The sequence below is a fragment of the Ixodes scapularis genome, unplaced genomic scaffold (assembly GCF_016920785.2).
Source record: "Ixodes scapularis isolate PalLabHiFi unplaced genomic scaffold, ASM1692078v2 PGA_scaffold4__175_contigs__length_147842914, whole genome shotgun sequence".
NCBI lineage: Eukaryota > Metazoa > Arthropoda > Arachnida > Ixodida > Ixodidae > Ixodes > Ixodes scapularis.
Genome location: NW_024609879.1, coordinates 17,601,718 through 17,745,896, shown reverse-complemented (window position 1 = coordinate 17,745,896; position 144,179 = coordinate 17,601,718). Strand labels below are relative to the sequence as shown.

Genomic DNA, 144,179 nt, shown 5'->3' with positions numbered 1-144,179 from the left:
ATGCAGTAGCCGAATAACAGCTCAGAGGAGTGCTCCATACCTTTTCTGAGGTTCTGCAGCAGTGGAACTATAACAGTAGTGGGGAAGTTCTTACAAGCCTGGTTTTAAGGCTGCGATGGCTGAACCTCTTGAATGTCCCCCTTGACTCTACATATATTGCATGCTCGGCTAACCCGTTGAGCTGCGGGTGACACAAAGTGGTGGTGGAGTGCCGTACATGACCGCTGTAAAAACTGTTTGAAAACAGTACTATTAAACCAGGGTCCGTCGTCAAACACCGGTTTACTTGGCTGTCCAAATCGACTGAAGATGTTGCACTGGGCTTCCACTGGGCCTCTGCCGATGCCTTTATCTGTTTTGTGTCCGAGTGGACCACGATCAGTATTACGTAATTCTCTAGCGGAACGGCATAATATAAGCCATGCTCAGTGTTGCTTGGTATCCAACCTGCTGACCCGAACCTGCACCAAAGGCATTTAACAGAACTGGGCACATGTCTTGCACTTTCTCACATGGTCTTTACAGTCTTGGTCAACACCGGGGAACCAAACAATGCTGTTTACCAAGCTTTTCATGACTGACATGCCTGAATAAGTTTCATGGAGCCTCCTGTATACTGAAAATGCCCGCTCAGTTGCCGGTTGCCACCCATCACCATAAGGGTGCGCCGCTTCCTCATACCAGAGAGCAAATGTGGACGACGTGAAGCAGCCTCGTGCGTTCTTGTATTATTGGTGCTGTTTTTGGCATTTGTCGTGGTACCGGTGGGCAAGAACGTGCCGGGCCGGCTGTCATTTCGCGAGACCCCAAACACCTGGGACCATGCAAAGTGACCGAAGCTCATTTCCAAGAAAGACTGCGGCCCCAATTGTACCTCCTACTACTCAGTAGTATGTGGTAGGCACCTTTTGGTGATGAACATTAAGGAAGGCCAGCTCATCACAATGTTACATTGCGACGTGCCATGTTACAGTGTCATAGGACGCCAGCTATGATTGATGTGGGAACTATCGTACAATGCCTCTCTTTATCGGGCATGTGTTTCCCGTTTACGTTGGCAACTGATGCAATCAAAAAAGCGAATTTTGGTGGAGGCTATCAAGTTGGCAGGTTACGACCGCCTGCGCATTCAGCTAGTTGGTGATTTCACTTGGCTGCTCGTTTCAGTGGAATGTCTAATTTTGATTCTGTTTGTCCATAATCTAATCATTGACTGGTTGGTTACAAAGTAACTCAGTGGGTCTCTTTAAGGAAGCCCCAAGAAAATGCTTTGCTAAGGCTGCACTAGCCTTGAAAAGGTGTCGTCAGTGTCCCCACATCTTATTCGCCACCATGAACAGAAGTCACCAATTACTAAAATAAAAGGAAGATGACGAATAAGGTTTCTTCCTTTTATACATGTAAAAGTTTATAAATTATGATAAATAAAAAACACTGCTATCCTCCCGGCGCTAAAAAAAAAATATTTCCTAGATGTAGAATTCCTACTGCTCAAGTAGGCAGCGTTCGATGAAACGGCTTCGATGAAACGGCATTCGATGAAATGTCCGGACCCACAATTGTACGAAAAAACTTCTGGTATAAAATATTTACATTTTTTTTTTTAGCTTTGTTTGGACACTGGAATGTGTGAGAATCAAAGCGAAAGCCATACGTCGGGTTAGAGCCTAGGGGAAGTTTCAGCCCTGCGTCACCGAATAACCATAACAACTTTTAGCGTGGAAGCTCCTGCGATTTTTAACTTGTTGTGCTAATCTACGATTCCACATTGGACCGCAATAATTTTTTTGGCGTGAAAAGCTGGCGTTTGCTTAATTGGCGTGCACGCGAACTCACTACTTGTGTGGATAAATCATTTTTGTTGTCCCCTTGGAACTCGGAACACAGCAAGGGCCCTAAACTCGTGAAACACAAAGTTCGGGCCGAAAGCTCGCGGACCGCGCCGATTGGATGTTGTTGACAGAGGCGCTTAGTCATCGTCGTGATTGTCCCAATCTGTGCGCTCCCTCAACTTCGGCCCCAGCTTAGTGTTTCACGAGTTTATGGCCCCAAGTCTTCAGATCCTTGATTGATCAGTGCACAAAACATCCGATGTCTCTTAGAAATTATTATTAGTAGACTCTTTACATTGCCGAGCGGTATCAATAGTCCACAGTAAACTTCATGTGTATAATCATACTCCTCTCACAAGGTGAAACAAGGAGACGCCAGGCTCTTTAACTCGACTGGAAAATTCGGATTCTTAACCTATCGCGCTACGACTTTGTGCAGTGTTGCCCACAGATGGTGCATTTTTTTTTTGTAAAATTTGCAAAGAGCGAACTTACCTGAGAAAAAAGTAAAGAAAGAAAAAGGCTTAGCTTTTATGGAAACACAGCGACGCCACCGGTCTTCAAAGAGCACGGCGCCGTTTCGCACGGGAGACAAGAGATGGCGGAACAAAAGCCGCCAACGAACGAGCATACGGCGCCGAGAGCAGGCCTTTTTAGCAGACGATCTTTTCGACTCAAAAGCGGTGCGCGTTCCGCACGCCGCCACAGTCGCAGAAACAAAAAGGACAGGCGCGGTAACAGCAAGGAACTGCAGTTCCTTGTCTGCTGAAGGGCCGGCTCTCGACGTCGTCTGCTCGTACGTTGGCGGCAGTTGGCGTCGCGACCGCTTGCGCCATCTCTTATGTCCCGTGCGAAACGGCGCCTAGTTGTTTGCAGACCGGTGGCGTCGCTGAGTTTCCATAGGAGCTAAGCCTTTTTCTTTCTTTACTTTTTCCTCAGGTAAGTTCGCTCTTTGCTAATTTTACAAAAAATGCACCATCTGTGGGCAACGCTGCACAAAGTCGTAGCGCGATAGGTTAAGAAACCGAATTTTACGGTCGATTTAAAGAGCCTGCCTTCTCCTTGTTTCACCCTGTAGATTGTTGTCTGATCCATCACACTAATATTGTCACGGGTGGTGAGTCGTGACCAATAAACAAGAAATAAACAGAAATAAATAAACGTTTAATGTGGCGAACTTGTGCCAAAAATAAAGAAGGAAACAGAAGAAAGCAGAGCGTCGCGGGCGTCGAAGTCGGCGTGTCAGCAGAATCGAGCACTAGGGCGAGACTGACTCGACAAGGTCGCGGGCGGCCTCTTATCTAGAGTGCGCCACTATCTCGAAGATTCCGCGAAAGCGGTTCGAGCGTCGCGTGATCGGGGCGAGCATGAACACGCACTTTCTAGAAAACAAAAGCAGGGATAAATGATAGAAGTTACGTGCGGTACATGAATAAACAGGAACTTTCTGGAGGACCGTGACCGAGCGTTGATTTCTCAGCCTTGCGCGCGGCATTACTCCCCCCTTTAAAAGTGCATCACCCCGATGCAGTGTAAAACAAATCAAAATAAAAAAGAACGATAAACTAAAGAGTCTTTTGGAGCACAAAAGGTCCACAGTCCTATCGAGCGTAGTACGGCTTCAGGCGCACGACGTGGACGACCTCAGGTCGTGGTGGGCGGCGTGACGATGTTCGTGTTCCGTCGGGCATCACCTCGTAGTTCAGCTCGCCGAGGCGACGAAGTACCTTGTATGGTCCAAAGTACCGTTTCAGCAGTTTCTCACTGAGGCCGCGGCGATGGATGGGCGTCCATACCCACACCCTATCTCCGGGCTGGAAGTGGACGTCCCTGCGACGAAGGTTGTAGCGGCCGGCGTCGACGCGTTGCTGGTCTTGAATCAGGAGTCGGGCGAGCTGGCGAACTTCTTCGGCGCGTTGAGCAACCGCCGATGACAACGGGAGCGCCGTCGTCGCTCCCGTTGTCAGATGGCTCATGGGGCAGCATGGCGTCCAGCATGGTCGTTACCTTCCGACCATGTACCAGCTGGAAAGGGGTGAATCCAGTGGTCTCTTGAACCGCCGTATTGTAGGCGAACGTGACGTAGGGCAGCACCTCGTCCCACGTCTTGTGCTCTACGTCGACGTACATAAAGATCATATCGGCGATCGTCTTGTTGAGTCGCTCCGTCAGCCCGTTGGTCTGCGGGTGGTACGCAGTTGTACGACGATGGCTGGTGTGACTGAGTCGGAAGATTTCTTGGGTCAGTTGTGCCATGAACGATGATCCGCGATCTGTAATCAGAACTTCTGGAGCGCCGTGCCGGAGGACGATGGACTCAATGAAAAACTTGGCAACTTCCACAGCAGTCCCCGAAGGAAGAGCTTTCGTTTCGGCGTACTGCGTGAGATAATCTGTGGCGACGATGATCCAGCGGTTCCCCGACGTCGAAGGCGGAAAAGGACCAAGTAGATCCATTTTGATTTGCTGGAAGGGTGCAGTTGGAGGAGAAATAGGCTGCAGGAGTCCGGCTGGCCTCGTCGGAGGTTTCTTGCGTCGCTGGCACTCGTGGCATGATCGTGTGTACAGGTGGACGGTCTTGGGGAGCTTGGGCCAGTAATACTTTTCACGAATACGGGCCAGTGTCTGGCTGTATCCAAGGTGTCCGGACGTCGGGTCGTCGTGACATGCTTGAAAGATCTCCCCTCGAAGGTCGGTCGGTATTACCAGCAGCCACGGCGAGTTGTTGTCCCAAAGTTCTCTTTGTAGAGTACACCATGTCGAATGGTGAAGGTCGGCACGGCTCGTGAGAAAACACGGGGTACGGTACCGCCGCGCCCTTCCTGGTGCTCGATTAAGGCTCGCAGCTCCGGATCGTCTCGTTGACGTCGTGCCATGTCATCGGTGTTCACTGCCCCTAGAAAGCACTCGTCATCATCGTCGTCGCTGCTGCCGGAAGGTGTTTCGACAGGGGCCCTGGACAGGCAGTCAGCGTCGCTGTGCTTGTGTCCTGACTTGTAAACCACAGTCATGTTGAACTCTTGTAGCCGGAGGCTCCACCGAGCGAGGCGTCCTGACGGGTCCTTGAGGTTCGCAAGCCAGCAGAGCGAGTGGTGGTCCGTGACTACGCGGAACGGGCTTCCGTACAAGTACGGACGAAACTTCGTGATTGCCCAGACGACCGCAAGGCATTCTTTCTCAGTCGTGGAGTAATTTCTCTCTGCCTTGGACAGTGTACGACTTGCGTAGGCGATGACTCGTTCGGTGCCTTCTTGTACTTGAACTAGTACCGCGCCAAGTCCTGCGTTACTTGCGTCAGTGTGAATCTCGGTGTCCGCATCCTGATCGAAATGTCCAAGAACCGGAGGCGTCTGGAGTCGTCGCTTCAGCTCGTCGAATGCCCGCTGTTGTTCCTCGGTCCATTCGAACCTCTCGGCGTCCTTCGTGAGGTTTGTGAGCGGTGCGGAAATCCGTGCGAAATCCCGACCGAAGCGACGATAGTAGGCGCAAAGTCCAAGGAATCTTCGCACGGCCTTTTTGTCTGTCGGCACTGGAAATGACGCAACGGCGCGAGTCTTCTCAGGGTCTGGGCGCACGCCTTCGTTGCTAACCACGTGACCTAGAAACTTCAGTTCGTCATAGGCGAACCGACACTTTGACGGCTTGAGGGTGAGTCCAGCGGTCCGTATGGCATAAAGAACAGCTCGGAGTCGTCGCAAGTGCTCGTCGAAGTCGCTGGAAAACACCACGACGTCATCGAGGTAGACCAGACAGCTCTGCCACTTCAGTCCTGCCAGTACGGTGTCCATAACACGCTGGAAAGTTGCTGGCGCCGTACATAGTCCGAAGGGCATTACCTTGAACTCGTACAGCCCTTCCGGCGTGACGAAAGCTGTCTTCTCTCGGTCCCGTTCGTCGACTTCGATCTGCCAGTAGCCGCTCTTCAGGTCCATCGATGAGAAGTATCGAGAGTGGCGCAGCCGGTCTAACGTGTCGTCGATTCGGGGGAGTGGGTAGACGTCTTTGTTCGTCACCGCGTTCAGCTGCCGGTAGTCCACGCAGAACCGAAGCGTTCCGTCCTTCTTCTTAACCAGTACGACTGGAGAGGCCCACGGACTGCTTGATGGTTGGATTATTTCGTCGTTCAGCATCTCTTGAACTTGCTCCTGGATCACCTCCCTTTCTTTAACGGAAACTCTGTACGGTGATCGATGCACAGGGCGCGCTTCGTCCTCGGTAATGATGCGGTGCTTCGCAACGGCTGTTTGGCGTACCTTCGACGACGTCGCAAAGCAGTCACGGTATTCGGCGAGGAGGTTAATCAGCCGCCGTCGTTTCGGGTCCGGAAGCTTAGGGTCGATGTCGAGTTGCGCTGGCGACGTACCGTCTTGCCGAGGTGGGGAGGATTCATCAGTAATGGCGGCGATTTCGGCGGAGTTTCGGAGATCCTCGACGTGGCCAACGGCTGCACCTTTTGTGAGGTGTTGCGTTTCATTCCGGAAGTTCGTCACGAGGACCACAGTGCGGCCATCCTGAAGTTCAGCTACTCCTCGTGCGACGCCTATTCCTCTTCCCAGGAGCAACTGGAGGTTACCTTCCAGAAGAACTTCGCAACGGGTAGCTGCATCGGTCACGACAGGTACGACAACACTTGATCGCGGCGGCAGATTCACGTGGTCGGCAGCGACTCGGACGGCGGCTGACGCAGTTTGGAGTTTCTCTGAAGGCGGAACAGGTGTCCGCAGCGTCAATCTGTTTTCTCCAAGGTCGATGACGGCGCCGTATTCACACAAAAAGTCCATGCCGAGAATGACGTCTCTGGAACAGTCTTGTAGAATGACGAATTTCACAGGACACATCTCGTCGTGAATTTCGACGCGAACTGACCTTCCGACAGGCGTGATGAGGTGTCCTCCGGCGGTTCGTATCTGCGGTCCATCCCACGGCGTCGTGACTTTTCGAAGGTGGCGAGAGAGCCTCCCACTCAATACTGAGTAGTCTGCCCCGGTGTCAACGAGTGCCGATGCGTTTTGGCCATCGATAACAACGTTTAGGTTGTTGGACACCGTTGCAGGCGCGTCGGTGCAATGCGGGGCGTCGAGAAAGTGGGAGCGCTCCGGCGTTCTTGGAGGCTGTTTGCTTCCGTCGTTTTCGGCAACGTCACCTCCAGGCGTTGCCGCAGTCAGTTTTCCCGACGACGCAGGGGAGACAGGCTCTCTCGGCGGGATCGTGGCGCTGGGGAGGCTGAACGTCGTGGCGATGGGGAGCGGGCTTCACGGCGGAGAGACGACACTGGGGAGGGCGAACGTCGGAGGTACTCCTCGATGTCGTGAGGGCGTTCGCCGTACCTCGGGCGTGGGTCGTTCGGGTGGAACCCACGCAGGCCCATTTGCCGGTAGGGACAACGACGGTAGATATGGTCGGCCTCCCCGCAGTGGTAGCACAACGGGCGTCGATCGGCCGTCCTCCACACGTCGGTCTTTCGTGGAGCAGCTTGTTCTGGGCGGACGTACGCCCGATCTTCATGGCGTCGTGAATACTGCGGCGCTAGAGGTTCACGTCGAGGTGGCGCCGTATACGGGTGAGCAGGAGCGGTGGTCGTCGGGTAGCTGCGGCGTAGCTCAGCTTCGGTGGTTCAGAAGCGGCGCTGGCGAGAACTTCTGGCTGCAGCGCCTGCTGAAGTTCTTCCCGGACAATCTCGGCGACTGAGGGCGTAGCCAGGCTTGTGGCAGCAGGTAGCAACTTCTTCAACTCCTCCTGGACGGCTTCACGGATAAGGTCACGGATGCCGGGGAGGGTGGTGCCCAGGTCGGATCCAGATGTCGCTAGAGTAGTTACGCCAGGGTGTCGTTGGTAGTGTCTGGCGCGGGCTAGCAGGGCCCGTTCCATATTTGTCGCCTCCGTGATGAACTCGTCGACTGTTGTTGGGGGATTCCGGATGAGACCGCCGAAAATCTCGCTTTTCACACCCCTCATCAGGTGGTGCAGCTTCTTCTCCTCGGTAGCCTGAGGATCGGCGCGGGCGCTTAGGCGGAGAACATCCTGCACAAAGCCGGTAATGCTCTCGTTGGGGCCTTGAGTCCTGGTACGAAGTAAGTCTTCGGCTCTCTCTCGGCGGTGCTGGTTGACAAATGTCGCCTTCAGCTGGCTCTTGAAAATGTCCCAGGATGTCAATGAAGACTCGTGATTTTCGTACCAGCCTCTGGCAGTCCCCTCGAGCGAGAAATACACGTTTTGCAGCCGTTGCTCGTTGGTCCAGCTATTGTGGCGGGCGACGCGTTCGAATTGGTCGATCCAATCTTCAACGTCTTCGTGGAGTTCGCCGTGGAACGGAGCCGGTGTCCGAGGAGCGACGGGTAGGTAGACGACGGCAGGAGCGGCGGGGGTCTGCGACTGGTTGGCCATCGTCGGCTGCCTGGTCCTGGGTGGTAGAAGTCCGTATTCCGGGTTTAGCCCTTGGGTGCGGCGACTTGATCGAGTCTCGATCTGGTCTTCGTTGGGTCCTCGGGAGCTTGGATTCGGACTTGTACTGCGGGAACTCGGAGGGCTGCGCTGCACGAACATGCGGTACCCAGCACCTCCACCAGAATGTCACGGGTGGTGAGTCGTGACCAATAAACAAGAAATAAACAGAAATAAATAAACGTTTAATGTGGCGAACTTGTGCTAAAAATAAAGAAGGAAACAGAAGAAAGCAGAGCGTCGCGGGCGTCGAAGTCGGCGTGTCAGCAGAATCGAGCGCTAGGGCGAGACTGACTCGACAAGGTCGCGGGCGGCCTCTTATCTAGAGTGCGCCGCTATCTCGAAGATTCGGCGAAAGCGGTTCGAGCGTCGCGTGATCGGGGCGAGAATGAACACGCACTTTCTAGAAAACAAAAGCAGGGATAAATGATAGAAGTTACGTGCGGTACATGAATAAACGGGAACTTTCTGGAGGACCGTGACCGAGCGTTGCTTTCTCAGCCTTGCGCGCGGCAATATTTAGAATCATTAAAAAAAATGCAGCCCCAATCTCTACAGGTCCAGAGATAGAACGACACATATCAGCAATTCGTTAAATGTAATGCAATTCGGAAATAAAAGATTAACTGCACATTTCTCTCTTTCATGGAATTTATTGCAGCAATACCATTTTTCATCAATATGCATTGTGTTAGTCGGTCAATTCTTTACTTGTTCTCATTACCTGGACAAGATGATTCATATTTGTGTTCGTCCCTTGCCCGAAGAGCAGTCTTGTTGAAAAATGTTGAGTACTATTCCTTTCAGTCTTTATGATAGACTTTTTTTCAAAAGTGAGCGCTGCCTATACTTCGTTTCACCGTAACTTGGAAAAGGGCAACCGCCACAGCCCCCTCCAGCCAATCAGACAAACGGACTGAAGGTGTGTGACAAATCTGTGCAGACGAGCACTCTGATGATATATTGTCATCTGCCTGTCTCCATCGTGCATATTGACTCACCGATACTGTAGCCTTCACCATTTGCCAAATTGTGATGAAACAAATTGCAGTAGCTACTACTCTAATTACTCAAGGCCTTCATACTTTGGGCATTGTCAGCCATGTCAGCCATTACCGTTATATCAGCCATCACCGTTAACTCGGCTCAGCGCCTGTTGGACTTGAATGCTGCATTAGCGTTTGACGTGAACTGAAACCCATTCGTGTGTTTTACGCCGAAAAAAAAAAATGGTGACAGTTGTGTTCCTTGATCGGGTTTTGCAAAGGGTCTGTGGTGTCATACGCCTAGGAAGTGGCTTGCTTTATTTCAATGCATCAACAGATACTATTAAACAAGGTTCTCAGAGGCGTGACTAGCTGTTTTTGCAATTAACAAGTTATAGCAATTATTATTTCTTACGAGTGCAGTACTTACTTTTGGCAGCTGGGCCCGTTTTGTACTCGTTAATGTCGGTGTGCTTTGATGTTATTATCACGTGTTTAGTTTTAAGTGTTCTCTCTGCAATGCCTACAAAGGCCCCTGGATCGAATAAATTAATAAATAACATTTTCACTTCACTGGAGTGGGTTTTCAGATGCACCACAAGTTCAGGAGAGGTGGAGCGAGTGCAGGCCCATGCAGCAAGTCTGCCAGTCTGGTATGTTCCATTAATTAATACTGAAGGGTCAGAGATGCGAGGGTCTTCAAAAGGTCCAGCGCATACAGTGAACACAATTCTCGGTGTAGAGACTCTAAAGGCGTAAAGGTATGTGGAAATATGTTTATTTGGTTAGTGTATCAAATATGTTTATTTCCACTTTATTACATAATTATTGATTCTTAGTAAATGGTTCCATAATGAGTTCTTTCTGCGCCAGTCTCGTGTCAGGCGTTAGTTGTAGTACCTGTGCTCCTTGTTGTAAGATGACGCTCCTGGCACGTCGGTGTTCAGTTTGGTTGAGTGGCAACTTGACTGACTGATGCCGTCTTGTAATCATACTTCATGTGCCGCCACTGGCAGCTGATGCACTGAAGCTGCAGGGCTGGCTTCGGATCCGCACATTTTCCTGGTAGTTTCCTGCGTCAATGCAGCAAGCTCGGGAATGTATTGCTTACCTGACTGTGCCTTTTGCTGGACCGTTGACTTGATGGCTGGCAACAATGTGTGCTTTCTATCCAAGCCATTTTACTTCCGTTCCGTAATGGCGATTTCTTCTGCATTCCACGACCACTGCAACTTGTGCAAGTCCAATGTGGCAAAGTGAAGTCGGGTGATGCTTGGTGTCCACTTTTGAGAACAACCAACCATTCCATTTCTTTAAGCCATTCAGCGGCATTCTCCCTCAAAGTTGGAAACTGTGTGCTTCGTGGAGTGGACACAGATAATTGGTGTCAGCAAATTATTACGTATTGTCCTTGGACTACATCTTACACCAAATCAACTGTCATTGCATTGCCACTCACCTGCTTTGTCGTGCTTATCTCCCATTGAGGCGATGAGGATCAGAAGTCTCGGGGTAATGTCGGCATCGGGGACAAAGGCCGCCGAAGATAATCCTCAATGTCCCGCGGTCGCTCATTGAGACGTGGTCCAGGGTCGTTCGGCACGAACCCTCGCAGGCCAATTTATTGGCACGGGCAGCTCCGGTAGACATGGTCTACCGGAGCTACTGAATAAGTGAATCTAACGCACGTATTTTACCAAACGACGGTCGCGCGCCTTCAATACCCTTTCCAATTGTCATTGCGCACCTTGGACGCACTTTGGGGAGCAACATATATTTACATCGCCGCCCGAGGTCTTTATTGAACGTGTAATGCTGACAAAAATAAAATGCTAACCTGACTCTCAATCGCTCACTGCAAAGTACGATTTCGAAAAGGCGGTACTGTACGTAACTTGAGATAAACACCCAAGCTATAGAAACGGGCATCGTAAAAAAGGGACCGACATTTTTATTCTTACCTAAGAGCAGAAACGAGAGCCACCCACTGCATCACACAGCGCAGAGGCCAGACTCGGCCACCTTGCGTATTATCACTGACGTCTGATGCAATGCACACTGAGCTGACTGACCACAGACATACCAAGCACGCGCGAGGGAGGGAGAAACTTCCTCCACCGGGGGAACATGGCACATTTCGGAGATCTATTTCACGCAGCGGATAACGCGGGCCTTTTCACGCTTCGATACTGGCGCCATCTAGAAGTCGCGCGTTCAATCACTTCACGAGCCGCGCGCCATCTGGTGTCTGAAAGGGTCGAAAAACTAGAGGTACCGCCCCAACCATAATACCGGTGGCAGCTGAGCTAACGCTCCTGTTTGCGGTGCAAATGTCACGTCTGTGTGCGTGCTACGTATTTCGTTCTTTTTGCAAATAAATTCCAAATTCATCATTACTCTTTTAGTGCAAAAAATAATAAGCATGTTTTAAAACTTAACGCACAATAAGAAAACAAAAAATGCAAGTTTTGATATCTTCAAAGACATACTTCTATGCATTCCAAGCTTCTAGACTTGTAATGCATTTAAGACGCGTTCTTATTTTTTATTGAATAGATTAAGAACTCGTCTAGTTTTGTGTATACGTGTTTTTCTTAATTAGCACTCTCACATTTTTTAGTAATTATTCAAGAAGAACCTTTTTTTATGCAATTTTGAAGTCGTAACTCAGTTTCATATCATAAGGCAGCAACGACCTTTAAGGCCATGATTTTGTTAAATACAGGCACTTATCATACCAAATATTAGAAGTGCAACGCCACCCGTTTTCATGTAAACACAACTTGTTTGTGATAAAATTTCAAAGAATTCTCTTAACGCGTTCTTAGACAGCGTTCTGGCATCTATTAGAAGTGCAACGCCACCCGTTTTCATGTAAACACAACTTGTTTGTGATAAAATTTCAAAGAATTCTCTTGACGCGTTCTTAGACAGTGAACCAACTAAGAAAGAACTTAGTTGGTTCACTGTAAGTGTGATTTTTTTTGTATTCATATTCAGATTTCTTTAGAATAATTTTAAATCATGGGACTATTTTGAAGCCCAACCCTGTAAGCAAGAAACCGGTTTCAAAGAAGAGGACAACTATTTAAACAACGATTCTTTAATTAGAGCTTTCATCGTTCTAATTAAAATCACTTTCTATTATTCCATTTTTAAAGCATACTAATTGTCCTAAATAATAAAAAGAACCGATGTTGTAGCACAGTGGTTCTCAACCATCGATGTTTCGCGGACCCCTTGTGGATCGGCGGAGGTGATGGAGGACCCCGTTCGTGGTAAGGGGAAAGGAATGTATAGCTTAAATATAATAATTATTTAATAAATGAATAAAACTAAGGGCTAGTGTGAAGTAGACCTTTGGTATTGACATACACACGACGCCCAAAAACGAAAATATTTCTTCTGGACCTGAAAAAAGAACTTTTATTGCCGGGCTTGACTGATGAGGCAGGGCTTCGCGGACCCCTAGAATGCCTTCGCAGACCCCAAAGGGTCCGCGGACGCCCATTTGAGAACCACTGTTGTAGCAGACGAAGCGCACTTGCGCCTTCTTTTGAAAGGTGGCTGAAATTCGAGGTTGAGAAGTTCAGGCAAAGTGGCGCTGATTCTGTCCTTGACTCAGAGGTACAGTGGCAGAGGATTCTTTTCTCAAATATTTCCTCGTTCTTGCAGTAAGTCAGTTAATCTCGCAAAAAAAAAAAAAAAAGAAAGAACGCGAGAAGCGCGTCAGAAGGGTCACAAGGAAGTTCTCGAAAACATCTAGTGCCTATAAATAAGCTATTCATTGCTGCCCGCCATGTTCCGGCACCACGAAAGGTGCAAATATTGAACTCCAAACGATGGTGACGACGAAAAGGAATTTCTTTGTCTTCACTCCAAGATTTTTAACAGACATCTTTTTAAGGTTCCAGCTTTCCAACCGCGCTGGTTCTGTTTTAATAATAAATAAAATATACACCAACCAAATCCTCGTATAAAGGCAAAACCCTACGTTTCGAGACCAGCTCGGTCTCTTCTTCAGGGGTTGACTGCGGCTATGTCCGTTGAGGAGCAGTAATCTGTTTTCTTCTTCTACGGCAGTGTCTATCGTTTTGCCTCGGTTAAGGTGGCGAAGTCCGTTCACGTAGCCGCTCGGCAGAGTGCCGAGGGATCTATTTATGTTTTCTGGCGTTGTTTGTATGTGCCAAGATTCAATAAAAAGTCTATGTCTGGGATTGGTCTCAACAGCCAGGATGCTGGTGTTGGCAAAGTCAATTTTGTGGTCCCTGACGTCGCAGTGCTCAGCTACGGCGCTTCGTTCATGGTTGAACTTTCGAACATCGTTCATATGCTGGCGGATTCTCTCCCGAAAGTTCTTCGTTTCCCCGATGTATGTGACCGGGTAGTCCGCGCATGGAATTTTATAAAAAACGCCTTGTGCTTTTTGCTTAGGCGGGCGATCCTTTCGACGTGGCATGAGTCTTCCAAGCGTAGACATCGGCTTGTGGGCCACCTGGTTCCCTTCTTTGGCCAGTACACGTTCCAGCGCCTCGCTTGTACCTTTTATGTAAGGAACGCTGATGCGTGAGGTACGACGGGTCTGTGTACTTGCTGGGAGTTGCAGGTGTCGGCGATCTCGGGCTTGATCACGCGCAATGCGGCGGATGAAGCTGCTTGTATAACCGCTATGCTTTAGGTAGGCGAAGATGGTGTTCATCTTTTTTTACGGTCAGCTTCGGATGAGCAGATATTTTTTGACCTAGATAAGAGTGTTCTGACCACTGATGCCTTGTGACAGGCTGGGTGATTGGAATGGACGTTCAGCGCTCAAGGCGTGCTCCCGCTGACACAAATGTCAGCCAACGTGCCAGTGGTGCTAGCAGCGCCCAGTTCGCACAGAAGCGGAGCCCAGCTAGCTCATCGACCCGATCGAAAGTGGCTAGCTGAACAAAATTTGTTTTTTGATCCTGGCTTTGTTCCGCGCTGCAGGGTTGTAAATCGATTTTGTTAGAGGCTCACAAACCAGTAGCTATCGTTTTAACTAATAAAGCATTAAACAAATAGTCAATCAATCAATGAAGAATGTTATCTAACGATAAAGAACATATATAAGACATGCCTTGTCAGCATTTCGTGAATGAAAGAGGTTTTGCACGACATAAAACGTTTAAATTCGTTTTCGCTGTAAGTCGGAACGCAGCCGACATAACAGATCAATGAAGCCAGTCAAGCAGAGTCAAAAAACGCCATGTCACGGAGCTTAACGTCCTATAGTGCGTTTGCTGTCACCGGTCGAAGCAGTCAAGCGCAAACCATGCGCCATAGCCTTGCGCTTTTATTATGCGAGTTTGCGCTTGTGTACCTCGCGTACAAGCTGGACGCAACAGCCAGGTTCCTTGCCGCCGCCGTCGTCACCCTCAACCTGACCCACTTCGAAGGATAGCCTTTGACTGCAATTTGATCTAGGATGAAACAAGCAATAGCAGACTTTTTCAAGACGGATGTTCAGAGGGACGCTCTATATAACTCCTCATTTTGATGATAGTTTGGTTTAAATTGATTATCAGTTATCTGACCTTATAAATAACCACCCCAAATATTGTTGAAATAGTACGCCCAGGGCGAAAAATCGGCATGTTCAAGAAAAGAGTAAAACTGTATTTTTTAGTCCCAGTGACCTAAACTTAAAAATTGTTAGTCGAGTGGGTAGCAGATTTCAAAGTGTGTTTTATAGAGCTTTTGATCATTTTTTTTCATTAATAACTAAATTAGTTGATAATTTGATCTTGAAAAATATACCAACGGCTTATATACATATATATATATGTATATATATATATATATATATATATAAAACTGAGAGTTAATTTTTTGCGGGCTCCAATTTTCGCGAACGAGGCCAAAGCTGAAAATTTGAAATTATTCGCGGGACGTATTTTTCGCGAATCGTAGGCGATTCGCGAAATTCGCGAAAATTATGTCCTCGTGAAAATTTAGTCGTTTACAATATATATATAATATATTTTCTCATATATTCTGTTTGAATTCAACAGAAATTGAGAATTTTACAGTAAAGCTGACATTTTATGTTAATGAATGTGATCTGAATAATGTTGATATGAATGATTTCTATCATTGTTGATATGAAATTTATTAAAATATTATTATTATATTAAATTAATATTAAATATTAAATTAATATTAAAATATTAATTATTATTAAAATATGATTTCTATCATTGTTGGTATGAAAGGAAGGGAGGTAGCATGTGTCATTGGTTCAGTTTGAGATGTCGTTGATGGAGTGGAGAGGAGGTGTGTCGACCTTTGGAGAGGAGGGTTGTTGTGTATATATAAGAGCGGAGGTGTTCAAATAAACTAGAAGCTGTGTTTGAGACTTGTTGTTGTTTTGTCCGTTTTTTTTATTTTTCCGTGTCTCCGGTTTACGATGGAAGTTCTTCACCAGCTCGCCTGTGCTTTTACCCTTTCTTCGATGATTTCTATCTCAAACTTTTGATGACGTTGATAATTATTTTTTGACTACGACGCTTAGCTAATGTCAATTTGATTATTTTATGTATAATTGCTTTTTATGCTGACACTGGTCCTGTACACCGTTGAACGCTGTAAAAAGGAGCTGATGGCCTGGTCAGAAGACTTTTTAAGGCGAAAAGATGATTTGCCTCATAACGCGAAATTCCGGCGGCGGCGGCGGCGGCTGGACCGAGCGATGGTACCAAAAATTGCCGACGGCGCAAAGAGTAATAACACGTAAGAAATGCTCGGATTGACGTCACAATTTTCACAAAGGTTCCTATAAACAAAGTAAATGAATAGCTTTCGAAAGAAACTTTAGTATATTTCTGTCTGGATTGGAGTCGAACCCGGGCCTCCGGGGTGCGAGACGGGCACGCTTCCCCAACGTCAGGGTGGCATGTTTTTTTGTTTTTTTTTTTATTAATGTATACGTCACGACGGCTCCACGGTCTTGGCTGACTAAGGTGTGCCTAGTGCGTGCGTCATTGTAAAAGCGCCGTCACAACCATCTGCCTGACTGAAGGTGTGGCCAAGTGATGCGTCACTGGGCACGTGACGGCGCAGCCAATGGGGAGAAGGTGCGTGTCACGCACCGAATCAGCAAAAATAACTTTAACGCATGTCAAAAAATAATTCTCAAACATTTCACCAAAGGGACTACAATGCTTTCCCATTCCCACACGTAAGCAGTATTAAGTGTGTGTGCCGACTTTTGCCACAGTCCCTCAGACACTTGTATGTCTGGAAATAAGGATTATTATTTTTATTATTAACTCACGCACACTTGTTGTCGTAATATTTTTTTCTTTTTCTTTTTACTTTTACAACATGTACACGGGAGAACCGCCAAGCGGCCCGGATCATCCAATGTTCAGCGTGTCTTCACGTTCCTATGGCCGTCTGCACGTTCACCTTCAAACGGCAAAACACCGTAGACCGTCTTCTCTCTTCAAATGACAATGAAGCGTAGACCACATGAAAGTATAATTTATTTCATTTCATTTATAATGTCTCTCAGGGCCCGAAGGCATTACAAGCTGTCTTCACGCTGTCTTCACGATAATTGACAAATTTGAAAGGTAGAAACACCTAATCAACCGACCTTTACGGCTTCTAACGGCTCTCGCATTAGCGGGTCGCCACTCTGCGCCAACCACAGACTCGGTAGTGAATGCCGAGGTGGCCAGAGACATAAGGCCGCGTCATGAAAACTTCGAGTCTCCGGAGATATTTTTTTTTTCTTTTAATAAACATATGCACCACCACTAGCTCCGATGCGTTGGCGTTTGTCTGCAAGTATCGTCAAATGCGCTAGTGCATGAGACCTGTGTCTCGAGCGGCCCTTGGAAGCAAATGGCGGCGCAGAACTGAAATGAGCGGCACTTGGAAGTGAATGACGGCGGATCAGCACCCTGTCGTGACGCGTGTCTTGCGCGCTTCCACTACAATAGTTGGCTGTACTTGTAAGCGTGAATTTTATCGAGGGACTTTACAACGACAGTTTGTCTCTCGCCATCTGCGCACGTTTCCACTGTTCACAAACAGCACAGTCTACGCATGCTAAATCACAGTGCAACCAGCGCTCGATCGCAGTTGCAGCTAGCCTGAAAGTGAGCGTGCATAACACACAAACACAGCAATGAACGCGCCCTCGTACGCTTTTATGGAAAGTTGTATACTCCGTTACTGGTGCGGGCGCGTGGCTTCATTTACAGTTTCGTTTGCGCGAAAACACGTGCAAACGATCTGCGAGCAGCTTTGTCAGCGTTTTACACGTCAAAGTCCACGGGGCATTCGTGGTTCGAATGAGGCATGGGACCCAATTCAAAGAGTAGATTTGTAGGCGACGTATGAAGCTTAGATATCCCGCGGACTAAGTTATAGCTAGGACTGGGCGTCAATGTTTATCGAATAATTAACCAATAGACCTATTGCTTTGTTACCCAAGCATCAAGGAAACTGCAGGGGTTGGTGTTCCACGGGCCACATGCGCACGCCTTCCCCGTATAAATGATACGGAGTGAATAACCAAAATAAAGCGTTGACGAACGCGCGTGCAAGGTGCCATTTGTTTTTCGTATTTGCTTTCTGAAAAGTTACTACGGCTGACGTCAGCACGTGCCGCGGGTGGAACACCAATCCCTGCATTTTCATTGATGCTTCGGTAATATAGCAATAAGTATATTAATAGGTTTCGTACATTCAGAGGCATAATAGCTCTAAAAAGGTCAAAATGAAATTTTTTTTTGCCTTTGTTAAATTTGTGATGAACGGCAAAATGTACAATTTCAGATTTTAAATCAACTTTGATGTGTACTTGAGAACAGTCGAAAGGCTAGCCACACTCACAAAATTATTATTTCAGTCACAGAAGGAAACAGGTTCATTAAAGGGGCCATGAAACGAATTTTGGGCTGGGATAAATGATTTTAAATTGGGACATTACTAATCGCATATCGTTTAGTTGGCCAAACGAAAGAGGGGAGAAAGTCAAAAGCCAGCTTATCGGTATGAACATTTGAAAATATAGCGGACTATTTTGTACCTTCTTGCCTTCGAAAGCTTTCCGCCTTTTCACTATGATACATCCGCGGTTCCCAAAGCGCGTCAGCGGTGCCAGCCTGACGTCAGCTGAGCCCTGCTCACCCATTGGACACGAGAACTGCGTCATTCGGACGTATGCGCTCGTCGACAATCAATCATTCGACGGATATTCGAATTCGCGTTCGTGGCTAATGAGAGCCCTGACGGAACTTATCGTCACTGGCGAATGACAAGTTCTATGTAGGGTGCCTTCATGTGCGCTTTGCTTAGGGTGGAGACATCTGGCCATTTTGTTCCCACTTTTACATTTATTTTTTGTTCAGCAGCGCGTGAAAGAGCCTGTCTGTGGCGCTGACTGTGCTATGGCGACATTTTGTTTTTGTCGATTTCTTTGTATTTTCCCCGTGAGCGCGTGCTGTCGGCATCGGGTACTACAAAGGGTGGCATCACTCTAAACAGAAGGTCATTGAGGCACCCTAGTTCTATGGTGTGCATAAAAAGCACGGTGGAAGCTAGGAGTGATCGCACCGCTGCCCAAGAATGTCACGACGACATGATTTCCCAATTCGCATTTGAGTTGAGGATTAAAGCTAAGGAGGAAGAAGTAGGAAATTCGTTTCATGACCCCTTTAATATTTTCCAACAATAGGGAACTCCTTTGATTGTTCACAATAGACCTATTGCTAAATTAGCCAAACATCAAGAAGAATGCAGGGATTGGTGTTCCACGCGCTGCACGCGCACGCCTTCCCCGTATAAAAGATTCAAATTAAATAACCAAAATAAAGCGCTAATGAACGCGCGAGCGAAATGCCATTTGTTTTAGGCTTTTTTTTAGGACACTTACTGCTGCAGATGCCAGCACGCGCGGCGCGTGGAACATCATTCCCTGCATTCTCCTTGATGGTTGGGTAATTTAGTAATAGGTCTATAGGCTCAGCTGTCTGCGCTAAACAGACGATCGCATGGCGTGGAAATGGCTGCGGCACATTTAACCTTCTCCACTTCTTTCGAGTCAAACATCTCGCCCCTACAGTTTACTTTAGCTCAAATTTTCACCTAAAGTTTGCCTTGAAACAGGTGTACTAGCTCGTACACGTCTGCGTGGTGAATGCGTTAAATTTTCACTTTTCTTTTGTCAAAATTTAACGGATTAACTTGTTAAAAATTTAATCGCGCTTAAATCATTAATTTATTCATCGGTAGGTTACTAGATCAACTGCCCAGACCTAGTTATAACGCAACGCGGAAAGACATAAACAAACGACCCTGTGTGAGTGGACATTGCGTCGTTCAGCAGTTTGCAGAGCAGTGGCCGGGCTAGAGTGAACAGGCGCGATCTCTTACGGCCTTTGCACCGGGAGTAGTTGCTCCCTGCGGCGGCAGCTTGGAGGGGTCGCTGTAACCCTATTGCTTCTACAGTGTTTTAATACCCTCTAAGAAGTTCGTCCTCCTCACCGCGTTGTCCTCTTTGCTCCGGGGTTGAGTTGGACAAGCTTCTAGAGTAATTAGACCTACGTGTCGTGAGGCCGGCTGCCTTCAAAGACTTATGCGGAGCACGTCTTTCTCTTCGTCTCCTTAAAGACAAGTTTGTATAGACAAGCATTTAATTATTGTAAGCCGAAACTTTTTTCAGTCGGCTCACTACAGTTATTTCAAGCAAGTATAATTTCACACATTTTCTATCACAGTGGTCGGGGAACAGTTGTTTAGGATGGCTCAGGCGGCGTTCGGCATGGTTGCGTGGTCGCACCCCTACGCGGCTAAAAAAGTCCCATTGCTCCTCGGCGAGAGTGAAGGCCACAAGGAAGCCGCTCTCTAGCCCGTTTATGGAATAACATCTCAGGGCAGCACTGAGCATCTCGCGTGATTTTATTTCGCAACACTCAAGGGGTCTCCACACGAAGGAGAACTCCGCGGACGGATGTCGTGACGTCAACAACCCGGGAAACTCCGTCCCCGGCTACGCCGCGTGCACCTGCGGAGCTTTCGTGCTGACAGCACGAAGCCTCCGCGCCTCCGCCACGGAGGAGAACGGCGCCGCGAGGCGTCAAAAAGGGATGACATATCTCGCACGTGATGCGCGCTCCGCGGAGGAAAGGGGCGGATTTCTCCTTCGTGTGTATACCCCATTAAAGGGGTATTCACACGAAGGAGAAATCCGCTTCTTTCCTCCGCGGATCGCACATCACGTGAGACATGCGTCATTCCTTTTTGACGCCTCGCGGTGCCGTTCTCCCGTTCTCCTCCGTGGCGGAGGCGCGGAGGCTTCGTGCTGTCAGCTTGAAAGCTCCGCAGCTGCACGCGGCGGAGGCGGGGACGGAGTTTCCCGGGTTGTTGACGTCACGACATCCGTCCGCGGAATTCTCCTTCGTGTGGATACCCCGGGTATCCACACGTGCGCACGCAAAGAATAGCGTCGTCGCCACTGCGCATGCTCCGAACGCAAACCAGGTTTTGCGCTTTGCGTGCGCAATTTTAGCGCGCGCTATTTCTCGGAAATAGCGCGCAAAGCTATTTCCGAGAAACGCAAAGATTCCTTGCTATTTCCTTGGAGTACGCAAAGATTCTTTGCGCTTCTCCAAGGAGGATTCGTGATGAGAAGTTGGCTAAAGCCAAGACGAGCACAGTTAAAAAAAATGGCGGCTTCCAGGATTATGTCGGCGGCTGTTTTGGCGGCGTCGTGAGTTCGACGTCGGCGGCATCCTCGCGACTGCAATTTTCAATACGGGACGACATTGTAATCGGTTTGGGAGCGATCACCGGCAACTTGATGCTTGCGACGCGCGAACATTTCACGGCGAACGAACGATGTGCGAAGGTCAGTACACGAGACCTCTCTTGCCGAGGCGACGCAAGCGGACACGACCGGTCAACCGCTCGCGTCGCGTTCTCATGTTTAAACAAATTAAAATGATACTCTGGACCAAAAAACTCGTTTTTTTTCTAAAGTTACACCATTTCGTGTGTGAAATAAAAAATTTTACTGTATCTAGGTGGCGTCGCAAGCGCGAGATGCTTGGGCTTTTGCGTCGCGGCGGAGAAACGCTATTCTAAAACTCTCCTGCGTCGCGTGCGCTAATACAAGCGCTAAATTTAGCGCTAGCGTGCGCTAAAATTGCGTACGTTATTCTAAAACTCCCTAATGCCTAAGCTTGGGAAGCGCCTAGCGAAGGGCGTATACACATCGGAGTGGGCCACACACCCTCGCCCCTAGGCTCACTTCCAGGCGGCGCAACCTGTACCGCGAGCCACGCGTTTTTCTGTTCGTATTTTATTTTTCCCCAATAGTACATGCTAAATTTTTTCTCAAAAACACGGAATCACTTTTCGGACTGAAGTTTTTATGTGTGCTACCATGGAGCAGAAGGAAAAGCTGAAATCATTTGTTCGTCGAAGTTTGTTTACGTGCCAAACTTCTGTGTGTTCGAGGGGAACACATCAAAGCGAAACATTAGCAATACTTAAAATCGACCCAATGCAGAGGGGGTCAGCAGCTTGCAACTTGCTGCAAGCTCTCTGGTAATATCTGCAATAATAACTTACATTTAAACGTAAGGATCTAAGAACTGCAAGGTTATGTCATGTAAAGGGTATTGCTCCAGAACAATTGCTTGCAATGCGATGGAAAAATTCAGACGGGTACTTTGAGACACGTTTAATCCAAGTGTGCAGCGATTGCAGACAAGACCGATATCTGACATCTAGCCCTCGCTGCCAGAGACATCGACCGTAAATATTCGGCCACCACCATACCAAACGCAGCACTGTCATCTGGTGCTGGTGGTGGTGCTTCCATGCACTCTGTTAGCCTTGTAAGGGCTGCCGTCCTTTGTTCCATGAGGGACAGTTCTGCCCCGTGCACCCTCCTTTTTTTGGGAGGTGCAGACGCCGATTCTTTTTCTGTCAAGGAGGGGCCTGCCCCAGAGGCTGAGCACATCTTCCGGGCTCCTCTCGTCAGAATCCTGCAGCCGCATGCCAACACAGTTCCTAGAAACCCGCACATTATTGTGTCATAAATACAGCGGTGTCTTTAACAATGGCCGCGGGGGGACTGTGAAGCCTGTCATAAAAAATATATTTTGATAAAGGTGCAAATTTCCAACTGTTTTGTCACCTCCTCCATGGTTTTCTTCTTTCTGGTACCCGCCTGTACAGTAAGGCGTACAGGTATAATAACAAAAGTACAAGGCAGCAAATAAAAAGCTTTTCTTCCCGCTTGAGGACATTGTAATAAGGCTAGAAGCTGGTTACTCATTGACTCACCAAACTATAGAGAGAGGTAAAAAAAAACATCTAAAAATAACTACTTGACTGTAATCATGGGGTTGAGATGTTTCGTGTTTGTCCATTTGAGCATTCATATCTGGTGTTAGTATGTAAAATGTTCCTTGCTCTTATTTACGTGCCACCGCAGTCAAGCATGATTGGAAAATATCGGATGCACAAACACATATAGCACACTTACCCTGCCCAGAGGAACTCCTGCAAAGTCGAAGCTGGACATCCCCATCCCTGCTCGAGTTGTCGCTCCATCCAGGAAGCGCATGGCCGAAAAGAACTTCCATTTTCCGCTGTAGGCTTCGTCAGCTGCCTGGCCACTTTTTGTTTTCAAAATCTTCTTTCTTTCGTCTCGGTACGTTCTTCTTTTATTTTTAAGAAATCCTTTTAAAAAATCTGTTCACAATAAAAAAAAAAAAAAAAAAACCTCAGAGCTGGGCAAGCACAAGCCACACTATTTCTGTGAAAGCTGTGACACTTGCAATTTGATTAAATGTATAACCTTATAAGTAATACGTAATTTTAGCGAAATATGCCTGCTCGGGCTCGTTCGCTACCGGTGAGAGCACTTGGATTGAAAACTCGCGCTGCAGAACCGCAGGCATACCTAGAGTCTCCTGCGCACAGTTGCGTTTGACTGCGTTGCGGCTGCGAGAAACCAGGACATCCATGCTTCTTAAAGCTATCCCTTGAACAGAACGATCTCACCAGCCAGTTTGACAGCGCCTTCACTGTCGCAATGCATCGAGGGAACTTTAGTCTTTCTGCATGAGCGACAAGCTCCCTGGTGCTCTGCTCGTGTAGAGCACGAGACGGCACGAACCGCCTCGTGCACTGGAGCCTGCCTCCTGTGAACTAAAGTTATGGCGGTGTCACGCACGCGCTGACCACTTGGTGAGATCGGTATTCCACGCCTCATACGAAGCACAGATGTGCCGGTTACTCGCTTTCGTGTCTGGACGCAACGCAGTCAAACGCAAATGAGTGTAGGGGCCTTTATCCGCACGCTCTCGTGATGTGATTTGACTACATTCAAGCGTCCTGTGAGATTGTGATAGTGTTTGAATCGTCAGCAGCCACAGAGCGCATTTATGCACTGAACAAAGACGTCACTCACCCACTGTGTATGGTGCAAATTGCGGGAACCGTGCGAACATCTCTTCGGCAATTTTCTCCCATATTGACGCCTTGAGGTTGGTTTTTGAATACATTTCGCTGCTCATGTCCCATAGTGCAGGGAACTCCTCAACGAGAGAAATTTAAAAAAAACGAGGCGTCGTCATTCAACTTTGCCGTTCTACCACCCACTGATCTCTATGACAATTGCTGGATCGCGCTTCCCCGCTTGTTCGCTGCAGCGCAAGTGAAGCCACCGGGCTTCACTCGCTTGGGATACGATTTGCCGTTTTTGCTAGCCTTTGCTGCGGTTTTCCAGCGTGCTGACGACACGTTTTCTACTCGTTCGTCGTCATTCGCCGAAGAAGTTTTTTGAAGACTCTGTGTATTGTTGAGACTTGCCGTTGTGAACACGTGGAAAATTTTACGAAAGTGCAGTGTCGCAGGAAAAAGGCACAACGCGTCGAAAGGAAGGGCTGGCGGCGTGTTCAAAGCTTTCTTGGCACGCCGAAGTGCCGTGTCTCTGTGCCTTCGCACGCTTGGATACCGACCAAGAACCGACGCCGTGTGTATGTGTTCAGCGAGTGCAATGTGCGTGAAGCTGTTCGTGCCTCTGGATCAGCGTCTTTTCCCCTCGCGGTTTAGGAACGAGCTTAATCCAGCGTCCACTAGCGACGGAAGATGGGGAGAAGGTACGTCTCTTTTTCGTCCTTAGACGATTTACACAATACCGTGCACAACAGCTCCTCATCACTGATCAGTGCTGGCTTATTATCAACCTACTTAATTGCACTTGACGTTTGAGCGCGGCTCGCCTAATTGTAATTGGTCAACAGATTGCACACGACCATAGCGGCCGCGCTTCAAAGATTTTCATTCTCGCCGTCTTGTACTTTTGCTTTCGAAAACCCCCCTGGCTCCACAACGTTGCCCTATTCGTGCTCCCACGGAATCTATTAGAGTAGATTTGGGACATAGCCATGGTTAATATAGTACATAATTCGTCAATTCTTGACCGGTATCCAAGCGTGCGAAGGCACAAAGATGCATCACTCGGCGTGCCAAGGAAGCTTTGATCACGCCGCGACACCGGCGACACGTTTTCGACGAGTTGTACCTTTTGATACGGCTTCACGCACATTGCACTCGCTAAACACATTCACACGGCGTCGGTTCTTGGTCGGTATCCAAGCGCGCGAAGGCACAGAGACACGGCACTTCGGCGTGCCAAGAAAGCTTTGAACACGCCGCCAGCCCTTCCTTTCGACGCGTTGTGCCTTTTTCCTGCGACACTGCACTTTCGTAAAATTTTCCACGTGTTCACAACGGCAAGTCTCAACAATACACAGAGTCTTCAAAAAACTTCTTCGGCGAATGACGACGAACGAGTAGCGAACGTGTCGTCAGCACGCTGGAAAACCGCAGCAAAGGCTAGCAAAAACGGCAAATCGTATCCCAAGCGAGTGAAGCCCGGTGGCTTCACTTGCGGGAGCGGCAAGCGCGATCCAGCAATTGTCATTGAGATCAGTGCTACCACCGCACTGCAACAACAATAATGGAGGAGGCGATTTCGAAAAGCGCGTGAAGAACACTGTGGCCCTCGTGGCCAGACGAAGCAAAAGATTATCGCTAAAAGCATCTAAATGCAAACTACTCCGCGGCCGACCTGCGGAGCTCTCGTGCTAACAGAACAAACCCTCCGTGCCTCCGCCACGGAGGAGGACGGCGCCGCGAGGCATCAAAAAAGGATGAGGTATATGTCACGTGATGCGCGATCCGTGGAGGAAAGTGGCGGATTTCTCCTTCGTGTGGATACCCCACCTCCGCTGTGGAGAAGGACGGCGCCGCGGGGAGTCAAAAAGGAATGACGTATATGTCACGTGATGCGCGATCCGCGGAGGAAAGAGGCGGATTTCTTCTTCGTGTGGATACCCCTTTAAGGGGTATCCACACGAAGGAGAACTCCGCGGACGGATGTCGTGACGTCAACAACCCGGGAAACTCCGTCCCCGGCTCCGCCGCGTACACCTGCGGAGCTTTCGTCCTGACAGCACGAAGCCTCCGCGCCTCCACCACGGAGGAGAACGGCGCCTCGAGGCGTCAAAAAGGAATGACGTATGTCTCACGTGATGCGCGCTCCGCGGAGGAAAGGGGCGAATTTCTCCTTCGTGTGGATACCCTGGCTGATTTCTCCTTCGTGTGGATACCCCATGAATAGGGCATCCACACTAAGGAGAAATCCGCTCCTTTCCTCCGCGGAGCGCGCATCACGTGAGACATACGTCATCCCTTTTTGACGCCTCGCGGCGCCGTTCTCCCGTTCTCCTCCGTGGCGGAGGCGCGGAGGCTTCGTGCTGTCAGCACGAAAGTTCTGCAGGCGCACGCGGCAGAGCCGGGGACGGAGTTTCCCGGGTTATTGACGTCACGACATCCATCCGCGGAGTTCCCCTTCGTGTGAGGACTCCGAAGAACTAAAGAGAAGCGCGAGGAAACTTCACGAGTTGTGATTCTGGACCGACTTGCTAAAACAGCGTCTCAGCTGAGACTGAGTGAAAGAAAGCACTGGTTGGGCGAGCGACTGTCTTGAGACGCGGCTTGAGTGCCACTCAGCTCGAGCGCTGGCTTTTGCGTTGCTTTCTTTCCCACAGTCTCCGCTGAGTCGCTGTTTCTAGCAAGTCGGACCTGGCTGCGTGTCATTAATTGCGAAGGACAAGAGTCATGGTTGAAGTGAAGCGCAAAGTGGAAGCCTGGAGTCGTTGCATTATTAAACCAACACCATGAAAGTGGATCGTATGCTATTGTTCCGATTTGAATATATGAAATAAAAATTAATAAAAAGATAGACGACCTAGTGAGGGCGAGGGTTTCGCACATGTGCAACGCTTTTGATAGAGCAACTCATGGAAAGGGGGTTTATTAGACCGTTTTCCTGAGCCTCAGATTTGAGCCACGATGACTGGCTGTTTGTTGCGTTAATATGAGGACCAGTCACTGCGGTTTGCACATAAAACTCTCCGTAAGTTGTCTACGAGTAGAGTAACGTTAAAACTCAAAAATCTAAAATTCCTGCACGATGGCGAACAAAACAGTACAAGCGCGGTTGGAAAGCTGGAACATTAAAAAAAAAAGTATGTTAAAAGTCTTGGAGTGGAGGAAAATAATTATTTTTCGTCGTCACCATAATATGGAGTTCAATATTTGCACCTTTCGTGGTGTCGGAACATGGCGGGCAGCAATGAATAGCTTATTTATAGGCACTAGATGTTTTCAAGAACTTCCTCGTTACCCTTGTAACTCGCTTCTCGTTTTTTTTTTTTTTTTTTCGTGCAAGATGAACTGACTCACAGCAAGAACGAGGAAGTAGCGCGAGGAAATATTTGAGAAAAGAATCCTCTGCAGTGTCAGGGCAGAGCCGTTTATACTGAGAGAGTTTGGCCTTCTTAAGGAGATTTTGACAGTCTGACAACCACAGCAGCGTAGTCTGACAACCGGGGGATGACTACTTCCGTCCGCCATATTGTGGATCTGACCCATAGGAACTCTACGCGATTTCACAGGAATGAACAAGACAAAGAAGTAACGCCATATTGTGTTATCGCGAAATCCGCTTGTTCTAGCGGCCAACAAGCTCCGCCCATCGGCCAAACTCTCTCAGTATAAACGGCTCTGTGTCAGGGACAGAATCAGCGCCACTTTCCCTTAACTTCTCAACCTCGAATACCAGCCGCCTTTCAAGAGATGGCATAAGTGCGCGTCGTCTGCTACAACATATGCTCCTTTTTTTATTTAGGAAAATTAGTATGCTTTAAAAAAATTACAATCATAGAAAGTGATTTTTTTTTTTCGACCGATAAAAGCTCTAGTTAAAGAATCCTTGTTTAAATAGCTGTCCTCTTTTCTGAAACCGGTTTCTTGCGTACAGAGTCGAGCTTCAAAATAGTCCCGTGATTTAAACATATTTTAAGGAAATCTCCATAAAAATACGAAAAAATCACGCTTACAGTGAACCAGCTCAGTTTTTCTAGCATACAAATAAAAAAAAAAATAGGTCAGATACCAGAACGCTGTCTGATAAAACCAAGAACGCGTTAAGAGAATTCTTTGAAATTTTATCACAATCAAGTTGTGTTTACAAGAAAACGGCTGGCAAAACATGTAATATTGTCACGGGTGGTGACCAAAAGAAAACAGGAAATAAACAAGAAGAAATAAACGTTTAATGTGGCGAACTTGTGCCAAAAATAAAAGAGTACAAAAGATAATAATAGAGCGTCGCGGGCGTCGAAGTCGGCGTGGCAGCAGAGTCGAACGCTGGGGCGAGACTGACTCGACAAGGTCGCGGGCGGCCTCTTATCTAGAGTGCGCCGCTATCTCGAAGATTCGGCGAAAGCGGTTCGAGCGTCGCGTGATCGGGGCGAGAATGAACACGCACTTTCTAGAAAACAAAAGCAGGGATAAATGATAGAAGTTACGTGCGGTACATGAATAAACGGGAACTTTCTGGAGGACCGTGACCGAGCGTTGCTTTCTCAGCCTTGCGCGCGGCAATATTTAGTATGCTAAGTTCCTATATTTAACAAAATCATGGCCTTAAATTTGGTTGCTGCATTATAATGTGAAACTGACTTAGAGATTTCAAAATCGCATAAAAAAGGCTCTTTGTGAATAAATATTAAAAAAAATGTAAGCGTGCTAATTAAGAAAAACATGTATCCACGGAACTAGACGAGTCCTTTGTCTTTTCAATAAAAAAAGAACGCGTCTTGGATGCCTTACAAGTCTAGAAACTTGAAATGCATGGAGGTATGTGTTTGAAAATATCAAAACTTGCTCTTTTTGCTTTCTTATTGCGCGTTAAGTTTTGAAACATGCGTATCATATTTTGCACTAAAAACGTAATTATGAATTGCAATTTATTTTCCAAAAGAACGAAATACGGAACACGCGTAACGACGCGACATTTGCACAGCAAACAGGAGGGTTACCAGAGCTGCCACCGGTATTATGGTTGGGGCCGCGCGACCGCCGCCTTAAACGATGCGTCTAAGGTCCGCCGCAGGACCTGGTATTGAGCGATGCCACTACTCATAACTTGCAGCGATGGTGAAACCGCGTGTGAGGATCGCACTTCCTAGCTCCTGGATGATCGACTTCACATGAAAGGTGCTTGTCTACACCTTCCTGGCGGGAAAAAATGAAGTCAGGCTCTCATACTACTCGTATAAAGCAAAACTATAATTAATTATGCGTCGTCGCAGAGCCAGTCTCTTACCGCTGTTCTACAACGATCCTCCAGATGACAGCTAATTTGTTAGGCACCAGCGCGTCGTGAAAGTTGCAAATAGCTAAAGCGACCTCTTTCTTTTTTTCCCCAGACATGTTTTCTAACATGTATCAGTGATGTTTTGCTCTCTAAGGTTGGAATGCGTAAAATAGCCCTATGATTTTTTTTTATTATTTCCGTGTCGTGTTGTTGCGTGCTAATATTACATTCTCTAAAACCAGAATTGTCCAACCGTAAAATTGTGTTTGTCACTGACGTCGATGCAAATTACGCAATGCGGAAGTATCTTCAAAAGTAATTTAATTACATTTCTAAGTATTCGTACTCGATCTGCTCAAGATATTTTACAGCGAAAGTAACTTGACTAATATTTTAAGTGCTTTATGAAGCAGGTATTTAGTAACTTAAATACTTTTATCGAGTATTTCGTCCAACACTATTGCAGAGCGGCCGGCCGCTCCAGCTCCGGGTGTATCTCGAAACAGCCCATTCTGATTTAAACCTTGTGGGGACCCTCTCCCTGGCTCCTCCGCGCTCCGTGACCTTGCCGGTCCCGGCCGCCGTACAGTGGGGCGCTCCTTCGTTCCCCGTGACCTTCCCGTTTCCTGTCGCCGTCCTGTCGCGGAACGTCCGAGCTCTCCGGGAGGAACGGGGCAAGCGCCCCCTCACCCAGCGCTGACGTCGGAGGATCGGCTCGCAGCAAGGTTCCCGATTGGACGGTCGGCGGGACAAGGACTTGGGAAGGTCTTAAGAGGGGAACGGAGACAAAGGAAGAAGGCTTGGGCTGCCGACTTCACAAGGGACCGGTCACGGAGGCGAGCTCGGACGGCGCTGGACGCTGGCGCAGGGAGTGCGGGCACTACGTCGAGTGGCGGACTCGACAAACGGACCGGACAGCGACCCTGGACGACGATGTCCCCATGACGCGGTGTGGACGACCACCGCTGGGACTCGGAGAAGCTGCTGTGGCAGCGGGCTCTCCCCCGGCCTCGCTGATGACCGTCCCTCGATCCCGAAACCCCCCAAGGCAATGAGTGAGTGAATAAACCCTTTTGCCGAGAGCGAAGTATTGCAGTGTCATATTCATCCGGGAACAGGGTCTGTGGGAATCGAAATGCCTGCCTGATCGAAAATCAGGCCCTACGTTGCGGCGCCAGTTTATGCGGGCATCTTCTAGCTCCGATTCCCACAGACCCTGTTCCCGGATGAATATGACACTGCAATACTTCGCTCTCGGCAAAAGGGTTTATTCACTCACTCATTGCCTTGGGGGGTTTCGGGATCGGGGGACGGTCATCAGCGAGGCCGGGGGAGAGCCCGCTGCCACAGCAGCTTCTCCGAGTCCCAGCGGTGGTCGTCCGCACCGCGTCATGGGGACATCGTCGTCCAGGGTCGCTGTCCGGTCCGTTTGTCGAGTCCGCCACTCGACGTAGTGCCCGCACTCCCTGCGCCAGCGTCCAGCGCCGTCCGAGCTCGCCTCCGTGACCGGTCCCTTGTGAAGTCGGCAGCCCAAGCCTTCTTCCTTTGTCTCCGTTCCCCTCTTAAGACCTTCCCAAGTCCTTGTCCCGCCGACCGTCCAATCGGGAACCTTGCTGCGAGCCGATCCTCCGACGTCAGCGCTGGGTGAGGGGGCGCTTGCCCCGTTCCTCCCGGAGAGCTCGGACGTTCCGCGACAGGACGGCGACAGGAAACGGGAAGGTCACGGGGAACGAAGGAGCGCCCCACAGTACGGCGGCCGGGACCGGCAAGGTCACGGAGCGCGGAGGAGCCAGGGAGAGGGTCCCCACAACCTTTAGGGGCTTTAGGGTGAAGGGGGGATCGGTGGCCGAGTGGGCTAAAGTGCACACCCAGCTCGACGCGCATGGAGCGAAAGCTCGCGCTGCAGAACCCAGGGATCCTGGGCTCGAGCCCCACCCCTGCTTAGACCTCACCCCTGCCCGTTTCTATCTGGATGAGCACCGTGGTGGCGTGCGGTCGTGTATGACTACTGCGTGGTGCACGTTAAAGACCCCAGGCTAGCGGTTGTACTGCACTGGTCAAATAGCTCATGTACAGCGAGTGACTCGACGCAACATTAAATTTCAGACCAACTACACGCTGTATAAATATCCCCACAACCCAATTTTCTCAGGGTGAAGACATCGATTGTTGCCTTGAATGTGCCAGCGCGTGACGCTCTCGCGCACTCGGTGCGTGACTTGGGCGGTAAAATGGCGTCTATGCACTAGCCAAAGCTACGGGCACGAGCTGAGTGACACCGGATTACGCGAACTTCAAAATGCATAAAAAAACGATTGGGCGGACAAACGGCTGAGATGTCACCACTTCACGTCGTCTACGGTTCGTTGTCATTTTAAAAGAGAAGACGGTCTACGGTGTTTTGCCGTTTGAACGGGAACGTGAAAACGGCCATAGGAACGTGAAGAGACGCTGAACTTTGGGTGGTCCTGACCGCTTGGCGGTTCTCCTGTGTACATACATGTTGTAAAAATAAAAATAAATATTTCGACAACAAGTGAGCGTGAGTTAATAATAATAATAATAATAATAATAATAATTCTTATTTCCAGACATACATGTGTCTGAGGGGCAGTGGCAAAAGAATACAAATGGCAGTTCCGCATAGACACTTATGATTGCTTATTTATGGGAATGTGAGAGCATTGCAGTCACTTTGGTGAAAAGTTTTCGATTTATTTTTTCGACATGGCGTCATTTTTGCTGATTCGGTGCGTGACGCGCGGGAGACTGTGCGCTCATGTTATACACTCATGACGTGGCGCCACCTTCTCCTCATTCGCTGCACCGTCACGTGCCCAATGGCGCACGCACTTGGCCACACCTTTAATCAGCCAGATGGTTGCGACGTGACGTGCCCAATGACGCACGCACTTGGCCACACCTTTAGTCAGCCAGTTGGTTGCGACGTGACGTGTGCAATGACGCACGCACTGGGCACACCTTAGTCAGCCAGGACCGTGGAGCCGCCGTGGAGTCGGGGATGCGTGTCCGTCTCACACCCCGGAGGCCCGGTTTGGATTCCCATCCAGACCGAAATATACCAAAGTTTCTTTCGAAAGCTATTCATTTACTTTGTTTATAGGAACCTTTGTGAAAATTGTGACGTCAATCCGAGCATTTCTTACGTGTTTTTACTCTATGCGTCGTCGGCCATTTTTAGTACCATCGCTTGGTCATGCCGCCGATGACGTCGCCGGATTTTCCCGTAGTGGGGCAAATGATCTTTTCGCTTTAAAAAGTCTTCTGACCAGGCCATCAGCCCCGTTTTACAGAATTCAATGGTGCACAGGACCAGTGTCTGCATAAAAAGCAATTTCGCATAAAGTAATCAAATTGACATTAGCTAAACAATAACTAACATCAACGTCATCAAAAGTTTCAAATAGAAATCATTTACGTCGGCGTCATTGAGATTACATTCATTAACATACAATGGCAGCGTTACTGTAAAATTCTCCATTTCTGTTGTAGTCAAAGTCAAACAAACAAATATATATATATATATATATATATATATATATATATATATTTGTTTTACAATATTACTGCGGCTGCACTTGTCAATCTTCACTCATTCCCATTATATATATATATATATATATATATATATATATATATATATATATATATATATATATATATTCGAAAGGCTCGGCTGGGTCAGGGAATGGCATACACACACATATATATATATATATATATATATATATATATATATATATATTACATTTATTAACATACAATGTCAGCGTTACTGTAAAATTCTCCTATAAAGATATATGTAAGCCGTTGGTATATTTGTTTGAACATCAGATTATAAATAGACCTAATTAACAATGCAAGAAATATCAAAAGCACCATAAAGTGCACTTTGAAATCTTCTACCCACTCGCCTCACAAATGTTAAGCCACTGGGGCTATAAAATACACTTTCACTCTTTTCTTGAACATGCAGAATCTTCGACCTCGGCATACTATTTCAACACTTTTAGAGTGGTTATTTATAAGGTCAGATAATTGGTAATCAAGTTTAATTAAGCTACCATCAAAATGATGAGTTATAGAGCGCCTTTCTGAACACCCGTCTTGAAAAAAGTGTCTGCTATTGCATGTTTTATTGTAAATCAAAATGCAGTCAAAGAGTATAAGATACACAAGCACAAACACGCATACTGAAAGCGCAAAGCCATGGTTCATGGTTTGCACTCGATTGCTTTTATCGGGAACAAAACACGTTGAGCTCCGTGGCATATTGTTTTCTGGCTCTGCTTGATTGGCCTCATTGACCTGTTATGCCGGCTGCGCTTTGACTTAGCGAAAATGATTTTAAACGTTTATGTTGTGGAAAAGCTCTTTCATTCACGAAATGCTGACAAGGCATTTCTTATGTATGTTTTCTTAACGTTTGATAGCATTATTCACTGATTTATTGACTATGTTTTTAATTCTTAAATTGTTAAAACGATAGCTACTGGCTTGCGAGCCTCTAATGAAATCGCTTTGCCAACCCTGCACTTCGGAACAAAGCCAGTATCAAAGAACAAATTTTGCCCAACTAGGCACCCTCGATCGGGTCGATGAGCTAGCTGGGCTCCACCTCTGTGCGAACTGGGCACTGCTAGCACCACTGGCACGTTTGCTGGCATTTGTGTCAGCGGGAGCACGCGCTGAGCGCTGAACGTGCATGGGCGAGCGGCAGAAAGGAGGAAATTAAGAGCAGAGGAGGAACATCACTGCCACGAGCCTGCTTTCTGGCCATCGAGGGGCTTTAGGCAACACCACCTTGACAGAAGGCCTCCGCATGGTTTCCTCTTCCTCTATGAAACGTCATCACAGTCGGATCGCGCTCGGTCGGCTATTGGACCCGAGTCCGACCTTCGACGCGCTGATTGGCCACGAGCCGCAGCCGAACACTGACGCAGAACTCGTGCCCAATCTCTCGCCTCGATCGATCTGACTATGATGACGCGTGTGGAGGCCTTCTGTCAAGGTGGTGTTGCTTTAAGCCGCACTAAAGCCCCTCGATGTGTTTGTGCTTTAGGCCACACGAATGAGTGCCGCCATCTATACACGTTTGCAAGTCCGGCTTCAGGGCGCTGCCATCTTGTTTGGCTGGGGTGCGCTTGGTCGAGCCATAACCCGATTACGAAGCCTTGCTAAGGCGTCGTAATCGGATTATGGCCGCGCCCAAGAGCGCACCCCACTGAGGAAGATGGCGGCGCCCTGAGACCGGACTTGCAAACGTGTATAGTCGGTTACAAGTCAAGAAGGTAGGAGAAGCTCCACCCACAAGCGTGATGCGCCCGTTTCAAATCTCTCCGCAGTCGAAAGAAGAGTTCACTGGAAACGCTCCTTGTTCCGCTTCAATGGATTCCAACTTGTCTCCGATCCCACTTCTTAAGAAAGCGACCTTTGTATTTATCAGAGAGGGAACCGAGCCCCTGAAAACAGCCTTTGTATCCATCGGGGGGGAAGCTAATCCCCGAAAGTCGTATTTGTTTCCGTCGGTGGGGGAGAACTCTAATCTCCCTCTCGTGCCTTCCACAATGCTAAGTAAAAGTCGAAAGATAAAGCAAATATGTACAGAAAGGCAAGACCCTCCTCGCGCGTTGGCCGCGACGTCACGGAAACGGTGGGACGCTATTGGATGCGGGGGCGGCGGAGGGATATCTGATTCCCTTTGAGGGGCATATGCCGCTACCTTCTTAACCTGTAACTGACTATAGTGGTTGAACTAATGGCTTGTTCAAGATGGCCGCCGTGAGACCGCCGGGACGCCTTTTTTGGAGTTCAATACGGGGCAGAGCAAGAAGGCAGACTAGTAGTTTGACGTCCGTGACGTCACGTCCGGTTTTCGTGACATCTTCACCCCCTTGCCCTAGTGCCACTAAATAAGCTACGCTTCAGAGTAACGACACTTGGCCATATTGTGTCGTAAAATCATGGTTGCCAGTTATCTGAAGCTTTATCTGAAATCAGAGGAAACGCCTTTCCGCCCTCCACAAATGTTTAAATAGTTGGTGACAGAGCAAAGCAATATTGCGTGACCTTTCCAAAACCGAATCTAATGCTGAAGAAGTCGCACTTTTGAATCATGACGATCGGCAGTTGCGTCTGCTCTGCATACGAGCCAAAATGGCGGCGCCCACAACAATGCCGGGGAACGGAGTGCCTATACTCTAAGCGCAGCTCATTTAGTGGCTCTACCTTACCCTTTACTTCGCGCAATCCTCCGGAGTATGCTCCCAGCTCGTTCCTCCGAAGTCAACCCAACTGCCATAGTATGAAAAGACGGCCCGTGCCAGTCGTTTGCAAAACCAGCAAAGCGACGTACATGGAAACAAATCACCGCGGCGTTTTTCGCGGCCTCGGAGATGCAGGAGCAAGCCGATGTTAAAAAATTGCGTTTCAACTTTGAGTGCCACCAGGATCCACGTAAATACCTGTGCACGCTCGGAGCGGACGCGCGCGTTTGATCAGAGTGCTTCGGGACCGATCTTTTACAATTACCACTCATACTGACGTGACACTCGGCAAAGAAAGGTGGGACCGGCATTGCGTAGCTCCCACGAACTGTTATAGCTCGAAAGTGACGTACCGTCGTGTCAGAATAAAAATGGCATACTAATAACAAAGTGTACATACCGTGTTGCGCAGGTAATCCATACGACGTTTATTTGAGCTCCATATCACACAAAACAAGGAGACAGAATCGATGAGAGTCTCGTTTCAACGACAGCGTTCGTCACCGCTGCCTCGGAAAACAAGGAGATGACGAGGAGAAGAGATTGAGGTCAGCGATAAAACTATAATACGGGAAGGGTCCACAAGGGTCGTGTGGGCGGGTATTCCATCCAGCAAGCCAGCCGGTCGTGGGCACATGGTCTTGGGCAAGGACCATCGGAGCAACGCTGCGCCGAGTCGGCGTGCCTGCTAGGCCAAAATTCTGCCGAGCTCGCTCGGTCGGTGCCATGGTTGCCGTTGTCGCTTTTCGCGGGAGTTTGTGGATCCAGCGGTCATGTTCGTCGTGGCAGGTTTCGAGTACTTCCTTTTTTTTCTTGCTGCTTAAAATCGGGACCCGCCAGAAGAGCACGTAGAAAACTAAATGTCCGTTGGTCGTCGCGATCAAGTAATTGAGCGACGTTGTCGGTCACGTTGATTTGATCGTAGAAAGACTGCTCCGGAGCTGTTGTCATAGGTACATTTTTGGCGTAAGATCGCTTCGTTAATATGGCCTCGGTTCTTCAGCGCATGGCACTGCAACAATAACACGCCGCAACCGCCGCCTCACCCCGCCCCAACACTAGACACAAAAACAACCCGCAACAAGCTCTCCGGAAAAAGTAAAAATAAAAAATAAATTTAAAAAAATTTATATATATCGCTTGTTTTTACGTTTCCGGCAGTGACGTCTCGGACGTCGCTGCCCCGTATCGACCTCCGAAAAAGGCGTCCCGGGAAAGCCGTAGCGAGCTTCATCGGAGCGCGCGCGAGCAACACCCTGGGGCCAGCCGATTGAACGGCTTCACTGATGACGTCGGGCCCGCGTGTCCGTACATCCCTTCGCCGTGTTAGAGTCAAGGCTGCCTAGATTGTCGCTAGGCGGGCTTTGAATACTCTGGACTTTCTCGTCGCGAGATTGTCGTTTGTGGAAGTTATTGGTGACGACAAAATGACGTTTCGTAACTTTGGGAAGGAGTTATCTGAAGCCAAAATCTCCACCTCGAAATCGAGGCGAAGATTGAACTCTGTGATATTTCGGGGCCATGCACGGTTAGCATGACTTTAGAGCTCGTCTTTCGCCACTGTCAGCAAAGCTACCGGGGTCAACCAGATACGGTTTATGTAGGTACGGGAGTAGTTTGTGAGAGATGAGGAGACGACAGGGGATGGCGTGGAAAAACCGAGGGACGGGAAATAAAAAGGGGTACGACCAACTAACACACACGCACACACATAGGTGTCTAGAAGTGAGGTAGAAAATGTTCGGGTGAAAGGGGAGGGGGTTGCTAGCCCACCTTTCTGAAATGTATGAGCACTATATAGGAAGCTATGGTCTAGGGCTGGTGCAATTGCCTCCCTCTCTTTCACCCTTATGCCCCTTGCCTCCTCCTTGGATGCCACGGGGGGGGGGGGGAGAGACTCACCCCCCCCCCCCCCCTTCCCATCCCCCCGTTTCAACGCCCCTGCTAATGGGGTATCCACACGAAGGAGAAATCCGCCACCTTCCTCCGCGGAGCGCACATCACGTGAGAAATACGTCATTCCTTTTTGTCACCTCGCGGCGCCGTTCTCTTCTGTGGCGGAGACGCGGAGGCTTCGTACTGTCAGAACGAAAGCTCCGCAGGTGGGCGGCGGAACCGGGGACGGAGTTTTCCGGGTTGTTGACGTCACGACATCCGTCCGCGGAGTTCTCCTTCGTGTGGATAGCCCTTATGGTGTATTCGCACGACGGAGTTTCTTCCCGAGGAGAAGAATAAACGTCATCGAGTTTTGAGGCCACGTGCTCCGCGTCAGAGAAGTTCGCCGATCCCCCGAGCTCGCGGCATGCTCGCTGGGACCCGAGGAGAATCTGACAGGTGTACAGAATATCCGCCGTTCCGTCGGTATCCGTCGGAACGACCAGGCCCCTTCGTTTGTCCCCCTGGTTTTGGGGAGAGATAATGATCAATAGCTTTGAAGTGTGGGGTGTCTTTTCTTTATTATTTTTTCCTGCCTGTTCTTCAATGAGCCCGTAAAAGTCCCCAACAGGTTTGCGAAAAGAAAGACAGCGGCGACTCAACTACACGCGACTGCGTCGTGCGAATGCTCGCTTGGATTTTCTGCACTGCCTCCTCCTTCTCGCGCCGTTTCCTTCTCTCAGCTCTATGACGTACTCGTCTTTCTCCGGGGATAAAGATCTCTCGTGCGAATACACCATTAAAGGGCTATCCACACAAAGGAGAACTCTGCGGACTGATGTCATGACGTCAACAACCCGGGAAACTCCGTCCCCGGCTCCGCCGCGTGCACCTGCGGAGCTTTCGTGCTAACGGTACGAAGCCTCCGCACCTCCGCCACGGAGGAGAACGGCGCCGCGAGGCGTCAAAAAGGGACGGCGTATGCAGACTTGTACGCAATCCGTTACAAGTAACGAAATTACTTGTAATCCCTTACATTTATCAGTAATTTAGTAACGGATTAATTACATATTTTCTAGAGTAATTTTAAAGTAATTCCGTTACATTTTTTACGTAACGGATTCCTTGTAATCCGTTACATTCTTTTTTTTTGTCAGAACCAACCCCCCCCCCCAATTCTAAATAAAGATTTTTTTTTTTTTTCATTTTTGTAAAGTCGAGCGCAGTGACACTGTCACGCGAATCGGCCAGCGCAAAGGGAGGCTTGGCACTCTTCAGTTCCGCAAACCCTTTTTTTTGCAACACCAAGCCCAGCAATCTAGCTTTTTTTTAGACCCTAACATCAATGTCAAAAAACCCAAATAAACAATTCTACAAAAAAAAAAAAAAGGGGGGGGCCGGGGGGGGGGGGGGGCTAGTCATTTTCGCTTTTTTTTTTAGTTCCTTTGTTTTTTCTTTGCGATCGAAGACGGGGAGAGGAGGACACCACGTGATTGTGCGCCTCTTCGAGAAGCTCGAGGCGGTAAGTGCACTGAAAAGAATTAACAATGTCCTTGGACCATTTTCATAATGTCACAACACGAGACAACGCTCCGTCTACCCTACCTTTTTTGTGAGTCAGCTTTTTGCGAGCACTTATAAAATGGTAATAGTCTTCCTTTCTACTTCTTTCTATTTTGCCAGGACGCATCTTATCTCAAGCAGATATTTTTACAAATAAAACATAATAGTGGCTGACGTAGACTTGATATTCTGGGCTTGAGGAGAGAGTCAAATTCGTGAGTGGGGCCATAGCGCGGCTTACTTAGTACTCTGCCCTTCGCTGCCCGTGGCATCAGCGGACGTCTATCTGGAGAACACCGGAGTAAACTGCAGTCCGTCCGTGCTCCGTGCGTTTTTGAACGGCACCAAGAAAAATACACACGGCAAACGTGCGTTTACATTTCCTTGTTTTAACCGACGCTAAATAATTGTTGTTATGAGTGTCCTTCTTTTTCTTTTATTACTTATATTTATATACTGGAAACTTTTTTTTATTCACCAACGTCTCAAGTGAGGCTCGAACTGTTCAGAACCAATGGAAGAAGAATATCGAGCCAAACCTTATTTATTATTTATTTATCCCCTTACTGTTACAACTATGTTTTGCTGTTGATGACTTCTACAGCTTCGCGATTTAGACAATGGAGAATTTGAGTAGATCGGTCCGATGACTCCGATAATGATATCCGATACTTCGCCGCCGTCTTTGCGTATGCATCATATCGTTATCGGGTACCGTTATCGTGGGTATTTAAGGTTTCGGAAGGATCTACTAAATCTCTCCAATAGCATGGTAACGGCTGCAACGACGAAGCTTTGCTCTACATTCGAGGTAAATAGTACTTCCCTTGCTTCGCTGAAAAAGCTCAATGCATTGCATGAAGCATTCGGTAGGAACAATATGGTTCTCTTCCTGTGCCTCAGCTCAAATGGTGTTCAGCGTAGCAGTCGACATATTGAGTAAAAAATAACGCAAAATGTCTGACGAGACTTTCGAGAGCCAGCTGTTGCTTAAAATACTCAAGGTCATTACATGGAACAGGCGGCAACAATAAGAACTTGAATAACCCTCTTCCCTTTGTTTCTTACTTGAGGACAATAATGTTAAAAGTAACGCACGAAAGTAACGGATTACTTTTTGGGGTAACGGTCAGTTACTTTCATGGGAGGGTAATTGTAATTGTAATATATTACAATTTAGCCTCGAGTAATTGTAAATGTAATTCCTTACTATTTTTCAGTAACGTGTACAAGTCTGGGCGTATGTCTCACGTGATGCGCGCTCCGCGGAGGAAAGGGGCGGATTTCTTTTTCGTGTGGATACCCCACAAGATGCGTTCCAACTGAGCGCCAACGAGAAACAACACAGCGTTCCATTTTTTTTTTTAAATAAAAGTTTAAATGATAGTTTTAGAGGTTCTGGAATTGAAATGGTTCGCGTTCCATGAATTCACGAGCGGCCATGACAGACTTTCAAGAGAGAAGCTCGTGCTAGGGCTCGTATATATATATATAAAAAAAGACTGTCTCACATGGACCAATTGCGAAGGCTGAGCAAACGCGAGCGGCTAACCTTGACTGCCTTGACTAGAGCACGCGCTGCAAGAGTGCTCGTGCAGGCGCCGAGGCTTTATCTAAAGCAACTAGCTCGCGCTTTTAGCATGCGCGGCTAACAATAGTACATGTTAAGGTGAGACAAAGCGTAGTGTGCAGGCGCGTTCGGTGGCGCCCTTTTAGAGTTTTTACACCCTTGACGTCAGGGTCAGGATTATCAGTTGTGAACGACACATTCAATGCTGCGTGTTTGAAACGACGGTGGCAAGTTTGATTGTATATGATGAAAGCTTGAAGGTCATCGCGTTCTTAATACACTGCCAATATATAGCGACAACCTGAAATTACTCTTATTTCTGTTTATTAAAGCAGAATTATTTCCAGTCTGGCTAATCTTGGAAAGCCAACCACACCGACGTTTTTGCTAGCGAACGCGGCCAATAGTCTTTAATTAAAAAAAAAAAAAAAAAGTAAAATGATTTTATCCCGCTGAAGGGGAGAATCGCCCGGAGGTGAAATCCGCCCGATATCGGACAACGCAGCTCGGCGGGTTCTGATCACGGTGTAAGATACACTCTTTAGGTGAGGACAAGGCGGGGCTGAATGCGCGGCGCGAGGAATCAGATAGCGTTCGTTCGACGGGCATCCGAATGGCTGCGTCATTCCGCGGCCAAACGGCGAAACTCTGTGAGAGGGAAAAAAATTATCTCGTTGCCATGACACCCCGGTACACCGTGGTCCTTCTGCACGTGCGACAACCTCGCTGGAGCTCTGCGCGTGTGGAGCGTGAGGCAGCACGAGCCGTCTTGTGCACTGCCGCCTGCCTCCTGCGTCTTACACCGTGCCCACGAGTCGACGAGTCATCTGCCGACGCCGCTTGAAACCATAGTGTGAGACGGAAAGAGAGAGAGCAAAAAGCGAACTTTATCTGCACGACGCGGGAAGCGCGCTGTCCTCACCTGAAGAGTATTATCTTACGCCGGGTTTCTGACCTATCGGGCTACTTTTTGATCATTTTCAACTGAAATTGACCGATCTCACCAGCCAGTTTGACTACGCCACCGCTGCCGCAATGCATCGAGGGAACTTTAGTCTTTCTGCGCGTGCGACAACCTCGCTAGAGCTCTGCGCGTGCAGGGCACGGACAGTCTAGTGCGCTGCCGATTGCTTCATGTGAACTAAAGCTATGGCTGCCTCGCGCATGCGTCGAACGCTTGTTCTGTGCAAATGTGGTCTGTGCAAATGTGCACAGAACAAGTTCCGGCGAAGAAAGGCCTATCGCTTTTGCATCCAGGCGTCTATCCGCAGCTGAAAAAAACTACAGCCAACTAGATAAAGAGGCCCTGGCCGTAATATACGGAGTGACTAAATTCAACCAATTCCTGTGGGGTCGACAATTCGACATTTGCACAGACCACAAGCCATTGCTGGGTCTTCTAGGACATGATCGGGGAATCCCACAACAGTGCTCTCCTCGAGTGCTTCGATGGGCGTTAACGTTGAGCGCTTATTGCTATCGACTGGTATATCGACCAGGGGTCAATCTAGGAAATGCGGATGGGCTGAGTCGGCTGCCACTGCCTGGATCCTCGTTCAAGGACCACGCGGCTGGGGAAGTGTTCATGCTGGAAAAGGCGTTTCCGTCGTTGTTGTCGGCAGCAGCGGTAGCACAGGCTACAAATAAGGATCCCATAGTGTCGACAGTACGAGAGGCTTTGTGGTCTGGGAAGCGTCTGCCGGAATCTGCTGATTGGAGGACGTTCTCATGTCGACTAGAGGAATTTTCAGTGCAGGACGGCTGTGTATTGTGGGGTTGCCGAATAGTAGTTCCAACATCACTAAGGCCAGCGGTGTTGAGCGTGCTACACGAGACACATCCGGGTATTGAGAAAATGAAAATGGTCGCTCGGAGCCATGTCTGGTGGCCAGGCATAGACGAGGCTATTGAAAACAAAGTAAATGGTTGTACCATATGCCAAGTTCACCGGCGGGCACCGAGGTCGGTACAACAAACACCATGGCCATTCCCGGAAAATGCATGGTCACGTCTACATGTTGACTTTGGAGGGCCGTTTCAGGGCATCTATTTCTTGGTGCTAGTTGATGCGTTCTCCAAGTGGGTGGAAGTGCACCGGGTGCCCTCACCATCGGCTAAAGCCACAGTGGAGTGCTTGAGATCAATCTTTGCCACACATGGCCTACCTGATGTGGTCGTTAGTGACAACGGCCCGGCGTTCGTCAGTGCGGAATTCAAAGAATTCCTGGCAAGAAATGGAGTTCGTGCTATCACTATTCCACCGTATCACCCTGCCTCAAACGGCGCTGCAGAGAGGGTGGTACAAACGATAAAAGAAAAGCTAAAGAAAGCTAAACCAGGGTGTTTCGAAGTCAAGATTCCCAGAATTCTTTTTAATTACAGAACGACGCCGCATCACCTGACTGGACGAACACCAGCAGAGTTGTTGATGGGGCGGCGCCTAAAGACTCCCCTGGACCTGCTGCACCCAGATCTCCGAGTCAGAGTAGGGTTCAAGCAGCTACAGCAGAAGGAGCGAGCGGAAAAATCTGCAAGAAGAGACGGATTACCACAGCCTGGTGATCGTGTCTGGGCTCGAAATTTCAGACCAGGAGATCGTTGGGTCCCTGCAATAGCTGAGCATCCCACCAGTGCATCGTCGGCACGAGTGATGCTGGAAGAGGGCGGCACCTGGAATCGCCACGGGGATCACCTGAGGCAACGAGCACCAGTCCCACCACAAGACACCTTGGATGTGCAGCAGCCATTGGAGAGTGCACAAGACAACATGGATGTGCAGCCACCATTGGAGAGTGTAGTTAACATGCCTCTTGGACAACAAACTTTCATGCGGCCCGAAGACAGCGTAGCTAGGCAGACACCATTAGGCAGTGTGGTAAACCTACCTAGTGAGCGTGTGCGTGACATGGGTGGTTCTTGTGTGTCTAGAGCCGATATACAGACTCCGAGTGCGGTGCGGGAACGCTCAGGACAGGATGTTCAGGGCGAACCTGTGAGAAATGACACTTTGAGACGTTCAACTAGACAGCGCAGACCTCCGATACGGTACTCTCCTTGATTGACACTGTGAGTTGAGGGGGAGGAGTGTGACAGTTGTAACAAGGGAGCTGCAGGTGACTACGGCGGGAGCCGCACGTGAAGGGACTAGCTGGTGCAGAGCTAGAAGAAGAGAAGGACGACGGGGCTACGAGGGGCTTGGCAAGTGCTGCTGTTCCGGCGAGCTATAAACCATATTTTGTTATCCTAGCACTGCGTGCCGATGGAAACCGTCGCAGAGTGTGTCTGCTGCCGTGACTACCCGGCCGCCGTTCGCAAGCAGCAGGGCCGGCAGAGCTGCGTGACAAGCCACCCGGATTTCGAGGGGCTGTGCCTCGATCCGGGTGTGCTACAGCTGGCCTTGTTGAACATGCGCCACTATGGTGAAAGAAACATGGGGGCAACCTCGAACGAGTGAGTACAACTTCGTGTTACCGGTCGCGAAACTTGCTGTTCTGCCTCGGCCCCCGTTTTTCTTGCGTACGCATTGAAGCGCGGCGTGATAGCTTTGAATAGAAATCATCATTAGCGTTCAACTGCTTTTGAATGTTTTTCGCTTTGCGTGTCTGCTTTTTTCTTGTTTGCCGCGCGTTTTTGGTTCCATGCCCATGCCTCCCAAGCCGCGGGCCAAGGATAAGGACGGGTAGCTTTATGACAGCGTCTATTCTCCCGGCAGCTGGGAGAATAATTTTTCGAAATTCTACCGACGATCGCCTCCCATTGGTTGTTTGAAATCATACAACTGCCGGTAGAATGCTGATTTTCTTGTTCTTCCAACATCTCATGGAATCACGTTTCATGGACAACTTTTCCTGGACACGTATTGTCGACGCTGATGTTTCATCGACACTCGTTACGCGAATTGCACGCTGTAGGGACACTTCATCGCGCGTGTATCCCTCGGGTCAGTGTTAAACCCCCCCTCTTCGCCTCCGCTTTCCCTTGGCGACAGTCAATGGTCCAATGGGAGTCAACTGCCGGTTGAATTTCGGGGAAATTATTCTTCTGACTGCCGGGAGAATAGATGTTACGTGGCTTTATAGACTGACATGGAGTCAGAGTTGGACTACTGTCTCTCGTCGGTTCTTGAGGCTGCTCAAGTAGTCAGACATTGCAAGGAAAACGTATTCAACTATTCAAACGCAAAAAAATACAAGGGGAGTCCCACAGACGCCGGCAACATCGCATTTCAATGGTTTGTTTATGGGCAAAGGCGAGCTTCTTGCCCACACTCCATTGCGCATGCGCGGCGCCGGTGGCGTCTGCTAGGGGCGCTCCAGTTTGTTTATAAACATGAGTTGGTGTATAGTTAGTTGTGCCGATCATTTGTTTGTTTGCAAATACATCACATGCACAGCGAAAGGAAACATAAAAGAGAACCATAATATATGATGGTTTTTCCGGGGAAACAATCACAAGAGAGGTGTAGATTTCATGCAGAGTAGCGAATATTGCTTATTACATCTGATTAGTCTGGTCATTGCCTCAGGTGTATGGCTGGTGGGTGTTGCTTACATTCAATAAATGTGGACATTGTTTCAGGCGCTTCCGGTTCGCTGCCTATAGGCAGTGAGTGCTTTGGCTGTGGCGGAGACTTGGACAGAAGAACAGGCGACCACTGCCCTCCTGCATGGTCAAGGCAATTAGAGGTCACTTTGCAAGCGACACCTACTCAGGGTTTCGGTACCCCTCCCTTTAAAAAAATAAAAGCGCTAAACAATGCATTGCCCAGCAGTCGTTCTTCGCCCAAATGTAATGTTAGGCGTTAGAACCAGATGACAACTTATTTTTGTCCAGTTCAATGTCATTATCGATTTTCATGTTTCAGCGAGAACATTGGGAGTTTTCATTGGCTGCCATCTTCTTGGCGCCTTTGAGCACTTACTGCTATACTCCGTGTCACCTAACAACCGACTGCTGTGGATACTACGAGTTATTGAGGCGAATCCAAGGCACTTTGAGAGTTTCCCATAACCTTTGAGAAAAAGCACGTTTTTTCAAGATAATTTTTTTTACCGACTTGACGGATTTTGTGAAAAACACAATATTTTTGGAACAACGCCACTAGATACAGACGAAGGGAAAGACTGGAGAACACGAGCATGGACAGATTGTTTTCATATAAAGCCTAGCCAAGTGCTGTGTTCTCGGAGCCAAAATGGCTAGGAAGACTCGAACACTAATTAGGAATTCTTGCTCTTATTCCTGCAATGCACATACAAGTTACCCAGTAAAAAGGCATCTTTACTTGACATTCTTTTCAGCTAAAATTGGATCTTTTGCTAACACACAAAGGAGCCTCGGGAAGAAGATCCTCTTCCTTATCGTTCTCGCGGCGAGATAAGCTGCGAGCCACGCGCTTTCCACGACGGAGCCGCGTCGCCGCGTGAGCACATCACTCCCGCGTAACAAGGCGAGGAGAAAACGTAGTTCGCTCTTTTTCAAACAATAATAGCTGTATTACGTCACCTACAGCCAAAGATTTGACGTTGTTGTCAAAATATAATGTGCATGTGCCTAAAAAGAGCAATAATAATAACTTTAGCAATCTTTTCGCAGTTCGCTATTTCTATTGGTCGAATTCTATGGAGGTGGTGGAGACACGGGATGGACCCCGCAAGAGGATATAGTGCCTGTGTATTTCTATTGCTGTGAGTTTACTAGGGCGCCTTGCCATTTAGAACTGGTCATTTTTATTGACTGAAGCCCAACAAACAATATGCTTCCAAAAACAAGCTTCTCCAAAAAGCACTTGAGTGCCCCTTTAAGAGCCACTGACTCGGCGTGAACAAACGATACACTCAAACTTGAAAGCAACTAGTTGCCTTTCACATCAATTGCGATGCCTCCTCTCCTGCCACTATTACGCGTGGAAAAATGGTCTTTCTAACCCTCCAAAGCGAATTGATTGCATCGCAATGCAGAGATGTAAATTTCAGTTAGAACAGATACATATGCTGGAGGTGTTAAGTCATTTATTAAAGCACGAAATTCGTCCCAGTGTTTGCGCACGCTCCTAATATTAACATGAAAACTAGTAACAGAAAAATCAGAAACAGGTCCAAGAACCCGACAAAAAAAAAAAAATCTGTAGCCGAAAAAGAAGGTGTCATTCCTCAAACAAGCTTCTCGAGGTCACCACTTGAACTTATGCGCACCGCTGGAGTGCCTTCGTTTTTTTGTGCGTAGATTTTAGCGTTTTTGATCCACACAAATTTATAGCCATTCTCTTTGGCCTTGACTCTTGTTGACCAAAAGAGCTCTCGATTTGTTCGGGTCAGGTAATCATTGAAAAATAACTTCAGGTGGTCGCCAGATGGAGAAAGCCCCTGCAGCTGGACACGGGCAGCCATCCAGAACTGGTGAAGTTGAGACACGTTTTCTTGGAAGACGATGGATCGCAATCATGTTTGACGATCGGAATGACAGTTTAAGTCTTTGAGAAAGATCTTCCATTGTCTCTAAGAGGTTTCCTCCAGATACATAGGGGAGGCCGTGCACTTCCATGTTGCAGCGACGACTATACTGCTGCGAGCTGTTTACCTCTTCTTTTAGCCGCAAGATTTCCTGTGCCTGTTCCTCTAGCGTAGCCCTAACCTCGCAGACTTCGTTTTGGAGGCCTTTTACTGATTCTTCGTTAGTGGAAGCAAGGGCTAGCACTGAATTATATTTTGCGCCGAAGGAGTCAAATGTGGATTGGAGGGTACCAACAGTATTCCGAAGTTCATCAACGGCAGGCTTAAAGGGACCATGAAATGATTTTAAAATTGAATTTCATCCACCGCACGTCGTAAAAGGTGTGAAAAGAAACATAAAAACAAAACTAGGGAGCCAAAAAAAATTATTTGCTATAGAACTTTTAAAAGAAAACTGGACTCTTTTGCGCCTTCCTTCCTTCGCCTGTTCACTACGATGCATGCGCGGAAATGGAGCACGTCAGCCAAATCCAGGTCGCCTATTGGGTAAGAGCCTACCTCACCAGCACCGCGATCGTAAACAATAAATAGCCGGCGAATGTTTCCTAAAAGTTTTGTTAAATAATATTCAGATCCACATTTTGTAGCATAATTAGAGATGTGTGGCGAAAATTGCCAAATTTGATAATGCTGAGAGAGCCAAGCGCCATCTATTGTGTTGTAAACGAAGCAACTACTGCGCGTGCGCAGTAGGGCAGAGCGGACTTCAGTTACTTGGGTCGCTTGGGTCGCGACGACCGACGAACGTTTATTTCCTTTGATCTCCTTCCTCTCCAAACTCTGACTGACTGAACGTTTATTTTTCTACGTGTTCTTCTCGCGCGTGCCGACTTCAAGCAGGAAGAAAAAAAAAGTACTTAAAACAGACCACGACGAACAAGAACACTGGATCCACAAACACCCGAGAAAAGCGACAACGGCGACGAATCCACCGACTCCGACGAAGCGAGCTGCTCAGAATATAGGCCTAGCAGGCACTCTGACTCGGCGCAGCGTTGCTTCGTCGCAAGACCGCCTGCCTAATCCCGGCTGGCGTGCTGAATGGAATATGCCCGCGCTACCCTTGTGGACCCTTCGCGTATTATAGTTCGATCGCTGACCTCAATTTTAGGTTAAGAGGTGAGGTCAATCTCTTCCCCTTGTTTTCCGAGGCAGTGTTGACGAACACTCGTCGAAAAGGGACTCTCGTCGATTCCATCTTCTTGTTTTGTGTGATATAGAGCTGAAATAAACGCCGTATGGATTACCTTCGTAACACGGTATGTACACTTTGTTATTGGTATGCCATTTTTATTCTGACAGACTGCACGTCACTGTCGAGCTACAAAGTTCGTGGGAGGTATACGTGCAATGCCGGTCCAACCTTTCTTTGCCGAGTGTCGCGTCAGTATCGAGTTGCAATCGTAAAAGATCGGTCCCGAAGCGCTTACCAACAGCGCGAATACAGCACTTCCATCAAACGGGCGCGTCCGCTCCGAGTGTGAACAGGTATTTACGTGGCTCTTGCTGACACTCGTAGTTCAAACGTATCTTTTTTAACATCGGCTCGCTCCTGCATCTCCGAGGCCGCGAAAAACGACGCGGCAATTTGTTTCCATCTACGTCGCTTTGCAAACGACTGACATGGGCCGCATTTTACCAACAATGACAGTTGGGTTGACTTCTGGAGTCTTCACCGGAAGACTCGCTGCACTTCCCAACAGGCATACCGGCGTATGGGACTAGTCCCATGCTGTCGATATCTCATTGAATTTCGCTCAGCTGCGATGCGGCGATGAGAGGCGCCGATTCAGAAAATACGGCGGTGACATCAGCGCAGTAAAACTTACCGGCGCACCCCAACTCGTCGCCGCTAACGCTCCCATTCTCCTACTGCCGAGAAAACTTCCGGTTCCGGAAACAGCGTACGTCACGGCTTGTTTTGCGGTCAGTTGGAGAGAAAGAAAAAGTCGATATTTCATTAATTTTTTGTGTAGAAGTTAATAAACCGAGACGAAAACGGATGTCTGTTCGGCATTCAGTGAACATTGACGGTTTAATGTGAAAGTTATCTGGAAAAAGTAAAAATGTCATTTCATGGTCCCTTTAAGGGCCAGCAGTTGGTCAACCTTTGCTGGAAGGGGCAAAAGGCTCTCAACGCTAGTTTTTAAAGGAAGGAGCTGTTGAAGCGCGACATTGATTAAGGCCAGCTGGCTAGCGACGGAGGCGAGGCTAAGCTGCTCCTGCTGACTCTCATCAGTGGCGCTACTGCTCTCCGAGGCAACGCCGCTGGTTGCTCCGGTAGCGGATCGGAGCTCCCCGGTGCGGCAAGTAGCACACTTCCACGTCTCTCTCCTCGCAATGGCCATTCCGGAGAAAGTGCTGTCAGCCACTCCCGAGCAACAAAATAAACACACACAATCTGCACAAGTGAAACGCGGTTCAGTCGGCGGCAGACAGGAGGTAAAACAAGACAAAGTAGTTTTACGTTCTACCTGTATAGAGCACACTGGTTAGAGACCGACAACGATACGTCGCCGACTACAGAGGACTTCGCTCGGGGATCAGCTCTTATAGAAGGCAGGCACAAGGCGACCGACGTGGCGGCCTCCAGCGGTTGATGCTCGGTAAGGCGACACCCGGTGACGCTTGCGAAAAAGCACGGCCACGTGCAAGGTCAGTAGGTGAGGCTAGCAGATTGTAGCGGGCGGGCCATGACTTGCTGGTAGCCTCGTGGATGCGTAATCTTCCTGTATAGAGCACACTAGTCAGAGCCCGACAACGGTACGCCGCCGACTGCCCGTGTAATAATAATTATAATAATAATAACAATAATTTTTCATTTCATTTTCATTTCATTTATTTAAATACCTTCATAACACTATAAGGTGGCGGGTCGGTCGAAGCCAGTAGAGGCTTGAAGGACAGAATCAAGCAAATAGAATGTCACAGATAGCACAGAAGTCCGCAGAGCACGCATTTAAAACATGCATCGCACTATTTGAGAAACAGAAATAATCACCTCACAATATTCCAGCAAACATATTAGACACAAAATATCGTACAACAATGCATTATTGAAATTGTACAATGAATTAAAGCGTAAAATTGTTCAATAGATTTTTCAATTTTTTCCTATTTGTAGCTTCAATGAAGAGGTCGGAGAGTCTGTTAAAAACGTATGGCACATAATAAAAGCGCTCTCGCTAACCATATCTTGTGAAATACCGGAGGATTATAATGCGATCACATTTACGTAAATCTCTGCGGGCACAAAGGGATGTTTAAATTCGCTACACCAGAAATGAGAAAGCACAACACATTGCAAAAAAAGTGAATGAAAGTGAGGCAGTTGTAGAGCCTCAAAGGTGTCAGCTTCTGGTACAAGATCATAATGATAACCGACACTTCATAACAAATTCCTAAGGATGCGGTCAATTTTAGTTTGCCATATTTCTGCACAGTTACCAAAGAATGTGATTCCGTACCTTAGTATGCTATAAGCAAAGAGCAGTGGTAATTGATTTTCTAACGGCAAATGGCATAAACACCCTATTATTGTAAACTAAGCAGCACATGCTGCGAAGCTTGCCAGAAACATGGGTTAATAATAATAATAATAATAATAATAATAATAATAATATTATTATTAATTATAATAATAAATTTATTTTTAAAAAACTAGCATGTCCACGTCACAAGTCAGGTTCGTCAAAGCCATCCAGGGCTTGTATGACTTAACCTATCCGCAGTGGCCTAAAAAAAACAATGCCACGTATTAAAGCAATTTGAGTCAGTTCCAATGACATTTGTGACACTTAAAACACTTAGTCTCACGAGAAAGCACGTATACAAACACCTGCACATATGCACAAACACACAAGCCGGTCATTTTCAACATTGAAGAAGGTCTTGATAGATGTTATTTGCTTGGTGTTGTGGATCTTGAAGCAGAAAAACTGGGTGGTGTAAGTTGTGTTGATTTACTCAAACATAAACCAAATAAAATAAAAATAATAAAATCTGGTGTTAATACTTTTTTATAGAACTGCAAGGAATTGTGAAATAAAATTGTGACATATTATAGGGCCTCGTTGGCGATAAAAGGTGGCGAAGCGCTTTTTTTAGTTTCTTTTTGGATGTGAAGACGAGGAAGTCGGAAGGTAAAGAATTGAATATCTGAGGGACATAAAAAGATCGCAAGTTATTGCCACAGCGGGTATAATATACTGGAACAAGAAACCGTGAGACCGTTCTCAGTTCTCGTGAATTAGGTCGAAGTGTTTTGAAATCCTTTGTCCAATAGTGACTTAGAATAACTGATTCCAAAAACAATGATTCGAAAGTGGGCATGGATAAGGCCGGAAAAAGATTCACGTTCGAGGTTGTAGGTTTGTTATTAACCTCTCGTACAATACTTTTTAGGATAGTATTTACTTTCTTATGCCATAATCCAGAACACTGGCCGAAAACTGTAATGCCATACCGAACCACACCATATCCTAAAGAGTAGGCTAAGAGCTTGCGAATTCCGAATGGCAAAAACGTCTTAATCTTGTAGAGTAAGCATAGGACGCTTCTCAGTTTTGAGCATACTATTGTCAGATGTGAATTCCATGAAAGGTCCGAGTCAAAGGTGATGCCTAAGTGTTTCACCGTCTCTAAATAAGGAATTGGACTGCAATGACAACCTACACAGTGTGATGTGTGAAGAAGAAAAGGAATATTTAGAACCACAACTTTTAAAGGATTGCGAAAGCAGACCAGCTTTGTTTTGGAGATATTTATGTTTATAAGATTGATTTCAAACCATTCCATGAGCTCATGTGAACGTTCCTGAAGCATTTGTATTGCTGTATGATAAAACCGATGGCTCGTTAGTGGGAGAGTATCATCCGCATATTGAAAGAGGGTACAGTTTGATACCATGGTAGACATATCATTCACATATATATTAAATAGAAGAGCAGAAAGAACGGAACCTTGAGGAACACCCACTTTTAAGGAAACTTTGTCACTGTATACACCGTCGATCGAAACCACTTGGGATCGATCTTGCAGAAAATGTTGTAATAGACACAGGAACGGTCCCCGGAAACCAACAGAAGAAAGTTTTTGTATCAAAATCGAATGGCTCACAGTGTCGAACGCCTTCGCAACGTCGAGGAAGCATGCACAGCTAAACAGGTTGTGTTCAAAACCTAAACTTATGTTGTAAGAGAGTGTTTCGAGCAGTGCTTGTGTACCACGTCCTGGAATAAAACCGTGTTGAGAAGAAGCTATTATGTTATATTTATCAACGAAAGAAGCCATGGTTCTATAAATAAATTTTTCCAATATTTGAACTAGGCATGATAGAATAGAAATTGGTCGATTGTTTTCTATTTTATCTCGTTGCCCTCCCTTGAAAAGCGGTTTTACAATGGCAGTTTTCATTTCATTTGGGATAGTGCCAGTCTCAATTATTTCATTAAACATAAGAAGAAGTGTGTCCTGCATGTACCTTAAATTTTTGCGAAGATCCGTAAGACATATTATCGTGACCTGGAGCATTATTAGGTTTGATCCCTAATATGATCGACTCCAAGTAATTAATATACATTTTAGGGAGAAATGCGGAAGTTGAGTTCGAATTTGGAAAAGTAGACGATGTGGGCATTAGAGCGTGCTCTGGCCGAGAAGGAGGCGAAAAAGAAGTTATTAAAGATATCAGCCGTAGTTTTCAATTCAATTCAATTCAAAGAGCGTTTATTGATGCCATTAAGCAGGGAAAGGGATGTAAGAATGCATCGGTGGCTAATAGTCGAGGCCTGGATGCGGCATACTATTTAAAACATGTACACTAAATAAACGATTCCAGCTTTGCCTCGTGGAGGAAGTCCAGGAGACTTCGCAGGATCGCTCGTTGTTGGTTCTCGTTTCCAGGGGGATGAGTCCAGCCTTCCAGAGTGGCAATGTTCTGAGGTCGAAATTTTGCCCTTTCTGCTTGATACTTGGGGCACACCCACACTTGGTGGTATGTGTCCGCCTTAGCGTTCATGTCGCACTGGGAACAGAGGCCAGACCTTTTGCCTTTGTTCCACGATGCGAGTCTCGCGGGTGATAGTGTTGCTTCTGTGCGGACTCGGGTGAGCAGAACCTGCCCTCGTCGTCCAAATCCCCGTGAAGGGAGCAGGGGATGCGCCGGCTCGGGCAGGAGCTCTTCAAGTTTCGCCTGGTATTCATTTTTTATTCCGGCCTTTTCTTCGGCGGGGTCATATTCTTGTGACTGCCAATCGACGATGGATGCTCGATCTCGAGCGGTCACGTCATATTGGTGATCTTGAAGTGGAAGCGTTTCATCTCCGGGCCCGCGGAAGGAAGGGGTAGCAAGGGCGTCGCGGGCCAGTTGATGGGCTTCTTCGTTGCCTGGGATCCCCGCATGACCAGGAACCCACTCGATTCTTGTAAAGACACCCCGCGACCTAAGTGTCGCGGCGAGCTTTTTGATCTTGCGTACTTGGACGCTAGGGCTATTCTTGTTTCGACACTCTTTCACCGCCTCCTGTGAATCCGTAAAGATCCTGAGGTTCTCAGGGAGGTCGGTGGCTTGAGTGACGACCGTCTCTAATGCAAGGCGGATGGCTGCCAGTTCTCCTCCCTTTGTCGACACCGTAGGGGGTAATGCTTCAATTGCCTCGAGTCGAAGTGCTGGGAATACCACGGCAGCCGACTTGAGGATGACGGGGCCTTCAAGTGATGCAGTGTCCGTATAAGCAGCAACTACGGTCTTGCTTTGCTTCCAGCTCTCCACCATTTTGTTGTGTGCTTTTACCCGGCGGGCCAGTTGTTTGGTGTCCCCTTTTCTGCATGCCCTTAGAGGCTTGCTGCTTGTGATGGCCGCGAGGTCTTCCCATGGAGGCAGTTGTTTCTGCAGCTCTGGGAGGCCATCTACCGATTTTTTTAGGAGTCGCATGATGCCTCTTCCTTGCGGTGTCGTCTTAAGGCGTTCGTCGTGTGCGTTCCTTCTTGCTTCCACGACGTCGTGCAATTTGTTCAACTGCGCGTACTGCCTCAGTTTGACGAGAGGAGTGAAACGGGGCAGTCCAGTGATAACTCTCATAGCGTGGTTGTTCAAAGCTTCGAGACGTTCCCATTGCCTTGCAGTGAGCCAATAGTGGCGTGCTCCGTAGCATACCCGGGATACTACGAGAGCCTTGACCATTTTTTTGGCAATGTCTTGTGACGCTCCCCCGCGTGCATTACAGATCCGTCTGATCATGCTGAGCACCGAGTTGCACTGTTTGAGTGTGTCGCGGAGCCAAGCGTCTCCTTTGCCGTTCTCCTCGATGGTGATCCCCAGGATCTTTACCGAAAGGGACGGCTGGATTCGTTTCCCCGCCAGGACCAGGTTGAGTTTGGCTGCATAATCCTCCTTCACGCGAATTCTCGGGCTGCGTAAGACTGTGTAGTTCGTCTTTTCTGGTGCCGCCTGCATTCCCACACGGGCCAGGTGAGCCTCGATTGTATCTAGTCCAGATTGTAGTATATCTCGCTGCTTTTCGAGATCGTCCCCATAAGCCCAGATCGAAACATCATCCGCGTATACGGTGAATTCTAGGCCAGAGATCTTACTGAGTTCGTGTGGTAGCGCCACCATCGCCAGATTAAATAGCGTAGGCGAGAGGACCGAACCTTGTGGGACACCCACGTGGTTCGCTCTTGGCGCGCTATCGTGCCTGCCGCAGCGTACCGAGAATGTCCTCCCTTCCAGGAAACTCTTGATGAAGTTGAGGGTCCTGCCGGTGATGTTAAGCCGGCTGGCTTCCTTGATAATTGTCGTGTGAGGCACCGAATCGAACGCTTTTTTCACGTCGATGGCCACGATGGTCCGGAATTTAGATTTGTGCACGTTGCGAATGACGCTGGACGATATCAGGGCCAGACTTTCTTGGGTGCCCAGGCAAGGCCTGAACCCAGTCTGAGCTGGATGAAAGGCCCCCGTAGTCTCGAGATGCCAGTCAATTCGGGCTAATACCATCCGCTCCATGACTTTGCACGTGCATGATGTTAGAGAAATTGGCCGATAATTGTTTAGTGATTCCTTATCCTTGCCGGGTTTCGGTATGGGAATGACCAAAGAGTGTTTCCAGTGCTCGGGCAGCTTGCCGGTGATCCAAATGAGATTAATCCAATTTAGCAGTTGGAGCTTGGTGTTTTCGGGGAGGTTCTTGAGCATAGTCATTGTGACTTTGTCTGAGCCGGGAGCTGAGCAGGATTTCCCCTTGTGGAGCGCCCACTCGAGCTCACCCAGAGCGAAAGGCCGGTCCATGCCTTCGTCCGGTGCTAGGACCTCTATGTTGTACGGATTTCCGAGCCCCTGATCATCCTTACATGGCGGTTGAGGAAAGAAAAGATCTCCGGCCATGTCAGCGAGCTGCTCCTCTGTCTTATTCATCTTTAGTGCCAGTATGCTGGTGCCCTTCTTGCTCTTTTTCTTCCCGAGCATGGCTCGACTTACCGCCCAGAGCCGCTTCACCGAAGTCTTCTCGGTTAGCGAGGAGCTGAAGCCTATCCACCTATTGGTGCCGAGTTGCTTAGCGTACTGCTTGGCCTCTACCGTGGCTCGCGTGATTGCTCGCCGGGCTTGCGGAGTCTTGCGTCCATTGCGGTACCGCTGCACCGCTTGAAGTCGCTTAGCCCATATTCGCAAGAGGTGCAGGTCGGGAGTTGGCGCATCTTCTTCAATTTTGGTCTCGGTGGTCGCTTCTTTCAAGGCGTTGTTGAGCAGACTCTCAAAGCTGGACCTGGGAAAGTTGTCCGCTTCTAGCGCTTGTCGAAACTTGTCCCAGTGAACCGTTTTCACTACCCTTTTCTTGCTGCTGCCTTTAATCTTCCGAGTTGGTGAGAACTCAAAGGAGATTGGCCAGTGGTCGCTGCCCCAGAGGTCCCTGGCTCGCTTCCACTTTTGATGTTGAGTGTAAGGGTTCGAAGTCCACGTGAGATCAGGGGTGGTGTCTTTCTGCCTGACGTCCCCCATTCGCGTTTTGACTCCTGATTTGTTCACTAGTTGGATCCGGTGCGCCTGCATTTCACCGAGCAGCTGCTCCGCTCCCTTGGTGTTTGCATCGTAACCCCATAGATGGTGCTGTAGATTAAAGTCACCTCCGTAAAGCTTTTGCTCCTTTGGGTAGAGACTGTGTAAATGCCCTATCCATCCGTGATCGTAGTTGTGTTTCTTGCCTCTTATAGGTCGGTAGTAGACTGGTGTGAAGATGACGTTCACTTGCCGCTGGACCGTGGTGCGAACTGCTACTATTTCCTGGTTGTCATCGCAGTACTTTGACAGATCAACCTGGTGCTGATCCCAGTCCTCTTTGATGTAGACCAGGGCTTTCCCCGGAGGGTCGGCGCTCTGTCCCGGACGATTATTAGAGATCGATGGGCTTGAGTAGAGAATAAATCCTCGTAGGTTAATGTCGTGTGCGTTGGCTTCCTGCAGAAGCAGGACGTCGGGCTTCTCGTCGGGTTTGTCTTGGAATCTTGCTCTGAGCTCCGCCACTCGACTGCGAAGCCCTCGGCAATTCCACTGAAGCACCTTGATTATGCTTTAATGCCACATATGCTGCTGGCGAGTGTCTTCCATTGGTTGAAGGAAGCTTTGTATTGTCTGTTTTCTTCTTGCAGCGTTTGAACCGTGGCCTTCAGCCTATCCAATTCTGCTTTCAGGGAAGCGTAGGTGTTCTGCTCTGCTGGGGGTGCTGCCGGGTCGAGTCCCTTACGGAGCCTGTCAGCCCAGAGTTGTGAGGCGCTCGGCGGGACCGGGATCCTGATCTCCCTGGAAGCAACCTCTCGCTTTTGCTGCAGCTTGTGTTGTTCCTTATAGCTCCTGACTTGTTCTCTCATCCGTTTGTTGGTTTCTTGCCATGTGGGGCAGGCACGGTTTGTGCCTATGTGCCCAGCCTTCTTACACCCTTGGCAGAACAGGGCGTTCGGAGTTGGGCATCCCACTTGGTTTTCGCTATGCGTGTTGCCGCACGTTGCGCAGACCGTAGCAGTCGGGCAAATGTCCGGCTTATGCCCCAAGCGGTGGCAGTTACCGCAGGTAACTGCTTTTGGCATGTACGGGAACACTCGCATGTACCGCCTTCCGTACAAGACGGATCGCGGTGGCTTGTCTCCGTCGAAGGTTAACATTGCGGTGTTGGTCTTGCCCAGACGTCGGGCGGCCACCACGCGCACCTTCTCCGATTCCAGTTCAAGGTTGAGTACCTCGTCTTGGGGATCTTCTTGTAGGGTGTGAATGTCGTAAATTACTCCCTTGCAATAGGTTGCGCCGTAAGTGCGAAAGACTTGAACGGGTATTTTCTTGCCCTCGATGTCGACCTCGACGATCTTCTCTAGGACGGCCGCCAATGCCTCCGAGTCAGTCCTGACCGAGATGGTATTGGCCTTTTCTATTAGGTACATGGTGTATGTTGTTGGTGCATGTGTGCTGTTTAGAAGCACTTTCAGTCTTGGAATGAGCGGCTTGATCGAAGTGCGTGATCTTGTCAGGCGGATCTTATACTCGATTTGCCGACGCTTTTGGGGCTTGGCGACAACCCCCGTTATTGCTTGCGCATTCGGGTTCCCCCGTGCCCGTTTGCCTTTTTTCTTGTGTGTTACGGTTATCCAAGGATCTCCGTTGTCTTGGAGCATGGGCGCTTCCTCTACCACAGCTGCAGCTCTTGGCTGCGACGTCCTATCCCCCGTCGTGTCGTGGGGCTGACTTTGCGGAGAAATATTTGACGTAGCGCCTGCAGGCGTGTGTGTAGGGACGGTCGACGCCTTCTCGTTGGCCTTTTTGGCTTTCGTTTTCTTCTTCTGTTGCTTTTCAGCAACAGGAACAATGTTGTGAGTCTCTCCTAAAATGCTTTTGAAAATGTCTACAAGGCTTTCCTTCGAAATGCTCGAAAGTAAAGTTCGTAGAGCCTGCTCAACAGTCGGTGCTGAGTTCTCTGGTGAAGAAGTGGCTTGCTCACCGAAATGGAATACAGTGGGCAGCTCGATGACTGGTGTCATGACTAGCATAGGTTTTGATGGGGTCGAACTTGCCGGTCCCGTCGTGACAGCGGCGGGTCCGGCGCTTGGCCCGGCGAGGTTTCTCGTGTCCATGTCCATGGTTTCTAATTGCTGGTCTTGAGGGCTCGAAGTCTTGGCCGCTTCTTCCTGGTTGTCCAGAGGAGCCGGCATCATTGTCTTTCGACAACCGGCCCCCCAGACTTTCAAGACGGGGTGTATTAGGTGCTAGGCCTAATATCAGGAGCCTAAGAAAAACGCGTCCGATCTCTTCGGTACCTTCTTCTTTCTCCGCCGTAGCTTTCGCACTACGTCCAAAAACACCATTGAAATAGTTTGCGATGTAGCTCCGCGCAATTCGTTAATTAAAGACCAGGTTTTGATTGAGTCAGTGAACTGCTTCTGGAAATAGAGCCGCTTCGCAGAACGTATAAGCGCACTCACTCTGTTCCGTAATGTTCTGAAGTCATCACGTAGGCTAGGGTTATGAGGCGAGCGGAGACATCTTTTCCAGGCCAATTCCTTGAGTTTTATAGCAGATAGTATTTTGGTATTTAACCAGCGGACATTCGTTTCTTTTTTTTTTTTTTTGCTTTAGCATAACAACCTTGTTTGAGGCTTGCTAGAACTCCTTAATTAGTAGAACAAAGGATGAGTAGTGTCAGATTGAGCTACAGATCGTTGAAAAGTATACCAATCATAAGTAGATATTAAGTGATCGATTCTTTATTATCTACAAGTTCGAGACGACGAAGCTTTTTGGGGATTGGTTCTGAAGCGCAAACTAAAAATTCCAAGTGGCAGGCTACAAAGTAATGGTCCGCCAGTTCGTGTGATATAACTGCCTCATTGGTTGTAGTGGATGAAGATCTTACACTGATATTAGTCAATTGCCAAAATCACTAACTTGTCTCCCAAGATTTCTTCTCTTGAGGGTGCAAGTATCAGAGGTTCAATACCGTAATAATAATAATAATAATAATAATAATAACCATAATGATAATAATAATAATCCTTATTTCCAGACATGCATGTGTCTGAGGGGCTGTGGCAAAAACACACAAAAGTAACTTTGGCACAGGCATTTAAAATTGCTTACGTGTGAAAATGCGAAAGCATTGTAGCCCCTTTAGTCAAAAGTTTTCGATTTATTTTTTCGGCAAGCGTTATTTCTGTTGATTCGGTGTGTGACGCGCGGGAGACAGCGCGCTCATGACGTGGCGCCGTTTTCTCCTCAATGGCTGCGCCGTCAGGTGCCCAATGACGCACGCACTTGGCCACACCTTTAGTCAGCCAGATGGTGGCGACGTGACGTGTGTACGACGTTCCCGTCTAATGAACAATGCGAATTCTCTCCGAAACTGTAAGGTGCGCCTGACAGTCAGTCTTCGATGTCCGCGTGGGCGTGTGTGCGTGTGTGAGAGGGAAGAAAAACGAAGCAGGAAGGGGCTTTTCGGGAGCGGTGAGGAATGCTATGCACATCTCTGAAACTGCTGGGCAGCTACACTCTAAAAAAAAAGTATGTGCGTCTACTTTCACGCATAACACTCGAAGAGCCAATCAGCGAAACTTACGGAGGCTAATGACGATGCCGAAACATATGTTTAGACCAAAAAAACGCAGTCTGAGTTTTGACATTAAGCAATGCAAAACGTCACGCTTGCATTGCTTAATGTCACAAGTCAGTCTGCGTTTTTTTTGGTCTAAACAGATGTTTCGGCATCGTCATTCGCTGAGCTGCCTCTGTAATTTGCGCTGATTGGTTCTCCGAGTGTTGTGCGTGAAAATAGACGCACAGTCTTTTTTTTAGAGTGTACCCTCTGATGGGTGAAGTGGACTAAACCGCTAGGCGTCTACCCTCCGATGGGGAAAATGGACAAGCCTGAAGAAGGGAACAAAAGGGGAAGGAAGCCCAGCGATCATCTCTCTCGGGCGGCGGAGACGAAGGGTGGGAGGCGAGGCCAGGCCGGTGGGAAGCGGAACTAGGGAATCAGTGAGGCTGCGGGCGACACCAACGAGAGTTTCAACGTTCCTAGACTTGACGCAACTTCGGCACAACCTCTGAGACGCCCAAGTTCCTTCCGAGACTCCACCCAAGCGGTCATCCAAGCCGTGAGTGTTCCGCCTGGAACTCCTTATCGCATAGTGGCGTAACACTCCCGGATCATTCCTAATTTTTTCTTTTCTTTTATTTTTTGCGAGAGTGTGAGTTGATTGTATGCCATAATTATTTCCCTACCTGTATAAAGTTGGAATTTTTGTTATCGACGGTCTTGGGTGCCTCGCTCCAGCGATAGAGCCCGTGACAATTTAGTGACCGAGACACAGATTTTAGGGTCGTCACAGGTGCAATGCTGCGCGCAATAGGCACACCTTAGTCAGCCAGGACCGTGGAGCCGCCGTGGAGTCGGGGATGCGTGCCCGTCTCGCACCCCGGAGGCCCGGGTTTCATTCCCATCCAGACCGAAATATACTAAAGTTTCTTTGCAGAGCCATTTATTTACTTTGCTTATAGGAACCGTCGTGGAAATTGTGAGGTCAATCCGAGCATTTTTAACGTGTTTTTCCTCTATGCGCCGTTGGCCATTTTTAGTACCATCGCTTGGTCATGCCGCCGATGACGTCGCCGGATTTTCGCGTAGTGGGGCAAATGATCTTTTCGCCTTAAAAAGTCTTCTGACCAGGCCATCAGCCCCTTTTTACAGCATTCAATGGTGCACAGGACCAGTGTCTGCATAAAAAGCAATTTTGCATAAAATAATCAAATTGACATTAGCTAAGCATCGTAGTCACAATAGTTAATATCAACTTCATCAAAAGTTTCAACTAGAAATCATTCACATCGACATCATTGAGATCACATTCATTAACATACAATGTCAGCGTTACTGTAAAATTCTCAATTTCTGTTCCATTCAAACAGAAAAAATATATGAAGATACATGTAAGACGTTGGTATATTTTTTCAACATCAAATTATCAATAGACTTAGTTATTAATGAAAAAAATATCAAAAGCACCACAAAAAGCGCTTTGAAATCGGCTACCCACTTGTCTAGCATATTTTAAGTTTAGGTCACTGGGGCTAAAAATACACTTTTACTGTTTTCTTGAACAGGCAGAATCCTCGACCTCGGCGTACTATTTCAACAATATTAGGGTGGTTATTTATAAGATAAGATAATTGGTAATCAAGTTTAATCAAACTACGATCAAAATGATGAGTTATATAGAGCACCATTCTGAACACCGGTCCTGAAAAAAAAAGTCTGCTGTCGCTTGTTTTGTCATAGATCAAAATGCAGTCAAAGACTATAAGATACAGAATCACAAACACGCATACTGAAAGCGCAAAGCCATGGTGCATGGTTTGCACTCGATTGCTTTGATCGGGGACAGAAAACTCACGATAAGACGTTGAGCTCCGTGACATAGTGTTTTCTGGTTTTGCTTATGTCGGCTGCGCTCTGACTTACAGCGAAAATGAATTTAAACGTTTATGTCGTGCAAAATCACTTTCATTCGCGAAATGCTGACAAGGCATGTTTTATATATGTTCTTTAACGTTTCATAACATTCTCCACTGATTGATTGATTATGTTTTTAATTCTGGAATAGTTAAAACGATAGCTACTAGCTATTGGCTTGTGAGCCTCTGACGATATCGCTTTGCAGCCTCGCAGCGCCGAACAAAGGCAGTATCAAAGAACAAATTTTGCCCTGCTAGGCACTCTCGATCGGGCCCATGAGCTAGCTGGGCTCCACTTCTGTGCAAACTGGACACTGCTAGCACCACTGGCACGTTTGCTGGCATTTGCGTCACCGGGAGCACGCGCTGAACGCTGAACGTGCACTGGAGAGCAGCAGAAAGGGGGAAATTAAGAGCAGACGAGGAACATCACTGCCACGAGCCTGTTTTTTGGCCACACGGGTTAGTGCCGTTATCTAGTGGTTCAACTAATGGCTTGTTCAAGATGGCCGCCGTGGGACCGCCGCCTTAAAAGCATGCTTCAAAGGCACCGGTAGCGCGGTACGCGGAACAAGGTAGCGGCTTACTAAAAGTCCCCAGTGACAAAATCATCTACGGAACCGCCCCAGGCATGTTCTAGGCACGCTTTCTTCGTACATTCGTATGCTGAGAAACATGTTTGCAGACAGCAATGTCATCAAGGCTTAAGAATTTAGCACAAGCTCCGCTTCCAGCGCGCTCCTTGTTTTCCGCCATTCTATGGCACAGCGTTCGACGAAGTGTTATCTAAATCACTGGATCTGCTTGGTATGCGCATAACGCCTGTTTCGCAGCGACCTTATACTTTCCCGAATCAAAACAAATAAACAAAAGTGAGAAAGCTCACGCAGAAGGCGGATCATTAACTGAATGCTTAGCTTATATATAGACCAACCACACTGTTGGCAAAACAAGTACGACTTTGGTCACACCGCCGGTGCGCGTGTGCAGAAAACAGATCCGCGTCAAGAGATACTTCTGCGCATGGCGGCGTCCACATGAAGCAATGTCGAGCAGGCGACCTTCGCACTCTCAACAAAAGGATAGTCATAGGGTACTAGCTTTGGGGTAGTCAGAAGCCGTCACAGAAATCGCTACCCCCTTTAGTTATAGGCTCCTTGCATTGACGTCACATCGCGCACATTTGCACACCAAGTAAAAGGAGGAGAGGGAAGCTGCTTTTGTAAGAATTTTTAGTGACGTATTAATCTTCTATAATCTTCTGGGAGGAGAATAGCGACGCCTGTGCAAATCCGGAAGGCACAAAGGAGGGTCCTGATAAGAGGGGAGCTCCTTCTCCCCCTCTTCTCTGGAGGGTATCGGAAATGACGTCATGTGCAAGGAGCCTATAGGCTCCTTGCACAGGGCGTCATTTCCGTTGCCCTCCAAAGAAGAGGGAGAGAAGGAGCTCCCCTCTTATCAGGACCCTCCTTTGTACCTCCCGGATTTGTACAGGCGTCGCTATTCTCCCCCCAGAAGATTATAGAAGATTAGCCTGTCACTCAAAATTCTTACAAAAGCAGCTTCCCTCTCCTCCTCTTACTTGGTGTTCAAAAGTGTGCGATGTGACGTCAGTGCAAGGAGCCTCTACACCTTTTCCATCTAACCTCGACCCAGCGCGTAACGTGCGTAGCCTCGACTCGGCGACTCGGCGCACAGCGGAAATAGTTCTTCCGGTTCTAACACTTCCGGTATGCGGGAGCAGGCCTAGCCGGTTGGCAAGATGCTGAAGTGGTGCGCGTTAAATGGGTTTTGAAGCCCTTCACAGCGAAGTGAGTTGTAATAAGGTGGGTTAATACGTCGATGTATCATGTCCGCGCATATTTAGTCATCGGGCTGCCACTGCGCAGTCGTTGGCTGCAGCAGCGATTTCCGAAAACGGAAGGTAGAGCGCGACAAATTGTGCACTGAACACAAGAAGTCGCAAAGCGAATGCGGCTTCACGTATACACTTTGCATCGCTTCCCCGCTAATATCAGCGGGGAAGCGATGCAATATCAGCACATAAAAAAAGCAAATAGGCAGTATAGAAACGGACATCTACAAGTGCCTCGACAAGTCAAATGTAGAACGAATTTTGCAGTTTGTGGTGTAAATGTAAGACCCTGGGTGTAATGATTGTTACTGGCTACTCAAGTTTTGTTTTTCATTCCGTTCATTCCTACGAGGATGTGCACTATAATTTTGTGTGTTGCTCGGTAGCGACGCCCGTTAAAATCATAGAGTTATTATAATGTACGCTAGAGGTTCAGCTGGCGCTAGTGTGCTGCTGCAAATTGAAGCAGACAGCAACCAGTGGGAAATTGACTTCCTGTAATGCTTTTCTATGGGAAAAAGCGAGTGCATTTCCTCTCTGCGCTCGATTTTAAGAGCAAATATCACAAGTATTTCGTACGTACTAGGCACATTGGAACATTTCTCAGTCAGGCAGACGAAATAATTGGTCAGTTACGGCGTTTTTATTTGGAATTTGTGGCATGAAAAACGGTGCTAAAACCGTTTCGTACATGTGTTTGTGTGCACTGCCGGGCACTGTTAGCGCGAACACGGCGTCGGCGCTTTCCGCCATGGGGGATATACGTGTCAAACGAACGAAGGACATGTGGAAAACCAAGAGAGACGGCAAAAACTACGCAGTAACACTGGATATGTAACTCCTTGCGCATGCAGGCGATCAAAATTAATTGAAAGCCACGTAATATAGTCCGATTTGCAATAAATAAGCACTGCTTTATTTTTTTCTGCCCGTGAATATGTGCGAAAATGCATGTTCTAGGTTCAAATCATCAACAACACGCTCCAAGTCGTTACAAATAGGGAAAAGTCAGAGAACAGGTGCCCGATAAAACTGCCTGACATAGGAATAATAAAAAGACACACCTTTCGTAGCCCACGTGCTTTATTTTTTTACATTCGAATGTTCTTTAACCGATCGTAAAGATGCATGACAGAGTCATGTTCATAGAGTGACAGTGTGATGTTCCTGACATACGCACTCGTAAATAAAGAAGAAGTGTTGGGGGAGCTCGAGAGATCGAGGCAGGATCTCGGGGCACAACGCTTATGGAATAGCTATGGTTCTGGTCTCAGTCATTGACGTCCTAACATAACAAACTGGCGACGAGGTACTCCGTCTAGGATTGACTTCAAGGAAGCCGCTCAGCGCTACGACAAGGGCCATGTCAACGCTTGGAAGCATCGAACCCTTCGATGAAGCGGAAGGGGACTGGCCAACGTATGCCGAAAGAATCGGCCAATTCTTCATCGCCAACGACGTGAAGGAACCGAGACGAGTGGCGGCATTCCTGAGCATCATCGGCGGAAGGACCTACGCGCTACTCAAGAGCCTCGTAGCGCCGGATGCCCCATCAAGTAAGACCTATTTGGAACTTGTCGAGATACTTCGGGCGCATCTGTCACCGAAGCCGATTGTGATTGCTGAACGCTTCCGCTTTCACAAGAGGGACCAGAAGGACAGCGAAACCATCCTTGAGTATGTCGCATCACTGAAAAAGTTGGCTCAAACCTGCGAATTTGGAACAGCGCTGAGTGAAACTTTGCGAGACCGCTTTGTATGTGGCTTATGCAATGACAGCATACAAAAAAGGCTGCTTTCAGAAGAGGATTTGACTTTCAAGAGAGCGCTTGAAATGGCGGTAGCAATGCAAGCCGCATCCTCCAGTGCGAAAGTTCTACACGGCTCAGCGTCGTCCAGCGCGGAAGTTCTTAAGGTGGAAAGCAAACCTTTAGAAAAAGAAGGTTGTTCACACTGTGGTTACAAGAATCACGAGTCGGTCAATTGCCGCTGGAAGGGCCTGGAATGCAGAAGATGCGGAAAAGTAGGGCACCTGCAAAGAGTTTGTAAAGGATCAGCTCCAAAGTGGCAAGGACAAGCGTCTAAACCCTTCAGTAAGCGCAACGAAAAGAAAACGATGAAGGCTGTAACTGTGGAAGATTCCGACGAAGAGATAGAAATGCACGAGCTAAGAAGCGCGCGAAATGATCCGTTAGAAATAACGCTATCGGTCAGTGGAATTCCTTTGAGAATGGAAATAGACACAGGAGCAGCAGTATCTGTTTTGCCATTACAAGAGTACCAGGCTAAGTTTTCGCACCTCAAAAGGCAACGAAGTAATGTCGTTTTGAAGGCATTTAACGGAGCAAAGATTAAGCCGCTGTGGGAAGTACAAGTGACGGTGATGCATGAAGACAAGGAGTCCAACCTGAAGATGCAAGTGGTCGATTTCAAGGGACCACCTCTTCTTGGACGTGACTGGCTAAGAGTCATGAAGTTGGACTGGGCAAACATCAAAGCGATACACTGTTCCGAAGAGATAGGAAGAAAAGAGATTGAAGGTCTGATGGATGAATATAAGGAAATATTCTCAGATGAGCTGGGATGCGTAAAAGGAGTTGAAGCCAAACTCAAACTGAAACACGGAATGTCTCCACCATTTCAAAAGGCGAGGCCAGTACCACACGCATTAAGGGATGCTGTGGCCAAGGAACTGCTGGCTCTACAAGAAAGAGGCATCTTGACTTCGGTAGAAACAAGTGAGTTTGCTTCTCCAATTGTCCCAGTCGTCAAGAAAAACGGCGAGATCCGGATCTGCGGGGATTACAAGTCCACCGTGAATCCCGTGATCGATGTGGACAGTTATCCTTTGCCCAGAATCGAAGAGCTGTTTGCAACGCTGGCGGGAGGGCAGCTATTCACTAAACTTGACCTAGCCAAAGCGTACTTACAAGTTCAAATGCACGAAGATTCAAAGAAGTACTTAACCTTGAACACGCATTTGGGGCTTTTTCAAGTCAACAGGCTTCCTTTTGGAGTAGCCTCAGCTCCAGCAATATTTCAACGAACGATGGATCAGGTACTACAAGGCCTGACGCACACCACCTGTTACATTGACGATATCCTGGTAACAGGAAGAACAAAAGCGGAGCACCTGAAGAACCTGAAAGAGGTTCTCAAACGCCTTAAAAAGAACGGCATCCGACTTCAAAAGGAGAAGTGCGAGTTTTTCAAAAAAGAGGTGTCCTACCTAGGCCATGTCATCAGCAGCGAGGGACTACGGACACTGGATGACAAGGTGGCTGCTCTACGAGATGCACCCGAGCCAAAGAACGAAGCAGAGTTGCGCTCCTTTTTGGGGTTAGCTAACTACTATGGCAAGTTCATCCCAAACTTGGCAACCATCTTGAGTCCTCTGAACCTCCTGCTGCACAAGGATGTCCAGTGGAGTTGGAACGAAGAATGTAGAAAGGCCTTCAAGACTCTGAAAGAGAAGGTGACGTCAGCACCAGTGCTGATTTACTTTGACCCAACTCTTCCGATTGTGTTGGCATGCGACGCCTCAGCGTACGGCGTAGGAGCGGTGTTGTCCCACATCATGAAAGACGGGACAGAAAGACCCGTATCGTTCGTCTCACGAACACTGTCTACGCATGAGAAGAACTACTCGCAGCTTGAAAAAGAGGCCCTTGCCATTGTTTTTGGTGTAAAAAGGTTCCATTACTATCTGTATGGGTACCCCTTTACACTAATAACCGACCATGCTCCACTTCAAAAGATTTTGGGACGTACGACTGGAGTTCCGACGATGACGGCAGCACGCCTTCAGAGATGGGCTTGCAGACTGGCAGGACATCGATACAACATCGTTTATCGTTCGTCTAAAGAGAACGCCAACGCCGATTGCCTTTCAAGACTCCCGCAAGCTGCGAAGACTTCAGACGAATTCGTCGTAGATGAAACCTACGTGTTCTACTGCGACTATTTCAGCAACTTCCCAGTGAAGAGCACAGATATTGCAAAGGCTACGTCCCGTGATCCCGTCCTAAGCCAAGTCTTGGAGAAGGTGCTCAAGGGCTGGGGAAGTGAAAAAGGCGCAGAAGAAATGATACCATTCTTCACACGTCGGTTGGAACTATCGGTTCATCAAGGCTGCCTAATGTGGGGCCTACGAGTAATTGTTCCCCTAACTTTGCAAGAGAGAGTCCTTAAAGAGCTGCACAGCGATCACTTCGGTATCGTTCGAACAAAGGAAATAGCTAGAAGCTATGTGTGGTGGACCACCATCGACAAAGACATTGAGGACGAAGTGGGAACCTGTAAGCAGTGTCAAATGCAACGAAATAACCCAGCACAGGCACCGTTACACCCGTGGAGTTGGCCAACACAACCGTGGGAAAGAGTCCACATAGACCTGGCTGGGCCATTCATGAACAAGATGTTCTTCGTGCTAGTCGACGCACATTCTAAATGGCCAGAGGTATTCGTGTTGAACTCAACGACGTCCGAAGCCGTGATAAAATGCCTGCACCAGTGCTTCGCACGCTTTGGACTGCCTGTCAGCGTGGTATCAGACAATGGGCCACAGTTCGTGTCTCAAGAGTTCAAGACCTTTGTCAAGACAAACGGTATTGTTCACATTACGTCTGCACCGTATCACCCGTCGACTAACGGATTGGCAGAGCGATTCATCCAGACCATGAAGAACCACTTAAAGAAGACAACGTCTGAGGTGTCTATTGACACCAAGGTTTCAAGGTTTCTTCTATCCTACAGAAACACGACTCATCCAACAACCAAAGAGTCTCCGGCCAATCTAATGATGCGGAGAAAGCTGCGAACCAGACTAGATCTTCTGAAACCCACCATTTCGGACACAGTGGCGAGGTCTCAGTTCAAACAACAAAGGGCGAGGCCGGAACACGAATGCACGCTGACAGAGGGTGATGATGTCTACGCGAGGAACTATCGAGGATCGTCAAAGTGGACGCGTGGTACTGTCGTTTCTCAAACAGGACCGGTATCCTTTCAGGTACAAGTGTCCCCCGGCAGGATATGGAGACGCCATCAGGATCAGCTGATCCCGGCTCAGCCGCAACGAGAACAGTCACCAGACAGTACTCACATGTACAAACCGGTGTGTGTCCCAAAATCATCGGAAGAGACTTCAGTGGCCAACAACCAACAAACGCGTCCTAATCCTGGAGCGTCAGCGGTCATTGTCGAGGCCGAGGACATCGAGACGCAGAATCCTACAACAAGGTCGGGGTCGAGCGACGTAACGGGAGACATGACTGATGAACATCTCAAAGTGGGGCGGTATCCTACTCGAATCCGACACCCACCAAAGCGTTTTGCAAACCAGTAACTACCTTTGGTGGTTGCTTAATTAAAGGGGGAAAAATGTGATGTTCCTGACATACGCACTCGTAAATAAAGAAGAAGTGTTGGGGGAGCTCGAGAGATCGAGGCAGGATCTCGGGGCACAACGCTTATGGAATAGCTATGGTTCTGGTCTCAGTCATTGACGTCCTAACATAACAGACAGGACGGGCATATTAGCAATATATAACCGGCACCGGAATGCTTGCGAACCTTGAACACACTCTATATTCCTTTCGATAGTTAGTTAGGTCAGAATCGTTGCTCGTTTTTACATACCTGCCATGGAACAGAGGTTTGGGTTTGAAATATAGCGAAGCGTAACATCGTTCAATGGTAAAGAAAAATGCTGCAATTAAAGCAATTACACTTTTACAATATTAATAAAGGTACATACTATCCGGTACAACCGAAATAATAAAAGTTATTTCTGTTATTTTTTGGCGAAAAGACAAAATTCACGCGCGTTTTCCCATAGGAATGCACAGGAGCACCGCAAAGGTTGACTGGTTGCTGTCTGCTTCAATTTGCCTCCCGGAAGTCGCATAGACACTAGCGCCAGTTGAACCTCTAGCGTACATTATAATAACTCTATGGTTAAAATACATTAATGGAAACAATACGAAAAGAGGGCGCAAAATCGTCGTCGTCCTCCCCCCCCCCCCCCCCCTTTCACCCCCATCTCCTGAATAGTTCCGACGCATCTGGGCGTCATACGAAGTAGAGATGTCCCTGTAACTGGCGATGGTACCTCGACGAGAAACCCTCCGTTAGTCATTCGCAGAAGGCTGTAATTCTTCACAAACAACACGCGAAGAGTAAACACTGGTAAACGTCCTCAGGAAAAGTGAACATGCCTCCGATTTCGATTACCGGCGACGCACCTCTCGGCGCTGTTGGCGCAAAAACTGGCGCCATGAAGGCGAATAAACATGCCAGAACACAAGAATAATTCACACTTTCAATAACAAACAAATTAAGAACTCACTAAAGGGAAAACAATGAAGATACGATGCACGGGGTCAATGGGGACAACGCGGGAGCTAAGAACAACGCTGCTCTCCGCATACCAAAATGGGCGCACAACAACCGTACGCCAGACGGCGCGGCTGTCGCTACAACACGCATGATGGCGACGACTACGCGGAAAAGGTGTATACCAACGACCCCATGGGTGGTCACACGGCACGCAATGAACAGGTAGTCACAGTGACCACCCCAAAAGCAACATGGCGGCGGGCAAGCGACAGTGCAGCAATACGAGTGAGGCCTAGCGAGCTGGACTGCTTTTTTCTAAAATACGATTCTCAAGTGCGTACGCCCGATCGCTGTCTTCCGCACGCACTAAAGCACTCCGAAACGCGCCTCGAAGCACCGGCATCGCACCTATGATGAGTAGGGGCGACAATGTGAGGGGGGATTCGCGGGGTTTGCCCACGACTGCTTTCGCGCGGCCGGCTGGATTTGCTTCGCGGCCAGAAAACAATAACAAAAGGAATCGTCTAGCGACAAATGGAATGCCATCTTCATTGAACATGGTATCTGCTTGCCGTGCTTGCCGCAAGTGATCCGGCGTTTTCGGTTGACAGCGGCGAGGCGAGGCATCACAGATTCAAACGGCGCCGGTTCCCAGCGTTCAGCGCTCCTGCTCACCGCGGTTTGCTTTCGTTATCCACTTTCAAGTCCCTGGTTATCTGCACCGCGACTGTGCGCGCACTTCGCGCTTTTCAGCGCACAGAGCAGCCATTCAGCGAGGGGCACAATTATCACGATTGTTATCGAACGAGAGGTAGGGAGGGCAGTCGATTGCAGGGACCAGCTGTCCGTAATGCAATAGATATAGAACTGCTCAACACTTCGCTTATTGAATTGGGCGGCAGCTTGCGCCACCTAGGAAGTGTAGTAGTGACCACTAGATCGCGTTAAAAAAATAATGTATTTGTATATTCTAGATTCGACTACAACCCATATACCGGCCCACACACAGCACGAACACCAACCAACATACCGAACACTGTTACAGGCACATACAGGTCAGTAGCACAACAAGGCACAAACTACTACAACACGAAACATCCGCGACTCTCTACTCTAGCCGCCCTACCGACCCGATTCGTATATATGCCTTATCATTTTCTGAGAACCATTCGGCAAGTGAGTGCCGCTGTTTACTAGATGAATACAAAGAGTATTTGCAAGTATTATCGGTATACAAGTCCTCTGCGTATTTAGATTGGCAGGGTAGACATCTCTGTTAATCTAGCGCTTCGAAAGGTAACATGATATAAACGTAATCGGCTGAAGTTACACCACACGGCATGCTCCCGATCAGTTTCGGTTTCAGATTCACGCAGTGATAAGCTTACTCAAGCCATGTTGCCCCATGCTCGTTCCGCGCGTGTAATAGCAGCAAAAGTTGCAATAATATCTGCATTCCTAATCAGTAATCGGCTAAAGGTAGCATAATTCTTAGTTTTGTGTTGTTCAATTCGTTATTGTTTCCCTTAAATTCAATGCTTCCGAATAGGTGACTGAATTGTAGCGGGCAAACGCTAGCGGCACGTTTTCCGGCGTTGGTCGAGCAAGCGATGACTCGCTCTACTTAAAAAAAACCCTAATAAACTTCTCTAAAAAAAGTACTGTGGTACAGTTATATCTATCTATCTCTCTCTCTCTCTCTGTATATATATATATATACAGGGTGATTCAAGGAGAGGGCAGGCTCTTTAGGTCAATCGCAAAATTCGGTTTCTTAACCTATCGCGCTACGATTTTGTGCAGCGTTGGCCACAGATGGCGCTTTTTTTTTTTGTAAAATTTTCAATGAGCGAACTAACCTGAGGAAAAGGTAAATAAAGAAAACGGCTTAGCTCCTAAGGAAACGCAGCGACGCCACAGGTCTTCAAACAACACGGCGCCGTTTCGCACGGGAGACAAGAGATGGCGCAAGCAGTAGCGACGCCAACTGCCCCCAACGAACGAGCATACGGCGCCGAGAGCCGGCGTCTTTAGCAGACAAGAAACTGCAGTTCCTTGTTGTTACCGCGCCTGTTTTTGTTTCTGCGACTGTCGCCGCCTGCGGAACGCGCGCCACTTTTGAGTCGAAAAGATCGTCTGCTAAAGACGCAGGCTCTCGGCGCCATATGCTCGTTCGTTGCGCCATCTCTTGTCGCCCGTGCGAAACGGCGCCGTGTTGTTTGAAGACCGGTGGCGTCGCTGCGTTTCCATAGGAGTTAAGCCTTTCCTTTGTCTACTTTTTCCTCTGTTAAGTTCCGCTCTTTGCAAATTTTACAAAAAAAAAAAAAGAAAAAATGCACCATTTGTGGGCAGCTCTGCACAAAGTCGTAGCGCGATAGGTTAAGAAACCGAATATTGCGGTCGATTTGAAGAGCCTGGCCTCTCCTTGAGTCACCCTGTTTATAAACTATATATAGCACAGCCGTGTTTTTTTTTTTTTTTTTTCGTTTGGAGAATTTATGCGCGCTTATTAAATTATATTAAATCTTGGAGTTTTCTGTTGACAAAAAAAGGTTGGCACTTTCCAAGTATGGGAACGCTTCATATAAACAGCGTATTAAGCTGAAAGCTTTAGGGCATTACAACCAAAACTATACTGGATATAAAGTATATAAAGTGGCTCTAATGGAGACAGTGTTCAGGTAATAATTGTTTGTATTCTTTTCATTTCCAAACCTGATATAAAGTTTATATTGAAAACATTTTCCTTTAAAAATATTTAAACCTTTTAAAACAACCTTGTTTAAAAAAAAAACAAAAAACTTTTGAAACATTCTGGAACTGGAAATCTGAAAAGGAATCTTTTTCCAGCACTGGACTATCAAACCATAATGATTATAGTAGCGATACTTTCTGAAGCCTGAATCAACCTTGTAGCTTTCTCTCTGGCACCTTTGAATACGAAACAAACCAATAAACTTACTTGAAAACAAGAAACATTTCACCGAAAAAAAAATGTTATGTATGCATTACAATCATATTAAAACATGCAACACTGCAGTCATTTCACCATTCTAAAAAAAAGAAAAAAAAATATATCTTAAAATTTGTACAGCCATGGCCGGACTAAAAGCGCGCGCTCTTTCTTTTCTTACGGCCTTTGCAATTGGGGCAATCGCCACCTGCCGCCGCAATTCGCGGGGGGCGCTGCCTCCCCTTGCCTACCCTTTGCCGTTTGCACAGAGCGCGTCTGACAGTGTTTCTTAGCGCAGTCGCAACTTGCGGCCGAAATTTTTATAGCCTTTGGCAGCTGATCCTTCCGTTTAGATCCTCAGCCACTATCTAATGCGCTTCTGAGCCCAAAATGGTGAATAGATGACGCTTATCTCCGAGAGATTCGAGAGCAAAAAGTAGTAAGTAGAGACAGCGAATGCGATTGCGGAAAAACTATACTCGTCTTTGCCTCCAGGACTTCCGTTGCGACTCAAGAACAGGAGGAGACGGACCCCTTCTACGTGGAGGAACTTTAAATGATAAATAATTCGTACACGCTAGTGAAATGTAAGCCGGCCCAATCTATCTATTACCGTTGTCTGCATCATCGTTTCATAGGCCGCACATGAAGTCGGTCAGCTTCTCTAGACGAGGGTGTAGTAGTCTATACGATTTTCGCACAGTGCATATTACAGCCTAAAATGCTTCCTCGAAAGCTTGTGCAAATACCCAGCTGATTTTTAGTCACAGAGGAACGCAGTTAGCTGACGACACTGCCTGTCTGTAGAGTGACTTAAGTCAAAGCGAATTTCAATAAACAATCCAAAACAATAACCTACAAAGCTCGAACACCAGCGCAAAGCAGCTCGAAGGGACTCTCCGAGTGAGGTGAAGAGGGGTAAGATGGTGGCGCCCCTGGCGGCAAGCAAGTGAACTACATACGGAGAAAAAATGCCACTGACTCCCGGGTGATTGCAAAGGCTGTAAGAAGGGAAAGAAAGCGCGTGCTCCCAGTCCGGCCGTGGTACAACAGAAACAGGGATATGATTTACACCAAGCAAGATACTGGGCCATAGAACCAGTTTCAGCAATCAAAAACAGTATTAGGGGTTACCCAACAGTAACTGGAATGATTTTCATGAAGGCGGGGGGCGTTTGTAGTACCAGCATCCGCCTAAAGCAGCGCTAAGGGGCACCCTTCCTAAGTCAGTTTGCCCAGCGGCATTGTCTGCTAAGGATCTAGTGGCATGCTGTCAATATTTTCTCCAAGCACTTCAAAATTATTCCTTGCTTTTTGCAATGTCTGACTTGAAAGGCTTTCAACGTTCGCAAAATCTATTTCCTTTCCAGACTTTTCATACAAGCGAAGAGAAAGAAGTAACAAGGGGCGAGGTCCTAAGAATAGAGTAAATGGAGAATCGGCGTCATGCCATTTTTGCTAAAAAAATGTTGCACTGACTGGGCAGAGTGTGCTGGGGCATTGTTGTGATGGAAGTATCATTTCCCCTTTCCCTCACATCAGCGTGTTTCTCCGTTTCGCAAGCTTCGCAAAATTCCCAGGTAAAACACCCGATTAACAGTTTAATTAAGAGGAACAAACTCGAAGTAAAGAATACCCAAATTGTTTTATATTTTCACCAGTTGAGGAGGTTGAGGGTCACCCTGAACAAGGTTGGTCGGCGATCAATAGTGATTCCCCGGCTTTAAAGTGAAAAAACATTTGTAGACTTGCGATTTCTCATAAGCATATTCTTTGTAAACAGTCTAAAGCATTACAAGGGTTTCCGGCACCGTTTTCCCTAAAAGAAAACAAAAATTCACGGCCGCATGTTGTTCCTTCATATCAAACATTGCAAACAAAATGACAAATTATTTTTAACCGCTTGGGAAAACAATTTATAGCAGACAATGCCAGGCAAACTCACTCGGAAAGGGTGCTGCTAAGCGCTACTAGCTGCGGAAGCTGGTACTACAAATGATCCGCCCTTCAGAAATTAGTTTTAGTTACTTTTGCGGCCACCCTCGTCGCTTTGTCAAAAGCTTTCAACATATGCCCTGTTTAAAAAAAGAAAAATGGCAACTAGTCACTTGGTCGCTTGCAATGGTGGTCTAACAACACCAAGAGCATAGCAATTTTAATGTTGGCAAACGTCGTCGTTACCGAAGTGCGGTGGAGGCATCGAAGAGAACCGTACGGGCAGTGTGCGATGGCGCAGCTGCTGTATTTTCTGCCTTCTGATTACGGAATGTGGACGAACAGCTTAAACAACCTACCGCAACTGTCTGACGAAACTCTCGGAGGCCTGTGCACGGTGGCGACAACCTCGTCGAAGCAGCGGAGCAAGTCCTACACCTTCGCCGTGTAAGCTTACACACTGTCGGTTGTCGCCAGCGTGTACGCTGGCCACAACTGACACTGTTTGACGCGAAACAACCAACCGCAACTGTCTGACGAGCGCCTCTGAGGCGTTCGTCAGACAGTTGAGGTTGGTTGTTTAAACTCTTCGTTCACATTTTATGGCCAGAAGGCGGAAAACACTGCTGCCGCGCCATCGCACACTGCCCGTACGGTTGACCCCGATGCCTCCACCGCTTACCGATAACGCTTCCTAGCATTAAAATAGCGACGCTCTTAGTGTTGTTAGACCACCAAGCAATTTTGCACAAGGTTTATCGAAATAAGGCAATTTCCTCTGTAACAGACCCTTTTATGATCCCATCAAGCAACATTGGTGGTCGTGTGCCATCTCTTGGGCACGAAACCTGTAATGGCATCAGAGTCCTTACCGAACTCTGACGCAGCATTCATTCTCGATACAAGCCAAGTCGAGTTTACACCGAATGTTTGCACAGCCCTCATGTTCAATACATGTCCAGAGTGTGTGGCTCAAACAATGGCGGACTTTGATAATTGGTGCTGCAGCTACCATACTCTGTTCACCTCTAAGCTGAGTCTGCGGTGGAAGCTAAGTCCTCGCTAGACCAGTCATACGCCTCTCTTTTGCCTCGTCACCAAGCTCCCGGCCATGCCCATGGGCGGAGAGCCGGGTCAGGTGATAAGAGGGAGGCGGCTGATTGGTTTGGCAGGCACGTAGCTCCCTCTGTAGTCTCAGCTTAAAAGGGCCATGAAACGAATTTTGGGTTGGGATAAATGATTTTAAATTGGGACTTTACTAATCGCATATCGTTTAGTTGGCCGAAAGAAAGAGGCTAGAAAGTCAACAGCCAGCTTTTCGGTACGAGCATTTGAAAATATAGCGGACTATTTTGTACCTTCTTGCCTTCGAAAGCTCTCCGCCTTTTCACTATGATACATCCGCGGTTCCAAAAGCGCGTCACCGGCGCCAAACTGACGTCAGCAGAGCCCAGCTCACGCATTGGACACGAGAACTGCGTCACTCGAACGTACGCGCTTGTAAACAATCAATCCGCCGACGAATATTTGGATTCGCGTTCATGGCCAATGAGTGCCCTGACGGAACTTATTGTAACAGGGGAATGACAAGTTCTATGGTGTTCATAAAAAGCACGGTGGAAGCTAGGAGTCATCGCACTGGTGCCGAAGGAATGTCACGACCACGTGATTTCACAATTCGCATTTGAGTTGAGGATTAAAGCTAAAAAGGGAGAAGTAGGATAATCGTTTCATGACCCCTCTAAGGGCGAACGGACTACAGATAATGCACACTTTTGAAAAGGGTCTATTCAAGGGTTGCTGACAAGCTGTAGGTGGCTGCAGTACAAATGGCAGAATGCTCATACTGTAATGTTCACTGGTCTCGTATCACTTTTATAATAGCTTTTGTTCTTGCGTGGGCAACACCGGATCCCACCGCTGCCACCATGTCGTGGTCGAAACAGGTTAACGACGACAACTGGTTTACTGCATACTATATGTGGCCTTGTGGGCTGTCAGGCTGGTGGCATCGATTACAGGATGGGCCTTGTCTGCCAACCCTCTTTTGGGTCTTTTTGTTGGTGCTTGTCACACGCGGTGCTGCACTTGGCGGTGGGCTCCGGTGTTGCTTATAGCAGTTCTAAATCACAACAGAAAAAAAAGAAGCAGGGTGACAATCCTGTAACAATGTAGCAAACAGAGATGTTTTAGGCTGGCTTGACACGAAGAAATTTTTCAACATTTTGACATCGGAAACAAGCACAATTTCGGAAGTTTCACGGTTTAAACAAACAAGCACGCCCCCCCCCCCCCCACCCCAAATGATTGAGGTTTCATTTCCACCTTTATGGCCTTACGAGCAGCTCAAATCTCATTTTATCTTGAAGTCGCAATCGCTGCAACGGACTTTTTCCACATACCGACGGCACCAGGCGGTGGCTGCGCGAACTGAAAATTGAGGAAGTGACCTGCACTACCAGTCGATAATGGAAGCTATGCTACCAGTTTCTTAGTTCTCTGAGCTGCGGCGCGTGCGTGACAGCACGCGAGCCACGCGAGCAGTACGAAAGTACCCACCTAGAGACTTCCATACCACGTGATGAGCTTGGTAGGGAGAACCAGGGGGAACCCGCGAAAAACAAGGTAACCTAGCGAGCAACGATGACGACGTATCAGGAGGCAATCAGAAAGCCGTCTTTTACCCCGTCCTGGCGACAGAGCTGGGCGGCGTTTCCGCCGGGAGAGAGGGTTTTCGAACTGGGTTCGGACCGAAATCGGGCCGCCAGAGCCGAAATTAGCCGAAAGACAGTGTTTTACGTCCCCAGCGCCGACGGAAGACGGGAGCCCCACCTTATTGAGGGCGGCCAATCACGAAATAGGAAACTTTCGCTCAATCTGGCAGATTTTCAAAAGTTGGGTGACCATGGGCACGGCCACGGGAGGAGGGATTGACTTTAATCTATTGGAAGAGGCGGTGAAAACGTGAGGAACTGGTTATTCCGGTGAAGCACAGGTTGCACAGCTTATGACTACGGCGATTAGAGGTACAGCTGCATTCTAGGTACTTTTTTTCCCACGGAGTTGTTGACTAATCGCGCGACCAACGCGACTTTAAAGGGGGCATCCGTGGCGTCCACCCAAACATCGTGTATTTCTTTCCGTCCACTTTCTTTTTTTTTTTGTGAAACTCAATTAAATATATGCTGCAATTATGTGTTCTACTCGCTAAATCACAGCCTTCTTCCAAGTTTCCTCGATTTGTCGTGCCGACTACCGCCGCTTGGCATCGGGCGCTCGCGCGTGTGCAGAACGCTTCTCGGAAAAACTCCATTCCAGTCTCAAGTTCACAAGCAGCAACCACTGAAATAGTGGCATGCTATTTTTGCTATGATCCCCATCGTGAATACAATTAGTTCATGCTCTATACACTTTTGAAGAGATAACACGCAACTATGCCTATATCTTTTGCTGGTGCACCTAAAACCATAAATTACAAAACCAGAAAAAAAATGTTGTTGTTAATTAAACTTCTGAACCTGCAGCGATAATGAAATTAAACTACAGGCATATACAGATTCATTAAAAAGATATGTGTAATATCTATCTTGAATGAATTGCTATATTTTATTGTAAATGCCCCATTCTTGCAAGCACATCAATTGCAGTGATCAAAATGAGACAGAGGCATCTGGGACATTTGGGATGCGAGTCACCTCTCCACGGCCATTGCTGGTCTGGCTGCAAACATGCCAGTTGACAATGTCACCAAATACTTTACCAGGAAAAATACATTCGTCTCCATTCATTTACGCAAGAGCACCCACAGTTTGGCACTGTGGGTGCGCTGCTACTCTCCTAGAGGTGTAGACACCACGTATCTGAGAGAATGCATGAGGACCACACCGTCCACGCTGTAGAGCAGTCATGCCACACCAAGGAAGAGCAGCCGTTGGAACACCAAGAGAAGCCGAGACAGTAGAGACAGTTGCCTCGACTAGTGATCCACGTGTCCGCAACCATAAATGGCAACAGTTATCTATTGTTGCCATCAATCGTCCCAATAGACCGATCACACTAAAGGCCCTGTCACACGGAGGCAGCAGTTGGACAACTCTATACGGCAACACGAGGAAATCATGTTGCCCGCAACCCTGTCACATCGCAGCAAGAACAGTCGGGCAAGATGGTGCTGCTGCCCGGCAACCGTGTTCGCCGATTTGTTGTCCGACCACCCTGTCACACCGCGCTGACGGCAGAGACAACACGGGGAACGCTCTGCCATCTTGATTATTTACCTTCGTTTTTGTGCGGCGCGGCGGCGGTGCTGGAAATGTGACTACGAAGTGCTAGTTCGTTTGAAAGGCCAGAAATTACCACGGGACGACATCAACAAGTGACTGTAATTAGAAAAACTTGACGCGGGGAGTACCTTTTATTTTATCAAAATGTTTTTCATACACTGACAAAGCAGATAGCCCAAACCGAAGAAAGTGAGATCGCTGATGTATGTTTGGGGTTTACGCCACCGTATGAAGTGTTTCTGTCCGGTTCTTTCTTTTGTGCGATTTCTATTTCTACTCTAAGATTGTGCTAGCACTGGCAGCACCCCAAAGTGTCTTTTGTAGCATGGTGTTGAGCGGAACTGACAGTGCCTATTGCCTGCTATGTGATCGCTTCATTTCCCAAGATTCCCCGGGTATTTATGAGAAAAAAAGAATCAGGTGTCCGGTACCAGCTGTTTCCAAGTTCCAAGCATCACCAATCATCGTGAGAGTGTCATTTTAATGGTTTGATTTATTTTCATCTTTGCTTTCCTGGATTCTTTTTATTTTACTTCATCAGCCGATGAGTAGACATGTCATTTTATTTTTCTAGCAGTAATGTGAGCGGGTCACTAGGCATTTCAAATCTCAACATCAGTCTGAACGTTCACGACCGTGGCTGTGACCATTTCGACAATCGCCTTCCGCAATTATTACACAGTAACAACATTCATAAAAATATTTTAGCTGCACGCCAGCCTTAATTATTGTTAAATAAAGTTTTCCAAGCCTTTATTTGAATCAGATGTTATTGATAGGGAACTAGCTCTGCCATCGAAGCTATGCGTGTTGTCGTGCTGCCGACCCGAAATTCGCCTTGCCAGTGTTCAGGGCATCGCACAATGTCCAACGAAAGTTGCTGCTGTTTTTGGTGCCGAAAGCTATCATACCGAGGCAACATTTTCGTTGCCGTCCATGTTGTGCAGCTGTTGCTGCGATGCGACAAGTTTATTGGACACCACGGGGAGCGAGCAACAAGTTGCCCGACTGTTCAACAACGTGCTGTGTTCCTGTTGCCATCGTGTTGCCTCAGTGTGACAGCGCCTTAAGCGCTCCACACATGCGCGACGCTGCCATAACTTTAGTTCACAGGAGGCAGGCGGCAGTGAACAAGACGGCTGGTGTCGTCTCTTCATGCGCAAAGCTCCAGCAGGGTTCTCCCACATGCAGAATTGCAAAGTTCCTTCAATGCATTGTGGTAGTGGCAGCTGAACGAAACAGGCTGGTGAGATCAGTCTATTCAAAAGAAAAAAAAACCTGAGGCTGCTGCGCATCCAGTCGTTGCAACCACGCAAAGCCTATTCGTGCCAAGGCGTGCCAAGGGGGCATTTTCATGGAGTGAGATATTTCCATAGTGAAGTATTCGGCGTCACGATGTCATAACCTGGTGGTTTTCAACAGGCACGGGCTATAGACGCTTTCAGGCAGCCGTGCGTGGGCGCCGCCATAAATGACCTGCAGTTTTTGTGTCCTCTTATTCCATTCGCTTAACTTCATCATTGGCACAGCACGACAGGTAATTGCCACGATGGGTGCTACTGTGTCATTCTCTCCAGTATAGGCATTTGGCGAGGCTGGTCAACGCCCGCTTCAGTGGCTCGGCATCTCGGTAAGACGACAGAAGGTCGGCTATGGCGGCTCAATCTGGCGCGTGTTTAAAGCGTCTATATAATTCCTCTCCACTTTCAAAGAATTCTGTTACATCTGAAAGATGAGTGATTGAAAAGAAACATGGAGAAGAAAGTCAGAAGAAAAAAGAGGTGAAGCAAAGCGACTGACCGAATCGTCCTGGGCGAGCCAACGAGGGACACCTCTCTGTGAGGAGCGCGGACTAGGGTGGTGTGTTGCCTAACCCAAGGGGCCTTTGAAGGAAACCTAGCCCCGGCTTGGCTACACTGCCAAGACCCCAGTTGACACTTGGCACTGCCAGGCATGCGGGGGTCGGAACCCACGTTGGGCTTGGGGCTCATGGTGATTGGTGACGCCACTCACCAACACTTACAAGCGCACAAGTCCCCTGTGGCGACGCACCCCTGTAAAAAAGCATTCAGTACAAGTAGATACTAATTGAGCCAAGCAAGAGAGATACACTTCAACTGAAAAAAAAAAATTAGAGCACAGCTCAGACATGTGATGGACGGCCAAGTGCGGTTTTCTGTCTCGTCCAGTGTATTTTACATGCTCAAAGTGAACTAAAGAACTTAGGAGTGTCTCAATGATAGCATTTTAAAATCATAATTATATAGTCATCACAGATGAACTCACAGCTACAAAGTAAAATCTGCGCGAAATACTAAACGCTGAGATAAAGTATGCACAGCTTTCTTAACCCTAATACCTAATAATGTTTTTGTTTAACTTGTCTTTCTAATTAAGTGTGACACCTCTTTTTCAGCAACAAACGGAATATACTCATTTTAAACCTATTACTTCATACTAAATCTGGCTCGTTCTTCCTATGCAGTGTGCCAGCTTGGTCAAAATGAAATCAGGTGGTCTCTCGGTCCCAAGAAAAATAATTTTCAAGGCTAGTGCAGCCTTAGCAAAGCATTTTCTTGAGGCTTCCTTAAAGAGAGCAACTGAGTAACTTTGAAACAAACCAGTCAATGAATAGATTATGGACAAACAGAATCAAGATTAGACATTCCACTGAAGCAAGAGTAACCAAGTGAAATGACCAATTAGCTGAATATGCAGGCGGTCGTAACCTGCCAACTTAATAGCCTCCACCAAAAACTTTTTTGATTGCATCAGTTACCAAAGTAAACGGGAAACACATGCACTATAAAGAGAGGCATTGTACGATGGTTCCCAGATCAATCGTAGCTGGCGTCCTACGACACTGTGACATGGCACGTCCCGATGTAACACCGTGGTGAGCTGGCCTTCCTTAATGCCCATCACCAAAAGGTAGAATTGAGGACGCAGTCTTTCCTCGAAATGAGCTTCGGTCACTTTCCATGGTCCCAGGTGTTGCTTGGGGTCTCGTGAAATGACAGCCCCGGCACGTCCTTGCCCACAGGTACCACGGCAAACGCCAAAAACATCATTAAGAATACAAGAACGCACGAGAGGCTTATTCACGTCACTCACATTTTCTGTCTTGTATGAAGAAGCGGGGAACCCCTGTGGTGATAGCTGGCAACCGGCGATTGAGCAGGCATTATCAGTATACAGGAGGCTGTGCTCCATGACACCTATTCAGGCATTTCAGTCATGAAGAACTGGGCAAACACCATCTTTTGGTTCCCCGGTGTTGACCAAGACAGTTAAGATCATGTAAGAAGGTGCAAGGCATTTGCCCAGTTCTGTTAAATGCCTCTGGTGCAGGTTCGGGTCAACAAGATGGATACCAAGCAACACTGAACACGACTTCAGATATATTATGCCGTATCGCTGGAGGGTTACTTAATACTGATCGTGGTCCACTCGGACACAAAACAGATAGAAGCATCGGCTGAGACCACAGTGGAAGCCCAGTGCATCTTCGGTCGATTTGGACAGCTAAGGACACTGGTGTTTGACAACAGACCCTAGTTTAATAGTACTGTTTTCAAACAGTTTTCACAGCGGTCATGTACAGCGCCCCACCATTACTTTGTGTCACCCACAGTTCAACAGGTTATCCGAGCCTACAAAATGTAGAGTCAAGGAGGACATTAACGAGATTCTACCTTCACAGCCTTGAAACCAGGCTTGTAAGCACTTCCCCACTATTGTTAAAGTTCCACTGCTGCAGAACCTCAGCAAAAAACAGGAAGCACTCCTCGGACCTGTTATTCGGCTACTGCATCTGATCTCAGATTTATTTTTGTCTATATGCATTCGGACTCGTCCCCATCTCGAGAGGGGCAACCACCCTTTTGGTGCGGGAGAGACTGTGTGGGCACGCAGTTTCGGCCTACGGTGAATTCCTGAAGTTGTCTCCTCACTTGAAGGTATACAAATGACAACAGTAGGCACTTCAAGAGGAAAGCACTAACAGCTTGCGGATCAGCTCTGGACACGGCATCCCCACAAGTGGACCAGCCTGCCTTTAGTAATTGTTGGATGAAGAAACGACACTGTTTTAGATTCGGTGGTTCAACGATCAGGCTGCTCGTTGGCAGCAGGAGACATTTAAAACGGGCCGGTAGGGCGGCAGTGATGGGACACCCTGATGGGAGACAAGTAGTGGCCAAGATTCACGGTCAGCGTGGATCTTGCCGGCGACAAAGCAGATGGGGTTGACTTTGATGTTTAGGTTTAATTATTGAGCAGAACATCAGAACTGAAGAAGAAGAACAGCAAAAGAGGCGCGAGCTCGGGCTTGAGCTTGCGCTCATAATAGCACAAATAGTGTCCTGGATGATGAAACAACTAGTAAAAGTTAATTATTACATTCTCCCTTTCCTATTTATTTTTTTAACGAATCCTCAACAAGGGCATTAAGGCTGCGGTCCCATGGCAGCCATCTTGAACAAGGCGTTAGTTCAACCAATAGATGGCGACACGCACCCGTGGGGTGGCCGAAACATTGGTTCACGGTGGGATGGCTCGAGCAACATCACGTTCCCCTCGTGGCCTTGCTCGCGCCGCTGCCAGCTGTGCTCAGCTAGCTCAAGTAGCGTGGCCCAGCAAACGGATGTATGCGGAGATGCGCGGTTGGGCGGTTGTAACGGGCTTTCGCAACAAATCTTACCAAGAAGGAATCAAATGTTGATTGACGTGTCAATATTCTATCAACGAAAATTTCCTCTGCAGGATTGCTCGCTCAGTAGACTCAATATTCCAAGACACCAGTGGAAGCGGACGTGAAGTCGCGATTTGCGGTGCTTACCTCACCATTTTAACGACGACTAAAATAACGTCACGAAATATTGTGTTTCACGGGGTCCGGAAGATGTCGTAAAGGTTGTTACATTATAGTTCCCAGAAAACAAACGCCGTTTCAATATTTTCGGAAGTACCGACACACAAAATGTTGTAAGTACAGCTTAGGAGGAATATGATAAAAACCATCAGAAGAAATAGGAAGACGTTTATTTGCAATGATGAGGCTATGAATGAACGGCGTTTAGCGACGGCAAGTTATGAGCGTTCGGGAATTTATAAGTTCACGTGATTGCTAACTATGGACATGCGTTTTTGTCGGGAGATGGTGTCGCGGTGATGACCTGATATCGGACGACTCGTGGCAGACGAACAAGCAAGTTTTTTCTCAGCAAATGGTATGTGTCCAGTGTCAAGCACAACACGTGGCTACCGACGTTGTCGACGTTTCGAACACTTACCGCTTTCGACAAAAGTCCTGGCACCTGGGCTAACTTTCTGGAAAGACTCGAAGTCTTCCTTGAGTCCAACGCCATCATGAACAGTAACTGAAAACGATCCACTATTCAATCGGTGGGCGGCGAAACGTATCCGCATCTGCGGAGTCATGGACGATGCGTACTCTAAGTGGCTGGCAGTTTACACAATGCCTGCCACGACGTCCAAACACGTCATTGACGTTCTACGGTCTCTTGTACCTACTTTTGCACTACCGAAAATACTTTTCTCTGATAACACGCCAAATTTTGCTTCAAACAAAATAAACAAGTTTTTGAAGAAAAAAAACCGGCATCAGGCATCACATTAGTGCACCATACAATCCTGCAACTAACGGGCATGCAGAACAGATGGTGTGCGAAACAAAACAAAAAGCCCTTTTGAAGCTTACGAAAGAAGCAGTTCAGTGAAGTATCGCCAGGTTGTTGTTCCAGCAGCACGCGACGGTCTCATCTTACACGGTAAAAACACCCGCCGAAGCAATATTCAGCGGACGAAGAGCCACACCCCTCGATCTCATGATACCATGGCTTACGAACGAAGATCGAGAGATTCGCAGATCGGGAGTAATTGCAGTTTATTCGGTCGGACAACTCGTCTACGTAAGGAATTTCAGCGGAAGTCGGGCCTTCCATGTAAAACTTGAGTAGAAAAGGCTCTATGTTGGTTGACCAGAAGGTGTCTTCTCTCTGAATACGTTGGATATCAATGCCCTTGAGTGTAAATATAACTGCATGGTGCATGGTCTAGCGCACACCAGCTCCGAGCACTTGGAGCGAAAGCTCGCGCTGCAGAAGCCACCCCGCCCCTGCCCGTTTCGATCTGGAAGAGCAGCGTACCGGCGTGCGGTCGTGTGTATCACTACTGCGTGGTGCACGTTAAAGACCCCAGGTTTACGGTTGTACCGCACTGGCTAAATTGCTCATCTACAGCTGAGAGTCAGACGCCCACTAAGGCGGACTAACTTCCGGCTGTATAAACATACACACAACAATTTGCAATTAGACGCATAATAACAAAGAGCACAGCGTACCGCCTCTTTTTTTTGGATGCCTCTTTTTAAACCAGCGCAAGCTCGCGCATTCTCTCTTTTGAGACGGTTAGAACGGTCGCACATAAAACCCGCGTTTCTCCTACCCGGCCACTTCCACCTCTAATTATGTATAGTTGGTTATAACTAAATAAGCTATAATAATAGTGTATTATTCATATTTACTTTCAGTTTCAGTCAGGGAGAAGGAGTTTTGCGGGAACTAGAGCAAATAAATGAGCTGCACTTGGAGTATCGGCACTCTCTTCCCCCTCAGTGTTGTGAACGCCGCCATTCTGGTGATTGTGCAGAGCAGGCGCAACTGCCGATCGTCATGATTTAAAAGTGAGACATCCTCAGCATTAGGAAGCTCATGTAATGTTGCTTTGCTTTGTCGCACACTGTTTAAATTTGAGGACGGAAAAGCGTTTCTTGTGATTTCAGATAAAGCTTCAAATAACTGGCAGACATGATTTTAAGCCACAATATGGCCAAGTGTCGCTACTCTTACGCGTAGCTTATTTAATGACACTATTCAAGCTGTTGTTCAAGAGGCTTGTAATACCTGGAGGGGCCATGACGTAAGCCCCGTGGATTCCACAAGCCACTACCTTTTGACTCCGGCCTCTTCCTCATTGTTCCCACTTGTGCCAGTAATACCCTTGTTACACGGGTGCATTTAACTGCAGTTACGCTAAGCCACAGCTAGCGCACAATACTGGCCGACAACCTTCTCTGACTATGCAGTTAAAGCTATGGGCGAACGTGCGCTAGAGCATCTTGAGCACACATCGAAGCAGTGCACGAGCGCTCTCCACTTCTTCTGAAATAGCTGTCCGAGAGTATAGTGCGGTAACTATGGTGCCACGTAACAGCAGTTAAAGCTGAGTTAACCACGGTTAAGGGTGCTCGTGTAACAGGGGTATAAATTAGCTACGGTTCAGAGTAACGACGCTTGGCCATATTGTGGCTTAAAATCATGGTTGCCAGTTACCTGAAGCTTTATCTAATATCACAGGAAACGCTTTTCCGCACCCCACAAATGTTTAAACAACCCGCGACAGAGCGTTGTAATGTTGCATAAGCTTCCTAGCACCGCATCTAATGCTGAGGAAGTCGTACTTTTGGATCATGACGATCGGCAGTTGCGTTTGCTCTGAACAATATCCAAAATGGCGGCGCCCAAAACAATTTTGGAGAACGGAATGCCGATACTTTAAAGCTCATTTAGTGACTCTAGACATGAGGTGTACTCGGGTGTATTATTTTCCTTTTCGTCTTTATTGTTTATTGATTTCAATCATATCGAATAATGAACACATTATATCACGCTACACGTGTGTAATTATTTGTCTTAGATTTATTAATCGGACCCAGTACTTAAACCATTCATTTATCGATAGTAAATCTTCCAATATATTTTTTAAATGTGAAGGTAAAAAGACACGGAGATTGATGATGATACAGACGCCAACGCCGCCCTCGGAAATTTTTTGAACACTAGATATCAGCAGTTTGTCTGCCATCCGCCAGGTAGCGCAACAAAACACCCAAACAGTTTTTAATTGTTTTTAAAATTATCTAAGCTCTACACCTATTAAGAAACCAACGCAAGATCATTGTGAAAATTTAATACATCGCGATGTATATCTATTCCTAACAATACTGCTATTGGATGCCAATAAATTTGTTTGATGTCCAAAAAAGATATGCATCAAAAACAGGTAAGCTTGAAGGGCTCCTGGAGCGTTATGACTTTGAAAATGAAAAAAAAGCCATCGTCCACCTCTTGGGCAACCATTGTAGCTCTAAATGTTATAAAAGATTTTATCCTAGCTTAATTATTTCCTCAGCGGCATTTGAAGTACCATGACTCGAAGCACAAAAAAGTGCTACGTTTGATATAAAATATCTAAACCAAAAAAATTTACACAATATTAAATTTTTTTCTGCATATTACCAATTATAAGCACTATATCTGTAGCTAATTTCATTGCCCTAGCACTTGTCGTTAAAAACATATTTGTGCTGAAAAATGTCAATTTTAGGGCAATATTTGGAGGGTTGAAAAAAACAAAGTAGTGCAAATACCAAAAAAGTGTATCGCTACATTCTGCTCCGACATCATCTTAACAAAACTGCTATATTGGAAGCGTGCTATCTTTAATGGATCGTTCATAAAATATGAACTAGCGGAGCAAGTGAGTGTCCGCGCCGTCATATTCGCGACGCTACAAACGGGCATGAACAGTAAAAACCAACACATGCATAGTATCAAATGAAAGAGGATTGCATTGCCTTTCGAATGACATTAATCCCTCATAACAGTAATTAAAAGGGGTTGAGTAATGATCTGCCAAAAAGTACCTAAGCTGCCACATTCAGCGGGACCATGGCCTTAAGGGGGTACAGAATCGGAACTTGAAGTATCCCCAGAACAGTTCAAAATGGGTGAAATATGATTTATGATACCCGCAAACAATAATCACACGCTTGTATTTTCAGCAGACGGCCATATTTCTTGTTCCAACCGACGGATTCTCGCGACTGCTTCAAAATCAGCCATCGAGTTGGCGTGATGCATCTCGAGATATTTGCTCGTGACGCGACCGCTCACAACATCACAGGCCCACACACGGCCAGGGGTACTGGCCGTGTGTGGATGCGCTCCGACAGGCAAACTGAAACTTAAAAACCCGTCCAATTTGTGCTGTTTTTGAGAAAGCCGTAAAATGCTTCGCGTGCCTTCTATCGTTCTGCAATTTGTTGATTTAGTGTTTTTTTATGATGCTGAGCAGTTTTCTAATTTAAACCATGCCCTTAAACACAATATTAAAAAAGTTAATTACGCAAAAATAATTAACAACCTAATTATCCCGTACTTTAATCATTTTCATAAATAGGCCCCTGGCTGAAAAGTTAAAACCAAAACGACACCGGCCTTTTTTTTTTTTTTTTGTTGCGACGCATAATTTTTGCAATTGGCGACGTGCGCGACCGAAAGCGTCGCTGTGGTCGGCCTTCCACGATTGGCCCAAAAGCTGACTATGACGTCGGAAAGGGTATATCATCGACGGAAATAAGAGCAATGAAAGAAATTTAATTTCGACGGTGTTGGCAGTGTTGCTTTGAGAGCGCAATGATTTCAGGCTTCCACCATGATATTTACAAACACCATCGAACTTGTTGTTCGCAAGGTAATGACGTCACAAGGGGGAACCATAGGAGGGCGCCACCAAAATATCTCGCCGCTATCCATCTTTCGTGAAACACCCTATATATATGTATATATATATATTATAAGATTTTCCTCGCTGCAATTGTATTCGTATTGTAAATGCAGGTGCGATAAAATTTAGGGCCAATATTTAAAACAACATTTCATATTTTATTTTATTTAACTCTTAATGGGCGGGTTCAGTAGCGGCTCCAGGAGTCAAGGAGTCAGCGCTCCTTCCACTAGACGGCTAAAACCGACTTCCGGTGCACGTTACTCCGAGTTTTCGGATTCAGGCTCTCGTGCATTGTCTGCGGAGAAGGTGCATGAGGAGCGGAAGGAGCGCACACACTAAACATTGTAACACCCATAATCGTGTAAAAAGGGTGTAGGAAGGGTGTAGGTTAGGAAAAACACCCTTTTTACACGCTTTTTACACGATTTCTGAATATCGGTTGGTGTAAAAAGGGTGCGCTGAGGTTTTACACCCTTTACACGCCCTTTTTACGCCCCACTTGCAGCGATGGTGTCTGAAATCGTGTAAAAAGGGTGTATGGGCGAATTTTACGCCCTTCATCCACACGTTGTGAAAGGGGCGTAATGATGATGCTGTCAAATACACCCACGATTTCATAGCCGTTCATATTTATTGGTTTGGTGAAACTGTTGCTGATGTACGGCGATACAAACATCGAGTGTAATTAATCGCCACACGGAGTCGCGTATGATTAGGAAGTGCTAGAGAATAGTTTTTGCAACTCCTATTGAACCCTTCGTCCGACACGAGCCTAAAATTACGTTTCGCGCGTGCATCAGTTTTATCGGTTCAACCTTGATTATAGAAAAACTCATCTCCGCTCGCAAAAAAAAAAAAGAAAAAGAATGAAGACGTGTAAATATACAGCCTAGGCAGCACACGCTATTGCGCTGTTATGGAATTAAATCGGAAAGATTGTGCCGATATTATTTTGGTCTAGCCAATATCTGAAAAATGGGATGGGTCGCGCCGACGCTATCCTGAGATACCGTACGTGGCGCCGTTTTTGGTCGACTGTCAAGGGTGTCCTGCGTGAATCGGCTATGCCGGCGAGGTATTTCTATTTCTTGACTGTCTAAAATCCGAGGTTAAAAAACAATACAAAGCAAGTTTAAGTGAAAGAGAATCTGCTTACTTTTAACCTGAGAAAGACTTTTTAAGCTGAAGACTTGAACAAACTGTGGCGCCCTCATTTCGGATATTACAAACTTACCTGACTGGGTTTTGGAGTGGAGATTTTGGAGTGTAGCTCTGAAGAAACAATGTCGCAAGACAATCGAAAGTGCCGGATTAATGACACCCCCAGGGACGCGACTCATATCTCTGCGCAATGACACCGAAATATCTAGCTTTCCGACGCTTTTTTTTTTTGTTTTTTTTTGGAACACGTGAAACCGCGTCTTTGGCGGCGTTAAAAATGTTTTTTCGTATTTATCTTGTGATCTCGCGGTCCGTACCAGATCATGCGCGTCTACAGGAGTGGCAGTTTGAGACGATCAAGGTTGTACTACGCAAAGCAAGCCCTGGCGAGTCCGATTTCGCGACCTTCCCTGGGCAGGGCAGGTGGCAATACAAAGCAGCAGAGGGAGATTAGCGGCTTTGTCCAACCCCCTTTGACCTCGTCTTCTGATAAGCCTCCAAACCTTCTTTTGTGTCTTCGTGTTGCTGTGAGCGAGTGCGAAGGCCACTTCTAGCAAATCAGAGGGGTGGCGCAAAACACGTGATCGCTCTCCTTAGGACAAGGACGCTTGGACGGAAATTTGCACGTGATTCGCTCTGACGCGCTGATGGGCTACTGGGGCCGTAGTCTTTGCCGTATGCCAAGTTATGGTGAGTAGTAGGGGCCACGTAGGCCCGGTTTACAAAACGGGGGGCGCCCGTCAGTGTATTCCTGTTTTTCGTGTGGTTCAGTCGCGGCCGTGATTTTTCGTCGTGAACGGCCGGAATACATCCATGACAACTTTTCGGAAATGGTCGTTTATTTCGTCCGATTCCATGGAATTATTGTGCTGTATTTGGTGGACGCATTTCGACAAAGAGCTTCTCATCGGCGGCCGCGAGACTTCCGTTGAATGTGATCGACCGCCTTCAACCTCGGCATTGTGTTTGCGTTGTTTTGTGCTGCCCGAATCGGATTACGCATCTATCACGACAGAGAGGTGCTCATCGGCGACCGCGAAACTTCCGCTGAATGTGAGCGACCGCTTCATCCTCGACATTGTGTTTGTGGATAGTTCTGTGCTGCCCGAATCGGATTATGCATCTATCACGGATTACATGAGATCGCTGTTTTATTTGTAAGTACTCTTCAAGCATGCTTCTGATAGTATTCCAAGGGGGCAATGTTCGACAAATGTTTCATTTCTCCTAAAAAGAAACTGAAGTGACGGAAGCCACGATCGCGTTTGATTGGTTGGAAGGTCAAATGGCGAAAATAAGTAACTTTCGTCATTGAACCTCTATTCAATCAAACGCGATATCGTCACTTCCGCCACTTCTGTTTATTTTTAGGAGTAACGAAACATTTGTCGAACATAGCCTCCCTGCTTCCGTTTCAATAGACCATTTTACGGTTTACAAACATGAACTGCCGCTTGCGTCCCAAGCAACTCCTGGTCGTACCGTCTTTGCAAGCTTGTCAGTTTTGTCCACGTCACCAGTGCAAGAAAGCATAAACGTCACAAGAAAAGTACATTTGGAGATTCAACTAGGGCCTTCGGTTGTACAATTAAAAGGGGTTATGAAGCAATATCTGGTTGAAATATTCATGACCTTACACGCACGGACCGCCACTGGTTTAGAAGCGTCTCGGTCGTGGTGGAATTGCGAGGGTAAAAGAGAACTATTTCTTTCAGTCTTGCCTTCGCCAAGTTTGATGACGTACGCGTGAACGTAGCTTTGCCCTTTGGCACGCTTGTAATTGCACGCACTTGCCCGCATAGGCAGAGACATGGCTGCGGCCAGATGACCTGCTTGCAATCGTCTATAGAGAATTTTGTAGAACCTGTTAGAACCTTGATTAAAAAATAAAAAGTGAACCAGGCATTTGCAGTCATTTTCTCGTGCACTCTTTTGGGTTATTACGCATTACTTTATAGGTGTTGGTAATCGTGCCTTTTGTATTTCCCTTTCTGGCGGTGATACACACAATTTAGAGGGCGTACTGCGCAGACATAACGCCCTAATAAAAAGGTGTTCGGGATAACACCGTCCTTTAAGGGTGTTAGGGAAAAACGCCCTATTTTAGGGGCGTTAGGAATAACGCCCTTTGTCTAGGGCGTTTTGCTACACCCAAATGGGTGTTAGTTATAGGACAAGCCATTTACACCCACAAGGGTGTTACGATGTTTAGTGTGCAGCATGACGCAATTCCGGATTGCTGACGAAGTTGCGGCAATTCCGGCGCTAAAAAGATAAAAAAAAAAAATGGCGGGACGAGCTGCTTCGATTTTGTCGCGTGTGTGTGGTTCGCTCGCTTTTGTGAATAAAAAGTCATCAAGGTCAGACGAATAACGCGTTCGATTTTGTTTTTCAGGTAAGGCTTTTTCGGAGAATCCATTGGACCGTATTTTGTTTGGTTTGAATACGCTAATAAACAACGTAAACGTTCATCGGACGCCGTGCCTTGATCGCCGTTGCACGGAAACTCGGTGAATATCGACGATAGTCTTGTCCGCCTTGAACAGAGCAAGGCAGGGTATGAACGCCAATTCGGCAGCCGGTTGGACACTCACGCAGAGCATGATCCCGATTAATGTTTTGTTTGCGTAGCTAAATCGGGGTGCACGTTGGCTGACGCTCGCTTCGGCCGAAATAACCTTGATCGCCGAGTGCGGCCGAACTTCTTGTGCGTATAAGAATACATTTCATAGGAAGTTCGTTACGAAAGGCAGAACAAACCTATGGCCGTATAAAAGCATCGCAACCGGCGGCGTACATTCGCCGAGCTCCATATTTTCCGTGGGCCGACGACGGTTTTGTTGGTTTTTAGAACAGTAGCCTCCTTTGCACCGCTAAGCGAAGGGCTGGATCGCGTTGGATCACTTCGAACAGCAGCGGTGATCTGTACAGTCACTCGCTTTTTCTTCAACGATCTTGTCAAGACATCCTTAATAGCGGCGTCAAAAAGAAAAAAAATCTGCTCGCCATCGTTTGCTTCCAGTTTATTTGGAGACCGTCTGGCACAGGGTAGGAAGCGGAAATTGCGTAAAAACAAATTTAAAGCCGCGTTTTTTTGTTTTTTTTTGCGCCGTTCAGTAGGCGCTTTGAGGTCTCCGACTCGAGTGACTTCGTTCAGAGCTGAGGGAGCCGCTACTGAACGCGCCCAGTGACTCGACTAAGACATGACGGAAAACATATGAACTGTAAATCAGAAACGCGAGAAACAAACATTCATTCAACGTGAGCCAACCTGTCTTCGTTATACGGGACTTGCCGCAGGACGACGGCTCCAAAGTCATTCGACTCCTGTTAAATAAAAATGAAAAATCAAAATTCCCTCTTTTATAGTTTTCATGACATATACCTGCGTTCAGGAGCACCAGGAACTCTGACATTGTCCTGAAACCACTTGCACCAAAGAGCTGCGAGGGAAAACTTTCACCCAATATTTCCCACGTTGATCCTACGTGAGGATCCGCACGAAGAACCGTGAAACCTTCGTCATGTAGCTTGCACTAACAGATGCGAGCTGCTTGACGATTATCAACCTGCACGCCGAAGGTAAACGAAGAACTCTGTCGCCAAGCAGCTTGCTCCGCTCCCACCATCCTGCGGGTCACGTCGTATGTTCGGTAAGGTACCGTATCGAGTAGGAAAAAAAGCAAACATAATAATGTACAGCGTGTGTCGCCTCCCCCCCTCAAAAAAAAAATGTAATGAAAAAAAAGAAGAAGTAAGAATTGCCCAGCACTTTGCGCCCAAATGTATTAGATGCCAAAGTTTCAAAACTAGCTGTTATCATATTCAAAAATTATAGGTGGCTGCATGAAACGTCCAATGGGAAAATTAAATCCCTTCTCGGTAATTTTCGCCATTCAGCCTCATGTGCTAGTGGACTTTGTCGACCTCCATTTTTACTGTTGAAAATTTCCGCCAATAAGATAACGGTTCGTTCTCAAACTTTAACACCGCCAGCGCTACATTTGAACGGAAGGTGAGCGTTTGATAATGCGTAGCTTATTCTTTAGAAAAAGAAAACACTAAGAAACGAACTTTCCTGTTCATACGCAAGCGTACCAGGAAAGTCTAAAGCGTCTTTATTGGTTAAGAAGAATGCGATAGATGTTAGCTTTTTCTTATACGCCTTGAGCCTGGCATCTCCGATATTTTTGCTCGCAAATGAACTTAACGATCGCAACTACCCGAACCACAGCCCCACAATCACAGGTAGAAACATGGCGCGCGCAACGACGTCGCCGCGTACTTCGCGTATCAGAGTTGTTCGTGGTCACAGGTTCCGCCTTCCGCTTCGTAATTCTCGGAACGTAAATGCAGACGCTTGACGCTTGTGTTTTCGTCAGAGGGAGGTGGGAGGTATCGGCGTAATTGCGCCTATCATGGTGGTCTGCCAGAAATTATGAGTCATATTATTTCCTCGTAACTTGCTAAACATTCGAGTCTCCAAGGGCGTCAGCTTCAAGATGCGTGTCAGCTTCAAGGGTCCGTACGTTGTCCAAGTCGACGACGATAAAGATAGGACGAAGTCTCTCGCGAGTGGACAACAGCTGATCAAAGATGGAAAATTTACACTGTGACTTCTGAGGCATTTCCTACAAAGAAACAGCGCCTAAAAAAAAGGTAAAAAATGGCGACCGCTTTTCTCCGTGTTTAATGCTCTTGCTCATTCGCTAGTCCTGCCGTCCTTGATTTGGCGACTTCGCTTGCATTCATCTATGTTATCTCTTTGTGCCTTTGTGCGACTGACGTCCCTTCACCAAGGAGGCGGCAAATTCGAATGTTTGTGTTCTGTGTCCTTAGTGCTGACGGCTAGTTTTCTCTCATTTTTTGACAATTTTTGTTACATGTTTGGGGAAACGAAACTGACATTACGAAGTTTTGGTATGGTCGATCAAAAATGCTAAAACTATTTTGTGGTATCCAACGCCGTCAGCACTCGATCACGGGAAAGCACATAGAAAAAACGTCTGACAAAAAACAGTAAATGCAAAAATTGCAACGAAGCGCGGGCTTTAGTTATTTGTTTATTTTTTCTGCGCGTGATTGGTTTGGCCGGTGATAGCAAACTGCACAAAGACGCATCGAGCGCCGTGACGAGGCACTTCTGGAGCTGCCTGATTGGCTCCTTCGGTTCGTAGCTTCGGAAAGCTGCAGCGTAAAAGGCATGGTTTTTTTTTATTTTCACGCTCTGTGATTGGTTCTTCGTTGTTCTGATCGGAATCTGATTGGCCGGGGAGCTTTAATGACATGCACGGGGAGTATGCTGGACATCCACGCCCTGTTTACAAACGAGCCGGCGTTTGCCCACACTTGAGTCGCTTGAGAGCTCCAATGAAATGACGCTGAATCTAACTAAGCAATCACCACGTGCTAGTTCCAAGCGCTGATATTTGTTTTTGTTCTGTTCCAAATGACTGAGTCTTCCACCGCAGAGAAGCATACATTGTCGGATGAAGTGCCTTACTGATGTGAACAAACGCCGATGTACCGTCACGACCAAGGGTGGACGACCCCCCCCCCCCCCTTTTTTTTTTAAAATTCCGCATGTGTAAAAATGTAGGGGGGGGGATGTTTTCTCATACATCCGATACGCTGACCCCCCCCCCTGGAAGCACCTGCCCCTCGTCACGAGTTTGCGACACAAAACCCGGGTACATAATTACCCAATGGACGTATGGACGTGGCGGCAAGCATAAAAAATCGCTGCGAAATGTCGGCGTTGCCAACAATCTACTAGCTATCTGTGGCGTACGCGGCCAACTTGAAAGTGGTCCGTTTTTGCTAGCAGAGTAATATGAATTCCTTTGAGGGACACGTGTCACAGCGTGCTCATTTATTACACCATCCCGAACTTGTTTATGTTTACCAACACAATCCCACACAGTGTTCCAACTTTCATACATTACGAACAAAACTCAATTCGTGATCTCCCTCTTGCTTCCCCCCCCCCCCTTTTTTAAATCTTTGCTTTGTATATTGTCATCCCGAAACAAACATTGATTGATGATGCTGCGCTAGCTCGTCCATCAAATTAATCCCTCGAGGTTATTCCCGGAGCGTGGAATAACCCAAACTGCCTCGACTGAAAGCCGCGCCCGAAGAATCAATGCCCACCGCGTGACCAATCAATCATTGAGTGTTTTGTCTTCCTCGCAATGAACAGGCGGCACTGCTGTCAAAGGAAGGGTATAGCGTTATATCGCACGCGTTGAAGCCCCGTCCCGCGTTGTATAATTATAATCAAGAACGACTTGCTCGTGCAGCAGTCTGGAGGCCTTGACAAGATTTAAAGCGACGCGTGCAGCCCGGCACGCCCGTGTTCCTGTGAAGTGAGACCTGCCGAAAGGCCTTTTCTCAATGAAAATCACTAGGCAGGTATACAGTGTTTCCTTCTAAGCTAAACAGACCTGCTAAAAAAAAAATGAAAGGGTTTGGGTGTTTACTTTAGCCACCGCGTGGTCAGAACCTGCCTCGACCGCCCCGAAAGAGATCCCACGACGCGAGGTACGAAGGATCTACTGTCTCACAATTGGACGATCCAGAAGCAGCGCCTTGTCCATTACCGTCGTTTTCGACCGTCCGCGAGCTCGCTGCCCGAGCTCTGCCCCTTGCTGTCCACTTCTTACTCTCACTTGGCCCCCGCCGGCCCATGTACGGACCCTTCGTGGCCACGATCCTCACAAGTAGGCAAAGTATAGGGGCCTTGTCATCACGATAAGTGGAATGCTAAAAGAGAATGTGTTAGTTACCTTTTTGATGGGTGAAAATTGACGTGTGGTTCCAATCAGAAACTTGCTAAGCATCATCGGGCGCGTTATCGCACCGGTAGCCTTGCTGCTGCTGCCCGTTGTGTAACGTTAGCGTTCCACCGCGCTTCCCGCCCAGCGTGCTCCAACTCTTTTTGATATTGACTGATTTAGTGGTTTTCCATGATGCTCGGCAAGTTTATGCTTAGAACAATACGTTTATTTTTCAATAATTCAAACGTTTATTAAGATATATGAGTTAATTAGCCGACTGATCGTTATGATTGGTCCTCTATATATGTCCCCAGGCCGCATAACTCACCTGCACACATTGCATTAATGTAGCTTTCGAATTTCGAGTTTCTATTTTTTTGTGTCCGTGTGTGTGTGCGTATCAAAGTTGTTTTTAGCAATATTTGTTAGTGTTATTTCCACTTTATTCGGCTGCCTCGCCGCCATGCTCTTCCGAAAATCTGCAATGTCATGTCAGTCGGCGCGCGGCGTCCATTTGATCTCAGGCCTTCCGTCGACACGTCTTCGTTTAGAAATACCTTCACTGTGGCCTTGGTGAAGACGAAAAGATGGCGCAACAAGTCCCTCCAACGTCATTCGACCTCTCATCTTCTGTCGGCACGAGTGTGCGGAGCTAGCATGTGAAAGCAAACATTGCGCCTTACTACACGGCTAGCAGACGACAGAACTTCTGTGTACTGCGCACTTACAGTTTTGTTCAGATGTTTTCCGCTTACATCATTGGTCGAGGTGGAGGCTGTTGATGGTCGTCTCAAGGCTAGGTGGCGTGATAATGTTCGTGTCTGCGCCTGTCAGTGGCTGCAGCAGTGACAATAAACATTGAGCAAAGGAAGCATTGACTTTTTCGTTTTTTGTCCTATGTCATCTGCAGCTTCCATGCTGCAAAGAGAGCCAAGGTGACGTGTTCTTTCCTGGCAGCAGCTTCAGATGATGCAGCATTATGTTCGACCCCACGCATTAAGCTTAGCTCACCCCTAAGAAAGAGGAAGCGAGAGAGACAAAAAGAATCTGATGTTAATTACACTCCGTAAAGTTATGAATGACGCAGCATTTTTCGACTTGTCCAAGATGGCTGTGTTCTGGGTCAGCTTAGAGTCCCTTGATACTTCTACAAGTAAGGACAACCAATACAAATGACAAAGCACGTTCTGCTGGAACAAAATGGCGTCATTCTGTTCAGTCTTCTGCTGTGCACCGCCATTCGCTTCCTAAAACTTGCACCGTCACGCAGTCGGCGCTTTAAAGAATATCGCTACTTGTAAGAAGCTCTTATCTAGGGACCTTAGGTCAGCTAATACTGCTTTAAATTAAAGAGTGTTGTTTTATTTATAGCCTTTATAGTATAGACCAATAATCGTCTTCTGTGGGCTGACATATCTCCTGAGCTGTAAAAGGCGTTTTGGGCGTGCGGAGTAGCTCCCTTCTTCGAAATATGAGACGCCGTGGATGCGGCCACAGCCCAGTGACTCAGCATTTTTCGCCTGGGTGATAAGCGCTGGGAAGGTTATACAATGTAAAGAGAGCAAAATTCGCGTCGCGTTAAACGCCTAGCATTAGCTCATCGCTTCAAGCAATGGATCTGATTGGTAGTGTGTGAAAGCGATGAATGATGCAATGTTATTCGATTCGATAACACAGCTGTTCTCTAGGTGAGCTAGTAGTGGTCTGAATCAAACAGGGTTGTTTCACTCATAACCTACACGCTGCAAGAGAGCCACAGGGATGGAAGTGCTGCGCCATTTGCGCCAAATTGTGCCGTGAACGAAAGTCTGCGACATCATGCGCCAAAACGCCAAAGTGCGCCACACCTGCGCCGAGACAAGCTTATAAAACCCCTAAAAAAATTTTTTTTTAACAGTCTGGTTTGAACATGCGTGTCGAGAAATAAATTTTACGCGACAAAAATATTTTTTGAGAGCAATATTGACGGCAAGAAATGTATTTGAAATTCTGCGCGCGAAGTCCATGATGTCACGGGTCTTTCCGGAATGACCATCTCGGTCGTGAAGGCAACGCACGTCTCCTCCACGCGCCTGATATCTCGAAAGAGAAAACAAGTGGAAAGGATCTGACTGTAAACTTCTCGCGCCGTCAATATTGCTCTATTTTTTGTTCGTGGAATTTTTTTTTTTTTTTTGACATGCGTGTTTTAATTAGGCTAAAAAATTTTTTTTTCTTTCTAGGGGCTTCTTAATGTCATTTTAGCACCTGGCCTACCCGATTGCAGTTCATTCCATTCTATACATTTCATTGTTTAGGAAAATCACAGTCTACATGTGTAAGTTCAGAGCCCAGCACGCGCATGTTCGCCGCTTTGGAAGGCGAGCAAAGCACGCGCCACACGCACGAACACTGAAAATGGCGCCGACCAGAAGCGCTTTTCCAGTGGTGGATCCAAGAGGGGGGGGGGGGGGGCGCCCCCCCCCCCTCCCCCCAAGAAAGTCGACCCTCCCCTGTCCCCCCTTCTCAGAGGGCGATTTCACATGGCTGAACCCCCGGTGCACAAGAAAGAATGGGTAAATAGTATCCTTAGAAATTTTTGCGCCCCCCCTCCCCAAAACGGGGTTCTGGATCCGCCTCCGCGCTTTCTTGGTAGGGTCTATAGATGCTTCACTAAATTAACCAATCACCAAGTAGCATATGCATGTTACAAGAGTAATTAAATGTGCTGGCGTCAGCAACAGTAACTTTTCTAAAGAAAATCTACAACAAAATGGCACGTTCCTTCAGGCAACACGAGCGTGTGGTGCGTCTGTTCCCGCATTCCGAGCAATATCCGTGGTGCTTGGGTAATTTGTCAAATAATGTACTGCGTGAGTCTTCGGGCTTTCTTCTCCGGTGTAATTGCCGGCTGATAAATGGATAACGTATTTGCTAGCGATTTCACAAAAGTAGCGAGCTGTGGCTTGAGCGTACCGAGTTGCCAAAACGATTTTCTCAAAATCTTAGTTGCTTCCGGTTTTTTTTTTTTCTTTTTATAGTTTAGCATGTACGCCAAGGTCATGCCTTGTGCAACTAGAGATTATTCTAGCACGAACGCCCCTGTATTCTCGCTATTTGACGCGATAAAGGCAGGCACGAGCGCACCCGATTGCCGGCCGCTCGCCTCGCACCCCTCCCGTTGACGTCACGTTTGGATGACGGGGAAAACTAGGGAAAAACTGGGCAGAACGATGTATTGGTTTTGGAAGCAAACAAAATATCACTTAAAAAAAAATTAACTTGAATGAATCTGGAGGAACGTAGATAGCATTTGAGAATCAGGAAACCATCCGCATTCAACTGATGCCTTTGAATTAAGTAGCTCAAAAAGCCGCATTGTTCAAGGAAGAGAGATTATGTTTTATTATTGGTCGACGCTAATGTTCAGAGAAGTAGAAGAAAAGAAAGATCGTACAAATGTGGATTTTACAGCGTCTCTACTCAGCGTAAATTTGTTTAGTCTTCGGTCAGAGCACAGTCGAAGGCTCGAACACGTACAACCAGAAACACACATACTAAAAGCGCAAGTCACGGGACATTCGCTGCACCCGACTGGTTTAGCCGATGAAAGAACACGTACAAGGAGGTGGCGAATGCCATGATGTCACTCTTTGATGCTGCCAATGAACCGGCGAGAGCCTTTGATGCTGGCCGTCATCCGCTCTGGCCGGTTGATCGTTGACATCGTCTAAATTTCCAGACGATGTCGTCGATGTCAGGAACTAAGGGTCCCGAGAAAACTTTGCAAACTTGTGGGATCGCCGATTGCGGCTACTGCGATAAAACAGAACCAGGGTCTTGTACTCCTGATAAGATCACTCGATTATTATCACGTCTGCCGCATGCCTTCGTTGCGCGGCTGCAGAATACCATGGCACTTGCGCCGCTCGCGTCATCCTTCACCGCCTCTCACCAGCCCAGCGTGCGCTTCACTGCTTTTCACCGGAGTACTAAAAGCAGCGGCAGACCTGAGGGAGCGCCTGGCGTAGACTGCGATAGACACGCAAATTATGCTCAGGATTATTACAGGTCTAACACGTTTGTCCTAATTGTAAACTAATCTCTAATTTAAAAAAAAAAAACAGCAGAGAAAGAGACAGACGAAAACAAGGGTCTACATATACTTGAATAAATACGGTACTCACGAAAGAGCAGCGAACTTTGGCTTAACTCTGGTCCCTACACCGCTAAAGAGCAGTGTCTCTTTTAAAGCGCAAGTGTAGGTTTTACAGTATTTTTGGGTGGCTGTTTTTGCGGTGTATGATATTAGAGTGTTGAGTTTGGTACGTGCATTGTGGGACACATTTTTATTGATAAACGTATTAGCGAATATGCTGATTCTTGCTGACATTTTACAGACATTATATTTACAGGCTAAACAAACTCCCGAGTGTAAAATGGAGAGGGGGCAGATGTGCTGCGCTATGATTCATTGTTCAACAATTTTTTTAATATCCATTGTAAATGAAGCCTACTCTGACTAGAGCTTTATTTAAGAAGACTGCTCCTTTGATGTTCTAGATATTCTTGTCACAAACGGTAATAACTAATATGCTCGAGTAAGAGAAAGAACCCTTGATCGCAATCTTAAATGAACTCATTAAGATGCAATCACTTTCTCATTATCAAGTGATGTGCTAGAGATGTTGGCATCTGCTCCAAACGTATATTTTGCCTGCAACGAACCTGCTACAAAATATCCAATTCCGCTTCCATCCCCGGAGCCACAAACTAACATGGCTCATTCCTCTTCAATTTAAACTATAATTCGCACACCTCCAGGACGCTAGCTTTGAGATGATAAACAGGAGCTGTTCTTTAGGTGTGCTGATAGTGGTTTAAATCAAACAGAGTTCCTTAAGGGCACATAGACAGAAAAATTGTGTTTACTTGTTCATTTGTTTATTGTCACAACACAGCAGTTTCCAGCAAAGTTAATTTGACGTAACATTTCAGCAATTAAGTGATGCTATCTGCTCTCAAGTGTGGGTTATAGATTGAAGAGTATAAACACAAGCCACACAAGTCACTGCGTAAAAATGCAGCATCCATGAGACAAATACATGTTCGTAGTGTCTCCCACACACTGTACATGCTTTTTTTGTATTTATAAAATTAGTGTGAGCCAGTGTGCAGGTGATGAACCTATTTGAGCACCTGAACTTGTTTTTTTTTTTTTGGTTCATCAGGTTTTTTCTGGCATTAGCTGTTGAATATTTTCCATTTTTTTATGTTATATTTTTTTGTGTGTTACACGCAAAAAATAAAGCTTCCGTGTATACTTTATCTGGTCATTATGACTGGATTTTTGTATTTTTGCACTTGGTATTTTCTGTTTGTGCTTTAAATGTTAGTTTAGTTTGACGTTTTTAATAATATTTTTGTCTTATATTTTTTAGACTGTTTCTGTGTTAATATTTATTAATCTTTTTTGCACTTGGACTCCATCTTGCCAACTGTGAATAACGGAACATCTGTCATGCTACTGCAGCAACCTTTTTTCTCAGCTCCCTACCCCACTGTAAAAAAATTCTGATTATTTTATTTCAGTTTGGTTGACTTTTATGTGCAAAGCTAACAAATGACGTTGGGCCAAACCCTTTGAAAATTCTTGTAATTTCCCCCAAAGCCATCATGCTGGCTGGGTAGAGAAAGCAGACGGCACGTTTCGTTGCGCTCGCCCCTTGTTTGCCGCTGAGCTGACAGTGTGGTTGGAGCTATAGGTTCATTGAACTGATCAGTCACCTCCCTTTCATCAGTTGACCACCTGCGCGTGGTTATCGGTGGGACTCGGGGAGTATGATCACGTCACGAAAGATAGGCATAGCACTGGTCCAACGAGCATGTGGCTCCCGTCCCACTGTCAGCTTTGGGGTGAATAGTGCAGCCCTAACCCGCGTGGTGCCGACAGGGTCACCGGTAAGAAATAGTGCGCCAAGATTTGAGACTGTTTCCAACAGCTACATCGGGGTCATGTGGTTTATAGGCCGAGTTTGGAACAAAAGGTGCAAGAGGTGGCAAAAGTGTCAGTCGTCCCGAAGCGTCTCCAAGCTTTACTGAGCCTCCCCGCCTCCTGTCCTCCCCGCCGCGAAACACTGCACGCATGCGCATGAGCAACCCGTCTGCTCAGGAGGTGTCCGCCATTAAATTGCAAATGCTTTCCATGGTTTGAGTTGCCCCCCTTCTGAAATCTAGGCTCTCTATAGAAAGGGACACATCGATAAACTTTGGAAAAGGAAGCCAACTACAGAACGGCACCGTCTTGTCTCGCCGGTTTGCAGACAGTTTCGGACAGCGCGGGCAAGCTCGACTTCGGCGAGTTCAAGCTGCAGCTCTTCGACAACCCTTACGTGAACAACAAGCACCAGCCCAAGCCCGAGATGAAGCTTGGAGGGTGGTTCCGGCCGTCGTGCATCCCCATTTCCATCATCCTGGTTCTCGTCGTGCTCGTTGTTCTGTTCCCGCTCTTGGGACACTCCAGGGACCCGAGGGCAAGCCACGGGCACTTTTCCAAGTGCAAGGAGTCCTGTACCCCGATCGACTGCCTGGACTCCTGTTCGTGAGTGCACCTATTTTGCACGTCTTCATACTTGCCAAGTTTCCTGTATTAACCGGAAGACCCCCGAATTTTCACCATTTCGTACGGTTGTTCGATTGACAGGAAAATCTCCTGGGAAACGCAAGTTAACCCTTTTTCCTTACTTCCCATCCGCCTCCCTCCCCACCACACACACCCACAATTAAACAAAGAGTTTTTGCCTTCGCAACAGATGGCAGCAATGACAGCGAGGGCCAGCTGTATCTCGATAGCTCGAGCAGTGCAATAAAGAAGTAATGAAGCTGTCTTCATGTTAATTAATTGTTGAAATTTCTTAAAAATAAGCTAAAATATTTCCCGGATCCGGTATCTTTGAACTTGTCAGGTATTTGCATCTTAAGTTCACACATTTGTGTTGTTTGACCATGTACGAGTGTGTTGTGATCTTTTGTGACCGCTTACCATGAAAGGTTTAGACATGTACTATCGTGGACAATATGAGCTGAAACAGCGCTCCGGCCGGCGCGCGGTACTACCTGCGCCGCCTGTCGGCTTGCCGGCTCACCCTGAGGCCGAGATAAATTATCACTTGCGCTCGCTGCGCCACTACGCCCTTCCGGCCGTCTGCTAGCAAGACAGCGTGTGCGACAGCGGGCGTGTGCGTGGTAAAAGAAGGGGGGAGGGGGGGGGGGGAGGAGTGGAGGGGAGGGAGGGACGGACGGATGGACCAGAGGATTACAGTTATCGTACTTTTTTTTGCACTTCATTTACTTTATTCTGTCGGGTAGAATCACGTACAAAAAACGCTGACTGCTACAGAAAAATGTTGAGGTATCTTAAATTGCAGCTGCGATTATCGTTTTTGAAAGTCACATCAAAAGACGTTGCAGGTTTTTTTTTTTTTTTTTAAGTGCATGCACAAAATAGGACATCGTAAAATATCGGCCAAAATATAAATCCGGATTTAGGCCGGCTCCAATGTATTTACCTTTCTTTTCCTTTTCATTCAGCACAACTGTTTAAAAGAAAGGTAATTCTACATGTTTCTGCGAAGGTTTTGCAACCTTGATTGGTATACAAAGGTTCAAAAAATGTTTTTCTTTATTACTGGGCTCTCGTGTTTTCAAACAAAAGAGGTTGCTGACAAGACACTGGTGTTTTATTTACAAATTCCTATCTTAACAAAGTGAGACAAACAGTCTTATATTTGCCAGGGGGAGGAGCTTGAAGCTTCATCGAAAGAATATTCGCAGAGGACAATGTCAGACACAAAAGATTAATAGTTGGCGTGGAAGATCAACTGCACCATACAAGAAGATTAGGATTAAGGATGCTCCACACAAAAGTATGTGCCGGTTAACGGCGTCAAACGGTTTGTCGCAACCGTAGCAGCAAGCTTTGTTACAATCGGCAGAAGTCCGGTTAAGGGGGTCCTGAGGCACAGTAAAACTTACAAAAGAAGTTAAAACCCCGTCATTCTCCCCTGACCCACGACCACGGCTCTCATCCTGTTTGGTAAGGAATCATAGAGCACGGCCACGAAGTCTGGCTCGCCCCCGAAGTCTCTCCCATTCACCTCTCACCGCTCCCCACAATTCGTTGGCAGAGGCGCGGTGGAGGGGATGCCGTGACATGGCTACCTTGATGCGCACCCAAACGTGCTCGATGATATTCATATCGGCTTCTTTTGGGGGGCAAGGCAGCTCCGTCACGCAGCGCTCCTCCAGGAGAGACCGGACCTTGCGGGACGTGTGGAGTGGAGTCAGGTCATGTTGGAACACGTAGTTCCCGTGAAGAAACGGGCCATCCAAGGCGTAGGGCAGCATGACATGGTCAATTATCGTGCAATAACTGTCCGAAGTCAGGCTGCCCTCAATCCTGAAGAGCGGCCCGAGTCCTTCTCGAGAGATGGCGCCCCAGACGTTCACGACGGTGCGACCGCTGGGGGCGACTTCTTGACGAACTGTGGGTCATAGCTAGAAAAGCACATGGTCCATGGGTCAGTTTTGTGGCAATGGCTGTCACGTAACAGAAAACAAAACTTGAAAACATGATTTGGCATTTCTTACCGGCAGTTTACAGGCCGCCATACCCGGAGCCGCTGGTCCCACTGCGTCGTAAATGTTGATTCGTCTGAGAACATGACCTTTCCCCAGTCGTCCCCCGTCCAGTCTTCGTGGACCTTGGAAAATTGAAGCCCTCCGACTTGACAGCCCTGCCTCAGCGAACCTACGGCGTGCTGTCCGGGAGGACGCATCGATCCCCAGGGTGTCGAGAACCTCCCGAGCCGATTGGAAGGGACTTGCTGCTATGGCTGCGACTAGCTGGTGGTCCTCCTCCTCCGTGGTAACTCGAGGACGTCTTCTGTGTGATGCATCCTCGAGCCGACGCTCATCTCTATAGGCCTGAACAATTCTATTCACAGTTGCTATCGATCTTCCCGTCATGTCTGCAATTGTCCTCTGCGAATATTCTCTCAAGCTCAGCTCTACGATGTGTCGCTGTTCCTCTATCGGTACCCTCGACATGTTGCGATGTGTCTCCGATGAATAGCAAATGCAATCTGCACTTAGGCCCCGTAATTCTGGACTGATTATTTAATGATAACTAAAAAAAAAATGCACACAAAAAAGTTGGGTTTCTACAGACCTTCTCTTGAAAAATTTTCGCGATAGCTCTGTGCTGTGTCATGCCACGCTTCTTCGTTCGAGGGCTGAAGAGCCCATGGCTCCTCCGTTTAATCTCTACTAGCCGCGTTAATTTGAATGATTATCATCTGGTAAACAGGAGGAAATCACTGCTGTGTGATGCGCGGTAAAGATCCCCATGCCAGCGGTCTGTGACAGCCTAAGAACATAGGGCGAGAGTAACATGGCTTGTGAGGAGGAAGCAGAAGGAACGCAAGAGAGGAGAGAAAGATTCCCTCCCCACTCCAGCGTCCCGTCTCCTTCCTCCTCTCCAGCCTTCGTTACCCTCGCCCCTTGTTCTTAGCCCGTCACTGACTATAGTTAATTCTGTTATCTAGAACGCAGCTCCTGAAACGTTTGCCATGAAAGAATGTTGGCGAATGCGCTATAAAACGCCAGTAATCCATCTTGGCGTATTCCGGATTATATTTTGGGAGGGGCCTGCCAGCCAACCTATACCCCCCCCCCCCCCCTTTTTCCGACACAGGGCAAGGCTGCGCCCCACCACACGCGGACGCGCGGCGGCCCAGGAGGAAGAGGGGGGGGGGGGGGGAGCGCCCATATTTTGGGGAGTGACAATGGAGGATTCGATCTCCAAACTGCCCTTCCGCCACAAACGCCCGCCGTTTACGCCACTGAACTGTTTACATTAAAAAAGTGTTGCAATCATTCAATCGCGCAGCGAATAAATATGCGTTTAATAAAACATTCGTCCTGAAAATACCTATTAGAGTGGGAGAGCAAAGATACGAGCGTGACAACCCTTTTTTTTTTCACTTCGGCGCTTTCTTGTTTCATTTTGTTCTGTTTTGTTTTTATTTTGAGTGACAAACCAACAGCTTAACGCCGCCTTGGTGGTGCAAATATCAATCAGTCAATCAGTAGTAAACTTTTTAAGAGGATAAAAGCGAAATGTTAGGATAAACAATAGTTTCAACACACTTTCGAAATTTACGCTCTTTATCAAAACTATCAAGACTAACATTTCCACAAATCTGTTCTAAATGGTTATACGTCAGTTGTAGGCCTGTCATGGGTGCAGCATGGTAAAAATGGGTAGGCTAAAACAAAGTATAACGCTTAGAAGACGAGGAAGCAGATGTGACTGATTAGCTCTGGTGAATCAATTATAACATTTACAATCTTATACAAATATGTCAGTCTACGAATTGTTCTTCTGCTGTGCAACGAGTCTAACTTTACGAGTTCACAAATCCTCTCATAACTATAAAAATAATTCGGTTGAAAATAACGATCAAACAATAAACAAACAAATCTACATTGAACACTCTCAATTACACCTGAATATTTCACTCCAATACAGCTCCAGACAACTGAGGCATATTCGACACGACTACGCCCCAGTGAAGAAAACAAACCCACAATACAAAGTGGGTTAGAAAAACCGCGTGTCACTCGCGTAATGGCTCCCAGCACTTTAAAGGAAGCATTCGCAATTGTAGTCGTATAATGATTGAAATAAATTGCAGGATCCGTGTAGAATTCAGCAGCAAGCGTACCGCTATGAAAGAACGACCATCTCGTCCGGTGCCTCGTGATGAACTGCTTTTATGTCATAGAAAAGAAGAAAAGAAAGAGGATAGGATTCTTAAAGTGAGATAGGTAGGGCAATACATAGAAGAAGAAGTGAAAGAGAAATAGCAGAACACAACATTTTCCCCCCTCCCCTTTTGGAGAAAAAACGACTATACAAAATGCACATAACAAAACCAGTCATAGATATTATACATACAAAGCAAAGATGCACAATTCATAATTCAAAAGAAATTCAAGTTAAGCATTCATTATCAGACTCTTAGCCTAGGCTATTTTTAAAGCATTCGCACTCAACACTCATACTCTTGTACACAATATCTCAAATAACACTGTCAGAAAGTTTCTTTTTACAGAATTCCAGCAAGTTATTTACGAAACTACGGCAAGTTATTTACAGAATTCCAGCAACTTAATTACAAAACTACGGCAAGTTATTTACAGAATTCCAGCAATAAATCGCACTTCGGATAATAAGCGTTAAAGAAATATGTAAACTTCTCTTCGCCCCAAGACAAATATAGTCAACTGTCACGTCTGTCACCGCGGGTCAGAGACTCAGATCTCTAAACCGAACCGGTGGTCGGCGAGTTCGGGTCGATCGCCGAAGCTCCTCCACTGGGGGAACGGAAACTGGCACTGGGGGAATTGTAGCATCCACTGAGGGAACGGGAATTTCCGGTGGCAACCTCACTCTTTGGTGTGTACTTGGTGGCACCGTCACGGCACCCTGTCGAGAGTCAAAAAGACCGGTTGGACTACCTGGGCACGCTTCGTCTCCATCCTCATCTTGTGCCCGTGGAGGTGGAAAAGGCGGAGGCGTATGTGGCCTTAGCTGCTGCTGCTGCCACTGAGTAGCCTGCTTTAATCTGTTTGGCCGCCACTCATGATGAGGGCGCTGGCTTCTAGAGGTCTTTCTGAGAATTCCCTGTGTACGAAGGCGCTCAAAAGACTGTGTCGTTGCTTGCGACGACTTCTCAACGTTATCTGGGCCAGGTGGAGCCGTTGCCGCTGTAAGCTTGGAGGCGTTCCAGATCCGACCGTCCTGAAGCTTGAAGGTCCATCGACCGACACGCTCCACAATTTTCATTGCCGGACCAAAAGCTTGGTCTCCCTTCTTTACCTTTCCTGGCTTCCTGACGCGCACCCATCCGCCGACCTGGAATGTCGGAACTTTGGCAGCTCGCCGTCTGTCTGTGTAGCGCTTGCTGTGCTCTTGTCCCCGCTGCACTCGGCACCGCAGACGCTGCAGCTCCTCAAATGGGTTCTTCAAGAACTGCGATGGAGAAAGGCCAATGATGTGAAGCCGGTTGCGTGGCTTGCGTCCATGTAGCAGAACCGCAGGAGACAGTTCTGTCGTTGCGTGCGGCGTACAACGATACACGCACAAGTAATCCAGAACGGCAGTGTGGATTGGACGCTTCTCTAGTGCAGCACTCTGTAAGAACGACTTGAAGGTACGATTAAATCGTTCTACTTGCCCGTTCGCTTGTGGATAATACACAGAGACCAGGTGATGGTTAATACCTCGCTTAGCCAGGAAGCTCTCGAATTCTGCAGAAGAAAATTGAGGTCCATTGTCAGACACAATGGTGTCGGGGTATCCTTCCCGAGAAAAGACGAGCTTCAGGAAACCGGTCACCGTGCTTGTCGTGACGTTGGAGCAAAAATGGACTTCAGGCCACTTTGAAAAATAATCCACGAGCGTGATGCAGTACCGATACGCTGGTGGCGAAGCTTCAAATGGGCCAACGATGTCGATGCCGAGCTTTGACCATGGTCGCTCTGGCAAGGGCACGGGTTGCAAAGGTGTTGGCGATGTCTTTGCACTCTTGTCAGCCGAGCTACAAACACCGCAGGCTTGGACTGCCATTTTCACCTCCGCATTCATGCGGGGCCACCAATATAGTTCGCGAAGGCGAGTCTGCGTCCTGACGATGCCAGGGTGGCCCTCGTGTGCTCGGCCGATGAGAGCATTTCTCATACTGGTAGGAACGACGAACTGTTCCCCGCGCAGCAGGAGACCGTCGTGTACAGAGAGTGTCTCTTTAGTGGCGTGGAAGATGGCTTCGTCGGAAGACAACGCCCTAGATGGTGGCCATTCCGACATGACATAAGACATCACTACAGTCAGCTGGGGGTCATCCGCCGTTTCCTGTTGGAGTTGAGCTTTTGATATGCATTCGTCGTTCAGAGCGGTGAAAGACACAATCTGCTCGTCAAATGCTGTCCCTCCCTCATCTTCCGGTACCGGAAGTCTGGAGAGAGCGTCAGCTACTTGAAGTACAGTACTGCGCCCCGCTGGTACTGTACTTGAAAGTTATAGTTCAGCAACCGGGTCGACCACCGAGTGATCCGGAGTGGGCGATGTCCGGTCCCTCTTGTGGCCAAAAGAGCGACGAGAGCTTGATGGTCTGTGCGCAGAGTGAATTGGCGACCCCAGAGATATGTGTGCCATTTTTCACAGGCCCACAGACACGCAAGGGCCTCTCGTTCACCCGAAGAGTACTTCCTTTCTGCGGCAGTCAGCGTTCGTGATGCGAAAGCAATTGGGTGAATGTCTTGTCCGTGAAGCTGCTGCAACACTGCTCCAATTCCATAAGCTGAAGCATCCGTAGCTACGATGATAGGCAGCTCTGGGTCAAACATCTTTAACGTTCTTGCAGAGGACAGCAGCGTTTTCACCCGATTGAAACTTCGATCTGCTGCCTGGTCCCAGATGAACGGGGTGTCCTTCCTCAAGTACGTTCGAAGCGGTTCCACTTCAGAAGCCAGGCGCGGTATAAAGCGTGAATAATATTCAACCATTCCTAGGAATGACCGCAACTGCTTTAGGTCCGTGGGAATGGGTGCCGCACGAATAGCGTCGACTTTGTTTTGAAGGGGTGAAATCCCCGCAGCACTAACTTTGTGCCCCAAGAACGAAATTTCTCCTACGTCAAACACGCATTTGTTGTTGAGTTTCATACCAGCCTCAGATATGCGCACGAGCACTTCTTTCAGGCGTTCCAGGTGCTCCTGCTGGTTCTTACCGTAGACAACCACATCATCGAGGTAGAAAAGCACTCCTTTGCAGCCCTGTAATATCTTCGCCATCATCTGCTGAAATGTGGCTGGCGCTGAGGCTAATCCAAAACACACTCGCTTAAAGCGAAACAGTCCTTCATGCGTAATAAACGCTGTCAAATCCCGACTATCCGGGTGTAATGGGACTTGATGGTATGCGGCAGCGAGATCTAATTTGGAAAAACGCTGCGCTCCATGTAGGGCGTTGAGCAACTCTTCAATGTGTGGAAGCGGGTAGCTGTCGATTACGACCGCTTTGTTCGCTTCACGAAGGTCAACACACATGCGGATACTGCCGTCCTTCTTCTGGACGACTACTATCGGTGACACCCATTCTGAGGCATTAATGCGTTCGATTACTCCAGCTTCCTCAAGACGTTTAATCTCGTCAGAAACTTGTTGTCGAGCAGCTTGAGGAATACGTCTCATACGATGTTTAACAGGAGTGACAGAGGAACGGACCTTTATCTTACAGGTGACTCCCTTGACTCGGCCTAGTCCTGGAGTGAAAAGATGATCGAAGTGTGTCAGAGATGATGGAAGTCTAGGAATGGAAGACACAGGCTTCGCTAAGGCAGTTGGTAGAGTCCGACTTGCCTTTGCTGGTGGCAGAAGACGTTCAGTCCACTGTTCCTCCAGTGCAGCTGACGAGTCGTGCAGCTGAGAGGTCGCGGCTGAATTTGCTACCGTCGACTTGGCTGACAATGTAGGTAATTGTGACGACGTTGACGGTTGTTCTGCCGCACTTGTAGAAGCCTCACCGGTGTCACTGGTCGCAGTATAGAAACAAGTCCGCGTTGCTCCGCTCATTTTGATGTCGAGTGCCACGACGGCGTCCATGCCTAACAATGATGTGCCTTGGTCTGCAATGTAGAATAGTACTTGCGAGCGACGCTGCTTGAATACCACCATTGCCTTGAAGGCTCCCATGATATTAATGGGCTGGCGCGAATAATTCAGTAGCGTCACCGGTGGTGGTATGACGAGTGCATCTCGCGCAAACCATTGCATGAACGTGGCTTTGTCCATTATTGAGACGGATGACCCGGTGTCGAGCAGGAACTGTATCGGCGTTCCAAAGACTTTGGCGGTAATCAAGACTTTTTTAGTTGATGATTCTGTTATGTGGCATATGATCTCAGAATCATCGTCGTCGTCGTAGTCATCATAATCTGAGAGCACCTGCTCCACTTGCTTGTATCGCGATCGCTGGTAGTCCCGACGTATGCTTCTGCATACGCGGCCAAGGTGACCCCTGCGACCACACTTGTAGCAATAAAGGTTTCTTGCGGGGCAGGTGTCGTAGCTCTGGCATCGATGAGGACCATGTCCGCAGTTGGCACAAGTACGTGTGTGGCGAAAATTGTCATGTCGCCTTGAATGCTGCCGCCCTTGCCAGCCTGGCCTTGAGCGAATTGACTGTGCCGCGGGGTCCTGACGGCGGTCCGACGACTGTCCAGGTCGTGGTTGCTGATGGCTGGAGAACGGATCTCGGCCGCTTCCCCCGCAGGTCGCACACGCGTCTCTCGATGATGACCTCAACGCAAGTAATATCGGTGGAGTCTAATACATAGGGAAAGCTCAGAATTCCACGCTTTCTAGAAAAATGTAGTACTGAAATGTTGCACTGAAAACGTGAGCATTGGGCTGCAGGGCACACGCATCCCTATGGTCGTTCCGTCAAACAATACTTTCTTTAGCAGACGGCCGGAAGAGCGCAGTGGCGCAGCGAGCGCAAGTGATAATTTGTCTCGGCCTCAGGGTGCGCCGTGTGTGAGGAGCACGGCGACAGGCGGCGCAGGTAGTACCGCGCGCCGGCCGGTGCGCTGTTTCAGCTCATATTGTCCACGATAGTACATAAAGGATTACATTACTTGTACCTACTTACGTTTTGTAGTAATGACCCGAAGGAAAAATCCATCAATGTAACCCTGTTTGGCAGTCAATGTTTTCTAGTGGACCGCTGACTGTGCCTGACTGTACGTCAAGCATGTCTGATTGGCCAACAAGTTACTCTGACCGACAGTCAAACTCCAGTCAGACTCTGCTTGTCGGCTTTCTGATGGTTTCCTGGTGGCAGTCGGCCGCCGCGAAATTCCATCAGGATGTCTTGGTGGCGATTCTGACTGTACATCGATTGTCTCTGACTGTACGTCAGAAAGCTTTGACGTGCAGACAGACGTACGGTCAAAGGACGTAAAGCTCGTTCGGACACCACTATTTCGTCAAATCTATGAATACGAAAAGTAATCTATGCACGAGAAAACGATTTCGGACGTGAGCCCGTAAAACCGCTGACGTTAGATATTTGACACGCAACCGACCGACAACCTTGATCAGAAGCCCGCCGAAGCGCCGAAAACGACACTTCGCTTCGCCCATAGAGGCTTCGCCGCTTCGCCGAGCTTTCATGAACGATCGCTCTTGACTCGTTTTGTTTGCCCGCTTGCTCCAACCTGTCGATCCTGCCAGGGTTCTACAATGACTTATGTTTTAGTAGAATTTCTACCCGACAAGACCCTGCCTGTTGTGAGTTCCGACGATGTAAGGAACTTTAGCGGTGTAGTTGAAGACGACAAGGTGTACCAGGTCTACTGGGCCGGTGACGCGCGAACAAAAGGATCGTTCTACGACGCGAAAGTACTCTACATGGCAGGTGAGTAGAACTGAAGTACGGCGAGTGATGTACGAGTGATGTACGAGTGCTTTGCATAACATGCTGACGGCTTAACTGCATTTGCAGCCGAAGCATCTCGTATAAAACGATTAGTGAAATCGAGTTTCAAAAACGGTTCCATAGCATAGCGGTTAGGGTGTGCGATTTGCAGAGCTGGCAGTAATGTAATTACTGTAAGGAAATTACAGTAATTTAATTACTTGTTACAGTAATTAGTAATGTAATTCATTACTTTTTGTACCAGGTAATTTAGTAATGTAATGAATTACTCCAGCGACGGTAATTGTAATTAAATTACCTAATTACTTTTTCGCACCAGGCCTATTTTTTGTGTCCACAATATACAATAGCGCTTTTCTTTTTATTTTACTTTTTCTTTTTCCTCTACACCTTTCCGAAAAACGCTCTTCGGCCGCCGCTATGTTGCTGATGCTAATGCGGCTGGTACGACTCTCACGCCCGCTATCAGCTAGACATTTTCTGCCACTCTCTTGAACTGTGAAAACCCGCTCAGCGCGATTCTCTACCTATGTTTTGCGGTTTTGCATTCGACGTTTTCTGGCCCCTCTTGAAAGTGTGCGCTTACTTTTTCTGATGCATACTGCGTACCCTCTCTGTGTTATCTTCCACTGTGAGAAATAGGGCTGGTAAGTGCCTGCCATTCGAGCTTTTCTGCTTGACATTCTCGGGAAACGAAGGAGGGGAAGTAGGTCGAACTAAGGCCCCTGGTGGAACGGCCTCGACGCGATTTTGCGAACAATGACAATAGTTCTCCCCCCTCCCAGAGATAATCCGCGTAGGGTCCTCAGTCATCTCCAAAAATAGTTGTCCGGGTTTGGGGTGGGAAACGGATCAGTCGCGTGCGTTCCTCTGTCCATCGGTAAACGTGCAACAGAGAGTTCTAGCTGTGTGCCATGAACTGTGTAAATAATGTAAATAAAGTTATCTGTAAAAGGAAGTTATCAATAGCTCCTTTATATTTAAAAGTATACAAAAGTAATGCGAAAGTAATGTCATTACTTTTAAAAGTAATTTGTAATGGTAATTAATTACTTTCTGGCTGTGGTAATTTGTAATGTAATTTAATTACATTTCAGCAAATTTCACCAAAGTAATTACTAATGTAATTTAATTACAAAATATGAGTAATTTGGCCAGCTCTGGCAATTTGTACACAAGTGGTCGCGGGATCGAATCCGCGGTTGTCGTGCTTTTTTTTTTTTTTTTTTTTTTCTCGAACATTTTGTTTTATCGAGGCATTTCGCGATATTTATGAGTGCGTATAGCTTTACTGTTATATAAATGCTGCCCTTGTTGATAAAATTCCCTTGGCAGTGGCAGTCAGACGTCATCTGATGGACCATCAGATGGCGTCTGATGGTCCATCACGTTCCACCAAGGCTGCTGACTGGCAGTCAGTGTCCCAAATTACGTACCTTGATGGAATTTTCAATAGGGGAAGTAACCACTTAGTTACTTTTGAGAGAAGGAGCGGTTAGCATACTTTCGTTACATTTTTTTTTAATGGGTACCGGTATTCAGTTACTTGTGGAGTGCACAAGTAACTACCCAATCTAGCTTTCACCCCAGCTTGTGCCTGTATTTTCTACGACGAGGAAATTCTAGATGGGACGTAAAAATATGTACATAAGGTACGTCAGTATAACCAAAGTTATCCCCGAATTAATGTTTGAAAAGGCGAGGAATTATTAACGACAAAAAATATTGGAAGCGGCTACCGCTTCATAAAAAGCAACGTAATCGAAAAGAACGAAAAAAAAATAAGGGGTTACTTTCAAGCCTAGGTAACGCATTCCTTTTGAATCGTAGTAACGAGCTTATCAGTCACTTTCCGAGCGAGTAACAAGTAACGCATTTAGAGTTACTTGATCATCTACACGTCTGAAGAGAACACAGCACAGACCAGTGGAACTCACAGCCACATTGACACCATCTGTCAAGCAGCCGTGGAACCGCATACAACTAGACCGAAGGTCTTGCAGTATCAGCAAGATTGAATCCACGCACTATCTACGGGAAATGGTCGCTTATAGTAACATTATTGAAAAGTACTTCAAGCCCATTGGGAGAGCGATGCGTAAAAAGTAAGGAAATATACCTACCTTAAATTGGAAATGCTCCGCGGCTGCCCGTTAGGTGGAGCCACCGTCTCCACTTGTCGTAAGCGGTCACGAGGAAACACAACGAACGCAGTCAGTCGAATGCAAATATTCGGACCAAGTGAACGAAACGCGTCTTTGACTGGCGTCCACACCGCGTTTACATTTCCGGTTCTTCAATTTTTGTCTTGTAACGTCACCATCGGCGCACTAAGTCGCTGGCCGCAATCATAGCTGGCGCTGCGACATGGATGAAGCAGACGCTCGCTCTGCAACCAGCCGGTCGACGAATTTAAAAGTAGACATTGGTCGATATGCCGCGATGGCACTAGTGGCCCTTGCATCTGCTCCTCTCCCTCGCCGGCACTTATTTATTTATTTACTGTACCCTCAAGGAGTACAGCATCGTAGGGGGAAGTACTTAAGCGGGAACACTACCCAGAAAAAAAAAATGTCTGCAAAAAAACGCTTACTTTGAAAAATGCCAACATCTAGAGTGAAAAGTGCCCATATCTAAAGTGTATTCCCAGAAAATTTCATTTGTTGATAATGCATAGTTTTTTTTTGTATTTTCAGTCCACCAATACTAAAGAAAAGAGAGAGGGTCGAGCACTTTGAATGCGTTTTCCTCCAATCCACTTTGTGGCATAAATCCCACCCTAAGTACTATCATTTCAGTATGAAACTATCAAAAGACTTACTATATGCGGCTTATATGCCAAAATTTTATGGAACCGGTTACTATGAACTTATATTTTACATTTTCATGTTTCCTTTCTTATGAAAAATTGTAATTTGCAAAACTTGGTAAATGTGAAAACAAAAAAGTTTTTCATACATTTTTTGTTACCTGAAAAGTGCATTTTTTTTTAGATTCCTTTTCACAGTAACCGGCAAGAGGTATTCCAGTATGAATTCCACCGGAAAAATATGTGGCTAACAACACCATTTCTCAACGATAGATTTGAAGGGGCTTTGGCCTTCTTAAGAGAGAGACGACAACGAAGTACGAGTGAGTGGATGCATTTCACACGGGCTCTGCGATTTTTCGTCGATTTCCGTAGCTTTTCGAAGTTTTCGCCCCAGATTTTCGGTGAATCGAGCGGTGGAGTACGCAAGGACCACGGAGGCACAAAATATTGGGCAAGTGGACCGCTTCTTCGCCATTTTTCAGCTTTTCGAGATCCGCATCGCATGTGGAGCATCTAAGCCTAACGGGCGCGTCACCGCGCTAAGCCTACTGAGTCGACTGAGTCCGCGGCGGCCCTACCCGGGGTCAATCGGCGCTCGCCGTCGAAGAAGTTAAACATGGAGGTCACTGTTGAGGGTGAGCTCATCCGACCCGAGGAACTGGAAGTGCCAAACCAATGGTTTACCAGCCGAAAATCGAAGATTGCCCCGTTGGAAAGTATTACGCGGGAAAGTGACTAAAGCCGCGCCCCGACAGAGGCAATGGGTAGAAAGATGGCGCTGAAGTCCATAGAGCGCAGGCAGATGCGCATGCCGACGGAGGCGGCGAAAATCGTGCTCAGGCCGCGCGGAGGCCTGACGAAGCTGATCCAATATGGCACGGCCCACCTGGGCGACGTCATCAAAACCGCAGCCGGGATCGATCCCAAGGAAGAGGGCGACAATATATTCTCGCCGAACTTGAAACAACAGTCCATTCTCGTCGGGACCACTTGCGAAAAGCGAAAGCTTAAGTACGCCGGCATCAAGCAGATAATGCTCGACGGGGAGTGTGTCGAAACCTCTGCCTACGTGGCCACCCCGGAGGATTGTGGCAAGGGGGTGATATACGACATCCCACTCTTCTACACGATAGAAGACATCAAGACCAGACTCGACCGCCGCGACAACCCTAAGATTCTGGGAGTCAGAAGATTGGGCAAAGGAGTCGAAGGCCGTGATGCTACTGTTCGAAGAAAACACAGTACCAAGATGGATCCTCTTTGGAGGCGTCCCATTGAGATGCCAACTTTATAAGAAGAAATTTGAGATCTGCACCGCCTGCGGACGCCTGGGTCATCGGGACGACGTCTGCCCCCGACCCGAAGAACGTCAGGTGCCGCGGGTGCGGTCTCGAAAGGCCACCGAAGGACCACAGCTGCGAGCCCAAGTGTCAACTGTGCGGCAAAAGGCATATACTGGGTGACAAGAAATGCCGGGAGATTTTCCGGACACCCTACGTCGTCAAGAAGAAGCAGTGGGAGCGGAAACAACGTCAGACCGACTCATCGGAACGCCAGAGCCGACCGAGAGAGCCGAAGCCGGAGAAGGGCTACAAGGTCCGAGACGAGTCCTTCCCAAGATTGGATACAAGGAATCCGGTGGAAATCAGAGGCCGATCCGGCTCCCGGGCCAACTCCAGGGGAAGAAGCCAGTCCAGGGGGCGTTTCAGCTCCAGAGGCCTGGCCAACCCACGAAAACGAGGTTGGAGCCAGGAGCGTAAGGGCGTGAGCTTCGCAAAGGCGGCCACCCAGGCTAAGGAAGATAAAAGAGCTGACGAGATTGATCAGTTAAAGAAAATGGTTGAAAAATTAAGCGGGATTGTGGAATCTCAGAAGGTAGAGATTCAAAATTAAAAAAAAAAAAAACCAGGGGCCACCGACCCCTCCCCCGTTTCAGCCACGGCCCGTGGCCCAAGAGCCGCCGTCAAGCGAGGACAAAATGGTTACCGAGGCGACCCTCCCACCCCCGCTGAACGGCAAATTTAAGGACGCGGACCCTGGTCAGACGTTGGAAGGTAGAATGATGAAACTGGAAAACACATTAGACGAGTTCATTATTAACATGAATAGCCAAGTTCAGGCCATTCTGGGCGCTATCCAAAAGCAGGCAGAGGCTATTCAGAAACAAGCTGAAGAGTCTCAGACATTGCGTACCGAGTTGGTTGCCAATAATATTTGGCAGCAAAATATCGAGCACGTTGTTTCAAAATTGCAAACTAGCCATCCGTTCTGAGAACCAAATTTGGCAGTGGAACTGTCGTGGCTTCCGCCGTAAGCGGCCGATTCTGCAGCGATATCTTCCGCTACTGACCATCACGCCACTCGCGATTGCGCTTCAGGAGACGGGGGGACCCGCGAAAATGTCAGGATATCAGGTGTTTCATAGCGACCGGGGCGAGAAATCGACGGTCACGACACTTGTGAAACGAAACATCGCGGTGATAGAACACGAGCTCGATTTGCGGGAGATCGAGAACGTCTTCGTCGAAAATTTAACGGGCAAAAAAACGGAACCCAGCCTCTTTTTGTTGAATATATACAGCTCGCCTAAACAAAGAAAGGTTAGGTTCAGAGCCCTGCTCCGCAAAACTCTCAAAATTAGCGGAAACCGGCCTCTAGTAGTTGTGGGGGATTTCAACGCGCATCATCAGGCCTGGGGGTACTCTCATCAGTGCCCAAAAGGTAGACAATTGTGGGAGGACATGCAAGACCAGGGGCTTTTGTTACACACTGACCCTGATAGCCCCACGCGAGTGTGCAACAGCGTTAGTGTGGATACGTCTCCAGATCTCACCCTCTCCAAGAACGTCCGCGGCCTCGAATGGCACAATTCAGAGCTAAATTTTGGGAGCGACCACTACATACTGATATCCCTCCTCAAAGAAGGCCTTAAAACGCGCAGGGCACGCGCGCCAGCCACCGTCGAATGGGACCAGTTTAGAACAATCAGATCCAACCAGGAAGGGAAGCCCATTTGCGACATCGGGGAATGGGCGGAACAGCTAAAATCAAACGTCGGGGAGGTTACCAAAACCTTAGAAGGTGAAGACGCCCCCGAGATTGCCGATAGCCGCCTCCTGCATTTGTGGGAGGCTAAGCAAAGCATGGAAAGACGTCTAATGACACAAAAATGGAACCGCACCCTCCGGAGAAGGTTAGCGCGACACAACAAGGAAATTGAGGATTACTCCTTTAAATTATGTGAACAAAATTGGGGTAACAAATGCGACCAGATGGAAGGCGAGATGAACCTCGCTAGAACGTGGGGTATGCTCCACCATTTGCTCGACCCGGAAAATTCGAAAACCCAATCGGGAATCAGACTCGCCAAAGCTCGACAGGCTTTTGACGGCGGCGACGACGATTTCATGCAGAAACGAATAGAAACCTACGTAGGTGAGACCCATCAAACTCCCCTTCCAGACTATGATGGTGCGCGCAACGAGGCGCTTGATGCCCCCATCACTGAAGCGGAAGTTAGAGCGGAATTAGTTAGGCTCCGCACAAAGTCTGCCCCGGTCCTGACGGGATTACAAATAAAATGCTCAGGAACTTGGATGATACCTCGATAGGTTACCTAACGGTGTACATGCAAGAATGCTGGGACAAAGGCGAGCTGCCGCAGCAATGGAAATCGGCAAACGTCACCTTAATACCCAAGCCGGGCAAGCCTCCGCAGCTCGGGAATCTCAGGCCCATATCGCTTACCTCGTGCGTAGGAAAGCTCATGGAGCACGTCATCCAGACGAGATTAATCGAATACCTGGAAAAGCAGGACCTCTTGCCGCACACAATGATCGGGTTCCACCCTCATCTGTGCACGCAGGATATCATGCTTCAGATTAAACACGACATTGTCGACTCGCGGTCTAAGGATGCGAAGGTGATCCTAGGGCTAGACCTGACGAAAGCCTTCGACAACGTAAAGCACGAGTCGGTACTTACCGGACTTAGCAATCTAAATGTGGGCACTAAAACTTTCAATTACATGCGAAACTTCCTTTCCGGCAGGACGGCCTGCGTAAAATTCCAATCTATCGAATCTTCCATTCTTGAGCTGGGCAGCAGGGGCACCCCCCTGCTGCCCAGCTCAAGAATGGCCACACGAACCGAGCGGTGACGAGTTGCTGCGATGCACGGATTTCCGGGTGGGAGAGCGAGTGCAAACTGTCGAAAACAACTCGTCGAAAACTTTCTGGAACGTATGGCCGAGAGTATCCCGTCGATGTGTCACACACTAGGGTCTCATTGTATTCCAGAAGTGTGACTTCCTCCAGAACCAAAGCCATGGGTGAAGAGCGGAGGCGTTCAAGCTCACTGTCACTTCTTTTGGGCGATGGCCAGCTCGCTAAAGTCGATTGTTGGCTGTGTACTGTTGTACTGGTTTACTCCTATCCGGGAGAGTGCATCGGCCACGTTGTTGGATTTTGCCGTCGATGTACCGGATGTCGTTGGTAAACTCTGAAATGTAGGTCATTTGACGGAGCTCTCTTGGTGAGTGGGAAGTGCTGCTCGATGTTAGTGCATACGTGAGAGGCTTGTGATCAGTCAGAATGAAACATTCGCGTCCTTCTATGAAGTGCTGGAAGTGTTTCACACTAAGGTAGATCGCGAGGAGTTCCCGACTGAACGTAGAGTACTTCGTTTCCCGAGGGGTCAGCTGCTTGGAAAAGAAGGCAATTGGCTGCCAGCGCTTGTCGATGAGCTGTTGCAGGACTGCTCCAACTGCATTATCCGAAGCGTCAGCCATAATGGAAATCGGTGCGCTTGGATGAGGATGGTCAAGAAGGGTTGCCTCTGCGAGGCCTTGCTTGATGCGCTGAAAGGCTAGACTGGCAAAGTCGTTCCAGGGTATCGGGGCTGAAGATTTTCCAGTTACTCCAACGAGGAACTTGTTGAGAGGTTCGAGTGTTGCCGCGCAGTGCGGGATAAACCGCCGGTAAAAATTAACTAATCCAAGAAACTCGCGGAGCTTCTTGATGTGTTTTGGCTGCGGAAAATCTTGGATGGCCTTCACTTTGTCTGGGAGTGGACGGACTCCAAGGCGGTCGACGCGATGTCCTAGAAAGTTCAATTCCGGAACGCCGAACTCACACTTGTCGGCATTTATGACGATGCCGTAGTCATGAAGTCTAGTGAATAGTTGACGCAAGTGGGCCTCATGCTCCTCATGGGTTTCGCTGAAGATCAAGATGTCGTCTAAGTAGGCGAAACTGAACTCTAACCCACGAAGAACTTCGTCGATGAAACGCTGGAAGGTCTGGGCTGCGTTTCTTAGTCCGAAAGGCATGCGTACGTATTCAAACATGCCAAACGGCGTCGTTATGGCAGTCTTGTGAATATGGCTTGGCTCTACCGGGATCTGGTAATAGGCCTTGACTAGGTCTATCTTCGTAAAGATAGTACATCCGTGTAAGGCCCCTGCAAAATCCTGCAGGTGGGGAATCGGATAGCGGTCGGGTACTGTGGCTTGATTTAGCGCCCGGTAGCCACCGCATGGGCGCCAATCTCCCGCTCTCTTGGGAACCATGTGGAGTGCGCTGGACCAAGCGCTCGATGATGGACGGACGAAACTGAGTTCCACCATATGTTCAAACTCCTGCTTGGCGATCTTGAGTTTTTCAGGAGCAAGACGTCGTGTCTTCGCGAACACTGGAGGGCCTGTGGTTTCGATGTAGTGAGTCACATCATGCTTTATCGGCGTCTCGGTGGTGCAGGGCTGTAGAAGTGATGGGAACTCCCCAAGCAGGTTTCCCCAGGGAGCTGCGACTGTTGCACGTTGCAATATAGGACTGATGGCTGGTGAGTTGGATAGAACACCTTGAACGCTGAGGTGCGTTGCGGTGTCGAAAAGAAGTCTTCGTTTAACGTCCACCATTAGTGAGAGTTTCGTAGAAAATCTGCTCCAATGATGGCGAAACGGACGTCTGCCACCAGAAACACCCACCGAAAGGTTCGTCGGAGGCCAAGATCTAGCGTCAGGAATTTCTGCCCGTAGGTTTTGATTGTTGATTCGTTGACCGCCTGGAGAGGTGGGGTTTGCTGTTTTCGCCTACGGTCTTCAGACTGTGGTGGAATAATGCTGACTTCAGCGCCTGTGTCGACAAGGTATTGAATCTTCGTTTTCTTGTCTGTGATGTAAAACAAACGGCTAGATTCAAAACCAGAGGCGCCGGCCGTCTTCAGCACATGGTCTTGGAGTTTCCCGGAAAACGGCAAGGTTGTTGGCATTTCTTGGCGAAATTGCCATGCTTTCGGTGGTACCAACACCACTGGTGATCACGGGAATTGGATAGACTGCGTGGTCGGCTGCCCCCTGTGGGCGTGTCGTGAGGGCTTGGGGACCGGGATCGTGCGAGTTTGATGTCCCGCACCTCCCTCGAGAGTTTGTCGACTCTGGCCAGTAAACGCTCGTTTGTAATGCAGAGTTGTGCGAGTTTGTCGCTGAACTCTTTCGAATTTTCGGTTTGCTCGGATTGTGAAGAACGCTGGTGTACTGCGTTCAACCCGAACGTGCCGGCGTCCATTATTTTGTCTGCCATAGCTGCTAGAGTCTCCAAAGAGTCCGAGGATGATGTTACCAGGATCATGCGTACCTGGTCAGGAAGCCTCTGGAAGAAGAGCTCCCGCAGGATCGATCCATCTAGTGCGTCGACGCGATGTCCGAGTAGCTGTTGCATGCGCCGCAAGAGCTCTGATGGCTTCCTGTCCCCTAACTCCTCGGTGGTAAGGAGTTGCTGAAGGCGACGCTGTTCTGAAGCCGTTGTTCTGCGGATCAGCTCTCGCTTGAGGATGTTGTAAGGCTCATCCTCGGGTGGCACTCGCAGAATGTCTCGAATTACCGCAGCTGTGTGTTGTGGCAATGCGGCGACGACGTGGTCGAATTTCGGGAGTTGTGACGTGATGTGGTTTTTGCGGAACAAGGAGTCGATGGTAAGGAACCATAGTTCCGCGTCCGATGTCCAAAACTCTGGAAGCTTGAACGTCAGAGCTGCAGCAACGTCTGGGGATGCAGGGGAAGAGCTGGTGGAGGCGGGAACGTTACCGGTGGACCGTTCCATGCTCGGAGTGGCTGGCCAAGGTTGAAGTCAATGCCAAGGATGGCCGAGGCTGAGGTCGGTTGCTGAATGTCCGGGTCCGGGTCACCACTTGAAGGGGTTTTGGCCTTCTTAATTTATTTACATATTTACAAATTCTCTATAGCATTGATGTGCTTGTAGCCCTGATGATGTCTGCTTCCGGAGGTGCGTGTTGGTTGCTGCCGCAGATCGTTTTGTGTCTCGTGCCATCTGCTCGTGTCGCACTTCGTCTTCTTCGGTGCCGCTCCGCTCACCGCTACATAGTACATTGCTCGCCGCTACATTTTTAAAAAGTAACTCGTTACTTTTTTGGTAACTTGTAACTATAACGAGCTACTTTTTAAAAATGTAACGAAGTTACAGTAACGCGTTACTTGTAACGCGTTACTATCTAAGACTGAACTGGACCAGAGTTCTCGTCGAACGCTGACGCAGTACTCGTTTCCAATACGAGTTGAGCAGAGTTCACGCTGAGCAGAGTTCACGCCGAACTCTAACCCTCGTATCCAGTACATGCTCAAAGTAAGGGATCAAGCAATGGCGGACAGGTGATGGCGCGGACTTTTGAAAAGGGTATGCACATTTTTCACACACAAGATTAAATGGCCTAAAAATTACAATCGTTATTTCAAGCAGGGTTGGGCAGAAATACTCAAAAATGTATTTGGAAATACAAATGCTGGGATACATTAAAATAGTAGCTAAAATACTGATACTGAGATATATCTGTAAAATGTATCGCGATACGTATCGGAAATACATTTTAAAAAGAGGCAAAAAGTATTTGGAAATACAAATACAGGAATACATTTTAGGGAGGGCAGAAATACAAATACAAAAATACTGATACTGCAATACATATTTAAAATTTTTTTGAGACGCCAAATGAGATGCTTGAAGTTGGAGGTTGAAGTTTCTTATCCTGAAATTACTTTTGGCTTGGAAATTTGTTTTGAAGGTAGTGATTTAGGACGACGAGGAGTTTTCAATGGACTCAAAAAAACGTTCCATCAAGGACTGACCGCGGTCCCTTCCCTGACATCCTGTCTGTCTGATGAGGGATGCCAAAAGACTTCGACCTCTAAATAAAGTATATGTCATCCTAAATCACCACGTCTTATTCCAATAAGGACGCCCCTGTCAACATTTATCCCATGACGTCACGGTGGAATTAACTGGCATTTTCTATCTGTAGGTGTGGCCTTGAACATGAAACTTTAGCACGCTGCTGTATGAAAGGACAATACGTACTTTCGTTGCAGGTTACCTCGTTGAAGATCGAGCAGGCAGTGTCATTTGGATTTTTCGAAAATAGTGGACTACCTGAAGCATCCTGGAACACCTGTCTTATCTTCTCTTACGGTTGAAAAAACGATACGGTGGCATCTCTATTGTAAAGGTCTTTCCTGTCGACCCCCTGCCACCGACGCATGGATTGCAGTCCTCAGATTTTGTCTTGCATACTCCAAACAGAGACCTCGTGGATTGCGACCTGATATTGCCGGCACAAGTGCGAGCTCCTTGAGAAACAGCGAACTCGAGACGAGTCGCAGGTGTACGAAGTCTGGGTCGGCACAGCGAGGCCACGTCTGACTTCCTTGCTCGGTTTCAGATCACCAGAGCAGCGGGTCACGTTCACGTCGGCTGATGACGTACCCTTAAGTCGTGCAATATTACGGGCGAAGCAGCAGACGCATATCTGAATATCTGTTTCTGCGTGGGTCATCCTACTATTTTAAGTCAACCACCATCAGGCTCTTGCTGCAATGGACTGTGACTCAGCTTTGCCGGCCGGGTGTACTACGTACGCTAAGGCAAAAGAGATGGTTAGCAGCGGGCATTGGATGTCAGCAAATAATAACTCAAGGCATCCCTACCTAAGGACCTGCGGCAGAAGATGCTCTGACTCTACTCCTGGCATGCTAACTAGTTCGAGTCCCCGACCACGCAACACTTCTCAGAAGGGCGAAGAGGACGCATAGGAAAATAGTCTGGAGAATCGGAAGGAACCTTGGTCAGTATGGTAACAATTCCCCAGCACCTCCTTGGCCCTAAAGCCCTCAGAAATAAAAAAAAAAAAAAATGCGTTAATTTTTTTTTTTTTGGGGGGGGGGAGGTATTTTTAAAGAAATGTAACGAAATACATTTCACCCTGATTGTATTGCAATACAAAGGAGCATCTAAAATGCATTCCGATACAGTAATACAGATACTGGTGAAAAAAATGTATCGCGATACAGAAATACAGATACGAAATGTATTTCTGAAATACTATCGCGATACATTTGTATCGCGATACTGCCCAACCCTGATTTCAAGGTATTACGTGACAGAAATTAGCAAACTTTTATTAATAAAGGCAATCAAATGTTTTAGAAATAAAGGCGAACGCGCTGAATAGAAAAATAAAAAAAAGACTCAGGGCAAAAAATAGGTTACGGAGAGTCCAGCTATCCCAGCGCTGCTGTCCTCGGCGTCGTTTTCGTCTGGCGTAGCAGCCTGTGAAGAGACTTGCGTATCCATCTCCTGCTTTGTCTGTTGCCGCTCTTGCTGCCGGAGCTGCTGAGAATGCTGGACTTGCTGAGGCTGGCTCTGATGCACGGCTTGCCTAGCAAGGGCTGCTCCTGACCAGCGCCACCCAGTGAAGGTCGCTGCCGGGCACGATGTCGTAGTTGACCCTCAGCACGGGCGGAGCTGCGGAACCGTTGTTCGGCCAGTCGAAGTCCTGCGGCTGGGACGCGAACGGCGGCACCGACGGTCGAGCTTCGTTCGGAGCGACGAAGCTGCGACTTGGGAGACATGGTTCCGTGAGCGGCCTGGCCTTCGAATTCTGCAGCCTTTGGAACAGGGTAGTTCAGCTCCAGGTGACCGCTGGTCGGCATGCAGCTGGGTCTCGGGGCTCCCCGAGGCTGCCACATGGGGTGTGGAATGGGCGGCTGAGCGGCAGGCATCGACTTCCAGCTGCCGCCGAAGAAGGAGTCTTGCTGTGTCTGGTCGAAGGCGTGGAGTCGAACGTGCGAGCCCGAGGTCGAAATGGCGTCCGAGAATTCGCTTCCAACAGCTTGAAGGGGTTTTGGCCTTAAGTTATTTACATATTTACAAATTATCTATAGCATTGATGTGCTTGTAGCCCTGATGATGTCTGCTTCCGGAGGTGCGTGTTGGTTGCTGCCGCAGATCGTTTTGTGTCTCGTGCCATCTGCTCGTGTCGCACTTCGTCTTCTTCGGTGCCGCTTCGCTCGCCGCTACAGATTCATTGAGCAGATTCCATGGAAAGCTTTGCTTTACTTCGTTCTGGGGGTATAGTTCTGAGGGTGCTTCATAATACTTGTTCACACGACTGAAACTTTGCATGCCCTCCTGTATGGCTACATGCACCACCTGCAAATATCACGCCAATTGAGTGAGCGGTTCAAAAGTTGACATTCCTAGGCAGTGTCCCCCCTTACCATGAGCATAGAAATTAACCTAAGGAAGTAATAAATGAACATACGAGTGTAATTTGAGGTGACAATGAATGCGAAACTAGGGTTTTAGAAACGCAGCACATTTGTGCGATTGATGTGGGCGAGAACAGATTACCTTATATGACATTATTCAGCTTGTCACATAGACGACCACTGTCAGTGATGCTAACTAAAGGAATGGGGAGACTTGTATTACCAAACACCAGGAACTAAATAAGTGCCGCTAGCTCCTGCGACACAAGCTGAATTGCTACGCCGGGATACTTTGACTCCATACATGGAATGTGTAGGATGCTAAACACGCCAGCTTGATAAATATTTAGATGAAATTACATCGCAATATTTGACTGGTGGTCTTCCTGCATGACACTTCCACGAAGAACTGCATTATTTTCGCAGCGACAAAAATTGAGCGGAGCTCACATTCCACTGTAAAACCCGGTCTGGTGTTCATGTCATTTCCTGCAGATTTACACTCGTGGAAAGCATACCTGAAAGCCTCACGTACCCCGACGGCTCGCCAGTACACGTGAGCACCTTTGACGCATGGAAGACTCTTCTGGAGAGGGCAGAGAAAGAAATCTTGATAGCGTCCTTCTACTGGACTCTCCGCGGCAGCGATCTCAACGACACGTTCCCCTCCGCGTGGCAGGTCAGTCCAGCCTTCGTTTCCCACCGAACGCATTGCAGCTATGGTCAGACCAGTTTTGAGAAATCGTTCTCGCTCTAAGAAATTTGTACCAGTTGTAGGGTGCTGAAGACCTCACAAAAAAGGCTATTTGCAAACAATGTCCGAGTCGCGTTTCTTCCTCGTCTGATGGTCCCGTCGTGCGGATCATACAAAAGCTCTACAGACATGCACGAAGCTTATACATATGTGTGGCATATAGGATATAAATGCTTTTATACAGTCTAATCTCGTTAATTCGTACTCGAGGGGGACCGAAAATTTGTTTAAATGAAGCAAGGTTTGAATTATCGGGAGTTTCCTCCCACAGACACATAGGATAGAACCTGCATGTTAGTTTTAATTATCTCCAAGTTTGAACTAAGAGAGTTTCCATTAACGAGATTCGAATGTTATTATTTCTATATTATGCCAGTGTGGCTGTGGCATATACTCTTGTGCAGTGTAGCATAAATGTTTATGTCACGTTGCATAAACATTTCAATGGAATGAAGGAAAATCACGTCGATGTACCTCACTGCCTTTGTCTAAATGACAGCGGGCAGCAGCTAAAACTGCATTTTTGTTTTCTGCTACGTCGCCTTTTCAGGGACCAGTAGTTGCAATTTCGGACTACCCTTATAATCTGTACTCCACTGTAAACGTTTTGTGAGAAAGAAAAGCGTGGAACAGACTAAAGTCGCCTTTGCCTCCACTCACAGTTTTACCCGAGGCATTGAAATCTTTGCTTTTTCTTTTGCGATTAATCAGGGAGAGGAGATCTTCAACAAACTCTTGGAAGCGGGCACCGAGTGCGGCATCAAGATAAAAATTGCCCAGAACCTGCCTTCACATAAACAACCAAACATCGACACGGAGGAGTTGGCTCAGAAAGGTATATGTCATACTTCGGTACTCCTATGGATGATTGTTCACTTTTAGCTGTGCCATCGATAACTTTACTCTTTGTGCTGAGAACAGGATTCCTGATGTACAGTAATACCTCGTTAACTCCAAGTCATAAAAACCGGGGGAAAATTTCAGATAACCAAAGTACCGAAATATTTTTACCTCCTCATCGCGCGATGTTCTAAATAAAACTTCTAATAATCGCGGGAACATCAACTTCTCCGATGAGAGCAACTTTCCTCTCAAGCGTCAATGATTTGCACTGTTTGGGCTGCGCCTTCGTCTTGGTCAATCGAGCCAAGCGCCGACAACGCCAGAGAATTGACAACCGATGACCGAATTGAACACTTGACCCTTGCTCGTGTAGCGCCGCAAAACGACCGATACACACACACAAAAAAAAAGAAGGTTGGCGACCAAGCAACTTAGAGTAGCGGCACTCGAAACGAACGGACACCTCTGGGAAACATGAGACTGACGACGACCGAATGGGAAGGGAACGGAAGAACCCAGAAGCAAAGAGAAAACGAAAGACAGAGAGGAACAAAACGCTCGAGGGAAAGGGGGCACCGAACGCCAAGCATCTCGGCTTGTGATTAGCTTGTCCAAATAGAGGTCGTAAAAATAAACAAAATAATTAGAAAAGAAAAATAAGACAAGACACGTTTTTGAGTCGCGTCGCGCATCCTCTCCGCGCCTCCGTACACGCACCCGCGGTTATCTTTTTGTTTTCTTTTCTTGCGCTAGCGCGTTTTCGTTCTTTTTTTTTTCTTTTTGCGCATGCGGCTTTCTTTTTTTTTTTTTGTGCATGTTGCGCATTTCTTGGTCAGTTTTTGTTTTTTCTTAGTTTTTTTTTTTCTCGCGATTTAGTTGACGAGATTGCGAGATATCCGAAGTCCGTCCTGAAAACCTTGAGATACGCAAGGGCAAAATGCATTGCGGCTATGGGAGCTCATTCCATGAAAAGGAAATTTTACGACTTAACCATTACTTCGCGATAGCCGTGTTCGAGTTAACGAGGTGTTACTGTTATTACCATTGAGGTGTTCGCGCAAAAAGTCACCGCCCCCCCCTCTCTCCAGAAAATAACTAAAACCTAGAATGGTGAGACTCTTCCCAAAGCTTGTAGCATTGTTTTTTTTAAATAGTCTAAGACTCAAGTCAGCCTGTGCCAAGAACAAAAAAATTTAAAACTTCCATTTTTCAGTGGAAGTGAGAACAACCCATTGCGGCTGCTGACCTCTGCCAAGCTCTCCTTTGTCACAAGAGACGGCATCACCTGTAGATCAACCTCCGGCAGACTTACAGCATTGTGTCCATTTTTAGAGGCTTGTGAAAGGGCAGCGTACCGCTCAGTCTGTGTCCCGTGATTGGTTAATATTCATATATCAGGTTTTTTTTTTTTTTTCGTATTCAAAAATATAATCATTATTATTATTTTCTTGTAGATGAAGTGGACCATTGAAATTTTTGTACGACGACGTACCAACCAGCAAGATTTGTTTCTCGGGAAATTTCCGTCCTGCCAGGACTGGTCATTAGTGTTTTTTTAGAGATACTTTAGAGTTATTGTCGTCCTTCCTTTACAGGGGCGGCAGTTGTCCGTAGCCTCAACTTCACTCGCCTGCAAGGTGCAGGAGTGCTGCACACAAAGTTCTGGATCGTGGATGGGAAGCACATCTACTTGGGCAGTGCCAACATGGATTGGAGGTCTCTCACGCAGGTATGCTCCGACGCCACGTCTTAAAAAGGCTGCTGTGCAAAATATTTTTCGGCAGTGCTGAAAATCTGGCCTCTGCTGTGTTCCTCGGGCGGCGGAGAAAAGCTCACCGGAGAAAAGCTCACCGCAAAACCGGCAGATGCGGAGAAAAGCTCACCGGCCTTTGAGCAGATGCGGAGAAAAGCTCACCGATTTTTTTTAACTTAGCGGATTCTGCGTCAAACGTGGCAATTGAACACAATTCGCATTCGTCGCTTCATTAATAATATGTCCTCTTTTTTGTAATATCCTTGAAGTTGATTGGGCATATTTACTAATTCCTCAGAAATTAGTAATCACCCATTCTGTATATTAATTAAGCCGCAAGTATAAAATAAGAACCTCGTACACTGGTAAAAAAAAAAAAAAAAAAAAAAAAAAGACAACAATTTACTGACAGGTGACAGTGCGCCTTCGGTAGATCTGTGAAATAAAGAGGTTGGTTCTTCGCGAGCTAATATGAACAGTGGTCTGTGAACCGTTTCAGCTCCCAATATTTTGTTGATGTAATCAGTGTCGGCTACGCTGTTAATTTCACTAACAAAAGTTTAGTTGCGAGAACGGCCTCGTCCTGCCCTGTTTGTTGTCTTCACTCCGGCGTCGTCGTCTGAGCGGTTTTCATCATGTTTATCAACTCGCCCTATTCGCTACATTACGCAAGACTACTTATTATATAGGTCACGATTTACAAAGCTTAGAGTGTGCAGCTCTCAAGGTCACGGGTGGCTCGCAGTAGAAGGGCACTATCACACAAAGGCAACGAGTGGAAACACCAGCACGAGCGACTGGAAAACGCGCATGTCCGCACAAGATAGAAGCCTCGATATCCTACTGACTGCTTTATCCCGTTTTCAAAGGTGAACAAAGGCTTCAAAGAGAATGTCAGGCACCGCGTTGTTGCCCATGCACTTTCGGATTTTCGGCATTTATAGTTTTGAGTTTTAGGTTTTAGGCAGACATGTATAAGTTTTCGAACTCTTTCCTGTTCTTCAAGAACATAAAGTTTTCACTTAGGCTTCGTTGCGTAGAGAGTAAGCCATAGAAAACACTCACCCGCGATTATTAATTTGGGAGCAATATACCCAATAACAATATTACAAAAAATGGTGTTTTCTTTTTTACAAAGCTGACAAATTTTAATCCTCATAAATTGATATAGGTTACGCATGATCCGACAGCCTCTATATAAGAAGAAGAAAAAAATTGGTGAGCTTTTCCCCGCATACGCTCAATGGCCGGTGAGCTTTTCTCCGCATCCGCCAATTTTGCGGTGAGCTTTTCTCCGGTGAGCTTTTCTCCGGGATTCGTGTTCCTCAGTCTTGGCTTTCTTCTTGTTTTTTATTCAAGACGAACAATCATCAGCTTACTTCTGTTTAAGTATTGCTTGGATTCAGGGTGTCCCAAACATTTTACATACCTGCGAGCCCTCGAATGATTTCTAAATATCGAATTTGAAGCGAGCCAATATCTTTCCTAAAGGTGTGCTAACGTTTGTTAGTGAACAAGCTCCCTTAATGTCAACTGGTAATTTCAGAATGAATGCTGCTAATTGCCGCTTTCTTCTTACCGAAACACAGTTGCACCTTAAAGATTTTCTAGTTTCAAAAGAATCTCAGGATGCTAAATCCAAGTACCGATTTTCCAAGTTGGAGAGTTTGCATATGCACAAGGATCGTAAAATGCCCTTAGCGATGTAGCTGGTGTGGGCACCTACATGACGTAGGGCGCAGCAATATTCTTGTAACGAGTGATGACCAAACCGAGCGCTTATAAAAAGTGCTTCACATTTAATCTGTTTCCATGAGCTTGTATTTCAATGTGAAAGCATTAACTCTCCCTTGGAGCGGAGCTGGCAGTGTCTGTAACCGCAAAAAAGGCCCTTAAATTGGTTGCGACGCGTCATATCAGAAGCTTTGTCATGGAAGCCATCGCGGTCACTCGAGGTCATAGCGGACGAGCCTGGGAAATGAAATGCAAAGAAAAGCGCAGCAACGCAATGCTTCGTCACCAAAGCTGTCGCAAAGCCGGCAAGGTTTGCCGCGTCTGCGCAGTGGGGGAGCCTGATGTCCCCGCCGCAGCGCCGTATGCGATAGGAAAGCTTGGCGTGCTGCTTCTAGGAATGCACTGCATGCAGGAATGCTTTCACATTCCTACACGAAAGCAGTCCTACGTGTCTCTGCCAAATTGTTTTTGCAAGCTTCTACTCCTACGATACAGAAACCAGCACAAATGCTCTATCGCCGGTTGTCCCATTTTTGCAAAAAAAGCATTCGTAGTTGGCCAGGTTGGTTCATCTTAGATTCGAAAAGCGCCAAAAGACAAGGAAAACAGGAGGAGTTCTACGAAACGGAGTGCTACTTTCAGCTGAATTTTCATTTGGAAACGACGAACATATATACGCTCTCAAGTGAACCATTGCCTCACAAAAGGAGAAAAAAGAAATATTCGAGGCTTTTAAATTCAGTTTGAAGGGCAATGAAGCATGCATCAGCACATCGTCAATCCTTCTATCAGATGAAAAGTTTGAATTAAACTCGCGAGAAGTTTGATTGTGAGCGAATGGTTCGCTTGCGAGCGTATATATGTTTGTATTTTCCGAATAAAAACTTCACCTGAGAGTAGCATATCATTTCGTCCAATTCCTCCTGTGGTCCTTGTTTTTTGGCGCTTTACGAATCCAAGACGTGCCAATTTTAGAGCTTCCCTGTCCTCAGAACTAATGATGTGATAAAATGCGAGTATCTGCGGCATAGGCTAGGGCAGTAGTGTTCGATGCTCGGCGCCAGCCCTCTAGTGTGAACGACGATGCAAGAGGCAACCTGCGCTTTTGGCTAGTTCTGTCATTTGCACGTGTTTGATTTCGGTTTTGTTGACTTTTATACTCAGATATTAACTCAGACATACAAAAATAGTACATAATCATAATAATACATTATGACAATAACATATCCTTCCTTGTTTTGCCATTTCTGGTTTGAAACCCAACTTCACAGCGCGTGCATGAGACCAGACTATATAAGAGCGCCATATGCAAGAACAAATTATGGGTTACAAAGGCTTCATCAAATTGTCCCGTCAACAATTAACAAACTTGTTCAAAAGAATATTCATGTGAAACATGTGTCAATACATTCTCAGATAAGGCAACTGTTCATTAACAATACGTTTTAAAAGAACCCTGGATGTTGCATGCTCGATTTTATCTTTGTTCATGAACTTCTATTACGGTGTAATTTTTCGTAACAAATTTTCTGTAACTTTGAGTGATTTGTGGGCCAACAGATATGTCAAATCCTATACAGGATGTTTGATTTTAATTCAGACCGATCGTTTTAACAATACGGGACGAGGTTTAGACGAGCTCTGTCGTCGTCATGTATTTATTTATCAGGCTAGGCGTACATTAGATGAGGGGATAATCTTCATGGTAAGTTGACTGATTAACTCAAATCTGTTCACTTTTAAATTATTGGAGTTAGGGGTCACATTGCATATGCAGTGTTGACGGCAATTATTATTACCGGTCAGACCAATTAAAATAATTTGCAAAAAGGTAATGGCTTTTCAAAAAGTAATCATTCCACTTTTGTGTTTTTTTGGTGAATTTAATAACTGCAATCTAAAAGAGCGTCGCAAGCCTTGCCCACAATAACGCTTGAAAGAGCGTCGTCGTTTCAATGATGTCGTCGCTACCTCTACAGGGCGTCCTTAAAGGGTGCGTTGACGACATAACGTGACTGAAACAAGTACATCACTCTTCCAAGCGTCATTGTGGGCAGGGCTAGCAACGCTCTTTTTGATCACAATATTTAAATCGGGCGGAAAAACGCAAAAAGCGATCAATTGACATCTGGAAAACATTTACTCTTTCACAATTTCGTTTAAATTGGTCCGGCCTCCGATGGTAATTGCCGTCAACACTGAAATTGCAACATGAGCCCTAAACCAATCATTAAAAAGTTAATTAACCAATTTTAGTGAATTAGTCAATTTCACATGACAATCATCCCCTCGTCTAATGTCTGCTCAGCCCGATATATAAATCCACACTGAAGACCAGGAACTCATCTAACCCTCACCCCCTATTTAAAAAACAAAAAAAAAACTGTTTGAATTAAAATTTAAACGCCTTGTATACATACGTTCAGACAAGGCAAGAACGGCAGGGCGTCTTTTTTTAAAAATCCCAGCCGCCCGGTGCCTTTCGCCATACTTTAGCTACGCGTGCAAGCTCGAGGCTCGTGAGACGCGGAGGTTTTGTTTGTCCTGCCGGAAACGGGACAGCTAGAAGACGTCCCTGCCATTCCCGTCCCACCAGTTGCTATACGAGACAGGGACTCGTCAAACTACGCTGTGTAGCTTTTTTTTCTACGTGTCTCCTTCACGACTATGGATGTAAAAAGAGTAATAAGTTGAATTGATTTAGAATTGAAGTGCAACACGAAATTGGAGTCGAATTGATTTCCATCCGGGGTTCAGGTCAAAGAGCTGGGTGCCCTGGTGCTGGACTGCGAGTGCCTGGCGGCGGACCTGATGAAGGTGTTCGAGGTGTACTGGACGCTGGGTGTGCCCGACGCGACGGTGCCGGCCCACTGGCCAGCCAACCTGAGCACCCAGATCAACGTCGTGACGCCCGCGCGGCTCTCACTCAACGGGACACAGACCCTCGCTTACTTCTCTGTGAGTCCAGCTTCTGCTTAAGCGAGGATTAGTTGGTCCATGCAAAGAATTTTCTAAGGTCCAGCAAGAAGTTCTTTTGATGCTACATTCTTCTGGTCATTTTGCGGTAACGGCCATTATCGGCGAGGTTTCGCAACTGATTCTGTGTGCGTTTCGTGGACACTGTGTCCCGCTAAACTTAGTACCAGTCGATTGCTTTCTAGTAGTGGACGTAGTCAGACAATATTGCCACACTCAGCATTTCTCAAATCAGAAACATCGCCACAGCATATGTTGCTACATTGCCTGTATACCAAAAGTGCCACAAACGAGCTCTCGGGCTCAAATACAAACTCGGGGTAACAGAGAGTTGTGTGCAACATGAATCATTCTTAGATTGTACATCTAAGAACTGGCGTTTTCTCACAGAGCGCCCCACCGAGCTTTTCGCCTGACGGACGGACACAGGACATTGACAGCATTCTGGATGTTATAGCCAGTGCCAAGAAGTACATCTATATAGCCGTCATGGACTACTACCCCATAACGCTCTACGGAAAAAACAAGATGTAAGTCACATGCTCAAGTGTATCTCCAGCTCCGTTCTGTAAGCATACATAAATTTAATGATTTCGGTAAGCAAAAAGAAACAAAAAAAAAAAAACATCGATGAGGGCCATAAGGAGCTTGAAAGGTCCGACTTCTTGCAATAAATAGGCAACAGTGCAGACATCAAGCCCATTTATTTAAATAAAAATCATTGGCTTGATTTGGAAAGTTTTTGGGAGATGTAACGTGGTTATGTGTCATGCTTGACCAGTGGCCTTCCCAGTTAAATTTAGCGAGTAGCGTTCAGAGACATTTCTGATGTTCTGGTGTCAGTGACAAACCAACAGTAGAGCAAACTCTTGTGCATGTTTCATGGATAGTGTTGAGTCAGATGTCATATAGGATGTCAGGGGTATTGCATTGTAGGCTTTACTGAAAATAAAATTTTATACAATAGCACAGTGCGCAGTTTTTTTTTTTTTTACTAAAATGCTTTAAAAGTTTATATAACTGGTTTTCTTTGCTGCCGATTTTGCATATTTTTGTTTCCTTTTGTTCACCTTCAAAGTTGAAAAAGTTGAGCACTGAATGTACCAGGCAGTATAAGCATAGCATTAGCACATGCTACGGTATGAAGCGGTAAAGCTGCTGGAAACTCACGCTGCACCATCGTAGTGCGCTCTTCAGCATGCGCAAGGAGCATTAGAGCACCCAGTGTAAGACTGCGCTAAAACAACCTATGGTCTCTGACAAGTGAGAAGAGCAGAACGTGACTGTGGAATGCCTTACCTCCAGCACAGGCTCCATGCCTTCCATCATGCTTTGGATACTCGCTCGCGCTTGAGGTGCACAATTAAGACTCCAAAGCGCTGTCGAAAGTCGGAAGCTCACGCTGGAAGCGGGACAACTGAAGCTCCTCCCTGCCATTCTTACTTTGTCAGTGACTATAATGTCTCTACTTTGTGTCCCATGACAGTACCTATCTTGTTGCGTGTGTAGAGACCACATCAGAGACTAGAATTAATAACACGGCCCATTAAAGTGTTTCCGTCGATATTGACATCTCTTTTGGTCCGATCGCAGATCAGCAAGTCCAATAGACATCTCTACTGCTGAAATAGACATGTTCACTTTTTCCGATAGATGTTTCTACTAGACCAATTGAAGTTACTATTGGACAAGCAGGAGTTCCTTTTGGTTCAGTAGGCCCTCCTAGAGTGACTGTAGGCCTTCCTTTCGGACCAATGAAGCTTTCGGCTTGGTTGATTAATAAAATTTTCTATTGACCCAATAGAAATCTCTAGAGGAAAAATAGTAATTTCTATTGAACCATTAAAAATCTGAATAGGACCAGCCGACGTTTTATTGAACCAGTAGAAATCTCAATAGAACCACTAGACATTTCTATTGGTTCAATAGAATTTCCTATAGATGATTGCAAGCGAGGCAACTGGCTGCCCCCATGTTAACTGCTCGTGTGGGAAAGCCCGTGCAATTTCAAGCTTGTCAAAGCTATGATTACGCGCATCTGCACCAGTCGAGGTGCCACGCTTGCAGTTGTCTATAGATCCTTTTAAATTTCTGTTAGGGATGTCGACGGTCGTTTATACCCGATTGCATATGTCGCAGGTTTTGGCCCCGCATCGACGACGCACTGAAGGCGGCAGCTGTTGAACGCAATGTGCAAGTTCGGCTGCTAGTGAGCAAGTGGAGGAGCACCAGGGACTACATGTTCACTTTTCTACGGTCTATTGCGGCCGTCAGCTACAATTCCACGTATTACAGGCCGAGCATCGAAGTGGTGAGCGCAGCTTCTGCCGCATTTAGCAAGGGCATCTCAAGTGCGACAACAAACGCATTCTTATATGCATAATTCGACAAGCTCCACGAAAGAGCACCTTTCAAAAACGGTCCTTCTCTGTTGCCTGCACGCGAGCAGGTATGGGCGGATAGCGTAGCGAGCACCTTTGAGCAGATGTGCCATGAAAAGGGGCCAGGTGTACTATGAAGCTTGTAAACTAATTTTGATCTAGTAACGTGGTGCTGTCCACGTTAAAATAGCTGCGCGTGTAACGAATTGCGGTTATAACAAATGCCTCCCGGAAAGCATCAAAATTTGAGCAAAGGCTAGCAGCGCAAATTGTGCCCTCTATTATAACGTAACTTGGCGAAGGGCAAAAGCTACAACTCCCGCGAGCCAGCTAGAGCGACGGAACGAAGCATGCGACAGCTCCCCACAGGAGCATGCACAGATGGAATGTGGGTGCATGCTTCGCTCCGACATTCTGATTGGCTCGCCAAGGCCGCTGCTATGTCTTTGCCAAGTTATGCTGGAATTGAGTACTATAGCCTAGCAGATTCGAACCATCAATACAACAAATGTGTTTGGGGAAAATTTGAAGTTTGCTTTGTGACTGGGTTGTGCAGTGCCAGCCTTGTCACCTATCGAGTGAATTACTTATTAAGGACCAAAATAACAACCTGTATAGACCACTCCGAAAATTGGCTTCTGGCTAGCGTAATTTGTTGTGTTTGTGAGCATGGCTTGCTTTACTTGCTTTCCGAAGAGACAAACGTGCGTGTGCTGGGCCGCAATGATTGCACACTGGACTGATTTTGTAAACATTGAAGCGGTGTATAAAAGCATATTGGTGGTAGAACTCTACGGGACTTAGAAAGGTATCACCTGAATGCTTCGGAGTAGCAGCCTACATTTCACAACACTTAGGTTTTCCAAGGACTCAATAAGTTGAAAATCTTTACAAAATGTCACTCTGAAGCACCGCATATCAGACATACCGTGTACACAGCAGTAGGTTTAGTCAAAAAAGTCAGCCTAAATTATGAAATCTGTCATCTCAACTGTGCAAAGTACAACACAATGCCGAGGCTCATCAGAACGCACAGTAAAAAAATGGCACGTAAGCGTTGAACGATGAAGCGTTACTTCGCATTCCTTTCAGAAATACTTTGTGGTCCCGTCTTGCACGCCAGAGCAGGAAAAAGTACCCTACGCCAGGGTGAACCACAACAAGTACATGGTGACAGACAACAAGGTTTACATCGGTGAGTTCAGCATTGTCACCTTAAAAAAAAAGTATGTCAGGTTCACAGCGTGAACGTTGAGGAACTATCCCTTGGCATTTTTCTCAAATGCCCGGCCTCTAGCACGTGCTCATTGCCTTTCACCATGCTTTGCCTTCCCCCATGCTCATGAGACTCCAAAGTATCATCAAACATAGAAAGCGTGCCCAGTAGGCGGGAAAAACTGGAAGGTCTCCCCCGAATCTCTCATTCTCTCGGCAACTATATGTCAGATAAATCTTCGGTTACCACGTCGAAGGTATCGACACGGACACTCATATGATTTTACATTTCTGTGTACAGGAACGTCAAACTGGTCTCCCGATTACTTCATCAACAGCGGTGGCGTCGGGCTGATCATGGACCAATCCCACAACAGCTCGTCGCCGAGCCAGCCAATCAGGGAACAGCTCGAGTCCGTGTTCAAACGCGACTGGGATTCCGAATATGTATACCCTTTGTAGCGCTCGGTACCAGCAAACCACGTTAGGAAGGAAGGAAGGAAGGGACGTACTTTATTTACAGCAGCTCATTGTCCGAGCCACGTTTTTTGGTTTTACCACTTCTATATAATGTTTGTAGTCAGGTTACGAGAAGTGTACGTCTTAGCTCGCATATTCGTTGTTGTTACATGGTGTTAATCCGATGACATGTTTGACATGGTTCTGCAGTTCTTGCCATAAGGTAGCTTGCAGGTACCGTGGCGGAGCTGCCCAGCTCTACCACGTGTGGGGGATGTGAATGGAGTGGTAGCTGAGTTATAAGAATCTATGGCGAGTTCTGTGCCCTCGGGCACTCCCAGTATGTATGCCTGTTATCGGGAAGTTGTGCTCCGCAGACTTGACATCTGGGCAGTCCTCCGAGGTTGTGTATGTAGTGTAGCGTCATGTCGCACGGGAGTGAGTTTGTTTGTGCTTGCCGTATGAACATGACTTGTCTGCGGGATGTACCGTGTAGTGGAGTGGGGAATTTGCGTTGCTCCTGTATCACATCCTTGAGGAAGGTCCTTTGTTTTTTCCTCTGTTCCGCTCTGTCCACTCTTGGGTCCTAGGCCTCCGGCCAAGCAATCGGTACGCTCGGTTCTGTGTTATCTCGAAACAGGGCGTGCACCCTTTCTTCCCTTCGATTGCCTGGTGGCCTGGTACCCACTCGAGGTAGATGCGCAAGTGGTGAGGAGTCCTAATATGTGTCAGGTTGTTTTTAGCGTAAGCCCTGAGCGCGTCCTGGCTGTCCGTTCTAATCATGAGCTCCTTCGTTGTGTGGGAGTGGAGGGTTGCGGCTTCGGCGATCGCCTTTACTTCGGCTGCTGTCACCGATGGGACGTTGGCATGACGCCTGGCGACGTGACCTTTGGAACCCATCGATGCGGTGGGGGCATTGCTGTTTGTGAATCTTGCGTCCGTGTAGTAGATGTCATAACCAGGGTCCTTTAAATGTGTCGCTCTGCTCTTTCTTCTTTCCGAGTCTTCTGGGTGCATATGTTTGGGGATGGGGTGCGCTGTAAGATATGGGATGGACTCCCATGGTGGTGGCGGGGTGGGGATCTCTGGGGGTCGCTCAGTTGAGTATCCAAGACTGCTCAAGAGTTTCCGCCCCTGTTGGGATGTGGTCACCCTGTGTCTCAGCGCTTCTTGTTGCATTTCGGATTTTTCCTCAAAGGTGTTGTGAATAGCTGTGGCGTTCACTAGCGCAGTTGATGCGTTCTTGGGCGTTCGTAGTTCTAGACGGTGACATATCCGTAGCACTGCTTTAATCTTCCTCTTTTGCATTTGGGTTAGTTGTGTGTATGGATAAGAGTACATGATTCTGGAGAACGCCGTCGCTTCAACTATTTTCCTCAGATCGTGCTCGTTCATTCCGCGATCGTAGCGCGTGATACGCGCTATCATGTTGTAGATCTGATTGAGTTGTTTTACCGTTTTTGCGGTTCACTGCGTGCTTTTGCCGTCCTGTTGCCATATAAAACCTAGTATCTGTATGGCTGGCCAACGGGGTATTAACGTGCCAACCTATGTGGAGGTTCATAAGGAAGATGCCAAGCTACGGAACGCATGCCGTGCTGTGGCATGCCGCGGACTCATGTACAATGTTGACGCAAGGTCCATCAGTGACGAAGACATTCAATAACGCCGACAATCTTTGTACTAGCCATCCTTTCGGATAACACGTCAAGTGCGTCGTTTCGATGGAGCAGCTTTCTAAGGTGGCATTCTTTTTACAGCATCGACATAGGTTGCAGATCAGCAAATGCGAAGGGAGCTACGCACGTAACCCCCTTTGCCTACCGGGGTGCGACACCTTTTCTACGACCAGTGCAGTTATGGGGCACTTTATGCTTACCGTATACCCAGTAGCATTCTCGGGCGTCTCCATATTATTTGCATCGACGTGATGTTAGGCTTCAAATGCCCTTTCTCATTCAATGTGTACAGCTATTTTGCTGTTTTATTGTCCCCACAATTCTTTTTGCACCGACAGAAGGACACAGCGACGTACACGTGCGAGGATGCAGCTTCGTAAAGTGCGTTATACGCAGAAGGCTGAATGGAGCGAAAGCAACTGTTTGAATTATATTTGTAGCCCAACGTATTGTTCTCACGTTAAGGTGAAACAGAGCACAGCACGTTTTTGTTTCCAACTCTACATGCACTCATACACATATTATGTACCTTAATTATGCAATCAATAAAATTTTCATAACGCAGCTGATGAATATTTCTGTGCCACTTCATAATTTCTTGTAATGAATTCCTACTGCCGTGATTCATACTCTAGTAACGTGTTTAAACGCAATCTTCTTGGAATTTTCTCTTTCATATCCTCATGCGTGGTTACCTGTATATTATTGTTATATGGATGTAAAGAAGATTATCACAAATATAAACTCTCAGAGGGCAAACTATGACACGCAACTTTGACCAAAAGCCGTGACTTTTACGACTTGTTCAAACTACTACTTTTTTTGCAGACGAGTTTCCAATTCAAATGTACTAGGAATCAAATGTGAAATAATCTTGGATTCTGATTTGAGAATTGAAGCCTATATCAATGACTAGAACAGTCGAGGTAAAATGGCAACACAAGAGATGTTTCCATTTCGGTCTGGTCAGTTTACACACGGACATTCCGTAATTCAAGCTTTAGATAATTTTTAAAAATTTATATGTTTGAGAGCCACCTAGTAATACTAAATGTGTAAAAAAATGTTATTGTAATGTAAAAAAATAGAAATATTCAAACCTTTTTTTGTGGTTGCTTTGGATGCAAATGATGCGCAACTCATTAGTTGCTTGTAGCGTCATCCAATTTGTGGAACACGCATAGAGTCCCCACGTGATATCTCAGAGCGCAGAAATGTGCTGCCATTTTGGGCTTACAGACTTGTGATATCTGGTAGTTTAACCATGCTGCACAACTAGCATAACAGATATCACAGTTTCATCTCATAACAGAAAGACACGACTCCTAATCTCGTCAGCGTACTGGCGGATAAGCCTGTAGTGTGCTGTCGGCAGGAGGCAAATAATGCAGAACACCGAAACCCTCTAACAACCTCAATGCATAATTAAGAAGAAAAAAAGGACTGAAGAAGAAATTGATAAGATATTGTACAGCCTACGATTCATTTGCAACAAACTGCCAAAGGTACAAACATATAAGAGGGGTTATTTGTAAATAGTATGTAATTTGTGATCCTGTCTTATTATTTTTTTTTCTTCTTGGTTCCCTGTGTGCTCTGCCGTTGGATGAGGGGCTGATAATGATTTTGGCTCCCAGCAACCTACAACGCGTTTGTCGTGCTCTTGTAAACAGCAGTGTGCCACATTGGTCGTGCATATTGTTGCTATGCAATAAAGAGAGCTGTCTTGTAAGAAACCAAACCGTTTGTTCATGTTTCTGAGAAAATAAAAATGTTTGCTCCGCAGTTTGCAGAGTTCTCTATAGCGCATGTCATTTTGCCGTCAAAATTTTTGTATGAATGAGAATTTCTGAAGAACGCCAAGGCACTTTTGGAGGAAGACACTTCTGTTGTTAGTGCCATCGAGCTGGAGGTTCTTTAAAGTTGGTGCATAACACAATTCCTTCACGCAGAAAGCGGTGACATCAGGTGATACAATTCAGTGGCAGTTTATTGTAGAAGACTGAAAGCATATTCTTGATATATGCAAAGGAAAAACTATTTATGATTTTAGGCTATTACCGTTAATCAATATCTTGCTTCAAACGGCAGGGACTGAAATTGGTCTCGTAGCCGATTGTCAGTAAAACGGTAAAACGAGTGACCACATTGCTCACTTTATAACAGTTACTACAATGTATGTTCAAATACTAAAGCCCTATAAAACGTTGGCAACATTTAAAAAGCAGAGTTTTTAAATGCAAGATTCTACAAAAGGTCAAGTCTCTTCGTAAACTGAAAAGTTAAAATTAATTTGCCTAACATCAGAGTTGGATCTCAGAAGGCCGCATCTATAGTCGCAATTTCTCCACAATCTTTGCGAGGAAGGTCGTCAGCCGTAACCACGGCTTCAGCTTTGCCTGCACGCCGCTCGCTAAACTCGAAACTTCAGCAACAATAATTTTATCAACACAGTCCCTCAGCGCCGCCGTAACGGAGACGTGCTGATAAACACGGATCAGTGGCGGATCCATGTGCCAGTTCAGCAAAAGCGTAGTCTTGCTGCTGAACACCTCATTCGCTTGATTGCTAAACTGCTGAACGCAGCACCTGTAGATGTCTTCTAGAGTTACGCCGGGTGGCGATGCCGAATTTTCGAGGTCGGGTGGCAGGTAAGAAAATCTTGGCGGGCAAAAGTAGTTCCGGGCAGCACTTTGGTAGCCGAAACTTTCAGCACTCCGCTACACAGCTCACTCAGCGTCACTTCTTCAGCGTAAGTGTTCAGCTCTCCCTTTTCAAATGGCTGGTCATCGCTCTGCAACAATTATACAATCACCAATTTTTTATTACAAATGAAATACAGAAGCCTAATGGGGCATTTGCTTCACGTTTTCATGGTCTCTGAAGAGGAAGTACGTAGTAAAAATATGGAGATAAATGAACCGTATATTCGATTGGGTACAAATTTTAGAAAGCCACTGAAAAGGGGTCTGAAACTAATATGAGTGTGGGTGCCAGTGATATCCCACCCACAAAAGGTCGAGGGCCAACGTCAGGTGGGGGGAAAAAGATTTTATAGAGAAGGTACCTTACGCTCTCTGCCTGCGACATCTTTAGGTTTGATTTGTTCATAGGACTACTTGGGCCCTTACCTGATGCGATACCTAAGGATTAGAATGACACCGGCTCGCCACCGTGCTGTAAATTTTTTTTTTTATAGAACAAAAGTGCAAGCCCAATGTAGTTCCTGTTGATTAGATCACTTGAGAATTAAACACAGCATGTCTAAACAAATTTATTCATACAACAGTTCTTGTTTCCTGGCCATTTCTATAGCAGCACTCTGATCAAATACTTGTATTTTAAAGGTGCTAGTTTTTAAGGTGAGAATTCCGAGCTCATAGCTTTGTTTTCGGCAGTTGTTCCTTCTGAGCAAGAGTTTGTATAGCCGAGTTGACAAAGCTAAAAGTAAACACACAACAAATGAACAGTATAAACTATGTGAATATGTTGTAGCATTGTAGCAGTAGAGCTAAGTTTCGAGTGGAAACGAATCGGTGACATGGGATTATTATGGCAAAGGCCATTTCTTGCGCTCGAGACATGAGAACAAAGGCTCTCAGCCGGTTACTTGCGGGCCACTTCCCAGCGAGTCGTAGGCCACATGTTTGAGATCCCTGCACTACACTTTTTACTACAATCAGTAGCAAATACTGATATAATGAAGCAAAGCTGGAGAATTCTCGTAATACTGCTAGCACAGGTATTGGAAGTATTAATATATTGAACATTTTTCTGAGAAAACCGGCCTTGCTACAGATGAGTGCTACTGTACAGGCAACATTTATTTAAAAAAATTAAATATCGGTAGCTTTGATCATAAAAGCACCGACAACTGGAACACCTTCAAGCTGTCATCCTGGACAGCTCTAAACCAGTCGTTACGGTAGAAAGCCTCGTTGCTCTTTATCATTTACTCAAACGCAAGCACGTTGGTACTGATAATATGAGACACCAGTTCCCCGGTCTCAAATGACGATTAAGAATGTCCTGCCATCAATGCTGTAATCACGGCGTGACCACGACTGGAACAAAAAAAAAAAGAGAGTAAAGGGAAGAAATAATATCTCCGCTTCATGACAAACGTCTTGGCACGTCAGCATTCAGTCGACCAAGCAGGGAACCACAACCTCTACATTGCTTAGACGCACAAATGAACGAAGCGTCACGTCCAGCAGGGTCCGGCGAGAAAACAAAGATGGTGGAAACTTTGGATCACCTGCAAAGGCAGCATTGAAAGATTTTTGACATCCTTAA

General features: G+C 47.2%; 1 protein-coding gene across 1 annotated transcript; it reads left to right on the top strand.

Annotated features, from left to right (window-relative positions):
- The first annotated feature begins 64,966 nt into the window (after positions 1–64,966).
- On the top strand, positions 64,967–138,207 carry LOC8050544 (5'-3' exonuclease PLD3-like). Its single transcript, XM_042293512.1, has 10 exons — positions 64,967–65,779; positions 102,434–102,756; positions 126,585–126,768; positions 127,555–127,678; positions 129,282–129,415; positions 133,931–134,131; positions 134,540–134,679; positions 136,289–136,460; positions 137,623–137,725; positions 138,047–138,207. The coding sequence occupies exons 1-10, from the start codon at positions 64,967–64,969 to the stop codon at positions 138,205–138,207; spliced, it is 2,355 nt and encodes a 784-aa protein (XP_042149446.1).
- The last annotated feature ends 5,972 nt before the right edge of the window (positions 138,208–144,179 follow it).

What these genes read in the sequence shown, in the direction of transcription:
- LOC8050544 (XM_042293512.1), top strand. Translation starts at nt 64,967, where the DNA reads ATGGCGGTAGCAATGCAAGCCGCATCCTCCAGTGCGAAAGTTCTACAC. An exon ending in GACTGCCTGGACTCCTGTTC is followed by an intron (nt 102,757 to 126,584) that starts GTGAGTGCACCT and finishes CATTTCCTGCAG; the next exon opens with ATTTACACTCGTGGAAAGCA. An exon ending in CTCTACGGAAAAAACAAGAT is followed by an intron (nt 134,680 to 136,288) that starts GTAAGTCACATG and finishes CATATGTCGCAG; the next exon opens with GTTTTGGCCCCGCATCGACG.